Source organism: Camelus dromedarius, chromosome 14 (assembly GCF_036321535.1).
Source record: "Camelus dromedarius isolate mCamDro1 chromosome 14, mCamDro1.pat, whole genome shotgun sequence".
Taxonomy (NCBI): Eukaryota; Metazoa; Chordata; class Mammalia; order Artiodactyla; family Camelidae; genus Camelus; species Camelus dromedarius.
Window position 1 is genome coordinate 7,489,958 of NC_087449.1, and position 106,417 is coordinate 7,596,374.

At 42.0% G+C, this 106,417-nt stretch overlaps 1 protein-coding gene and 1 pseudogene across 8 annotated transcripts; one reads left to right on the forward strand and one right to left on the reverse strand.

The window, feature by feature from the left end:
- Window positions 1–20,506: 20,506 nt before the first annotated feature.
- On the reverse strand, window positions 20,507–20,998 carry LOC105095046 (large ribosomal subunit protein uL11-like; annotated as a pseudogene).
- Window positions 20,999–29,986: 8,988 nt separating this feature from the next.
- On the forward strand, window positions 29,987–74,128 carry SSX2IP (SSX family member 2 interacting protein). 8 transcript variants are annotated; one of them, XM_031465484.2, is made up of 14 exons: window positions 29,987–30,112; window positions 49,296–49,452; window positions 50,010–50,179; window positions 50,657–50,869; window positions 54,280–54,390; window positions 55,905–56,040; window positions 57,848–57,923; window positions 57,996–58,185; window positions 61,273–61,423; window positions 62,763–62,899; window positions 63,242–63,415; window positions 66,354–66,468; window positions 66,915–67,080; window positions 71,003–74,128. In XM_031465484.2, the coding sequence occupies exons 2-14, from the start codon at window positions 49,410–49,412 to the stop codon at window positions 71,178–71,180; spliced, it is 1,860 nt and encodes a 619-aa protein (XP_031321344.1). In that variant the 5' UTR covers window positions 29,987–30,112; window positions 49,296–49,409; the 3' UTR covers window positions 71,181–74,128. The 8 variants fall into 8 exon arrangements, with proteins under 8 accessions (XP_031321344.1, XP_031321348.1, XP_031321349.1 ...); XM_031465488.2 differs by having other exon boundaries at window positions 63,245–63,415; XM_031465489.2 differs by having other exon boundaries at window positions 58,008–58,185.
- Window positions 74,129–106,417: the final 32,289 nt, after the last annotated feature.

Below are 106,417 nucleotides of genomic sequence, written 5' to 3' on the forward strand. Positions count from 1 at the left end.
TATATATTTCAGGAGGAATATTATGAAGACATTTCATGTCTGTAGGAGACTCAAAATCACAGAAAACAGTGCTTCTGCGGCACATGTAGTTTTCCTTTTCCTTTATCTTAGGGAGCATTCTCAATGCTGTAGCTGGTTGGATTTCTCACTTTCTTTTGACCATTGGAAATACTAGAGCGGAATTTGTGGCCCATCCCTAGCAAACATATAAAAACATGTGCCTAACGTTTTGTGCGCTAACCTTACCTCTGACTTTATTATCCTCCTATTCTCCTAAGAGTCTCTTGTTTTTATTTATAAATATATATGTGTGTGTACATGATGTTATTAAATTCAGAATTAATTCTACCTCTCTCAAATCTCAAGATAGTAACTACATTAGGGAAAAAAATAAGCATCTTTTGGATTAGCAAATTTACAAAAGCAGACAGCCAGGTAGTCATTCAGTGGTGAAAGGGAGAGGGGAGAGGGTAATTCAGTACAGATTTGGGGACACAGATGTGATCAAATCTCGATTCTTGTCAGGGGAAGGGTACGGCACGGCTCTTGAAATGAAGAGTTGGAAACTGTAATTGCAGGAGGGAGGGGCTGGCAATCACTGTTGAACAGTCAAGGGGTGGACTCTTTGTGGTCACAAAGCATCCAAGCCACTTTTCCTTTGCCACGAGAATTTCCCCATTGTAATTCCCTCGTCCTGATTGTAATTCCCTCTTCCTCAGGTTATTCTTATATTCTTATAGACTTCCTTGAAGCTAAGGTTCAGCTATGTGATACCTACTCAGTCCTATTCATGCAAACCTCTTATTTAGCAGTGAGGAAAATGAAGGTCAGGGACAGCAAAGAATGGAGCTATCAGCGAGGGTGGTGTTGGAAATATCCCATATTTAAGGCGCAGCCGTGGCAAAGTTCCTCACATCTCATCTGCATTCTTAATGGTGTGAACTCTAGTGTTTTCACCGGAGAAGACCCTACAGTGTGGTTTGAGTCTTGTTCCTGACCACATCAGCTCTGCTACTGACCCTCTGAAATACCCAATATCCTTCAATATCCTTTTCAAAAGGACATTTCTGCTTAAACTAGCCATAATGCATTCTATTGCTTTTACTAAGAACCCTGTCTAACTCAAAGTAAATATATATATACACACACAAATTATAGATGTATCTACAAATACATATACAGCCATCTTTATAACTAAATAGGTTTTTAAGGAAAAAACCCTTGAGATTACAAGCATGATTAACTTCTCTGAAAATACGTTCCTCTCAGTTTTCAATTTGTTTTTCTTTTGGAAAGAGGAGCAACTCCCTGTTCTTAGATAGCTGACTTGTGAAACAATAAAGAAAATTTGAATGATGTTTGGATAAGAAGAAGCATGGTTAAACTAAGAAGCTTATTATTTTTTTAATTTTAGGCTATTTCTAGCAACATCCAGAAGGGCAAGGCCAGGACGGGGCTTCAACATCCTGCCCCTGCATGACATCTTGGCCTTGGCTCCCCCCATCAGCTTCGGGTCAGGGACACAGGTCTGCTCCAGACATTGCTGGCTAAGCCTTTGTACTGGGGTGGGGTAGGGGAGGGAAAGTGAGAACTGAGATGGTTAAAACTGCCCTTGAAATCTTGAGATTATTCATGGAGAAAGAACCATTTTTGAGACAGGAAGGGGCAGGGCACAGCCATCCAAGGAATGATGCAACAGTTAACATCAAAATGGTGGAAGACTCAACCCCTAGGAGGCCTTGAGTCTCAAGATGGTAGGAGATTTGACTTCTAGCAGACCTTGAGATTCATTATATGCCCATTGTAATATATTAGCATGATAAACAACATGCCCACAGGTGCCATGACAGTCCCAAGGCTAGCCACAAAAGGCCAAAGAGTGGAAATGGCCAGCTTCCTGGGAGTCCCAGCCCCTTCCCCAGGGTAGTTAGACTGGTCCTGCCACTTATTAGCATATGAAGTTACCAAGCCCATAAACACTGGCAACAGGGTTCCCGCCTCATGGCTGCCTCTCTCTCTCCCTCCCCTTCAGACATGCCCTGCACTCTTTCTGTGGAGTGTGTACCTACTTTTACTCTAATCTGAGCACCCAACCCCCACACCTTGTGGCCCATCCCTTGCCTTCTAAACAAATCTACCTTTTCTCAACTGTGCCTCGCTCTTGGATTCTTTCCCGCGCTAAGCCAAGGACCCACACTTGGCGGGGCACATCCCAGGTGCTCAGCCAAGGCCTGAGACATGGCCCCCTTCACGCCCCACATCCGTTTTTCCTGCATCATTTTGGCCTGGACCTGCATGAGTTCCACAAGCCTAACATGGAAGAAAGCGAGACAAGGAAAGACACCTAGTCATTGCCAAGGCGCCACTGGCCAGGAGAACGGCCAGAGAGGGTCCATTTGAGGCTCTGCCACCCTCTGCCATCCACAGCGCCCAGCCAAGCCCATCTTGGCACAGATGGCCGAGGCAACACAACCAAATGTGCCTGCTCCTTTCCAGCATTTACAGTTGTGCGGGGGTGAACGCTTTGCCCCCCTGCTCATGTGCCCTTACAGAGAGAGGAATTTCCACTCCACTATCGAGAAGGAAAATCAACTTCCTTCTGCCCCTTCACTTCCTCCTCCTCAAGGAAGGAGGAGGACTTACTTAATCAGTGAATTTGGTGATGAAACGGAGCACACCTGATTCAACTTCTTTCTCTTTTCTTCTGAGCGACCAGCCTCCAAAGGATGTGTCTGTCAGTCCTCCTCTATGTTATAAGTTACAGACGGGGCTTGCTCCTGTTGTAGAGACTTAATGTGGCATATCTATGCCAGCGACTTGGTGGATAAACTCTTTAGTAAAGGAAAGATGTTGGCAAGTCTCTTTTGCCACAAATCAAAGGCCATTTTTGTGTCTCCTGTGTCTTATTTCTTTATCCATTTGAACTTTGGCGGAGCCCAGTGCAATGACAGATGTGGGGAAGGGAGGAGCAGTAATTATACCACCCTCAGCAATGGATCAGCTTGGCTGGCTTAATCTCTCTTAACCCATGCCGTTCAAACTAACTAATGAAAAAGAGGCCAGATGGCATACCATGCCATGCTAGGGTGTGTGGATGATAGGGGTATCTGATTACTTCTATACAGATGATGAGAAAGGAGTCTAGTGTTAACCTTCATGTGGGCAGAATTTCTAACTCTAGCCATGGAAATTGGCTTCCTGCGCATCACCAATCCGAAAGCAGTATGTGAAAACTACCAACCAACCACACTGAGAAGGTCTAGGAGCTGCGACTGATAAAGACACAACCAGGTAAGGCCATACTCATCATCAGGTGTGAGATAAAAGTGGATTTTGGTGTGATATAAATGTGGATTTTACAAAGATTTGGAAAGCCAAAAAAAGATGTACTTAGTGCATATGTTGGAAAACCAGAATGTTAAGCCTTTTCTGTCTCTATAAATAGAGTCAGTAGACAGAAGAAATTCATAAAATCTAATCTGTCTCCAATTAAGCCTGGAAACATTTTAAAAAAAGCTATTTCCACTCTTTGAATTTAAACTCTAGAAGATCACTTTCATTACAAGTTCATAATTATTAGTAAAAAACATGAAGAGGATGAATCTGGAGGCAGATTTGCTGCTTTTTCTGGGGAAAAATAGCCAACTGCAAAAATGGAAGAAAGCCATAAATCTGAGCTAATTGGAAAAGTGGAAAACAAAACAATCGATCGCAATTTAGTCACTGGATTGAAGGCTATGATTACAATGTTTATTACTAACACTCTGTACGGAGCCGCCTAAGAATTACCCAGTTGCACCCGCAGTAAAGCCCGGGGACTTTGTGGCAGGTGCCTGACTGCGGGGAGAGAGGAAGACCTCGAGTCAGCAAACCCTCTCCCCTCCATCAGGCGTCTGTGGTTCCACTGGTGCAGCCTGGGACATGGGTGCTCAGTTACTCACAAACACCAGGGAGAGGGGGTTTGATGGCGCCAAAGCAAAGCAGCTGTTTCTTCATTTACACCCTTCCGCCTGTAAGTTTGCATAGACATAATTTTCATCTCAAAAATGAATTTTGAAGAGAAGTGTATCTATTAAATACGGGTAATCCTTATACTACAGTTGTAAGGATTTGACAAAGGGTATTTCTTTTTGTTTCTCTCTTAAAGATTGCATTTTCAAAGTCACCAGTTCCTAGAAGAAAGCTCACCTGAATAGCTACTTTGTTTAAATTTCCTATGGAAATGGCTTTGACCGTTTAACTATTTGAAAAATAAGAGTATTATGCCATGGCAAGGAAAAACAAAACAGTAATTTTGTAAGAGGACCATTCTTTTTAACCAATGACCTAATTCAACTGGCCATAAGCCCCATAATTATCACTAATTAATAGAAATTGAACAAAGCAAGTTTCAACTTTTCATATTGGTAGAGAAAAATACATGATATGTAAGGAAAAAGGTAATTAATTATTTTCAGTGAGCTAGAAATTTTGGGAACGTGTGAGACTATGAAGTAAGACAAATACACCACTTTTTGGTCCCTTAACTATTAGTTTACAATTAGTGCTTTTTCTCTGGGTCTTTAACTTGGGTTAAGAATTATAAGTTCAGAGAGATATTTGTTTTGAGAAGGCAATGTCTAATGGGTTCAGAGTATAATCCAGTCTGAGTGCAGGCTGGTTTAGAAAGTGCCTTGGTGGTGACAATGTTTTCCGCTGTGGCAGCAGAATTCCTTTATCTTTGTTGCTCACCGGATTTGTGTTAGAATGATACTTTTAAAATTCATTAGACCAGTAATAACGCTGGGGCATTTAACCTGATACCCAGCTGGTACAATGCACACCCATCGCTGTGCTAATAAAGGGCCTTTTCATTCTAGTCTCTTCCTGTTCAGCTGAAAGCCACTGTTAATGTTCTTCTTAGTCACACGTTTCCTAACTACACATTCCTTAGCCCATAATAATTGATGTTTCTGGCCAGAACCCTGGTTTAATGGTTTTTCAAATTCATAGCCACAGACTGGTCAAGTCAGATCAGGAAACAAAACCCAGTACCTATTGAAGGTATGTAATCTTCCAACAGCTTCACTCCTACTTCTGACTGAGTTCCTAGGACAGTGCCTGGCACACTGATACAAATATTTACAGACCATATGAACGGATAAAACAATGAATAAAACCACCAGCATGGCATGATTTCCGAATGGACAGCTGGATGGGACGACTCACACGTTTTACTTTTACTAGACTCTATTTTATGTTTCCAAAAAGAGCTTTCCTGAAAACTTGAATCTCTACCTAAAATTTTTAGTGCAGTGATTGGTGAATGCTGTCTGACCACATTTCTCTTGGTCTGAGCTTGTTAGCTTTTACTGGTCCTCTTGGAATAGATTTTATGTCTTTTTGGAAAAGAGTGAAGGGGAGATCTCTTTTGAACCTGTAAGCCCGCATGGGAGAGTTCCTCTGTTCTGGGGGCTGAGTCAGGGGCAGACACTCAATATGATCCTCATTTTAGATGTTCTGAAACCCAGCCAGGGCTGTCTTAACTAATTATGGGACTTTGAAAAGGTTAAGGAACTCAGCTGTGTACTTTTTCCATTCGTGCATTGCTGGAATGGAAACAAAAATAATCGAGACACTTATGGACATCTTTTTCCATCATTTCCTTTCCCCATTTAGTCAGTGGCTCTGTCTCTGATCATTGCTTCAGAGAAGGAATATGATAGCAGAAAGCAGAGGGAAAGGCACCTTTTCGAGCACTTGAGATTTAAAAGGGCAGAGAAAAACCATATGAGCAAATACAGCTAGTAAGAGCAGGGCTTCCCAGGCTGCAGGAGAAGCCTGTGTCGAAGGGACATGATAGGTAGGTGGGAAATGATTTTGGTGGATCTCGAAGAAAGGGAGGCCCTGCACCAGCTCCCCAGACTCAGCCAGGACTGGGGAGCAGTGGAGGGGATAAAGCTGGCAGGACCTCAACTAGGTTTGTAAGGTTTAAAAGAACTGATCAGTGTCTTCTCCCAGGTAGAGCCTCAGAAAGTAGGAAAACCCGAGAGAAGAACATCCGTAGGGAATCTCAGGGAGGCCCCATGTAGTACGAGCAGCAGTATGAGTCCCAAGGGCCCAGACTGGCCTAGAAGTAGCTTAGAGATGCACTCACCTTGCAGACAGAGAAATGAGAACACCAAGGTGAGTGGGTCATATGGGATGGTGGGTGTCTTAGCAGATGGTGCACGTGAACAGAAGACATTAAGGATCAGACAGACCCCCACCACCACCCCAGGGCCCCAACTCCAACGCTTGGTTCTACGGATGCCTTTGCAATTTAGGTAAAATTATAGAGGAAATTTTGGGAGGATCTTAGAATTGATTGAGATTTTTTTCTACCACCCTAGTAGAAAGTAGGAGTGAAAAAGAGATAATGTCCCACTGTAGAAAAATAATGCTCTGTTTCTTATATGCTTACATTTGTAGGCTAAGAATTAGGCCCACTACATTTAAGAAAATACTGAACACTCATCATGTAGGGTACCTGGCATCATTTTAAGTGCTTTAGACACATTTAATCATTCAGAAAAGAGCTTCTATGTTTATAAATTTTGATTTGACTTTTACAGTGTCCTTATATGAGAACATGTGGAAGGAATATAGTGTATTTTTAACAAGAATAATTTCTGTTTTATTATTCAGAGCCTGCTCATTTAAATTTTTTTTTATTATGGATAATTTCAAACATAAACAAAAGGAGAGAGGACAGTATAAAGAATTTCCATGTACCTATCTCCCAACCTTAATAATTGCCAACCATGGGCCATCAACATTACATGTTTTTGAACCCAATCCCAGACATCATATCATTTTATCTATGTACAGTCAGGAGGTATCTCTAAAATACAAGGAATTGTTTCATCAAATACCCGGTGCTCAATTATCCCCAATTGTCTCATAGACTTTTTTTAAACATTTGTTTATTTAAGTCAAGATCCAAACAAGGTCTACACATTCATTGCATTTGGTTGCTCATCTCTTACGTCTCTTTTATTCCATAGATTTCCCTTTCCTCATATTTTTTTCTCGTATTTTATTTACTGGAAAATCCACGTCATCTGTCCTGTAGATTTTCCCCACGTCCTGGGTTTTGCTGACCTTCACCTGATCATTTAGCATGTTCCCCTGAGCACTGTTGATTCCCGCAGTTACTGCTAACCTGCAGTCTCATTTTCTCTCTCTGCTCTCGCCTTCCAGCTGTACGTATACCCACAGTATAACAGAGCCCTGGCTAAGCACAGAAGCAGGAAACGACAGAAGTTTGTTAGGAGGAGGAAGTCATCTTTCTTTTCAATGGTTCTAAAGCTCTCACCTGTGAAATCTACATCCCAAGTTCTAGTGAATGAACTTGGTGTTCCGCCCCACGCTGCTGTCTGACCAGCCGTTTATTTACAGACAACTCACCACTTGTCTCAAAAATCTTCATTCAAACAAAGATGAACATTAACACACATGAAGCATTAATTTGTCTTGGCTTCTGTGTCCTACTCCCATGCTTCTAATTCCTCTTTGTTTACCAGACAATGCCTGGTGCTCTGGGACCCGCGATGTGCTAATCTGTTCCCCATTCACTGTGGGACTGAGGTCTTCCCTCGGGGACTAGGCTCTCATCTGAGCAGACAAAGTGAACGGCTGATTAATTTCTATTCAGGCCTCTGCAGAGAAGACAGACAGTGGGCTATCCCCTGGGAGAAGGTGGGCCTGATTCTAGACAGCTTTTGATATATCCACAGCTGAGAACTCCTGAAAACAAAGAGGGAGGGAGGGTGTTGTGCCGTATTCAGAGCAGGTAGCTGGAGTTCACTAACCAGATAAGCCATCCACAAGCTGACATATTGTAGCTCCTGTGTGTGAACGCTGAAAGGTGCCATGATTGTTTTATTTTGACCTTTTGGGTGATACTAACATTGACTTATACCACTCATTTGGCCTCAAAACTCTTAAATGCTCTTGAAACCCTCTCCAAAATCTGTTATGTAAGCATGTATGGGTTAGTCAGCTAAATACATCCTTAAAATGACTTTGTTATAAATAATTCCCTTAAACTGACTTTGTTATAAATAACGCCCAGTTGCATGTACCTTCAGGTCTGTTTTATCTTTTGGGGAGAGGACAGTTATTTTTATTATATCTGAATTCCAGTTTCTAACCAATGAATCTGCAAACAGAAAAAAGCCTGGATAAATAAAGACTCAGAACCATATTACTGGAGAAAGCACATTCTGTGTCTGAGGGTCAGCTTTTGAAGGAGACTACTGACGTACTCAGAAGTAGAAATCGGTGACTATTGCTGGGCCCACTACCCAGACAGGGACACCAGAGGGTCGTCACTCAGTCTAAACCCCTGCTTTATGATAATGAGCTTTGCTCTACACCTGGGAATCAGCGTGGCCCCCATGCCTTCAGAGACTGGAGGGAAAAGGAACATAGGCAGCTTGCAGGAAGGGGCATAATAAGACAACTTTATAGACTTGGCAGTTCCCAAAACGCTCTCTGTCTTACATTTTCTCATTTTAACTTCATGACAGCTTGTGGAATGTGACATTATGCCCTTTTTAAAAGAACTAAATGAGGTAAAGGGAGATTAAATGACTTGTCCAAAATCACGTGGTCAGTAAGATTTGAAAATAGGTCTTTGGATCCGCCCGGCACACCCCCCCAACCCCCACCACAGAGCCTACCTGCCTTAGAGTATCAGTCTTCCCTCCCCCCGCCTTCCCGTCAGGCACAGGGCTGCCTGCCCTGACCTCTGTGAGGACGCCCACCGAAAGTGGCTTTTCTTCCTTACTGCCTTCGATGCACTGCTTGGTGTCTATCCGCCAGCTCACAGGGCATCCTTGCGCTGATTGCTTCCCCTCACTGGGCTTCATTTCTTAATCCTTAAGATTTCTTCCACTTAAATATTTTTTAAAATTAAACTTTAAAGCATAATGAAAATGATAGCCACCATTTCTTAAGCACTGTTTGGAATTAAGAACTGTACTGAATCTTCTACGTGCATGGTTGCTAACTCAATACAAGCCCTGCAACATTAACTTTGTTTTATGGTAAGCCTCCGAGCCACAGAGAAGGTAGGCAGCGCCCCCAAAGTCCAGGCCCCCCATCATCTCTCTCCAGAACCACTGCAGGAGCCTCTTAACTGGTCTTCTTGCTTCTGCTTTGGCATCACCACTTCCATTTTCCACACAATATTCAGAGTAAGCTTGTTAAAAGTTGTATCATATCAGGTTGCTGCCTGATGGCTTTGCCTCCCACTTAGCTGACCAAAGCTCAAACTCCTCACCACTTCCCTCCTTCTCACTCTGTGGTGGTCAGAATAATGGCCCTCCAAAGATGTCCGTATTCTGATCTCTGGAACCTATGAAATTGTTACCCTACATGGCAGAAGAAACTGCACAAATGTGATTAAGTGAAGGAACCTGAGGTGGGCAGTGGTCTTTTGGGTGATTATCCTGGATATCTGAGTGGGCCCAATGTGGTCACAAGAGTCCTTATAAGGAAAAGAAGGAGGCAAATGAGGTGGTGGGGTAAGGGGCAGGCAGTGGCAATAGATTTGAAGATGCTGGAGTGCTGACTTTGGAGATGGAGGAAGGGGCCATGTGCCAAGGAATGCAGGCAGCCTCTGGAAGCTAGAAAAGGCAAGGAAACGAATTCCCACCAAATCCTATCCAGGGAGTGTGGCCCTGTTGGCACCCTGATTTGAGCGCTGTGAAACCCATGCTGGATTTCTGACCTCCAGAACTGCAAGGTAATAAATGTGTATTGTCTTAAGTCACTAAGTTTCTGGTAACTTGTTACAGCAGCAATAAGAAACTAATACTCTCTCACCTGCCTGCTGTGCCTCAAACCAGCCAGGCTGGTCCTGGCTTCAGGGCCTTTGCACTTGCTCCCTCTGCTCTCGGTGCTCTGCCCAGACTTTTTAGAATAACCACCCCACCTGAGGCATCCCACTTGCCTGTCACTCCCTGTTACATAGTTTATTTTCTTTATATTATTAACTCCATCTGAAGTTTCCTTGTTGGTTAATTTTTCTTTTAGCCTCACCCAACAGCAAGTATAAGCACCACAAGAAAAGGGTCTTATTTTATCTTTTTCATAGCTATATCCCTGATGTCCAGGACATTGTCACATAGTGTCCCTCTGTCTCAGTGTAGGCAGACAGTAGGAAGGTTAGGAATGGAATTAGCAGAACACACACAGAAGTTCAGTTCAGTCTACTCTTAAACGTGTTTAAGGTGGTCCTATGGCTAAGTCATCTCCTCTCACTCTGCAGATTTTTCAAGAACCTTGCCAGATTTGGAAATGAGGGAGAAGTGAAATACATTCAAGAAGAACCTTACCATGTCTTTTTTCTCATCATTGGCACTTTGTTAGTCACCATGGAAGACTTCAGAAGCAGAAGAGAATGGATCCCTTTCAAAGGTCCCTGTTAACAATCATACTCTAACTCCTTTACAATATCTAGGACATCTTTATTGTGTATACAGTAAACTCAACATGTATATTCTATTTTTATCATTAGAAAACCTGAATGTCCATTTAGCTAGCTCCTTTGCAAGAGGCCAGATCCAAAGAAGGACGTTCAAATGAGTCCTTGCAAATGGAGATATGCCCCTTTTTCTCCCTTATATGAGTATTAGCTGTAGTATTAATATTATGCATTACATAGGTTCACATGTCTTCTGGAATTTTTCTAGGAAACATGGAAATAAGAGTTTTTTGGATGTCAACAAACCATCCTGGAATGTCTCAAAGGACCAGAAAATGTCAACAAGGAGCAGTGCTGGTTGGCTCTGAGGGCCTGGGCAGGAGCTGCAAAGGCAGTTCCCATTCCTGGCACATGGCGGCTGGGGGTGTGAGAATGAGAAGGGGGGAAGACCGCGGTGCACCAGGCTTCAGCGCTCTCGCTGCCAGCTTCCCTGGGGAAGGAACACTGTCTCTTTCTCAGTCTTTCCACCCAAAATTGCACGAATGAATCTCATTGATCTATTTGTCCCTTATCTAATTACTGTGGCCAGAGGGATGCAGTACTCTTGTTGGTCAAGACCAGGTCTCATGACCACCTTCAAAAATTTATGCATTGATTCAGAATCAATGCTGCTTCAGTGGTTCAAGGAGAGCTGGGGAAGCGCTTTTCCAAGGAAATCAGGATGTTGTTAGGAATCAGAAGGAGGAATAGATACTGGGCAGGCAAAAGTACCATATGTCCTCTACCTTCCCCATTGCTAAAGATGGAGTTTCAGGCACCAAGACTCTTAGATAAGGAAGATATTTTTGAAGTGTTTTTTTGGGGGTCCTTAGATAACACCATGTTGCCACCAGCCTACTTAAAAAGAACTAGAGAGCCATCTGGTCTGGGTTTGACTAGTCTAGCCATATTGCTTGCAGTTCTAGCTTTAAATCTCTTGGCTTGTAAGTTAGCAGCATTTAAATATGCTGAATTCTGAAAATGTTGGGATTATAAATAGTTCATCATATTTTATAAATGCGAACAGCAGTTCTGAGAACTTCAGTGTCTCAAAACCTCCAGCAGGGCTTTTTTGTGTATGTGTGTTATTTTTTGTTTGTTTTGTATAGTTGAGGAAAAAAATGGCATTTTATTAACAACAATTATCTTTACTAAACAAATGAAATAGCAAATTTTCTGTGCAGATAAAACTTCAAATGCTTATTTTTGTTTCTTAAGGCTATTTTGGTTTGAATATTTTAGAACATGTCCATGTTTTTTATTTCCTATTCTAGGCTGCAAAAAGTGTGGTAAATTTAAAGCGTGCTAAATTTAAATATTTATTGCTTATGAATATGAAAAGTCAAAGGTGTTAATTGTCTTGCTCTGATTTGGATGTGTTTTATGTGTTGCCAGTTTGCAGCATAAAAATTAGGTTTCTTGTGTCCTTTATTTTATAGGGCCTTTGCCTAATATTAATTCATGAAAATATTATTTTAGGATATTATTTTTAGTATTTATATTTTACAGATGATCAGACAAGGCATTGAAATTTATTTCACTGGCTCTTCTTTGGTTATAGAATAAACTGTAATCTAAATTATACAACGATCATGTCTTCTAGGATTTGTCTGCCACACTTTTCCAGGTTCCCATCCCACCTTAGGAACTTTATTAGGGGTATCTGTTGTTTTCATTGATCTTGCATCCCTTTATCTTTGGTAAGAGGATCTGCTCCTCCTTTACTCCATGTGGTTCTGGTGGGACCGCCAATCATGGTAACGCTGCTTCTGGCAGAGGATTTTAGTAGGTGAGCTAGGCTAAGCTATTTGACCACATTTCTCAGGACACAGTGATTGGTTCAAGGAGAGGGCACATCACCTAAGCTGAAACAAAGTCTCTTCCCAGAATTTTCTGGAATAGATACCATTCTCATCTCTCTTTGGTGAAAAGCAATAGAAAGTAACCCAAGAGCTACCTGCATCCATGTTCCCTGCCTCATGGAGAAATCTTGCCCTCAGTAAGGTGGAATGAGGCCAAACATAACAAAGGAGGCAAAAGTAAGAGAAAGAGAGAGAGAGCAAATATTTTTTTATAGGACCCCTGTCTATAGAAACAATTTGATCCAAAAATGTATTACAAAATTCTTGGGCCCATACAAGGTATAGTGTTTATTGCAAAAGATTTAGAACACTGGGCAGAGAAGTGGCATTTTCGTATTTCTTTATTTTCCAAACAGTTTACATGAAGAGTCTTCATAATATCCAGGCACCATCTCTTCTGCTCAGGAATCACCTCTTCAACTTCATTGTCAAATGCACTGTTCCTCACTAATATCATAAACATTTGTAAAAAGGTAGCAATACTTACATTGCTCATAGTGCCACGGCTCTTTAGAATCTCATTTGTATTGAAAGGGTACAGATTTTCGTGCCCCTTCAAATTCCGTAATATTATTTATGTAATACTTGTTGCACCATTACTCATGGCATCATGCATGGGGCCACTTGTGAATACTGGCTTCCAATGATTCTCTCAGAGGTGGCGACTGTGTTTCATTGGTGATGACAAATGCAAGTCATCCAGAATATGCAGCAAAGGATCATTTGTTTTCTGTTCATATTAAAGTTACTATTTGTAATTTTTATAGCATTAACATAGAATAACACATCTTCCAACCACATTATTTATGGAATTCTTTAGGCTATAATCACTCCTTTCGTAGAATGTGATTTCTTTCCATATTGACCATATTCCTTCCTTCCCTGTCCCCCCACCAACAGAGGGATAGCAATGGACCCATGAGAGAGAAGGTAATAGTGGCCCCATTTTTGCAAGGAATGTATGTCCCTTATGTAGCATGGTTTAAGACTGACTTACAAGAGCACAACATCACCATTTCAATTGGGAATAAGAGGACCCGATCAAATGGCTCCAATGGCATCGCAGAGCAATGATCTCAAAAGCCTTCAGAGGAGAGGCATGGCCAACCCCTGATCCCTGCCTGACACGTGGTATGGAGTCTGAAGAGGAGGTGGGGTGACTGGCCTGGGTGCCAGTGGTGCAGGCACACAAGGTAAAGGATGCCTGCTACCACCACCACCCCACCGCCCTCCCTGCCATAAGTGCTGTAGACAAAAAGCAACACTGTGGTTGAAACTTGTGTGGGCAACAGATGACACAGGGCCCCACACACGCAGCTCAAGTCCAGGAATCAGCAGTGGGTTGTTAGTTGCCCAAAGACCTGAACTGATCACAGTTAAGAAAGTGGAGAAGCAGAAGCTGAAGTCACTAGAGTGTAAGCTCTATCAAGGAAGTGATTTGGTCCGTTTCTTTACTGATGTGCTCTCAGCATCTGGAATAGCACCTGGCACATTAGTAGGAGCTCAGTAGTATTTGTTGAGTGGATGAAAAATACACTGTCATAGACAGCTGCAGTCCAGGGACCAGGAAACTGGGATCAGGAGTTGCCGTCATTGCTGCACAGCTGGCTGGACAGAGGGGTCTGGATTCTGATCTCTGCAGTCACCATAAGTTCCTCTTGACAACTGGAAACTGGTGCTTAGACATTGGAAAGCTGAATACAGTGAATGCCACCACTGCAGCTACCTTACAATGTCCACAAACCAGAGACTTAACACTGTGACCCTCAATCCATGTTTGCATGTAGGAAACAAAGTAGTAAGAAGAATCACCTGTGCCTCATTTTTCCTTTCAAATTTCACACTAGTGTATCATTAAATGGACCTCAATTTTCATTCAGGATTTACCTGCAGAGAAGTTTGGGTAATGTGCTTCCTTTAGGTCTCTGCAGTCAGGACCCTCACTAGGATGAGGTAGGAACAGAAGATGGGAACTCTTTGTCAATATCAAATTCAAAAGAAGAGTGCTCGTGGACTAAGTCCTGAAACACTCCATTCATTTTATTGCTTCAATAACAAATTGCCTCAAACTTAGAGACTTACAACAACACGTATTTGTTATCTCACACTTCCTGTGGGTCAAGAGTCCAGGCACGGCTAAGTTGGGCCACCAGGCTGCAATCTGGGTGTTAGCTGGGCTGTGTTCTCATCAGAAGCTTACCTGCGGAAAGATCTTTCAAGTTTCCTCATCTTGTCGGCAGAATTTATTTCTGTGAACTTCATGGTGATTTGCTCCTTCAAGGTCATCAGGAAAGAGACTCTCTGACCTTCTAAGGGCTTCCATCCGATTAAGCCAGGCTCTACTCAGGGTAATCTCCCTTTTAGATAACTCAAAATCAACTGATTTGGGAGCCTAATTACATCTACAATGTGCTTTCACTGTTGCACATTGTATTGGCTAAAAATTAGACACAAATTCCACCCACATTCAAGGAGAGCGTGTCATATAAGGCATGGTTTACCAGGGGGGGGTCACCTTAGAGTGTGTCTACTATACACTCCACAATTAAAAGGTTAGAAACAGGAGGATAAGAAAGCAAAACTGAGAAGAATGGCAAATGAGAACAGAAAAGAGGCAGGGAAAGGAGATTGATGGAGTATGGAAATCAAGTGAAGAAACTGTTTCAACTGTGTTACATGCTGTCCAGAGGTTAAGTAAGATGAGAAGATGAGGATGGACAAATGACCATTGGGCTTGGCAATGTGACCTTGACCAAGGTTTCAGTGGTTGAATTTGCCTGATTAGAGGCTGATTCAAAAAGGAATGGGATGTGGAGACAATGAGCATAGACAATTCTTTTAAGGAATTTTTCTGTAAAGGGGAGCAGTTGGAGGAGACATGGAGTCAATGGGGGAATTTTTTTTTCCAGTGTTGTTTGTTTGCTAATGAGAACAAGCCAATAGAAAGAAAAAAAATCTGAACATACAATATAGGAAAGCAAGGGGATAACCACGGGAGTAGGAGGGGCTGGAATCCAGTGCACAAGTGAAGGGGATGTTTTCAGGCGGGAGGCTGAGGGCTCATCCATTGCAGCAGAAGGGAAAGCAGAGAACATGGGAGCAGATGCAGGAAGGAGGAAGGCGTGATGGTGAGAGTTTCTGCTGCTGCTTGTATTTGCCTGAGAGAGATGGTAGAAATAGCGGAGAGGTGATGGAGTTTTGAGGAATGAAATATCCCTGGAAGAGTCAAATAGCTTGACTAGGAAAATGCAAAAGAATCACCAGTCAGCATTAAGGGTCAACATAAGGTTTGAAGTCAGCATAATCATTTTCTCTTAAGATATACTTAGATTCTCAAGGGCAGGAGCAGGGAAGGTATAGACAGTTGAGACTTTTTTCCCCAGGATAATGTAACAGAAGCAATAAAGGGCCAAAAGAGGTAAGAGCAGATTTAAAGGAATAATTACAATGCAGGACTGTGGAATCTAAGTTAGGTAAGGAGGGAATGGAGGCTTGAAGGATGGAAATAAACAGTGGAAAGGCAGCAGGGGCAGAGGAACAATGTGTCTGGTGGAGCAGAAGAATTTTTTTGATTTGAGGTACGAGATGGCATGAGCTGGATGTAGGAGTAAGATGCCTGGCACTGAGACAACTGAGGAGACGCAGTTATCATAAATGACAAGGACTGCGGGTAACTCTGGGGGCTGCTGGCTGGAAGTGAAGAGGTTCAGAAACAGAGAGGCCATGGAATTGGATGGACCATCCATGTAGATATTGACATCACCAGGAATAATGCCAGGGGAACGGAGGAGAGAAAGACAGTCACCCTAGTGTTGAAATCTCCACGGAATGTGTGGGAGTGAGCAGGAGGACAGGAGAGGGCCACAGCAAGAGGGTCTGGAAGTACAGTCTGATAGCACGAGCTTCGGTTAGTTGATGGAGGGTACAGAGGGGCACAGGGAGGCGATGGTTCGGAAGTGGCAGTGAGGAGCGAGAACACCTGTATCGCCTTCTGGCCCAGTGGTGCCTGATCTGTGAGAGGAAACTGGCCACCACCCCTGAGGGCTGCAGGGAATTCAATGTCCTCAGGGGAAAGCCAGGTTTCCCTCAGAACTAGGAAGTGAAGGGACTGTTCAGAGAAGAGTGTGGATATAGGGGATTTTTCTGATGACGGAGCAGAATGGGGGTAAGGATTTGAGAAATGAAATTTGACCCAGGAAGCTTGGGCATCTTGAGGTCACTGAGATAAACCTCTAAGACAAGACAGTGTACCCTGGTGGCCGCCTAAATGGAGGGGATAATTAATTCTAATGACGCTTGGAGCTTGACTCAGGCAATTCTTGGGTGAGGAGAGAACAGGAATTAAATTCACTGGAATCCAATCAATTCAATCATACTGTTCATCCTTCTTCCTTAATAGTTCATATTGGCCCCCTTTCCAATCCCTCCTGATTCTGTCCTGCCTTAGTTTCTCATTAGTTCTTCCCCAGATTAGTATGATTGCCTCCTAACTGGGCTCTCTCATCGATCTCACCCCTCACCAATCCATCCTCCACGATTCTGCCAGAGTGCTCTTTCTAAATCATTCATTTAATCAGGCTCCATCTTTGCTCTAAATCCACTAATGGTTGTCCTAATGCTTCAAGATCAAATCCAAACCCCTGAGCATAGGAAGGACCCTCAAGGATCTCCCGCTGTCCTGCCCCGCAGCCTCATGGCCCTGACTCTCCCACAGGCTCAGGCCGCGCCCTTTGCCTACAATGCTTGGTCTCTCTTTTTCCCTTGATTATCTTGCACACATTTTTAAAGTTCTAATTCAAATCTTTGAAAGTTTTGAGGTTTTACATTACCAAATTGTAATGATACAGCAAATGAGGCCGCTGGCATTAATACAGGTAGCAAAGGTCTACATCTGGGTGGTGCTGATATCAGGGAAATTTCCAAAAACCAGTTGCTGCCTAAGAGTGGTTGCCACTGACAAAAGCTTGAAATAACCTGTATTCACAGGTGGATATTGGCATTGCTGCCTGTCATGACTGGGGCCTCTTGCAACAACTCAACAAGGAACAAGGCAGCCTACAAATGCAGAAAACGTGATTCATGAAACAGCTAACAGTCTGCTCTCCATATACAAGAATATACAAGTAATTGGCAGTCCTGGTTGTTCTGAGAAGGGAAACTGGGGCTGGTGCGGGGAGGGCGGCAGGGAAGCTATTCACAGCATTTCCTTTTATACATTTTGAATTTTATATTATACAAATGTATTGCCACATCTTTAAAAGTAATAAAAAATTGTTTTAAAAATGTAAAGCATCAAATGGACAAAAAGATACAATTCAGTGCTTCTTCCTCCATGAAGTCTGCACTAACTTGACACTTCCCTCTGCTGAGCCTTCACTATGCCTTCCACGTTCCTCTGTTACAGCATTTATCACTCTATTGTAATTATCTGTACATAAGTTAACAGACTTAATGTCCTCATAGCCTGGAAGCACCTTAAGGGAAGAGACTTACTTTGTCTCATTCACCTTTGAATCTAGTACATGGCAGGTGCTCAGTAAAGGCTTATTGAATGAATGAATGAACAGCACTTCTGCACAGAAGGGAAACAAAAGATGGGTAAGCAATCCCGCTTCTTTTACAGATGCAGAAAGTGAAACCCAGGGCAGTTATTTCTTAAGAATTAACAGCAGAATAAGATGAGAATCCAAGCTTTCTAGAGTCTGAGTTTGGCCCTAGAATAAGTTATAAGACTCTCACTCAGAGATAGCAGACATGATGTGGATTATACCTACTTATTTTGACCCGAGTCCCTGGAATTTTCAGGAAATTTCTGATTTCCAGTGAACTGCCAGTTTAACCCCCAAAGGAGACTTTCACATGTCAGATCATGGGTCCTAAATTTGGGTTATATCGACTGAAAAATCACAGGAAAATCTTGTGACACATTTGTTTTTCTTAAAAACTGTTTTTTTTTTTAAACTGAAGTATAGTCAGTTTACAATGTGTCAGTTTCTGGTGTGCAGCATAATGTTTCAGTCATACACATACATGTGCATATTTGTTTTCATATTCTTTTTGATTATCGGTTACTACAGGATATTGAGTATAGTTCCCTGTGTTATACAGAATAAACTTGTTGTTTATCTGTTTTTTATGTAGTAGTTAGAATCTGCAAATCCTGAACCTCAATTTATCCCTTCCTATCCTTTTCTACCCTGGTAACCATAAGTTTATTTTCTATGTCTGTGGGTCTGCTTCTGTTCTGCAAATAAGTTCCTTTGTGTCTTTTTTTTTTTTTTTTTTTTAGATTCCACATAAAAGCGGTATCATATGGTATTTTTCTTTCTCTTTCTGGCTTACTTCAGTTAGAATGACAATCTCTAGGTCCATCCATGTTGCAGCAAATGGCATTATTCTGTTCTTTCTTATGGCTGAGTAGTATTCCATTGTATAAATGTATCACAATTTCTTTATCCAGTCATCTGTCAATGGACATTTAGGTTGTTTCCATGTCTTGGCTATTGTAAATAGTGCTACTATGAACACTGGGGTGTGTGTATCTATTCAAATTAGAATTTTCTCCAGATTTATGCCCAAGAGTGGGATTCCTGGATCATATGGTAAATTTATTTTTAGTTTTTTAAGGAATCTCCAAACTGTTTTCCATAATGGCTGCACCAAACTGCATTCCTACCGATAGTGTAGGAGGGTTCTGATTTCTCCGCACCTTTTCCAGCATTTATCATTTGTGGACTTTTTAATCATGACCATTCTTACTGGTGTGAGGTGGTACCTCATTATAGTTTTGATTTGCATTTCTCTGATAATTACCAATATTGACCATTTTTTCATGTGCCTATTGGCCATCTGTAGGTCTTCATTGGAAAATTGCTTGCTTAGGTCTTCAGCCCATTTTTGGATTGGGTTGTTTGTTTTTTGTTATTAAGTTGTATGAGCTGTTAAAAACTGCGGTTAGTTTTATCGTCTTCCTGAAACACACACAGTATGGTGGACACAGCTCCACAGGGGAGCTCTCTGTAGAGATGCCAGGACCGCACAGGGAAAAGTGCCCACGTCAGCTCGAAGTGGTGTATTCAGTTCTCATTTATTAGCATTTGCTGAATATCCATGCTGCACAGCAGTGACCGATGGCATTTTACGTTACACAGCAGCTGTGTTTTTAATGTGTAAAGTGGTAGTGTTAACAATTACCTGGACCGGATTTTAAGTACCTTGGGGAGATCTACTGTGGGCTTCAAGATCAACAGTCTTCAAACTTTTTGCTCACATATCTCCTTGAGAACAATTTTGAAAAACTTGCTTCCTGCCCACATTTTTATGTTGCCACCTGTAATTTTTCATCACAAGGTTGCAAAGAATATAATTTCCAGCACATTGCATGCAATTCATGATATTTTAAAATAAAGCTGTTAGCTCATTCTTTTAAATTTACCGTAAGGAATTTAAATCCCACAGTCCTTGTTTTAATCCAACATTTTTCATTTTAAATATACACGACTTAGCTCTTTTTTTAATAGTCAGAAAAGTTACATTGTTCCTTCTTACTTTTGAACTTATATTTTCCTTTCCATATTTCCATTTCTCTCACAGAATGCTATCTTACTGCATATTTTCGGGCTTAAAAAATTTGTCTTGATCATTACATCATTCTTTACAACAGACTTTATAACTACATATTTACATAATTTTACTTTCCTGTAACTCTAAGTTTCTAAGTGTCATGTGTCTGGATGGAGTTATCACTAAAGTTATTAGTCGTACACAACTGATCAGACAGTGGCTGTGTTACAAGCTGGTAACTACTTTTAAACATAAAAATAAGATTTTACTGAAAGTGAATCTGTTGATAAAATGGAAGAGGCTTTTTCTTTTTCAGTGGATTTGTGGATGACTATTATTTAGAGCTAGAATGAGACTGAGTTCTGCCCCAATTCTATTCATGCATTTGACACTGTTGTTATAAATGCTGGAGCATTTTGTTCAAAGAAATAAGTAGATGGGAATGGGAGGAATTTGCTGTAGAGTGTTGGTTCCTTGAACTCCTTTCAATTAGATGCCAAAAATCATGTGATGATTTGTCATTTAAACTATTTTTTCTTCCCATTGGTTGTCAAATGACCCTTCATTGAATTATGTTCCTTTGTGGTTATTAACTGGATGGGGATTTCACCATACTGCTGTTATTATTAACTATGATGTCATGGGGGTGGCAGCCATCAACATCACAGCCCACAGACTTGGCAGTCCCCAGGACCTCTTTAATGGTTCTACAGAGTTCTCTAGCTGGTGTTGCATCTGTTGGGCTATGCTGATGATCTCATCAAAAGTGATGTCTCCACTGTGCTTAATGTTTTTTCTGCCTCCTTCTGTCTTTTAATTGTTCCTTGAAGGCTTTGATGATCAGGGCAGAGGCAGATGGTACCACCTCAATCTGGGCGTGTCTGTTCTGAATGGTCAGTTTCCGTGTAATCCTCAGACCCTTCTAATCACCGGTTGCCTTGGTGATGTCATCACCAACCGTTTTTGGAGACAGACCCAGGGGGCCAATCTTGGGGACCAGGGCAGATGTGTCACTGACTTCCACGCTGGTTCACCTCAGGTATACGACTTTGATCTTGTTGGGGTCAAACTTAGGTGACATGGCGAGGCGGCTGGTGTTAGGTAAACCCGGATTTCAGAAGACTGAAGAAAATTGCACCTTAATCTTCCAGCTGAAATCTGAATGAAAGCCATTTACACTATTTTTAAAGCTTGACCAGGTGCCACTTTTGTTCCCCAGTCATCATAGTCAGTCCCTTTCTCAACACTAGCACAGGCTTCTAATTTTCCATGTTTTGTGCACCTGGGGTCAACGTGGAATCTGGAAAGAATGGCTTTCTTTTGTTAAGTGGAAAAATGCCAATTGTGAAAAAGAGATGGAAAAGAGACCACGAGCATGTTCTCAGGCAGGTAAGTTTTAGGAAAGTGTAGAAATGAAAGCTGAGAATGTGGAATCAATTCCCTTAAAACTATCCATGCTCTGTACCACTGGGGGAGCCTTCGTGTAGGTGGGCAGAACATGGTTATCCGGGCTTGAAGATTTCCACTCACTAATTGGCAGGCATTTGAACAAAAATTATTGGAGAGTCACAGAGATTAGGGCAGTCCTAAACAGATTGTTAATGACTGGTGGTTAAGAGAAGAGCTCTGCGACCCTAACTCTGAAATTTCCTAGCTGGGTAATTTTGGGCAAATTAACCTCTGTCTTCTTAATTTCTAATCTAGAAATAAAGGCAATAATGATATCTACATCATAGGGTTGTTGTGAGGATTAAGCGAATTAAAATGTAAAGAACTTAGAACACTGCTTGACGAGTAGCAATCACTCGATTAATCTTTAACAGTACTATTAGGAAATGATTATATATAATTAAAAACGAGACCAACTCCTCAAAAGTTAAAATCCACATACACTTGGCTATTAGTGAAGCTAACTCATTTAGTTTGTAAATTAAATGAAAAGTACAAGTACCCACAGCAAGCACGGGGCAGAGTCAAGGTTCTTGTCCAGAGTTTACATGTAATATGCCGGTGGGAAAAAAAATGCAACAAAAATAAATAAAATAGAAGGTGTGTGTTGTAAAATTATTCTTCAGTTATTCTTTCTAGATCAAAGAGTAGCCTATGTTAGGCACGATTTATAATATGCTTATTTTGAAGTGGCAAGAAAAGTGTTTGATGTGTTGATTCCTTACCGTCTATAACCACAGAAAGTTCCATTATTTCCATTTAGGACACACCCCTCCCCCTCCCCCTCCACTTATTACTAAATATATCATCCGACTTTTGGTGCTTGGAGGTTCGTGGGCTTTGTCTTGCTACTGTTACTGGGGCTTCAGGCAGATCGTGTTCAATAGTCTTATCTTTGCTAAATGAAAATTACAGGGTTTTTTCAATATTATTTTATTTCTCTGGTATTTCTAGTTGTCCCCACCCCTACCCCATCCTAAATTTGAGTTTTATGTTTGATAGCACATACCATAAGTTAAAAAACACAACAAAGAGCTTGCAAACCCTCATTTGAATAACATCAGCTTCAGGAACAGCTGCTAAGATAAAATAAATCCAAGAGAGCTCAGCAACCAGAATGCAGTGGCTTCTCTTTTTAAAGGGACAGACAGATTCACACATGATTGTTTGTCTTGAGCAGTTACCTCAAATCAATACCACATTTTAACTGATACCTAAGTTTCCCAACTCTGGATTTTCGTGTGGGTGTTTCAGGCAGTATGTAGAGTATATTTCAATTTGAACAGTCATTTGATGACATCATTGACAGAGGTTTACAAAAGCAGGAAATAAAATCCACCAGGAATCAAGCCTCCAGATTTCTTCTTCACTGAGAATGCAGAAAAAGAAACTTTGCCTAGTGAAATATAAATAATGAAATCAAACGGAAATGTATAACGAAGATAAAATTGAGTTGCCAGTTGCAGAATAAAAAGATAAGGACTGTTCTGTTGATTGCAGCACTTCAGCCTTCTGTAGTGAGATTCATGCTCTTCATTAAAATAGTTACACAAAAGTCTGGATTTTAAATATTAGAGAGGTAAAACTCTTAAGAATATCCAACATATGAAAAAATAATCGTGTAGAATGGGTGAATGATAAGGAGATTATTCTACAAAGGCGTCAGTCATGTGCCAATGGATTTATTGTAATTTTAAGCATCTAGCTTCACTTGTACATTTAGATTATGACTTGGTTTCTAAATACATTATTTACACGTGACTTTTTCTGGAATGTATCTATAACATAAAGCAAGTCCTAGCAAGAAAACAGAGCTGTGGCCTGAAAATTTCAAAATAGCCAATTATTTTGTGCAAAGTTATATTTATCAGTATGTCTTAATTTTTCTGGCCTAGTTAAATTAGTAAAGAAAGAAAATATAACTTAGAATAATGTTACTGTCCAAGACGCATATTTATAATTCAAAGCAGAGACATGGTCCCACATTTTCCCTGCTTCTCATTTAATTATTTCATTCAATAATTCAGTCCTTTGTGAATAACTCCCAACTTCATTTTTCACTGACTTTTCTGATAATTTGCTGCTAACTTGACTGTTTCCACATGTGACACTTGAGTATATCTGTACCAATAAAATGAAATAGCACACTCTTGGGTCACTTCATGAGAGTTCTTTTGTCAATGTACTATCAGGATGCAATTATCAAACAACCTAGCCAGAAGTGACTCAGACCATGAAGCATCTATTGTTTACTGGACAGAATGCCCAGAGGAAGAAAGCCCCAGGTGGGTTTAGGAGCTCAGTGATGTCGCGACGTGGACCCAGGTGGCCGAGCCAGCATTTCAGCCCAGGCAGTTGGACTCAAGTGCTTAGGGTGTCCACCACTTCTCAGCAACACTTAGACTGTCATTATTCTGTCTTCCTGGGAAACTCAGAGTTCCTGTCGTGAGAGGGGACCTAAAATCTCTTCATCTCTCACCTGTAATCATTCAATAAATATTCATTAAACTGTTGAAGAAATGTTCAAATAAGACCAGGGAGACTATATGAAATAAAAGGGTGCTTTGGTGCAGAATTATATCAGCTAGAACTAGTCAATGCAGGATCTTTGTTCTCTGTGGTTTTCAAATAGATTTCAGTATAACTGAAAAACATTTGGGGGTCATTTATAGTCCTCCGACTTCCTTGGAGGGTCTTTTGTTGTCTGCTGAATACTCGAGCTTTAAATTTGCAAGTTTAGAAGAGTAGAATGAGCCAAATTGCTCAGTATGAGAAAGGTTTTAGAGGCCAAAGTAGTCAGAAAGGTAAGCTTTGTGCAGTTTCTGTGTGTGTGTGTGTGTGTGTGTGTGTGGTGTGTGCGTGTTTTGCATGTGTCTTTGTTGGATTTCCTAAAGGAGGTATGCTTCTGTCTTGGAAATATAGGGTTTGAGGACTGCTCTGGTTGGTACCTGATCACTTTTCTATGATAGCACCTTATCGACTATTGGCATGATTTATGTATACTCAATGACATATTTTTTAATTAATAAATCAATTTGGGGGACAAATGGAGAGTTTGAAATCTGTGTTAGAGCTTGGTAAAAGTCTTAAGGCTTAAAAAAAAAAAAACCTTTCAAAAGAAATGGTAGGACAAAACACTCAGCAGACCAGACAAAAATCTAAAGCACTGCATGTGGAACGGCTAGAAGATAAGCAAGCATTTTGTCTGCTGTTCTGTGTGTTTGCGTTGGGGGTGGGGGCGGGGGGCAGGGTAGGGCAGTGGGGCAGGCCTGGTAATGAGGAGGGATAGTTTCCTTTTCTGGGAATCTTCACCTGGGTGGAGGTGAGAGGAAGAGGGAACCGCAGTGGTCTGCTTTTTCTGCAAACTCAGCTAGTGCTTTATAAACGGCACCGGACTGTCATTTCAAGCTGAACTTCTCCTGGACCAAATCCAAAGGGATCGGCCAGAAGTGAATCATCTTTGGAAATGCAGCATGATGCAGGGACTCACTCAGACAGCTAGAGGCGCGGAGCCCAGCTGAGTGGAAGGCCACCTTTTAGATCAGGAAGCAGAGCTAGTGGGCTGGTCTCTGCTGATGGCCAGGCTTGTAATGTGAAGATGGCCCCAAGGCCCTGCTTCAGTTTCCTCTCCTCCGCAGGGGACCCCCTGACCATTCCAGCCCACAGCCAGGACCCTGAAGTCTCGCGGCCCTTGGAATCTGTCTTACACTATTTTGAGGTTAATTATAAATAGGCTTAAATTGATCTTGTGAATAAAATGAGGCCATGGATATGAAAGTTTCTAGAACAGAATCCAGCGAGACTACACTTCTAACTACCCTTGGAAAGTACTCCTGCCACCCCTGGAAAGATAGCCCTGGCCAGAACACAGAATTAATGAAAGCGGGGCCATTAAGGAGAGGTGACTCAGTCCATCTTCATAGCACACAGGCCCTAACAAGGAATGTTCTTTATAGATCCAGAAAATCGTTGCTGCTATTGAAGTAATCCAGATGGTATGAATTATGCCAGAAATCCTTTATGAGTTGGCCCATTATTATTCAGATTTGGATACACAAGTTATTAGAAGCAATGTGAATATTTGCTGGGGTATTTGAAACACTGGTTTCTGAGGAACACATATGAGTAAATAGGGGATGGATTATTAACTCCATACACATAGTAAAGTCAGAGCCTATTTATTTCAGCAAAACTAAAATATTTTAAAATTATAATAATACATACTTAGAAAAATTCATATATTACAGAGGTTAATAAAAGGGAAAGCAATCTCACTGTTAACAGTGTGGTCAGCAACCGTCTGGGGCAGGCAAGGAGAGTACAGAGCAAACATGACCAACAAGGTCCCTGCCCTCATGGGGCTTACATTCTAGTGGGAGAAGACAGACCATAAGCAAGCAAACAAGTAAACAAAGCCAAGCTCAGGAACGTTGCTTTACTTATCGAAGTGGGATCCGAATGATGAAAAAGAATTGGAGTCTTGAACTTTTGTGGGAAGAGCCTTCTGGCAGACTGATTGGCAGGTTCAAAGGACCAGGGCAGAAAAAAGGGGGCCGAGATGGCTGGTACTTTGTGTACAAAAGTGAGAGTTTCAAGAGGGGGATAGGGGCCAGATCATGCATGCACGACTGGGTAGGAAGTTCAACTTCATGCTAAATACAGTGAGAGCTCAGGAAAGACTCTTAATTGGTGGTGGTGGGGGCAGCAGAAAGGATCTGATTTTAATTTTTGAAAGACTTATGTAGCAGGGGCAAGAATGGAAATCTGTAGACAGGATGGACGAGATTAATCTACACATATAGACAAACATATAGAGTTTTAAATACATGTATATTTTCCCTGCAACTTGCTACTGGTGCGTATTTTTAGAACTCCTCTTTGAAATTTTGTTCACAGTCAATGTCTGTCTTAGAAAATCAAACACATCTTGTTTTTTGACCTTTCCTTATCCACCCAAATGCAGTGACTTAGTTAGAAAACACAGGTTTGGCATTTTAACATGACTCCAGAATGTGTTCATGAGATTTGGCTCTGAATAACTTTTGGATCATTCCAAAAATCAGATTTATTCTCAAAGAGAGTTCTTTTCAAAAATTCAGTGACTACTGACATGATGCTTTGAGCAGCATCACTGGAACACGTATATAGCCCGCCAAGGTGATTTATTTGAAATGAAAAACATCCATTTGAAGTCATATTTATTTACTCACTAATAATTACTGACCATCATTCACTAAGAACCAGGCACTGTCTTAGGCATTGGGCATGTATCAGTGAACAATCAGACAAAATCTCCATCCCTGCTGGCCTTACATTCTAAAAAGGAAATGGACCAAACAAACAAAAACAAGTAAACTGTGTGTTATGGTTGAATATTATATTAGAACAAGGTAAGAGATATTTAAAAAGCTGGAAGGGGGTTCCAATTTTAAATAATGTTGTCAGATAGGGCCTCACAAAGGAGGTGACTCTGGTTGCCTTGAAAGGGGAGAGATGGGTAATACAGATGTTAAGGGGAAAAACATTCAAACAGAGGGAACAGTGCAAAGGTCCTGAGGCAGGAACATCCCTGGCAAGGTTGAGAAACAGTGAGGTGGCTAATGGTTGAGTAAGGGAGAGAGTCGTAGGATATAAGGTGGTCAGAGAGGTAAGGAGATGGAGGGCAGGTCGTAAGAACCCTGTAGCCATGAAAGAATTTTGGCTTTACCACTGAGTGAGAGGAACCAAAGCAGAAAAGTGACATGATGTAAATAATATTTTTAAGGCATTGCTCTGACCACTGTGATATAGACTGTAGAGGAGTAACGGTGGGAATTTTGATGTGTTTTGGAAAACAACACTAATAGCCACATCTCCTTAATTTTGCTAGAAGAGGGGAAAGTAGCCACGGTAAAGCATTAAAAAAAAATTCCAGATCATATCTTCCCCCTTTATATCCTTTGCCATCACGAAGTTCTGTCGAGCCCAATTCCTTCATCCCTGTGCCAAAAGTGAGCTTAGACTATTTTCAGGCTGTAGCCAAATTCTTCATCTTGTCCTGTACATTAGTCAGGATCTTCTTGCCTGCAAGTAACTGAATACCCGACCCAAACGGTTTAAGCGACAGGCCACTTGCTATCCCGCATGTGAGCAGCCTGGAGGTATGCAGAGCAAGGGGAGGTTGACTTAGGCACTTACTGACCTCTAGGTGCTGGTTGCCTTTCCTGTGTTTTCTTTGCTTTTCTCTCGTTGTTGTGAGATGTGTCACGGCAGCTCCAAACATGTGTTGCTCCCTGGAGGATGGCCAAGGCGAGCAGCAAGGAGAAGACTTCTGATGGGCGCTCAGGGATAAAACCCTGTCCCTGAAGTCCCCTTCCACCCACTTCCCATTAGGTCCGCACCAGAATTAGGTCACATGCTTAGCTCCTAAACCAGTCATTGACAAAGGGGGACGGAGTACCAAGAGAGGTTTAGACCAGTGGCTCTCAAAGTATAATCTGAGGAAGGGGGGTTTTGGGGGGATTATCTTCAAGATCTTTTTCGGGAATCTGCAAGGTCAAAACTATTTTTGTTGTAATACTAAAATGTTATTTGCCTTTGTTACTCCCATTCTGAGTGCACAGTGGAGTTTTCCAAAGGCTACCTGAAATAGTGCAAGAGATTGAATGCAGCAGATTTGACAATCCAATCGCCTTCCATTAAGCCAGACTTTGAAGATATTTGCAAATTTTTAAAGTAATACCACTCTTTTTATTATTTGGGGGAAATAGTTATTTTCTATAAAAATGTGCTATTTATGTTTAGATGTAATTATTTATTATTTAAAAAAATAAATATTTGTAAACTTCTCAGTTTTAATTTCCAGGGTAGTAAATATCAATAGTTACAACCGACATAAACAAAAGCTCTCTGGGGCCCTCAATAATTTTCAGGAGTGGAAAGTGGGTCTGGCTAGCAAAGGATTGAAAACCACTGGTTTAACCTGAGACCTCTGATTCATCCTTGAGGCTGGGGGCGGAGCCGAACTTCCCGGAGTTTGCCTCAGCCTGACCCAGGCTTTCTAAAAATCCTGCTCTGTAAGTGGCGAGGTCACAACAGGGGGTGCCAGACGCTGCTTATTTTATTAATTAATCTCAATTGATTAATTGGAGAGACCTCTTTTAGACTGCGAGGAGGTTAAATGGTCAAAATGAAGCTGTGTTACTTCAAAGAAAAACTCTAACGCAGAGTTGCTTCATTTGATGGGAAGGGGTGTGGGGTTTGGTGGGGTGGACAGTTTAAATTACAAAACTCCTCTTAGGAGCATGAGGGTAACCCCTTCTACGCTCTTCAGTGCCCTGGATTAGGGATTAAGGTAATTATTGGTAATAATGGGTTTTCCTCCCCACCAGCCCGAGCTAATAGCGTCCTTACAATGATGGGCCCTAACTGGCTATTCGGCTGTCATTTACCTGTGATTAACAGCATCAGTCCGGGCTTCCTGATCGCTTAGGCCAAAGGCAAACAGGAGCATTACGCTGGATTCTGAAGCTGTCACCATGGCGTGCTCACTTTCTCGCCTTGATCTTACATCCAGGATTGGGAATACGTGTGTGTAAATTGGGAGGGGACACTTCTCCCTCCCTGTTCTTCAGTGTTATTATTTCTTGTTCTTGTCTCACAGTACTTTGGATTCAAAGTGCTCCCAGGGGCCTCTTTAAAATACCAAACCTGTTTTTACCCTCGAGTAAATTTCTTGGCTTCACTTTAAAAAAAAAAATCTATCCAAGTACATTTTTGTGTTTATAACTCAACTCATATGTCTGCGATTTCTCCATCTCATCTCTTTCCTCTTTCTGGCCTCTCATCTTCCCTGGAGAATTTCAGGCTGACATGGAACAGGAGAGGAGCCGGCATGACCCCAGCTTCGGGTGTAGCAGGCATACATTTCCTCTGCGCATATTTTGCTCAGTGGGTGGGGGACATATTTGCATAAACTTCTAGTTGACGAGTGCCTCTTCTTAGTCTTCCCGCTGTCTTCCGCCTAGGTCCATTTCTTGGCCCTAATTTTACATGAACTTTCTCCTTTGCATCCACGACTCCCGGCGCTTGAACCACCCTTCCCCTGGGCCTGACCTAATTCTGGGTGCCGGCTGTTGTTTGGTTTACTTCCCCACTTTTGCAAGGGCACGTGGCTCTTCTGAGAGCTTCACTTTTGCTCCTAGGGTGTGTGTTGGGGTTCGCCGGGGCTCGGAACACGTGCCTTAAAGCAACCACGACCCCCTTCCCCCACGGAGCCCGGGGCCCCCGGCTCCGCGGGCGTGAGGAGGGGGTGGGGAGCAGGGCCCGGCCGGGTGAATCACAGGGCGTAACAGGTGCCGCAGCCGCAGCTGCGCCCGCATCCCGCTCGGGCTCTAGGGATAAGGTTTTCTTTTTCTCCGGGTTTTTTTGGATGTGGGGAGGAGACTCCGGAGGCCCCCACCGGACCAATGCAGGCCGCGGTTGTTCATCGCCTAGCAACTGGCGGAGCCAATGGGAGGCGGTTGGGCCTGCGGCGCCGGCGGCGCGGGGGCGGGGTGGGAACCTTGCGAACCTGCCGAGCCTGGGAGGCGGCCGCGAGGGGCGGAGCGGAGCCCGGCCGGAGGCGGGGAGGGCGGGAGCCCGAGGTGGAGGCGGGGCCGCTGGCCCGGGCGCTGAGTGTCGCCGCGCCTGTGCGGGCCCTCGGGGCTGCGCGAGCCGGTCTAGGGCGCCGAGCCGTGCCTCCCCGCAGCACCCGGGGGCCGTGACGGTGAGAGCCGCGCCCCGCGCTGGGGATTGTGACGCGCCCGCCCGGGGAGGGGCACCGGTGCCGGCGGGGCCTGGGGCGGGCAGGCGGGTGGGGGGCAGGGGACAGGGGGCGGGCGCGGAGGTGAGCGCCGGCACCTGGCTCGGCGCCCCGCTTCTCTGCCGTGGGCTCGGCGCGGCCGTTGGGGCCGTTGGAGGAGGCGGGCGAGCGTTGACCGCCGGCCGAGCCTGGATGAGGAGGTGGGAGGTAGGTGCCAGCTCGGGGACCGCTCCTGCGGGCGGTCGCAGCACTGAGCCCCAAACCCTCTCCAGGATGGAGAGAGGGTGGCGCCTGTAGCGGGATGACGAGCTACGTGGGGACGGGGGGCGGGGTGGCCAGTTTGGGGCTGCGGTATCTGCTTAGCAGAGGCTGCGGGGCTCGCGGGCTTAGGGAATTTGTTAGCTCGAGCTGCAAGAGACAGTCGTTAGAATGAGTTACTGGTGGCCCGTGGCCACTGCAGGGGAAGAGAACCCGATAGAGGTCTAGTTAAAAGTCCAGGCGAACAACTTACATCATCTAAAGGCAGGCGTGTGTGAGAATATTTTCGTGTAGAATTTTGTCGTAAAGTACAGGAAACTGAATTATGAGCACCCTGCCCTCTTTTGAGCCTATGCTGATCACCCAGTTATGCAAGTCACTTGGGCCCAGGAAATGGAATCTGCTAAATAATTTGTTCTCAGCACGTGTAATGTGGAAACCTTTAGATTGTTACCCCATTTCAAGGTCCATGGTTGTGATTACCTGATTGTCATTCCTTGCAGCCCTCATATAGTTCTTGTTGAATCTGAGAATTGTGATTTCCTTCTGGACCCCATAATAGGGTGAGAATTAGAAGAGGCACTTCTCCCAGGGTGGTTCGGAGGTGTAAGAGGGGGCTGCCTGGAATTTGGAAATTGCTGGACTCCCCTAACAGTTCAGATTCGAGTCTGGAGTTGGCTGTGAATGTTGGGTGTCCCGGAACCCTTCATGGTTCAGGTTTACTGTTTAAGGAGGAGAAAATTCTGGCAGCCTTGATCCCGAATTAAAAGGTAGGTATGACTTGACACATTTAGGAGTATGAGTAAAATTCGAAAGAATTAGAGACCTGGAGAGAGAAAAAAGAGGCCTTTGAAGTTGAGACCAAGCTGTCTGGAAATTTAGCAGTTAGAGGTAGATTTATGAATTTGGATTCAGTCATCAGAACGTAATCCGTCAAATCTCCTGTCCTAGGGCAGTCATAACCTGCAGACCTCAAACTAAACAAGTGAAAGCTAACAACTAATTTGGTGCTGTGTTCTGCCAGCTGTCAGTGAAAGTTTCTCAAAAGAAATGGTTCTTTGAAGAGAGGATAAGGAACTGATAAAGTGAAGGCACTTTTAGTGACTTGCTGGGCCTCTTCAGCCAAGTCATTTTATAGCCTTCCTTCCTGTCCCTTTTCCCCATCTGTACAGTGAAGATAATAAAGCCCCAGAATTAGGTAACGTGGGTGAAGCAGCTTGAAGATAACTGCGGGGACTAGTTATTCTAGGATGAAATGTGAAGATCTCCTAACACATTGTGCCTTGTGACAGGACTTGTTAAAGCACGTTATGTTCCAAACATGCTGAGGCAGTGTATGAGAAAAAGGAAATGTTAATTAACTGTTTCGGTGATTTGCCTAAGGCCTTAAGGCCAGCGCAATGTCAGGTTATGTCCTTGGGCTGTCTGAACACCTGACAGAGCTTCTTTGACAAAGCTGGCTGTGATACGGGTTTTACAAATGTAGACATTTGAGTGCCTTCCGTGTGGTGTGAACCTGGAGGTAAAAAGATGAAAAAGACACTGCCCCAGAATTGTGTCATTTTAATTCATTTCACGTGCTTAAATTGGAGCGGTTCCAAAGCTTTTAAAGTGATTTTTAAAAATCTCTTTTACCAATAGTTGTGACTATGCCTTATTGGTTTGACTGGGTCACAAAGAGGTTTGGATACTATGTGGGTAGGTCTGTTTGGTGTCTTTGGTGATGGTGATCACGAGTAGCTGGTATTGACGGTACAAGTTATCTTGAATTCATGAGTTTATGGGATGAGATAGAATAGAAAAGTGCACTATTCATTACCATTCTGTAATGGAAAACTACCTAAAATCTTTACTTTTGATAGTGGGTCAATATTATATGGTACCTGCAGATTTAGTGAATTATGCATTAATAATTTATCCTTTTAATAAACATTTATTAAACATTTACTAAGCTTCTACTTGCCAGGCCTGAGGATAAAAATATGAGTGATGTCTTGTGGAGTTTTCAGGAAATTCACAGTATAGTAGGGGAGAGGGCAAAAACAGAAAATAAAAATTGCAGATATGAGAAGGCTTTAGAAGAGAGAATTTCAGCTATGTCTTGATGGAGGATGAGGTGTTCAGCTGGTGAACACGTATTGGCATGTTCCGTGCAGTGTACTGTTGAGGACGTACAGGTGGTTTGGTAGTGGAACCGGGGGTAGGGGTGGGGTGGGGTGGGGAAGGGTTAGTGATAAGGTTGGACAACAGCCATGACCTTTGACTAGTAGGTGATAGAGAATCTTTACAGGGTTTTATCCAGGGGAATTATATTGATTTTTACTTTAAAAGGCTATTTCCACCGGAAATCAGTAATTTGAGAGATCCAAAAATGTTCTGAACATAGACACTCCAAGTAATATCCGAAACTCAGCAGCCCTACATAGCAATTCAAGACTTTAAAAATGTTATTGAAGCCCTCAGAAACTTCAGAAAAGTAAAAATGATGTTCATACAATCAACCTTTATTGAGCATCTTTCTTCTTTTTTTAATTGTGGTGTATTTGACATATAACATTATTATTAGTTTTAGGTATACAGCATAATGATTCAATATTTGTGTATACGGCAAAATGATTACAACAGTAAATCTAGTATCTTTTACTTTAAAGATTGGGGAATAGAGACACAAAGATAAATAAGATGCACTCCTATTTTCAAGCAGCTTGCAATTCAGTAGCAGAAATGACAATTTTAATGCAGTTCAGAAACTGAGTGTCATGAGAGGCATAAAAATGTCAGGTCCTAGCAATGTAGGATTCTGAGATAAGAGAAAGCATAAATTCTTTCAAATTAAAAGTAAGTTTTCGAATAGATACTAAACTGCAGCTGTGGCCAGTGAAATAACTATAACATTTACAGTTCTCATCTATTAACCCTCGCTTCACGCATTGCCCTCCTGCCTGCCCGCCCTCCCTCCTAGTCCTTGGGGTGAAATTTGGGATTTGACTGCCATAGTGCCACTAGCTGTGGGACCTTGGGCAAGTAGTAACTGTGCCTCTTCTCTGTGCCTTAGTTGTCTCATTTGTAAATTAGGGATAATACCTGCTTCATAGATTTGTGATGATTAAATAAGAAGATATGTTAATATCCAGAACAGTCCTGGAAAAACACCTTACATCAGTTAAGCACTTAATATTTCTGTTTGATATAAAAATACTGTAATTGAGTAAGAACTAACTGAAGGACAGGATTTTGGTGTTTTTTTTTTTTTTTTTTTTAAATCACTAGTGGATCTATCCCTGAGCATCAGGTAAAGCCTCTATGTTCAGGGAAGCTAAATATATTTTGTTAAACTAAGCTTCTTGAACAAGTGACCTTTATTATCTCCTTTTCTTATTTACCGATCACTTTCCTGAAATCCGATTTCCGTTTTTACCCCTCAGCCTTGTCATAAATCACTAGTCATCAAATCCAGTATAATATTCTTTTTAACTCTTGTTCTTTCTATGGCATTTGCTGCCCTTCATCACTCCCTCTTTAAAACTTTTTCTTTGGCTTTCCTAAATCTCCCCTACACCATCCCCGGATTTTTGTCTCCTACATCTAGGTCACCTTCACTCACCTGTTACATGTTGATATTCTTCCGGGTTCTTTCTGCTGCCCCTTTTTTCCTGTGTAGATTCAGCTGCCACGTGCATGCTGATGACTCCTAAGTTTGCCCTGATGCCTTTTGCTCTCCAGTCCCTAGAGTTTACCCCCATGTGAATGTCTCATGAGGGCATATATAAACCCAGTGAGTTCTACACTGAGCTGTTTATCTCCACACATGTAGCCAAACCCATTGTTAACCTTGCTCCTCTGTTCTCTTTATCTCAGTGACACTGTATTCTGTCTGGTACCAAAGACAGATTTTTACGTGAGAGAATAAATGCTTCCTTTTTGTATACTTGTCACTGTGTGTGTCAGTCCAACTTCTGATATATTTCTTATCTGCCCTTCACCATCTGTCTTGTCACTGGCTAACATAGGCAGCCCCTGACCATTAATTGCTTTGTTTGATACAATGAGTGGCCAGTAGATACTTATAATCCAAGATAGGTACCAGCCGTTGTACATACAGCCCTCCGTAGCTGAGAATTTGTCCAACCACAGATTGAATTGAATCAGTTGAATTGGACCCAGGTTGGTCGAATCTGCATCAGTAAATACGGATAAGGAGGGCCGACTGTGTTCATTGTACTGTACTACTCAGCACCCTCAGATGTTGGTATCAGTGGGGTCTCCTGCAATCAACCCCTTTCACATACTGAGGGATGACTAATTTTTACCTGAGCTTTAGGTTCTATGCATATGTATGTGTGTAACTGTATGTATGTATATAGAGTTAGAGTTGTTAGAGTTTATGTTATATAGGACACAGTCTTGAGTTTGTCAGTCTTTTGCCAATTGATTTTAGTCTGGTGGTCTGTGCTTTCCTGTCTGAAAGATGGCACTGTCAGCATTTTTCTCTCTGCAGGCATACCTCGGAGATGCAGTGGGTTTGGTTCCCAACTATTGAAATAAAGTGAGCCACACGAGTTTTTTGGTTTCCCAGTACATATAAAAGTTACATTTACCCTAGACTATAGTCTGTTAAGTGTGTAATAGCATTATATCTTTAAAAAGCATTCTATCTAAAAAACATTGTACATACCTTAATTTTTAAAGTGCTTTATTTAAAAAAAAATGCTATCCATTATCTGAGTCTTCAGCGAGTCCTAATCTCTTTGTAATAGTAACATCGAGGATCACTGACTGCAGATCACCATGACAAGTATAATAATAATGAGAAAGCTTGAAATATTGTGGGAATTACCAAAATGTGGTACAGAGACATGAAGTGAGCAAATGCTGTTGTGAAAAATGGCTACAGTAGACTTTCTGATGCAAGGTTGCCACAGACCTTCAGTTTGTAAGCACAGTGTCTGCAAAGCACAGTAAGCAAAGTGCAGCAGAGTGGGTTAAGCTTGTATTCCGTATCCAAGTTTTAGAAACGTCCTCCTCCTTAGAGCCTAGCATGTAAAAGCAAGAAGACATTTCATGTGCTTATTGGCCACCTGGATGTCTTCTTTGGAGAGATGTCTGTTTAGGTCTTCTGCCCACTTTTTGATTGGGATGCTTGTTTTTTGATATTAAGGTATATGAGCTGTTTGTGTATTTTGGAAATTAGTCCCTTGTCAGTCGCATCATTTGCAAATATTTTCTCCCAGAAGCTCAACATCACTAATTGTTGGAGAAACGCAGATCAAAACTACCATGAGATATCACCTCACACCAGTGAGAATGGCCATCATCAAAAAATCCACAAATGATAAATGCTAGAGAGGGTGTGGAGAAAAATGAACCCTCCTACACTGGTGGTGGGAATGTAAATTGGTGTAGCCACTATGGAGGACAGTATGGAGGTTCCTTAAAGAACGAAAAATTGAGTTCCCGTATGATCCAGCAATCCCACTCCTGGTCGTTTATCTGGAGAAAAATATAATTCAAAAAGACACATGTACCCCAATGTTCACAGCAGCACTATTTACAATAGCCAGGATATGGAAACAACCCAGATGTCCATCAACAGATGACTGGGTAAAGAAGATGTGGCATATAAATACAGTGGAATACTACTCAGCCATAAAAATGAATAAAATAATGCCATTTGCAGCAACATGGATGGACCTGGAGATTGTCATTCTGAGTGAAGTAAGCCAGAAAGAGAAAGAAAAATACCATATGATACTGCTTTTATGTGGAATCTAGGAAAAGGATACAAATGAACTTATCTACAAAACAGAAACAGATCACAGACATAGAGAACAAATTTAGGATTACCAGGAAGTTAAAGGGGTGGGAAGGGATAAATTGGGAATTTGAAATTTTTTCCTCTTGGGGAGCGATGGAAATATTAACCATCTTGATTGTGGTGGTAGTTTCATTGGTGTGTACATATATCAAAATTCATCAAATTGTACATCTGAAATACGTGTAGTTTATAGGAATCAAACCACAATAAAGATGTTAAAAAAAAGACATTTTAGAGCTCATCAAAAAATGCAGTCTAACATCAGCTGTGTTATTTTATGATGAGGAGAAGGTCTCAGAGAATTTATGTCATTTGCTCTGGGTACTTGTTGAGTGTCAAGAGGAGGCCAACGTTCGTGAGGCTTTGAAATCAAATACATTCCTTTTTCTATTGTGCTTCATTTTATTGCAGTCTTTCCAAATTGAAGGTTTATGGGCAACTCTGCGTTGTCAGATGATGGTTAGCATCTTTTGGCAACGAAGTGTTTTCTAATGAAGACATGTACGTTGTTTTTTTCAGACATAATACTATTATTGCACAGTGTAATGTAAACATAACTTTTATATGCACTGGGAAGCCAAAAAATTCATGGGATGTGCCTTATGGCAGTGATCTGGAACCAAACTGCAGTAACTTCAAGTTCTGGCTGTCGCTAGTCTTTACTCTTACCTTCCTGGTTAAATAGCTGGGTTTTTCTTCCTGCCTTCCAGGTTTGTAGCTGGGTAAGTTATCTCACCTCTCTGAGCTTCATATTCTTCCATCAGTAAGAAGTGTTACCCCCACGCCCTCCCAGGGCCATTGTGAGGGTGGGTGAGGGTGTGCTGCACCACACCTGGCACGCGGCCGAGGCTCGGGAGCAGCAGCTCCCCCCTGCCTGTTCCACATGGTGAGCTGGAACAGATCTGCCCACGAGCCTTCGCAGATCTGTGGATGGCTTTATGGAGCCTCTGAAGCTGTAGCCAGAACTGTCTGATTTTGTACTTTTGAGTGGGAGCATCGTTGGCTTTGAATTCTGTGGCCTGAAACAGCTAACCCCAGTTTGCCGTAGTTAGGCCTGGAACCTCAGGGCTCCTGGTGCCTCGTAACCAGACAGGGTAGAATTTAGAATTGCTTGAAATAACTGAGTATATATATTTTAAAACAAATTTAAAGGACTTCAGGTGCAAAGAATTAGATTAGTTATATTCCTCAGTTCGTGACACATTCTCGTAATTGGTCCATTTATTTAGTTTTACTAATATAATAGGAGCACAAAGCTAGGACCTGGACAGTAACCCCTTTAAACTGCATGGGCTCCTCCATCCCTCTTTCCTGCTGCCCTCACCTGAGGCCACTGTTTACTGAATCTTGTGTTCATCATTCCGTTGGTATCTTTTAAAGTAGTTTTATTGTATCTGTGGGTATTCTGTACATACATGCATCATTGAAAACTATGTATGTTACACGGTATCTTCTGAGGTGTTTTTCACTTTATAAGGTTGAAATTAATCCACTTAATATTGCTGAGGTTCACCTCTATTGCATCACTGAAGGTTTCTGATTGTTATGTAATGTTCCATTTTGCAGCTGTGCCACGGTTGGTCCACTCTCCTGTGGTTGAGGGTGTGGGTGGCCTCCAGGGTTCTGCTCACACCTCTTGGCGTGCACGTGCAAGAGTTTCTCTTGGATCTATACCCAGCAGGACTTGCTAAGACTTTTGTTAGGGGTAGGTGGATGGGGTTTATAAATTGTCATACTGTTTGTTTGTCAGAGGTTCTTCCCGCTGTCTGAGATTTAATAAGCCTTAGGCTGGCGTTCTCTAGGACTGTTATTTTCAATCTTCATTTAGTACTTTGAAACACTCTTACGTAATTCTTGGAGTCCATTCTGCAGCACCCTTAGGAAAGGGTTCCTTTTTGGTATTCTGTAACGTAAACTTCATAAGCAGAATACTTACACCAAGTCACATTCTGTAAGCACAGCTGTGTTCCCAAACTTTATGCATCAGAATCACATGGAGGGTCTGTTAAAACACTGATTTCCAGGTCCCGCCCCAAGTCTCTGCATCTGTAGGTCTGCAGTGGGACTCGAGAATCTGCATTTTTAATGGGCTCTCAGGTGCTACTGATGCCGCTGCTCCTGGGACCACAGTTGAGGACTGTAACCAATGATTAAATTTGGGCTAAATCATTGAAAAAACGATTGCAGGTATATGATTACATTGTTGCAGAACAGATTCAAGAATAAATGTTTAGTTTCTTTGTTATTTCCATTGCCTTTAGTAAATGTCATTACCTTTTACTTAATAGTTTTGAGAATGAAATACCAATAAATGGTCACTATTTATTTTGTTTGGACTTCTTAGCTGGCTTTCAGCTTCACAGAGGTAGACTGATATGCTTTCTGCCCCGCACCCCCGCCTTAATCCTCTTTTAAGAATATGATTTCTGCTCTCCCTATCTCTGCACTGGAGGAATTTGAAATTGGTGTACTGCCTCTAAATTCCATGCCCTTGATCCATATATCAAATCGCCTTCCTGCTTCTCTAGGTTGGCTCCAGTTGAGACTCGATGGAAAGCCTTTCTAAGTCACAGCTTAGCTGAAGTGCTGATTCTTGCCTGCCGTAATGTTCCAGGAGCGACATCACACTAACACATCATTGAACTCAGTTGCCATTCTTTCAGCAAACTTAGATGGGTTCCATATTGACTGTGGGTCAGTTGCGATACCTCACACCGAAGCAGGATACAGACAGTGTGCTGGCAGGCTTGCTGGCTGGGAACTCCGTTTAGGTGGTGGGAGAGAACTTGCATTACAGTCAGATCTGTGCTGTAGAGTTAACTCAGAGGGTTCTGGAAGCACAAGGAGAAGGGAATGGCAGTTTGGGGAAGACTTGGCAGTTTGGGCTGTATATTCACTAGATTTTTCAAACTTTTTTTTGAATTGCTATCACATCCAGTATTTTGTCAGCTTTTTCCAGCTCACATTCCAGTTACCCAGTTGGAATAATACTGCTGGATTGTAATTTAGTCTCAGGGCAAGGTGGTGGAGAAGCTAGTGCCTGCGTGTGTGTTCAGTCTTCAGAGCCCCTCACATATTGTGTATTTCCTCCTCCCCTAAAAGAAAGATGGTAGGTGTGTGGTTAAGTGTGCTGGGCTGTTAGGGTTTGAATCTTGACTTTGCCACGTTTAACTATGTGGCCTTGGGTAAGATAATGCTCTGGGCCTCAGTTTCCTCATCTCTGCTGGGGCGAATAACTATTTGGGTTATTATGAAATTGAATCAGTTAATATATGTAAAATGCTTTAAGTTTACTTGTTTTGATTAAATGGTTTATGCTGAGTAAATTATTTTATTCTTAGAATTAGATAGACTCTCACTTGATAAATATGTGGTTGTGAAGACAGTGTGTGCACATTCTGTTATAAAAAAGTGAAGAAGGAATTTTGATATAAATAGCTGTACTGGAGTCCATGTTAGGTCCCATGAGAAATGTAAAAGTCTAGGCAATAGAACTGAAAATTCTTTAAAGATTCTCTAGTTCGACCTCCTAATTTTACAGTTGTGGGAACTGAAGACCTAAGAAGTTGTGACCTGCTCGCGGTTGCTCACTGTCTGTTGGGAGTGGCCCTGAGAACCGTGGCCCCAACACTCGGTCCAGTGCTCTTTCCTGCAGGTGACAGTGCCTTGAAAAAATTAAGTTTAATTGGAGAGCCAAGACCAAAACAGATGAAAATGTGAGCAATAAGAAGTCATTGTACAATGAAATACCACATGGAGTGGCAGAGGCTCTCAGAACACACCTGTTGAACCGGCTTCACAAGCTGCCCTTGAAGCAGAGAAATGTACTTTATCAGTTCCCTGAGTCATAGAAGATTGATAGACTGAAAACATTCTTTTTGGAAAAGAATCTTAATGGTTATAAATCAAAGTCGGCCTCCCCCTTTTTTCTTCCTACGAAGTTTAGATTGTAATTGAGCTGGAGGAAGGGTCCACCTTTGCCAGGTCGGCTGGTACTCTGTCTGTGCGGCGGGGGGAGCCTCCTTCCCTGATGGGCTAGCTCCGCAGGCGTGCTCTGACCTCCGCTGGTGCAGAGACGGCAGCATCCTGGCTCCCCTGTGTGCGCACAGGGGTAGGTGCAGGGCGTGTAGCTGATAGGTGGGGAGTGTTTATCATTTGTCTGCATTGCTATTTCCACTGAAGGGCAGGGCTGCTACCCTCCGGGATTGAGGTGGGAGTGTGTCCGCACACATTATCTCCTTAACTGTGCGTGAACCCACTGCCTCTAAGAATTCTACAAAACACTACATGCCCTAGAACATTCCAGCCATATAAAGGTGTGCTGTGGAAGAACTGAAAACCCTGGCCCACTCCTCACTACACCCAACCTTCTCATTCCCCAGGAATGTCCTTGGTAACTGTAGCTCTTCCACACCTGACTCCTAAATGTGTTTAGATGGTTTGATTTAGCAAAAAATGGTGATCAGACTATTCTTGTTATCCATAAGTACTTTTTTTCGTGCTGTACATGCAGATCTACTTGACTTTAATAATCCCACAGTACCCCTTCTGGCTATCCCATATGTATTGGTTTTTAAGTGTTTTCATACTGATATTTAGATTGTCTCCAGTTTCTTGCCATTACTATAATACTGTGGTCAACAGTGTTCTTACATGTCATGCTTGCTAGCTTGTATGATTGAATATGTGGAAATAGACGTCTAGAAGTATACCTGGTTAGTGGAAAGATTTATGCATTTCTAATTTTTGTAGCCTGCTAGATTGCCGTCTAAAACTACAAACTACTGACATTGGTAAAATTCTGTTTCCCTTACATAATTGATTACCTGAATGACTCTGGGACGTCTGTATAATTTCTAATGCCTTTGTGTGTTGGTACTTTAGCTTATTTGTTTCTGGATTAATCAGTTACTGTATTTTTTTTATCCCTTGTGCTGTCCTGCCATTAGTTGTGCTTTTTGAGAGGGATGCTCTTCAGCCCCCTGCCTGCCACCGTAATTGCCTTTTTTAAAACGTGGGTCTTTTCTCATTATGTGAAAAACACATTCACTCAGAAAAATTAGAAGACACAAAACATGTAAAGATTACCCATGATGTCTTCTTCATGTGAGTGAAAATACGTTCGGCAGGGGAGGGAGGTCCTGCCCTTGCTGCTCTCGTGTTGGTCTGGGTCTTGGGTTCCTTTTTTTTCTGTTCTTATACAAACGTCCATCTTTGCAGACCAGAGTTTGTATCTACACATATAAACTCATATATAGTTTTTTTAACAGAACAAATAAGATCATGTTATTGTCCAGAAATCTTTTTTTAATTACTTAACCAAGAAATCATGGAAATATTTCCATATTAGTAAAGTACCTAATAGCTAATGTTTACTGCACACTTACATGTACCCAAGATCTGTTTTAAGCCCTTTACATGCATAAACTTATTTGATCAAGTTATTAAATAAGTTCTAAAACTAAATATATTATTTAACCACATAATCCTTTGAGGTAAAGACTGTTTTTACTCTCTTTTTGCAGATGAGGAAAAGGAAGTCCAGAGATTTCTGTTCAGGGCCACTTACCTTGTAAGGGCTGGAACTGAGGTTTGAAACCCAGTGGTTTGACTTTGGATCCTGTGCTTTAACCTTTGTCCGGCCCTGTTCTCAGTAGCAGTTGGTTCAAGGTGCATATGAGGAGTTGACTGTAGCTTCCTGATCCCAGAATGCTGAGAGGGTAGTTTTCCGACAGCTGATTCTGGCTTGGAGCTTCACTGAAGTTGTGTCCCTCAGCTCAAAGAGAGGTTACACATGAAATGTTTTACCACAACTTGTGTCTTCAAACTGTTCTGTGCATCCTTTGCCCAGCTGGGAGCTAGGAACTAAGGGGTAGTGGTGGGGGTCCTGCTTCCTCCCGTCCACGGAGCAGCAGCACGTGCTGGTTAAGAGGACGTGCTCTGGAGTCTGGGGCGGGGAAGAGCCCCCAGCTCCACCACTCACTTGCTAGCTGTGTGCCCTTGGGCAGACTACCTGACCTCTCTGCGCCTCAATTCCCTTGCCTGTGAAAAGGAAATGATGTGGTAGCACAGGTTTGTTGTGAAGGCTGCCTTCACGAAGTACGTAAAGTGCCTAGAACAGCGCCTGGCACGCGTGTGTTAGAGCAGCCGCCTGCGTCCTAGGTGTTCTGTGCCTAGCTTTCCACCTGTTACCTCAGTAGATACCGACAACCACCCTACAAAGCAGGTGGTATCACCCCGTTTTCCAGGGGAGGGCTCCAGCAGAGGGAGAGACTTGGGCAGGCTACAGTGGGCCTGGCTGACCCAGGCCTGGGGCTGCGTTGTGGGCACTGTCCTCCCGGCTGCAAATCCTCCTCAGAGCCACAGACTCAGCGAGGGGGTTGATGACTGAGGGGATGCGACATTGCGACTGCGTTCAGTCAGATATGTACTAAAATTTAATTTATGAAGAGGAATTTATTTCTGAGGGGAAAATCCCTACTATTATGCTGCTCAGATGAAATCAGTTAGATTTTAAATTTGTAAAAAGTAGATGTCTAAGAGGTTGAATTTAGTATGTTTCTATACTGGTATGCATATCTCAGTGGTGTTCTGTTAGGTAGCAGAAGTGTTTGAATGGAATTAAGCTACAGTCTCCTTTGGAAGAAAACTATAGTAGAAGGTAGTATTAATCTTCTAAATCATAATGTATTTGGCTTTTGAAAGTAATAACATCTCTTAAAGTATGTAGATAACTAAATTCTTAAGTTTTATGAATGATTTGTTTTAAGACTTAGTTTTAACAATTTTATTTTCTTAACCCAACAGTTTTGTGACTCTGGCTTTGTGAGATTTTAGCAAAGACTTTAGTTGGTTATTTGTTTAAAAAAAAAAAATTCCTGTGCAGTGTTTAGAAGCCCAGATAGTATAATGTTACTGCCTTCCTGTATAATGAAAAACTATTATTTCCTGACACTTGATTGAAGTCTTAGAATTCTGATTAGGTAGGCAATTGTGCCTTCTCAAGTTTGAATTTCAAGTGAGCTTGAAAAGAACGCTTAGAACAGTGTGCTGTGTGAAGGAGGGCTTGTAATCAGGACACCGCTTTCTGCTGAGCTCTCTCTGCGGGCAGGAGTGTGAGAGATTTCCGAGGTGGACAACAGTACTTCCTCTCGAGGACTCACATCTCGTGCCGCTCTCTTCCTGTGCTGTTTTCATTATCCACTTTTGCTTGCTGGAGTGAACACGTTCATTTATCATCAGTTATTTACTTGAGTGTTCATTGATCATTCCGTCTGTTCAGATTGGAGGGGTACAGAAGTGTGTGACTAGAGTCTAGCTGGGAAAGAGGTCAATTGAGGAGGACCTGGAGAATAGTTTCCTGGGCTGTGTGGAGGGGATGGTGTGCGTGAACTGGGCTTGCAAGGGCATTGGTTCGCGGGTAGCTGAAGGAAGAAAGCACACATGGGGCACACAGGCTGGAGTGAGTGTGCCACATGGCGGGGGTCAGGTCATTTTGTAGACATCTGCTGAACTCCCACCGTGTTTCAGGAACTGTTGGATACAGAGATGAATACGTTCCCTAGCCTGTGGAAGTTCATAAGCTAGTGGGGGAGGCATCCACCTATATAATATGGAGCGATTCATCGTAGTGCTGGATGATAACTGTCATAAGCCTGATTAGTTGCCTTTGTAGTGGTAGCACTTTGGTTACGTGTCAGCAGGAAACATGTAAATTACAGAAGAGACTCAGAAATGTACTGTGTGTTTTATATATTTGTATACATATATATTGTGTTATCTACTGCTGCGTAACAAATTACTCCAGAATTTAACAGCTTTAAACAGGAAGCATCGATCTCTCAGTATCTATCCATTGGGAATCTGGATGCCCTTGGCCCAGGGTCTCTCAGTAGACTGCCTTCAGGGGTTGGCCAAGGCTGCAGGCATCCCAAGGCTTGATGGGGAGGATCCACTTCCAGCCTCACTCAGGCAGCTCTTGGCAGGCCTCAGGTCCCCGCTGGCTGTTGGCTGAAAACATCAATTAGTTCCTTGCCACTTTGGCCTTTCATGGGGCTACTCACAACATAGCTCTGACAGCTTGCTCTCCCCAGAAAGAGGGATCCAAGAGGCTGTGAGTGAGAAATGACCTCAGACAGAAGCAACGGCCTTTTTATAACCTAATTTGGAAGTGAAATCCCATCACTTCTGCTTATTCACTTTGTTAGAAGCTAGTCACTAAATGCAGCCCACGCTCAAGGAGCAGAACAACCCAAAGGTGTGTACTCCAGGAAGCAGGAATCATTGTGGGCCCTCCCAGAGGCTGCCTGATCCCAGATGCTAAAAGTGATTGATGTATATTAAGAAGCCCTGAGCCTTTGGGGTGGAAGGAAGAAGAACCAGCCAAGGAACTTTCTGTTGCAAAAAACAGGTGCCATTAACCCAAACCACAAATGTTCTTGCTAAAGATCCATAAACTTAGTTTTGATGTTGTCTTAATATTTATTCTAGGAATAAATGGTAAAATGAGTTAATTCCATCTTCAATAGCTTTCTTTGGAACTGATACCATGTCTGGGAATTGTTTCATGCCTTTTTAAAGCAAAGTGTTCATAAATGAGAAAAAGGTATTGTTGGTGACATAGCAGAGGAGAAGTTTACAAGTACCTCAATTTAAGTAGTAGATGAGATCCTTTGAGAACTGTGTGTTCTGAGTGGAATAATTTAAAGTCTTTTAAGGAACCTTGGTGGAAATCTTTTATTCTTTTAACATAGATAGATTTGTGTGTACAGGGTTGAAAGGTTGAATGGTGACAAGAGTAAAAAGAACACAGTTTGGAAGACTGAGATTTGTGTCCAGGCTTCACAACCAGTTAGAAGTGTGACCTTGGACAATCTTGTTGACATCTCTGAGCCCAAGTTTCCTGTCTGTAGTATAGGTAAATACACAAGAAAGAAAATACTGTGACATCAAGAGTGACAGATTTTTTTTGAAACTTACTAAAATCTTCATTTTCTTTCAAAAACAGTATACAGTTAAGTTCAGCTATCTCACTGCTCTCCAGTTTTCTGTTAGGAGTCTAACTTTGAAGCTGCTACTTGGTAATTCTTAAGTTCTGCATGATCATTTTACCCAGAAAAGACCAGAGTACGCTTGCTTATTTTACACCTGAAGGATACGGCATTATACTTTGGGGCCCAAAGCAAGTAGCGGGGTGCCGAAGTGGTTCTTCAGAAAGAGTTAGATGACATTTTTACTGAAATAATTGTAATTTCACTGCAGTTAGTAATATTTTCTATTAAGAAGACATTTATTGACATGTACTTTGAGAAATACTCAGAACAAGGAAGTTTATTATATGCCTGTGTACGTTATCCACTAGGAAGGAACATGTATGGAATAGGAGAAAGAATCCTTGCTTATGGATTACTTTATAGATTTTTTTCTTGCTTTATTTCAAGATTTTTCCCTGTCAATCATAGATGAATGAAATGACTTTATAAGATGTTTAAATTCTTTAATCTTCAAGTTTTGCTCATAAAATTTACTCATGATTTTGGGAATTTGGGTAGCTACCCTAATCAATGGTATATGAAGAGAATTGAGGGTTATAGATTACTTGAACCAAAACACGATTCACTGTTAACTTTTTCCCTTTATTCTATAATCAACCTATGGTAAAAATGCTAGCACAATCAATTTTGTTCTTTATATGACTTGTCATGGATAATAGTGGCAACTATAGAATGGTTTGTTATGACTTGATTAATATATAATAATTATAATTTGTATATATACGATATAGAACTTAATTCTGTGTTCCAGCACCAAGTTGAATTCCTCTTTAACTGCTTTTGTAGTTTTCAAGTTGAAATATACCTGTGATGGTATTAGATGTATGCAAAGCAGAGATGCTTCTGTTACCTTTTTCTTTTGCTTTTGAAATTAATATTGTCTTACTTTAGTATATCATAAAAATATTTTGCAACCCTCAACAATGAAATTTTAGCTATGATTGAGCTAGAATAGAATACTTTGCTTAAATTAGTATCTTGGTTTGGGGATGTGTATTGAAAGTCTTAAATCTCCTTTCTTGGAAAAACTGGTTGGGTAACTTTTATCACAGGCTTTATTGTGTATAATTTGGTGCCTCATTGAACAGAAGAGGATACATAGAAACTTTTCAATGGTGTGAAATTATATACCGTTAGTAAGTTTTGTTTCATAGTGCTTTAAAATGGAGTTTTGGTTTTTCACTTTGAACATTTAACTGGACCTGAATATTTTTTGTTTGTTTTGTTTGTTTAGGGAACAGTTCACTGTCTAAACCTGTAGACACTGGAGAACTAAATTCAAAGAGTTAAGAGTAACTGACTTAAATCACAGTTTTAAGTATAGATGTAGTAGACCCATTTGGGTGTTTAATGATCTTCCTGTGCACTTCGGGACACTGCTGTGTCTTATTTACAAATATCTTTTTAAAAGAACTAGGAAAGGTGCCTAGTCCTGTTTTTTTTTTTTTTTTTTTTTTTAATCTTGTCCCTCCCTCCAGCCTAACAAAGAATTAATCCACTGTCTAATGTATTTTATAAGGATATCTGTCTCATATTGTAAGGATTTATGTTCAGCTTTTAGGAGCAACAGCAGTATGTTTTGTTACAGGTTTTAGAATCTTGCCATTTGTACCAAACAGATCTGCGTCTAGATGATGATGATGACAGCTGGTATAGTTACCTGTGTCCCACATGCCAGGCAGTGTGCTGGATACTTCATGTGCATCAGCTCGCTGAGTCCTTAGGGGATAACGGCAGTTTACCAGGGAGGAAACTAGGGCTTGGAGAGGTTAAGTAACTTACCCCAAACAGAGCTGGGTTAGAATAACTGGGTGTGTTGTCTTTTGGGTCCTGTTTTGCTTATAGCTACTACCTCTGAAAACCAAAAGTAAAATCATCTGTCTTGGTGCACACTCAGCCTTCATCCTGCTCTTCCTGTTGCTGAAAGCACTCGTTTAAGGGCAGTGGGAAGGGCGGAAGAGTTCAAGATGCTCTTCCCAAGGCACATGAGTAGCAAAATAGCGAAAGACCAGTGCCAGACTAGGTAACCTTCTGTGTGGGTGACATCGTAACATTAAGGACACATACAACTATTAGCTCGAGTATATATTTTATGTTGCTTTGTGACCTAAGAATTATCTCTGATCTCTTGCCCATATTTACTCCATCTACAAGTACTCAAGGTTCCGTCTCCAGAACACATCCCTCGTTTAACCACCTGCCTCTGCTTCCACTGTTAGAGTTGTAGCGTTAACACTGTTCTTTTTGCCCGAACTAATGCAGTAGCCTGATTTCTTCCAGCCTCCACTACTGCCCACCTGTAATCTCACAGGGTAGAGCAGCCAGGGGGATCTTTTTTAAAGCTTAGAGGAGATGTGCTGCTTTCCTGCCTCAACTGCTTTGAGAGCTTTTCATTGTAACCTAAAGAAGGTGCAACTTCATACATCTGTTCTTGCTGACTGTGCCTCAGATGCACTGGCCACTGTTACGTTTTTCATACGTACCAAGTTCATTTCCACCTTAGGTTTTTGTACTTGCTGTTTCCTCTGCCTGACCAGCTCTGGTCCTTGACCGTCTTGTGGCTGACTCCGTATCATTTAGGTCTCAGCTCAGATGTCAGCATCTCAGTGCAGCCTTCCTTGACTAATCTAGGTACCCCCACCATAATGCTCTCTCATTTACTGTGCTTTATTTTCTTTATTGTTCTCATCACTCTCTGAGTGTGATGTTAATGTAATTTAATTTATTGCTTACTTCTTACCTATTTTTACCCCCATCAGAATGTGAAGGTTTTGAGAGCAGGGCTACCTCCATGCCTAGAAATATGTGTGTGGCACATAGTAGCACAATTAAAATTTTATTAAATGGATGAAAATTTTCATCTCATATTAACATTATATTGTGAATATTTCCCCACAATCTTAAATATTCAGAACAGGGGTAGCATTGGGAGATTTCACATAGAAATCCAGAATTCCAGCATCTCTTAAAAAAACAGAAAGATGTATCAACACAGGACCTGCTTTCTCTTTTGGCCACAATTTATTGTGGCTGAGAAGCAGCTGTCCGAAGTGTTGACATGTGTTCTCCAGTTTGCCTGCAGTCTTTAGCCCTCCCCCTCCTATCCCTGACCTTGAAATGAATTTCCAGTTGCCATTTATAATTTCATTTGAATATTTTTATGATGGAGTAATATTTACTGCTTTCATTATCTCATTGAAAAGTGGAAACATGAATGGTAGACTAAAAAGCTTACGTGTTTCTTACACTTGATCCACTTTATTCACGTGCATTTCTTGCCTTTTGTGTCTATGTTAGCGCCCCCCCCCCCAGTTTTACATGGCTGTGTTTAAAGATTGCACAGTGTTCTCTTGCATAAATGTGTCATGTATGTAACTAGTCTCCTGTTGTGGAACATATAAGTTATTTGTTTTTTTTTTTTTTGTATTGTAAATAATTTGTGGATGAATCTTTGTGAAAATTGTTATTAGGATAAATTTTTAAAGTGGAATTTGTGGAACAGTCAAAATATATTTTTACTGTTACGACTTTTGGTATATACTGCCAGATTGATTAGCAGTAGTATAAGTCGATCTATTTCTGAAGAGTGGTGTAGAGGAGTATCGTTTTGCTACATCTGTGTCAGCACTAGGAATTGTAATTAAAAGTTTTGCTAATATAGTTAGTAAAAACAAACAAAAAATAGGGAATGCTGACCAAGAAGTATCACATCTTTACATAAGTAACAATTGTACTTTATTTTAAAGGGTGTAATTTGGAAATATTACTTAGTACAGTTCTATTCCTTAGATTTATACTGTGAGTTAGATCATGTACCATGTGCTTTGTATATGAAGCAATGTGAACAACTTGAGATGCCTTTAACCTTGATCCTGACACGCACGCACACACAGTTATTGAGCTCTACCTCGTTCTGTTTGAGAGTACATGAGAGTGAATAATGCAGAATCCTTCTGTTTTGAAGCACACACAACTCATTCTTACATATTGGTTTTATATTTCCTTTCATATTTTTCGTTAGATGCTGTCATTCTCTGCTTTTTAAGGAGATGCCTACATAGAAGAGTGGCAGCAGCTGGACTAGATGTTTCACTGCTGAACTGGTCCCTCAGGTATCCTGGCTCTGGTGATTGCTATGGGAGATTGGATGACTGTTACAGATTCAGGTCTGTCTTCAGGTAACTGAGTTTAGAATGGTTGTAAGCCAAAGCAGTGATTGTAAAGGTTAGTTTTCAATGAAAATGTAATTACCACAAAAATTGAAGATGTAACTAAAGAGGTACATAAACAGTTGCAGAATTATCAGGGAGAGCCAAGAATTGTGCTGTAATTAGTGGGGTCAAGTACTTTGGGTGGATGATAGATCACTCGGTCATTACTACTTCTGAGAAGATTTTTATGCATTTGAACTAAATTCATTGGCTACTTCAATACATTTCTCTGGCTGATTCCTTTAATCACATAAACTTTTAATGCATGAACAAGTGGGTTTTCTCTGTTTTTATAAATCTGAATCTAAAGTACTGTAAATTAAGATGCTTTCTAAGAGCATAGCTTTATTGTATCTTTTTAGAAAAAAGTACATGGTTTTCATATAAAAACCATCTTTGCCTTAATTCGAAAACACTTAAATATTTATATAATTCAAAATCTTTGGTAATGGAGATTATGTTATTGGCTTTGCATGCATTTTAACAAATGATTTACATAGATGCCTTTTATTGATTTTTTTCAGAAAACAAAAATATCTCTCAATATACCTCAGAAACAAAGATGTCTCCATCAAGTTTATACTCACAGCAAGTGCTATGTTCTTCAATACCTTTATCAAAAAATGTGCACAGCTTTTTTAGTGCCTTCTGCACAGAAGAGAATATTGAACAAAGTATTGCATATCTTGATCAGGTAATACTTTTTTGTAAGAAGCAATAGATAACATAAATCATGTTATATACTAAAACACATCAAAGTTCTGAGAAAAATACTTGTGAAGCACATTGTATTACACATTGGCCCAGGGTATATGTTAGATTTGCAGAGAACCTTGGTGGCCATCTGGTCTAGATCCAGGGTAAGCGTGTTTGTCTGGAGCAGGTTGGCCTCCCCATCGCCTCAGGGGCTCCTCCACCGGGAGCCTCACCCTTCTTTTCCTGATGCAGGAACCTAAGTGCCTTGCTGCAGGTCCCAGGTGACCACAGAGCAGAGGCTGAGAGAGCCCTGCCCTCTTAATGCTTTGTCCTTAATTCTTTGGGATAGTTACCTTTTTTTTTTTTTTTTTAAACTATCTCAGGTTAGTTTTCTTTCTCAGAAAAGATTTCTATCTCTATTTCTTTACTAAGTTGTCCGGTAACCAACTCTTGGGCAAACGTTCTCTCCTACTAGGAATTGACTACTTTCGGTTTTCCTTCATTATATGAAGAATCCAAAGGTAAAGAGACAAAGAGAGAATTAAATATAGTTGCTGTTTTAAATTGTATGAATGAGCTACTCGTACTTCAGCGGAAGAACCTTCTAGCTCAGGAAAACGTGGAAACACAGAACCTGAAACTGGGAAGCGATATGGACCACCTGCAGAACTGCTATGCGAAACTTAAGGTACAAATGACGCGTCAGCCTGTATCTCAGGGCCACCATGATGTAGTTTGTTACTATAAATTTACATTGGATTTATTTATCAAACAAGTTTTAGGGTTTTTTTTTCAAGTTTTAGGATTTTTTAAACCTGTAAGTAAAAGTGAATATAACTCATACATTTCAGTTGTACCGCTTCCTGTCTGCATTGAAGGTGCTGGTTTTATGAACTGCTTAGCGATTTGCTGAATCACTAGAAAGTTAGATTAGGAAATACTCCTATCCAAGGAAAATAAAGATTCTCCACCCCATCCGTCTTTTTAATAAAGAAGATGCTTAATTTAAAGTAGTCTTATTGCGAGAAACTGCATCAGTTAATTCCATGAAGAATATTCTTGAGGGCATCTATGCCAAAGTTGCTAAAGCTGAGTAATAGAAGTGGCCAGATAACTAAGTCATAGAAGTCAAGTCCCTGGGACTCGAGCGACGACCGTAGAAGAATGCTTTCGTAAACTTGCTTGTTTCTCTGAACAAAGGACATATTTTTCACAGAGCCATTGACATGCTACCTTGAACTACAGAACGCTGGTTGCTAGCTCTGCTTTGCTCTTATTCTTTCTCTTCTTTTATGTGTTCTTTTTTAAAAAAGTGTTTTTATTCATTTATTTGAGAAATGAATTTCTCATTTGTCGAGATGGAAGAAGGTATTCGAAATCACAGTCTGGTAGGGACTTAACGATTGTATATTATGAAGGATGTAATATAATCAATGCAAAGCAAATTGTTTCTAAAGGTACTATCTTCTAATGGGCTTTCTTTGTTGTGAAAGTAAAAGCTTTGAATCCTCATGCTCTCAGAAAGTCAGTTCTTCTCTGTTTTTCACCTATTAGTCCATGCCGCTACTTATTTTTCTTCTGTATCCTCTCTCCATCCCACCTCACTCCCTCCAAGAACAGACAACAATAAAAACCACTCAGCGTTCTGAGTATCTGAGCTCCACTGGAGAGTGATAGGATCTCCAGTATGTAGTGTATGACGTATCTCATGGCTGACAGCCCTTTAGCAGAGAGTGCGCGGTGAGGAAGGAGCCTGGAGTGGCCTGCATGTGGACGCTGGGGGTGGGGGGGAGCACCCCGGCCCCTCTGCAGCACCTGCCCGCACCAGCCTGTCGCTGCCGTACACTGTTGTCTGTTGTCGTCTTAGCTCACACACGCATCAGTATGTTTTCTCTTTAATAATAACTTCAGGTTTTTGTACATTCTGTGTGCCCTGCCTGAGGGATAGAGATTATCCAGCCATGTATCCTGGCTGAGCGGGGAACTGTGGTGGGATGGAGGGGGTCATTGATACCCTGCAAGCTTATTAAAAGGCTGTGGGTTATAGAAACTACCTTAGTCGTAATCAGAGAAACCTATGGAAGGTCTTATGAATTAAGACTGACCCAGAGTTGTAAGCCCTAGAAGGCAGTAATCCTGCATTAAAACTTTTTCTACCTGGGCACCCGTGGCCGAGTGTCTTGTATGTAGCTGGTGGGTAATTAGATAATGATTTTGGTGGTCTGGGGCTGTGGAGCCTTTCCTCTAAGGAGTGATTGTTTATTGGGACCACCCACAGCACAGAGTATTTTCCAGGATACCTTCTCATTGGGGATTTGACCTGGGCCAAAATCGGGTATTTTAGGTCAGCCGTTGACTGAAATGTGTGTTCATTGGGAAACGTTGCTGGTCTATCCTTGAAGAGTTTCTGCGTGTAACATATGATTCATTCAGTTTCTTGAGCAATTTATGGAGTATTTCCAAGATGAATGGAACCCAGTCCCTGTTTGCAAGGAGATTGTCATCCAGTGAGAGGAGACCGTAATTATTTGCTTGATCCGTAATTATTTGCTTCACTCATTGTTCTTGGTGTGAAAGGTAAGGGAAGAGAGGGGTAACACCTGGTCTGAGATTAAGGAATGAATTAAAATTTGCTAGTGTTGGAAAAGCCATTCTAGGCAGAGCGCATGACCTGTATAAATGCATGGAAGCAAGAGAACATTTTCCATTCAGGGAGCAGCAAATAGCTCTTAGGGGCTGATGTGTATGGTATATGATGAAGAGTGACGAGGCCAGGCTGGGACCCAGGCCCCAGATGATGTGAATGGCATTGCACAGAGACCCAAAGGCACCAAGGAGTGTAAACACAAGGATGGCATCCTGTAAATATCAGTTTGGCAATAGGATGAAGAAATTATAGGAGGAGGTATAGAAAATATAGGAATGGAGGGAGGTAGGGGCTCAGCACCTGGTGGAAAAGACAGCTGTTAGCAGGCCTTAGCAGTCGTCCAGTCCAGGGAGGTTTTGCACTTGAACTAAGATAGTGCCAACGAAGACAGTAAAAGTGAGATGTGAAGAAAACCTAAGAGTGGAATGGGTAGAATTTCATAAAAAATTGAATTTGAGGAAAAAAGAGTCATAAATTAAAGATACTGTTCAAGTCTCTTGAGTTTACTGGTGATGGTGATATGATTCACTGGGGTAAGAAATAGATTTGCAGGGATGTGGTGAGTTCATGTGAAGTTGAAGACTGAGAGAATCTGATTTGACATATATGGGACATCTCAGCTGGCCCAGTGCCTTTAAGTTCAGCCGTGCCAAGTGGTCTGGAGTGATAGAAAGTTTTAAGCACTCCAAAGAAGAGGGTGCCCATGAGTCTGACAACCTGGGAGTTATCTAAGTTGTATTCCTAACTTTCTGTGTCTTCTCGAGATCCACTGTTACCAGAGATTGTGCGGGCTGTTGTTTGCGGTCAGTTATGTCATAACTTGAGTGACGTATATTTTATTAAGACGAGAGGATTTAAAAATATTCCAGCAGCTTCATGCAGAATTTGGCACAGTTCCTCTGGAAAGTGTGGGATGAATTGAAAGTGAGCATCTTCATCCCATGTTGGTTCCAGGGTTGCTGTATACTCTAGGAGAACTGTTACGAGGTTACCACTTGGAAGGGAGAACTGGTGTCATGCTGTGGTCCCACCCTTTTTGACCTAAAGTGTTCCGTTTTGCTTGGTCGCCTGCTTTCTTCAGACTTAGCTCCCAGTCATTTTTGGGTCTTTCTCAGCATGTGCTGTAGAAGTGTAAAAGGTATTGAACTTGGCAACATCACTGGGATAGGTGGAGTGTTTCAAGGGACCCACTTTGAAGGTCTTTTGTGTATCCATTAAAAATGTGGTATTTGAATTAAATAAAACCTAGTATTTAAATTTAAATAAATTTTGTAACTCTATAGCATCAAGCTTTAAGTAATTGTTTTTAATAAACATTTTGTGTGCTGCTAAACTTCATTTTTAGCTAACAAATACCAATGTGCGTGACTTGTTTTTACTAATCTTTTTAAGAGTTCATTTGCTCTGAATCCTATGTTAATTTTAGTCAAAATTGTACACGATTGTTTTAGGAGCAGCTGGAAAACTCCAGGAGGGAAATGATTGGGCTTCAGGAAAGAGACAGACAGTTACAATGCAAGAACAGGAATTTGCATCAGCTGCTGAAAAATGAGAAGGATGAGGTGAGTTGCCAGTTATTGCAGATAAGGTTTAAGTGAATTTATTTTAGTCATCCTGTGTCAAACTGGTATGGTAAACCTGGGACACCTCTGTGTACAGTATTGTATCCTATTGAACTGAGAGGTCGCCACGCCCTCCCCTAAGTGGGCCCGTTTGGCTTAGTATATTGGTCTATAGTTCTGTGGCACCCAGTGTTCTCTGCCATCCATCCTGGACCCACATGCACTGTCACTTTTGTCAGACACACGGGTGCTTTAAATGCAGATCTTTTGTTCTCTGCAGCCCCTCTACTTAATATCTGGGATGTCTCTAATTGCACTATCTTAAATATTGACATTGTTCATCCAGTCAAGCAATTATTTGACTAAATGAGCGTACAATTTACTGTTTTAAAAAAGCAATTCACATTAAATATCTCATTTCTAGGCTAAAGAAGTCATAGTTCTAATCTCATTTTTGCTTTAGTGGTTACTTAGTATTTGGACCCATGGAGTTAATGCATTTGAAATTATCTTTTAATTTATGTGAGAAGAAACCATTGTGTTTTTATTGCTCTGCAGTTTGATTTCTGACCATGTGATAACTGTAAAACTGTAACATGTTCAGTGTTGGATGTGTTGCTTCAACTATAATAAATACTTTGAAGGGAATGTATTTCTTTAAGGACCTTGTAGTGATTTAGACAGATTGTTTCGTAGTATGTTTAGTAAGTAGGGAATGAAGTATCTTAACTAATCCACAAGGTCGCTTATACATTTCCATGAGTTATTTCACAGAAAATGTTGACTTAATCTGTTGATTATATTTTAAGTGGTTTGACTGTAGTTCCTCTTCAGGAGTATTAAGTTAAACATGATCATCTCTAGCAGAGATAACGGATGTTTATATACACTAGAACCTGCTTCCTGCCCAAGGCGGCCTGGGGAGCCGCGGTGCCTACGGACGCCGACCAGCAGTGCTTGGCGTGTAGCAGGTGCTCAGCAAACCTCTGAGCCGGATTCTCTCTGCTGTTGGACTCACTCTAACTTGAGAGCTGTTTTTGATCAGAGAAAAATGAACCTGCTTACCTGCTACCATGTGCCATGGACTAACGGGCCTTGCCACAGGTTGATAAAGAATAAAGCGATTCAAGTCAGTAGTAAAAGGAAGTCATTACAAATGATCAGATGAAGTCTACTTGTTTCAAATGAAGCTTTAATCGTGTTGATACTTCCATAAGAGTTTGTGGCTTCTGAATTACCAGATGCTATATGTAGGGTGAAAGGTGTAGTAGAAGATAATTTACAAAGTTAGTGGCTCTGGAAATTTCAGAATTAAGAATAAAAACTTTATGTGCTTCATTTAGTGCTATTTTAAAGAGTGATTTCCAGACTATGGGGAAGGAAGAATAATCCTGGAATTCTTAAACTATTAAATGGGATGCTGAATACTCTGGCTTTTCTCTTTTGATTTTGAAAAATTTAACTGGGTTTACCAATCTCAGAGGAACTCACTTAATAGAAAATGCTTTTTTTAGGTGCAAAAATTACAAAACATCATTGCAAGTCGAGCTACTCAGTATAATCATGATATGAAGAGAAAGGAGCGAGAATATAATAAACTAAAGGAACGTCTACATCAACTTGTTATGAACAAGAAGGATAAAAAAATAGGTAAGAAGCAGCTGGTTAAGACAGAGCAAAGGGAATAAATAAGCTGGTATTACACTAAAAAACAAGTATAGAGGGATTGAGTGCAATGACTCATGAAGTGTCCTTTCATGCTTTATAAATTGATTTTAGATGGTATATTCCATGTAAACTAGAAATTGAGAAAACTGGTTGGTTAAAAAATAGTAATTTTGCTATTCGTTGCACATAAAAATTGTGAATTTTTTTTTAACATGACAGGTTAAGAGAAAAGCTAAGCCAGAGGACACTCTAACCTTTCATAGTGAAGACCTGATAATATTGAAAGTCAGGATTGGTTTCTCAGTATCAAAAGTATGATTTTTGAGTTTATGTCATAAAATTGTTAGTTCATTAAGCCAAATCATTCATGTCTGCTTGAATTCCTGTAAATTAATTTAGCTGTGCACTTTCAGAGTACAGCTGTGAAATGAAAGTATACTTTGTTATTCTTTTGAAAATTAATTTAAGTTATTTCATCCAAGTATGTGCATGATTTCAAGTAAATAATGTAGATTAAAAAATAGAACTACAGACATACAAAAGCAGAGCTGCACAGATAAAGTTTTGCTGGCCTGCCAAGATTCAGGGAACAGGAAATCTGCGTGTTGATTTATTGAAGAGTGGTTTCCAAGTGGACTGTCATCTAACCTACATTATACGTTATTCTGAACTTGGCCTTGCATACAACAGCTGATGAGCAGATGTTTCAAGCTGTCACGTGGTGAGCTGAGCCTGTTACCAGCGAGCAGTTCAGTGTTGACCGTGTCACTGTCATCTGTACAGCAGCGCTGTCGCAGTTGTTGGAATATTTTATTTTAACATTGTTGAAAAATGAAAGTGTATCAATGAGTAGTTAAGACAAATTTAGAAATCTAGGTATTCTGAGACAATAAATCTTAAACTTCACTTGGATACTCATTGGTTTTTAAGATTGGTTAACCTGTGTTCATTCATGAAGGATCATGAAGGAAATAGCAAAATTAAAGAGCAGGATGAAATGCCAGAATGTAACACCTAGTTAGAGAAATTTATTAAAGAGTTATTCTATAGCAGAGCCCTTATATTATGAGGGTCTGGCTCTTACCTGGTCCAAACCCAATTGGAAGTGACAGTTCTATAATGATTTTTTGATCAGCTCTAAAATTATTTCCTTTGCATGCCAGCTATTTCATCTCCATCTGGGGCAGAAGAGACTTTAACACTGTCAGGAGCCTTGATTCCTTTGATGATGGTGATGGTGATAATGATACAGAGCTTAGCAGACTTTTTCTATAAAGATCTAAATAATAAATATTTTGGGATTTGTGAAATCTGTGGTCTTTTGTCACTCTGCCATTGTTGTGTGAAAGTAGCCATAAACAATATATAGACAAATGATGTGGCCGTGTTCTAATAAAACTTTATTTATACAATCAGGAAGCCATGCACAGGCCATCGTTTGCCAGCCCCTGATGATAAAATTAATAATGGTAATTAAATAATATTTATTAAGTACTTACTGTATTAAGTACTTTAACATTTCTTTCACTCTGCACAATTCTTTAGTAGATACTTTCCTGATTTCCACTGTATTGATGAAGAAACAGACTTAGCAGTTAAATAACTTGCCAAGATCTCAGTGCTTATGAGTGATGGAACTGGAACTTAAAATCTGGGCTCCTTGAGCCCAAATCCTAATCTATATACCAGGTTGACTTATGTCCCTAATGCATAGAGAGTGTCTTAACATTTTAAATGCTTAAACGCGTATGGTAAGAATTGATTTTGTTTTGTGTGTTCACGTTTTTAGCTATGGAAGTTTTAAATTATGTGGGGAGAGCTGATGGAAAAAGAGGCTCCTGGAGGACTGGTAAAACTGAAGCCAGGTAAGTAAGGCACACTTTAAATTGGTGAGTTTAATCAGACTTCTTTTCTATGCTGCATTTTCATACTGACAGTTTCTTTCTCAGGAATGAAGATGAAATGTATAAAATTCTCTTGAATGATTATGAATATCGTCAGAAACAAATCCTAATGGAAAATGCTGAACTTAAGAAGGTTCTTCAGCAAATGAAAAAGGAAATGATTTCTCTTCTTTCTCCCCAAAAGCAGAAACCTAGAGAAAGAGCAGATGACAGTACAGGAACTGTAAGTGGCTCCTTCCTCCCTAACGCAGTCTTCAGATTGCTAACTAGAACAATTGAAACAGTAGATAGGTATTTTCAGTGGGGACGCTATTGACATTTGGACAAGACACTCGCTTCTGTGCTACCCCCAGTCACTCTGACAACCAAAGGAAGTCCCTGTAAGTTCCCGACATGCCCTGGGAAACGATGGAGGTGGGTTTCTGGGGACTTAATCTGTGCCAGGCGCTGTGATAAGCATTTTGTCAGCATCGTCTCATTTTGTTCTTGTAATAATGTGATGCTTTTGCTACTACAATTATCCCCATTTTTAGATGAGGAAGCGGGCACAATAGCTGACCTCAGTGCCATGAATGGCAGAGCTGGGATCTGCATCCAAGTCTGTCTCACTCTGTAGTTCATGCTTTTAACCACTGTGCCAAATATCCTTCAAATAGTTTAAGTATTATGTAACTTAAGCAAGCCCTATTTTTCAGAGAGTGAAACTTTTATTAACCTTGGAAACCAAACAATTATCTAGTCCATAAATTTACTGAATGTTCATTGTGAGTTCTAGTCCCTGGAAACGAAAAGCTAAGAAGATTTTGCCTTTTTCCTTTGTCTTACTTCGGGCTGCCAAAGCGAAATACCATAGACTGGGTCGCTTATAAGCAACAAAAATTTATTTCTCGCAATTCTGGAGGCTGGAAATCTACAGTCAGGGTGCCGGCAGGGTTGGTGTCTGTGAGGACCCTCTTCCTGGTTGGGTTTCTTCCATTCTGACGTGGTGGAAAGAGAGCAAGAGAGCTCCTGGGGCCCCTTTTTATGAGGATGCTCATTGCATTCATTAGGGCCCCACTCTCCTGACCCAGTCAAAGGTCTCTCAAAGACCTCCCCCGCACCTCCTAATGCCATCACATTGGAATTGAGGATTCAACACACGAATTTTGAGAGAACACAAACATGTAGACCATTGCATCCCACAAGAAGCTCTTGGAGAGAGAGAGGCATGTAGAGGAGTAATTACTATACATGTTAAGAGCTACAATAGGGTGGAACAGCGTGGGAAGTAAAACATTTAGGGCAGTCAAAGAAGGCATCACCGAGAAAGCGACATTTGAATTGGCCCTTAAATGAGTAGGTGTTTTTGACAGAAATCATGGGAAAGTCATCTGATGGGAGAGGGCATCACCTGTAGAGGTCTGAAAAAACAAGTCACATGATGATGAAAAGTTTTTTTGAATTCTTTACATATAAGTTTAAATTCTGTATTCATGCAAGTTCACGTGGGTTCACAGAAGTTCACATTGGTGACTGAACTCTGAAAATAACAATGTTGGTGGAAAATGCTAACTACTAGTAAGTCTCTGAACTCGTTTTTTGACCAATATTTGAGAATTATTTTGTGGTATCACAATTCAGTCCAACTGATAAGCTCATTTCCTGCCTTTTAAAAAATTTCGTCTTTAAAAAAGAACCTAAAAAAGAACCGTCTTCTAGACTCTCCAATTTGAGACCTGTTTGACCTCTTATATTCAGTTAATTAACCTTTTTTCTCAATGCCTGTCCCTTCGGGTCAGTTCTTAACACTCCCTAATACCTCAGCAGGGTTGGTATAGTTCTGTTACTCCTGTGGCTTGTTCAGTTTTGGGCCCAGCCTTTACTGACCTCTCATGACCAGCTTTTAGTCAGCAAAAGTAGGCAGTAAACCAGAGAGTGCTTCCTCAGGGGATAGTATCCTGTATAATTTTTCATAATTCAAATGTTTAATTTTGGAGAAACAATCATCTCTCAGTATATTTCCTATTTTTAAAAGATGCTTTTTTCTAGATCCCGTTTTCTTTTAAAATTTTAGTACCTCAACAATTCCTTTCTTGTACTGAAAGATTTTGGCCCATTACAGCAAGAGGGCTAAGACGTAACCCTGGAATGCCCAGATAGCGTCCAAGTTTTCATTTATTTGTTATTTTGCTTACTTAACTGTACCCTAAATATATTCTCCAAATTCAGGTAGAGTGAATTAATTTTCATTTTGTGGTTTTAGAGTTTCACTCAGTCTGGGAATGTGTGGCAATAATTGTTAATTATTTTAATAATAGATTTGTAATATTCTAGTATATCTTGAAATACGTAGCAGAGAAGGTGTAGCCCCTTGGAAGAATTACTGTCAAGTAGCTCCAGAGCATTGATTGGCGAGAACCAGAGTCATAGTGAGCCACACCCTGGGCCTTTCCCCCACCTCACCCCCTGGTGACCGTGACCTCTGCCAGCCCATTGCTGACCTGAGGATGGATACGAACTCAGTCACTCCCCCATTCCTGCATCCGCATGTGGGGGCAGTCCTGTCAGCCCTTCCTACTTATCATGATCTATTTTTCCTTCGGTTTTCCCAACAAGATGTTTGTTGTTCAAATTAGTGGGGGAAAAATATATGTATCTACTTTCCTGGATGTTAATAACAAATTAGGAACATTTTATGTAGATGCAGAGTGTTATGCCACATAGACATTTAGTGTTGCTTCCTGTGTGCTTTGTCCTGCTTTGATTCTTTATGATCATGGGGCAGTAAAGTTTGCTACATTTCCCATGATTCAGTGTCTTGGTAGAATACAGAGAAAAATATCTGCAGTTTTATTTAAAAAAATTGTATGAGAAAAATAGGGGTAATAGTTGGTTTTACTTTGAGATTATTTCACAGGATTATTTAAGCAGCCAAAGACTGGAGACAAGTTGGATTGGAGCTGTGTGACATCGGGAAAGTTAGTCCACTTCCCTGAGCCTCGTGATTTGAGGATTAATTAACATGTGAAAGCATCTAACACAACATCAGAGAAGCAGTGAATAACTGTTCCTCACACAGCTCCATGACTCTTGTCACTAACTGTATTTGGATTCAAATTCAGGTTTGAAGAGACCTGAGTTGGGGAATTTCTATCTTCAGTATTGCTTTTTCTCAAGATATTTATGTTAACAACTGGGTCATTTATACTTAAGATACAGCACAGAAATGACTTTGATACATGTCTCTGACCATCACTCTGATGACTCCTGCCTGATACCTAAAGCCATTTTAAGATACGGGTCTTTCCCTATCATCTCTGACCACTTGTAGGTTATCTCTGATGTGGAAGAAGATGCTGGGGAACTGAGTAGAGAGAGTATGTGGGACCTTTCCTGTGAAACTGTGAGAGAGCAGCTTACAAACAGCATCAGAAAACAGTGGAGAATTTTGAAAAGTCATGTAGAAAAACTTGATAACCAAGGTAAGTACTGCCTGAATGCAGGCAGAGTGAGGCGTGACACTGGTAAGCTTCTGATTTCAGTCCCCGGGAGAGCTGCAGCACAGCTCAGACTGAATTCCTATAGCTCAGTCTGGCGGTTTGAAAAGCAAGACTCTGCCTACTTCCAGACGTGCGGTTTGAACCTCACTGAGGAAGAACGCTGTGCTCTCAGAGTGGATCTCTGCAAAGAGGGCGTCGTATATCCATCTGCTCTGAGTGCAGCAGACAACTGAGTCAAGTGAGCTGAGCCTCTTACTAAGCCTTGGAGATCAAGAAATAGTAATCATACAGTATAAATACGAACCTTTTGCTTGTTATTCCTAGATACCTGTGCATTCCTAGGTTCCTAATGATTCATTTTTAAATTCTTTTCAAAATAATAGATATTTGATGCAAAATATCAATTAGGAGGGACATAATGTAAAATTCATTCCCTATATGTAACACTTAACATTTGATGTCTATCTTTCTAGACCTTTCTCTATGTGTTTGCAAAATATTTATTTTAAAGTGTATATAAACTAAAAATTGAATGTGACATGTGTTTTCCTACATTGTGCTTTTTTCCCTTAACAGTGTATAATTTTAGACACCATTTCCTGTCATTATAAATAGTATAGATAGATATGTCCTTAGTATTTTATTTTTGTTAAAAGTTTGTGTGCTTTTAAATCAAGAAAATAAAGGTTTCTGCTCAGTAAATGAGGTCTATTTAAGGAAAATTTATTTAAAATTGTTAAAATTGTTCAAAAATAAAGAGGAATCACTGAAATTATAGTACCAGAATTAATTTATGTGACTATTGATTTCAGTCATCACTGTTTACTAGTAAATAGCAAGTCTTCTCGGACTTCATATTTGTTGAATGCAATAACAGCAAGATTTGTAGCACTGCATCGATCTTCGAAGTATCAAAAGAACATAGCTTATGAATGTTAATTTTTCTGCTCTGTGAACATAGGCTGTACCTTTTTAATTGGACATAACCTTAAGCAAGTAGGAATTGCACATGAAATGTTGGCGATAGAGCTTTAAAAGTGAGGGCATCATTTATTTCAGAAATAACATGAATTTATAGTTGTCACAAACTCCTTACAGCTGCTTTGCTTTTAAAAAATTTTAGTGTTAAAATAATGCACATTTAGTGTTATAGCTTCTTAAATTTTTAAAGGGCAAAGGAAATGACTACTTTTTAGAAAACCTATGAGATTCCAGAAAGAGAAAAGTTCTGAGAGCCTTAATTTTTACATGTATGTTCCCAAACACCATAAACTAAAATAGTGACTGTCAGACTTAGGTCAAATTACTGGTTTTGTGTTAGTTTCAAAGGTGCACCTAGAAGGTTTCAGTGATGAAGACATGATCTCACGACAAGACCATGAGCAAGAAACTGAGAAACTTGAGCTAGAAATTCAGCACTGTAAAGAGATGATTAAAACTCAGCAGCAGCTTTTACAGGTAAACGCGGGCACCTTTTAAAGCTGTTCTCCCCGTGAAGGGTCAGAATGTTGCTGAATCTTACTAGATTTTTGCTCCTTTATTTCATGAGATCTGTAGCACTTGCCGTTTCTCAGATAAAGCCCTCTACTTGCTAACAGATCACATAGCATTTCTAGTCAGTGCGTTGCCAGCCAGAGTAGAAGCATTTGTTTGGGAAATGAGACTCCTCAGTTGACTTTCTGATTCTTTGTAATTTCTCTCCTCTCCCTAAAGCTTGACGTGCTTTCCTCTGTTTTCATTTCAACTTGTTGGAGTGTTGTAGGGACCCCCTGGAACTTACTATGTCTTAAAATTTAATAGCAGCAGCTCGCCACCGCATGTGACGATGATACCACTTCCTTGCTACGAGACTGTTATTTGCTGGAAGAGAAGGAACGCCTCAAAGAAGAGTGGTCTCTATTCAAAGAGCAAAAAAAGAATTTTGAGAAAGAAAGACGGAGCTTTACAGAAGCAGCTATTCGCCTGGGGTTGGAGGTATTTTAAATGACTGCCTTTCCCTGTAGAACGTTTGAAGGTCCTGAGGAGGCCTCGGTAGAGCGCCTCTGAGTTCTGCTTTGCACCGTTCCTTTGCTATCCAGTTTTTTCCTGAAGTATTTTACCAGTGATTTCACAAATAGCTTGAAACAGAAGGGATGCTAAGCACATGAACTGTTATCGAAGGATACTGTTTTGCTTTCACCAGATTTGGGAATTGAAAGAATTTTAATAGTGAAAACAAAATTTTTAATTGAAACAACTGTAAGCGTTTATCACCCCTTTTAGGTCGGCTTCCTGCTGTTAAAGATTCAGCTTCACACTAGAGAGCTCTCCTGAGCCTGTCATCTGTCCACTGTCAGCAGGTGTGGGGTCCGGAGACAATAAAAGGGAGGGGGGGGGGTGCAGGACAAAGAGCGCCCTCTCTCCACCCCCTCCCCCAGGGGCGCAGGCCCTAACAGTTCACAGTTAGGGCTGTGGTGCATGCGCTTGCACAGCACGCGTTTACTAGGCAGCCTCCTACCTACATAGTTCTTTTCAAAAATTAGAGAAGTGATGTCTGAACATGGCTGACACAAAGAAACGCAGCCCACACAGAAGCCCGTATGGTGAGACGCTCCCCTGTGTTCTTATCGCCAGTTCCTCCGAGGTTACCTCAGGGATTCTTCTGGGAAGTACTGTTTAACTTTAATAAAGTTCAGCCTTTTTTCTTGCTGTCAGCCTGTTGGTTCCCCGCCATGAAAGACAAGGAATTCAGAGTCCTTATCGCACCTCCATCTATACTGGTTCTCACTGATGTCCAATTTCTTCATGATTTTTTTTAAGCTACTTTTTTGAAATATTGCTTCTTCCGGTTGACTTTTTTACTCTAAGTAAATACGTTTAATGCTTCCTTTTCAAGCTTGCTCAGCCTCAGACAGTGCCGGCTTGTCCCCGAGACGGAAGGCGAGGGCATTCTGTGGCCGCCCTCGTCCCGCTGCCCTTGCCCCTCCACCCCCAGCTTGCCTGCGGTGTTAGTTTTCATTGTCACATGTTACCACATTCATGTTCTGGCCTTTGGTACAATCCAGGTGTAAGTACCTTGTCTAGGACTTAAAAATTGAAAACCAGAAAAGGCATTGATAGCATCATGATTATGTAAATAAATGTTACTCATTCTATAGCCAAGTAGTACGTTTGGATGCACAGAAAATATTCTATATTATTAAGGTTTTGCCACGAGGAAGAGAATCTCCCATGTCTCACTGTGTGGTGAGTTCTCTGGCTTTGTTGCTTCCTTTGCAATCTCCTGAATCAGATTCAGCTTGTATCTCATGTTACACTCTTTCTGGGATTCCTTTTCCAGTTTTCCTGTGTTACCTTCTTAATTTTTTCCTAAGTAGAATGTGAGTGAAAAATATACTGAATTCTGGAATATCCCAAAATACATTCATGCTTGATTGGTTTGGCTGGATATAGTATTTAGTTTCAAACTTCTTCCCTCAAAACTTTGAATTACTCCATTTCTTCCAGTGTTTGGTTTTGCTAATGAGAAGCCTGGCTGTCGTGTAACCTGCATTGCCTGGTAGATAACCTGTACTTTGCTTTTCCCCCTCTCTGGCAGCTTTTGGAATTTTATGTTCTGAAGTTTTAGCAGGATGATGTCTGGGTAGCTCCTTTCTGCCTCAAAACACTCTATTTCTTCAGCGTAGGGATATTTTCTCCGATTCTGTATTTTTTTCTTCTTTGATTTCTCTTATATTCTGGGGCTTCTGTTAGACAGATGTTCGGCCTTCTGGCTCCGTCTGTAGATGGCCTTTATGTTCCAAATTTGGGACTATTTCCTTGCCTTTATCTCGTGCATCACCAGCCTGGTATTCAGCCAGGTCACTTTCATTGTTCACTTCATCCACTGAGTTTTTACTTCAGAATTTATCTTTTAAGTTTTCTAATGTCCTTATTTTTGCCTTTTTCTGGTATAGCATTATATTTTACAGATGTTTATAAATCTGATAATCTAGTATAATATTTTAAAAAGTTATCTATGATCGGTTCTCTTCATTTATCTTGGCTTTTCTTCTCTTAAGCTATTAGTTTTCTTCAAATGTCTGGGGGTCCATGACTTTGTGTTAATATTTATGAATGAAAGACTGTATGTTAAGGAGCAGACATGGATTTCCCCCATAATTAGGAAAGTCTGTCTCATCAGTAGCTGTCCTCCTCAGGAAACAAAAACAGGTTGCACCCGCACCTCCTCCTGGCTTACGGGATCTCCTCTGATTCTGAGCCCACCCCCCACTACCCCCTCGCTCCTCTAAGAGATGCTCTTGGGGCTTCGCGGGCCACTCCCAGTTCTCTGCACGAGAATCTGTCTGCCTCTGCTCCCAGAGGACTGTGGGGCCAGGGAAGGGTGGAGGGAAGTACCGGAGACCCGAGGCGTGAGGGAGGGAGAACTGAGAGCTGGCTCACCAGCTGTTCAGAAGGGGGGAGTTGACATGTGCCCCCTTGTTAGGTTTAGCAGGGGTGGCGGCTGCACTGGTAGGTGGTCAGAGTGTGAGAGCAGTGCTTGATGGAGACACATCTCCTTTATTTTTTTTTCCAAGTGATTAATTTACAATGGGTTATTTTTCTGTTGTTTGTGACTTTGTTTTGTATGTTCAAAAGTTATGCTGATTTTCTGTATGTTTAAAGTTACACTAATGTGCTTACTTTTTTGTGCTGTACACTTGAATTTATTTGGAATTGATATGAAAATAGCAGTTGGCTTATTAGGAGAAACAAGTGAATTTTGTTTTTTAAACGTAATTTCCTTCAATGACATTTTTCTTAGTTTTCTGGGATTAAATTCCTTTAACTTAATATGTAGAGATCGGGAGCAAACACAGATAGCCAGGGGAAGCGTGTGAAATGGAAGCTCTGAATGTGGAAATGCTGATCAGTCTCTCTTTGGTTTGCTTAGAGAAAGGCGTTTGAAGAGGAAAGAGCCAGCTGGTTAAAGCAGCAGTTTTTAAATATGACTACCTTTGACCACCAGAACTCAGAAAATGTGAAACTTTTCAGTGCCTTCTCAGGAAGTGAGTACTTCATAAACTCTTTAATTTGAAAGTGCATGTAAATAAAGTACTGTAGCAATCACCAGTAAAAATTCTCAAATTGGAGCTAAGAATCAACTTTGGTATTTTACGTACTGTAGTCACAGTAGAAATGACAGGAGGACTTTGCATACCAAAGTCAACTTTTGTTGTGAGTGTAATAATGTCCAGTTTTGAAAATTCACAATCTAGAAATACTTTAAAAACTAGATTCTTCTAAACTCTTGTGGACTACACGTGACAGAGATCACAGGATTAGCTAGGTTAGACTCACAGGGCTGGAGTGGGTCTTCAGATTAGTGTGTGCTCTCATCCTCACTTAGGACTGCGCGTGAATCTGGTCTCGGAGCCTAGTTAGTTACCTTCACTATAGTTAGTGCTTCACCGTGTGTACATCTTTTTTCCTTCTTTTTTTTTTTTTTCAACAGGTTCTGATCGGGACAATCCTACAGCGCACTCGAGGCCACGACAGAAGAAGCCTCACAGTGTGTCTGACGGGTCTCCAGTTTGCACGTCTAAGCTCGCTAGGTCTCTTCCTGCTTCTCCTTCCACTTCAGACTTCTGCCAGACACGGTCCTGTGTGTCTGAACACAGGTACTGGTCTCTGGGTGATCTTCTCACATATTCGTAAAATTGCTAGAGTCACGCTGCGAAGGAAAAGCTGGCATGTCTAGGATGGAGAGGAATTGAGTAGATTGGCTCTAAGGGTGGAGAGCTGGAGGGTGGGAGGTAATGCTTGAGTGTGTAGCAGTTCATACATTTTACAAGTATGTATTGGGTGTCCATTGTATAAAGATACCTGCTAGGCGCTGGCAGTGCAACAGTGAACAGGGTAGCTCTGGGCCCTGTCTTCTGAAGCTAAGTTATAGAATGTGATTTTTTTTTAATTTTATTTACAGCACAGTGTCCCAGTCATGCATGTACACACATATGTTCATTTTCAGTAGAATGTGATTCTTTTTATTTCACATCTAAAATACAATTTAAAATGCATTATTATTTATAGGAATTATTTGCTATTTTAATTGTATTAAATGGAAGGACATTGTTCTGACGGTTTTTGTGGAGGACCTGCTTTAGAGTTGCTTGTGGTTTGCTCGTTTTATTGGCATGGGAGGACAGAGAGCTGAGAAAAGGCTCCTCCTCCTGGCTGACGAGGAGGATCTGTGCCCAAGGATGACGCAGTGGACAGAGCTGCTCCCCACCCCCATGTATTGTGATTAATAGTTGCATTTTGATATTGTCCTCTGTCTTAAGTAGTTAAATAATTTTCTGAGATATAACATCAATACTCTACCTTAGAGCCTATTCGAAGATTAATTTTGAACTGAGCAGATAGGACATTCCTAGAGGGGTAGAGAGGGATAGAAAAGAGCAAAGGGGCACGTTGCAGAGGCGGTGGAGGTCTCTTTCCTCTTAGTTAAAGCGGGAGGCAGAGGCACGGGGGCCTGCCAGGCCCCTGGGGGACAGGAGCGGGGACGCAGCGCGCTTGGCCTGTGGTGGAGACAGACCAGCATGGAACTGCATGTCGAAGGAGCCAGCTAGCCCTCAGACCAAGAATTGTTAAATAGATGATATTCAAAACAAAAATGCCTTAAAAAAGGACAAGACACTCTAATTTATAGTTAGTTGGCTTTTAAAAGGACTAGGACTCTAAGTAAACATTGGGGGCAAAAAAGGAGCTGAGGGAAGAGCCCAGGCAAGTGTGGGGACCTGGAGGTGGGACGCGGGTGTCTTTGTGGCTGGTGAGCAGTGAGTGAGCGAGACCAAGAGGTGTGAGGGTGGGAGGTTACACGTTACTGGGTAGAAGTTCAAATACAACATGGAGAGAATTAGGTCAGGGACCCTTGTTATATTTTAGTGGTCCACCAAGAATGAGAGAATATTATATAGTCAGATTATAACATTCTTGCTTATTTTGTTTTTCCTGTCTACTTACAGATTTTTCCTTTTTTTGTTTTAACCTCAGTAAAAGGGGAAAAAAGAAAAAATAACCAGGTTCAGAGTCACCAGCTCGTGGCCAGTGTCGTTTATATACAGCCCCTCTCTGCCCCCCACCACACACTTGAGCTTTCATTTGTAAAATACGTTAGTCTGTACTTGTAAGCCGGATGCTGTTCTAAGGGCAGTGGGAAAACACTGGAGACTTTTTAAGTAAGAGAATGATTTTTTTGAAATCTAAATTTTAAAAAGATTATTTCATGTTGTTATGTGAGAAACAGACTGTAGGAGCCAGTAGTGTGAGCCAGGAGACCCAGTTAGGGGACCTTACTGGAGGTGAGGTGAGGGATGGTGGTTCTCAACTGGAAGATAGAACCATGTCGGATTTAGGCTGTATTTTGCAGTTAGAGCCAATAGGTTGACTGATGGTTTAAATATGAGAAGTTAAAGTTTATTTAATTCACAATCAAAAGATAATGTAAGCTCAGAGTATTTTCTTACATAGAATGTTATTGAAACCTCCAGATTTGACCAGTCAGAACTACACGTACAGGTTTAGACCACGTTCTAGGCACCATTTACAAATGCAGGCGCGCCTCGGAGATACTGTGGGTTCAGTTCTGGACCCCTGCAATAAAGCGAGCATCGCAATAAAGTGAGTTATGCAAATTTGTTGGCTTCACAGAGCATATAAGTTCTATTCACACTGTACTGTAGTCTCGTCAGTGTGCAATAGCATTGTGTCTTAAAAACACTGTACACACCTTAACTAAAAAATGCTGATCATCCTCTGACAACCCAGGGAGGTCATAAACCTTCAGCATCTGCAAAGTGCAGTGAAACCAAGTATGCTTGCCATGCATTCTGCACCTGAAAGAGAACGTAGCATAGTTGCCTCCATTATTTTCACATATTTTAAATTTTTACTTTTTAACGTAATTATTTTTAGCTATGAAATATTTAACGTAAGTATTCCTTGAAGACTGTTTTGTGTTTAATAAAAAGTCCAACATTTAGTACCTAGACCCTAGGGTGTCGTGAGATTAAGTGCCAATATATGTAAAGCCCGTGAAACAGTACTTGGTCCCTTGTAAACCTTCAGTAACAGGCTATAAAAATTAAAATATATGTAAACATAAACGGATTATTAAAATACTCTTCTGTTTCTTGTATCCCACGGGCTACACTGAACATCAGTGGCGTAGAAACAGAATTTTGGAGCGAAAAAAAATTTCATTAAGCTATTCGTGGTTACTGCCCTCTGAGGGTAACACAAAAAGTTGTGTAACTTTTGTTAGCAGGAGAGAAGCTGTGCAGCTTGACGTGGTTCTTGAAATTTTTAATTATTTGGTGTATTTGGATTCCTGCTCTGAATGCACCTCAGATCTGGATTTGTGATAAGATTATGACAAAATAATTAGGAGTATTTGTAGCTAATTCCTATGGCAGCATCTCATTGTTCCTTCACTGCAGAGTAGAATTTTACATAAAGGCTGTGCCTGGATTCCACGCAAAGTAACTCGGGTGCCAAGTTACTTAGAGAACTTAGTTCATCATTGATCTCGTCTCATCTGAGACAGCAGGGATTCTGAGGCTGAATTATAAGCAAGATCCTTTTTTCTTTTTAAGCAAATAAGTGTAAATAAATTTTTCAGTTATGTTTTTGATTCAGAGTTTTAGAATTAAAGTGACTTTTTTTAATTAGGATTGCCACATTATAAGGTCAAGTTAGTTAAGTGAAGTCACACAAAAAATGAACATTTAGGGAAAATTATTGTGAAAAATAAATTATGTAAGATATTCAGTTGATAAAAATATATTGTTCATTGACTCAACCTCATAGATTTGCAAGTAATCATTTACCTGGATTTCCTTGTTTTGAGGCTGGTTGCAGAGCATACCTCCCAGGGTGTATCTCCGAAGCTGGGGGCTGTGTCTGTGTTCAGACACTAAGACTGTTATTGTCTGACACTTAAATTGAGCACGGTTGTTAGTGCTTAGTGTGTGTTAACTCACTGAGTTCCCACCCCCACCCTTTGAGGTAGGTACTATTATTTCCATTTTACAACTGAGGAAGCTGAAGAACAGGGAGGTGTAACTTGCCAGAAGTGATGCATGTGGTGAGTGGTCCAGCTGGGATGTGAACCTCAGTCATCGGACTCCAGGGGCGGGATCCTTAACCACTCATTAAATATCTACTGGAAGAATGGATGGAGGACAAAAGTGTACATGAACACATGGACGACTGAAGAAAGAAACCATAAAGAGATTAGAAAACAGTGGCAGGAAGACGGGGATGTGAGAACATTAACGTTCAAAACCCACACGTTCTCCGTCTACCTTAGGCTTTGCTTGGGCAGCGTCCTGTAGGGTAGACTGAACAGATAAAGTAATTAGGTGGATAGATAAAGGTGACCAGTTAGGCCATTTGGACACACTGCTATGTTCCTGATCGATGTGTCCTCAAATTTACGTAGCTCGGGACAAGGGAGTAATTAGATTTTAGACACTCAGGCATGCCTGAGGTAAGACAGGAGGAAGAGATGATGACTAAGGTCTGCCTTTCTCTCCCCAGCGGTTCAGTCAGTGCACTGAATGTCACCCCTGAAGAAAGTAGACCAAGTCAGGCGGGAAGAGAATGTGCAGATCAGAAGTGGAGCGTGGCGTCAAGACCTGGGTCACAGGAAGGCTGCCGTAGTGGCTGCTCCTTGACCTACACAAATTCGCACGTAGAGAAGGATGACTTACCTTAGACACGTGAACTGGAATTTTTTTTCATTAACATGTTCATCAAATTTCACATCTGAGTTGAAGCAGGGCGTGTCATAAAGTCAATCATCTCTAATAACTTAAGACGGTCTGTGTTGTTTGTTTGGACTTCCCTGTTCCTCCCCCAAAGAGCTAAAATGTTAAATCTATTTAAAAGGATATAAAAGCTTTGGAGATGTATTTTTAGTAACAGAAGCATCTGGTTCTGTGAATAAAGGAATGTATAGATGTTTGAACGGAAACAAAAGCACTAGAATGAGTTTCCTCTTATAGGTATAAAAAAATAGCACTTTTAGGAAACTGATTATTGTAAATGTTTAATTTTGTCTCATATATAGTTGGCATTGGAAGTTTAGCCTTTACTTGAATGTATACTGTAGATTTTTAACAAAGCAAGTTCTATATTTATTATGTTTAGTGTGATTTGAAAGTCCCTCTTTCATATGTTTTAAATAAAGTGAAATTTATGTATGTTTTGTACATAGATATACATGATTATGTTAAGAGGCTTTAAGATTTAAAGGTTTTACACATCCATAATTATAGTATTTCATGCCAATAAAATTTTTATTAGTGATATTCTGTTTACAGATGTATTAGAGCCATCACCACATTATGTTTAAGAATTTTTTGAACCCATCTGAGCAATAAATACTCAAAAGCTATTCCATGAAGCCAAGTTATTTAGATAATTAACATCACTAACATGACAGTTTTGAGATTTGAATAGCATGAGATTTTTAAAAAATATATAAGATACTGTAATTTTTCAAAAGACTGATGATTTTAGGGTAATAGGGTAAAGACAACAAAAATACCTTTGGATAAAAAATTTAAGAATATTGGCTTAAGATATTTGGATGATAGACGATATTAAGATACTTAAGACGTGTGGATGGTGAGATTCTCCTTACCAGATGGGTACCCATACCATAACACCTGCACCAGCAAAGGCTTTATGTATAGCTGTCAATAATTTTTAATAATTTTGCTGATAAGGAAATCTGACAGTATAAAAGTATCAGAGTCCATGATCCAGATACTGCGATACTCTGGACAGACTCGTGTCATTTCACTGTCAGAGCTGAGTGCGTGTCTCTTCACGGGTGTTGCTGATAGAACGCTAAGTGCAGGCCTGGGTGCTCTCCTGGGGTCTTCACTGGAAAGCTCTAAGAACCCGGCCCCGTTTGTCCCTGCAGGAGAGCCCACGGACCCCATCCTCACTGTACGTGTTGTAGTTTGGGCCGGTCTGCCTGCCCATTTTCTAGAAGTTCAACCATTGATATTCACTCACCCAGTTGTGGCTGTTCTGTTTAAATCTGTCGTATTAAACCAAAAAAAAAAAAAAAAAAAAAAAAAAAAAGGACTTCTGTCGTCCCTTCACTGTATATGACTCCGTGCAGCTGTGCAGCGGCAGCCACTTTTTCAGGGCAAATAGCACATCATTGAGTATCTTATAAGACATTAGTGACACTGCTCATCAGAGAGTGCCACCTTTAGAGTCTCAGAAAGCTGGGTGTCGAGCAAACACAAATCAGTCACTCACCACGTCCAGCATGATGCACGGTCACTTTACCGTTTAAAATATTAGAAATGATAACAGAATTTCAGAGAAAGTACCATATTCTAGGGGAAGAAACAGCTGGGATATAATTCTTTTGCTAATGACCTATAACGTGATCAAAAAAAGTAATCAAATTTTCTAAGTGGTTGATGATACATTTGTCAAGAATTGGGGAGTTTTTTTAGGGGTTTCCATGATGTACGTTGCCAGAAACAAGCATTCTAATTTTTAAAGTCATTCTCTTGAGGAAATATCTCATGCTATGATGATGAATTTCTGCAAAGCAGCATCTTTTTTTTTTTTCCCCATTTTAAAGTTGGTTGAATTCTCACATTGGAAAGAAACTTTCCTTGAGATTTACATAGAAATCTAAGGTGCGAAAGAAACAGTAAAATGAAAGCCAGGTTCATTGTACTTCTGAAGTGTGTGTAGATCTGCCAGAAGTTGTATGTTTTACTGTTACGCAGCGTCGAGTTTGCTTAGTTCCAGCTCCAGTGATGGTTCCTAGTCACGCTAAGCTCCCGGAATGTTGAAGTGGCTTCCATGTTGGATAACTCCTGACTCCACACGTAAAACTCCGAGGATTTTGCTTCCCTCCCCTTTCCAGGTGTTCGCAGTGCACCAGTAACACGGCTGTGCTGCAGGCTTGCATTCAGCCGTGATGAGATGGGAGCACCACGTTCACTGTAGCTTGAAAGCCTGCCTGAGAATCTTAGACATTTTCTTGTTTATCAGTGTGCAAGCTGGAAATATTTTGTGCCTTATTTGTTTTTACCCAGCATATCCATTTGGAATTTTCAAAGCATTACAGTGGCAAAGAAAATTTAAGAGAAAACTTTTATTTCCTACTCTTCAATTTTTGTGTCTTCAATTTATGATGAGAAGCTTAATAGCAGATTAATCCTACCAGAAAATTAAGATTTAAATTTAGCTTATTTAATAGGTATTTTCTTATAGACGCAATATATTAAATGTTTAGATTCACAGAACAGTCCACTGCAAATTGTTTTCCTCATGGTAAAATTAAAATACTTCAAGTTCCATTTTTCCTGCCTTTGCTGACCTGACTTGTTCATAGGCTTGTAATTGTCTTTGTGGGAAAACGTTCCACGGTGCATGGTGAGAGGGAGCGTGCCCTGGAATCCGGTCGTGACCTCGGTGGTGGAGCATTTGAAAACGCCCAGGATGCCCGGAGAGCTTTTGCGGTGTGCCGCCTGGAACGCTGCGAGCCAGCAAGCCCCTTCTGTGATCGCCCTGTTGTAAAAATTGTCAACGCCTGTTGCCTGATGTAAATCATGCTCTTATTTCTAGATTGGATTTAAAATCAGTACGGGTCATGGAAATGTAGTAAATATACTTTTCCCTATATTTGTTCTTAATTTTTTTCAATCTTTTCATAAGCATATAAGGTACTTGCTGTATGTCAGGGCTCATTCTGGTCACTGGGGAGAGGAAGACGGCTAAGCACACTCTCCACCACTGGAAATCTTGAGTGGAAGACCCACCATATAGACCTAAGCTGTAATAAACAACAGGAGATGCTACTCAGATGTTTGGTCTGGTAATAGATCTTGGACTGATGGTTCTGCTCCAGGACCACATATCCAGCCCATAGCAGGGACGTGACTAGGCTTCCAGTTAGAGTCTCTGCATTATTCCCTTTGTGGAAGAAGAACTGTGTAATTAATACAGTACTGCTTTGTTTTATGTTGGGTTTTGTTTTCTATGATCAAAACACCTGCAAAGCAGCATAAGATTTTCTACCCACAGGAACATGAATTATCTACTAGAAAAAGAATTTACAAAGATGGGCCATGTAGATAAGGGTAATGAGATAGTTTATTCTAGTCACTTTTCTAAATCTGGTGTCTCTTTCCAGCTGGATGTAAATTACAGTGATTAAATTATTTGATGTATATAAAAAGATTTCACTTGACTAAGACTTTTAACATTTACAGAACCTGATTTCAGAGGTCTCAGGACGTTCTGACTGTAACACCAGTGATACACAAAGACCCTGGTAGAGATCCTTCTTGGTGCTCATATTTTGGATTCAGAAATACTTACACCTGCTATGACGCTTAACCATAGTAAGCACACATAGTCTTTGTCAGCAAGAGAGACAAACTGCTAATGAAACAGCACATCCCTTCATTGGCATGAATGGACTGAAATTTCAGGTCAAAATCCTTAAACTCTTCTTTCTCTGGAGGGGTAGGAACCTTTTTTGGGTTTGTTTCCAACCCTATCTAGCTTGACTCCTCCCACAGAGTACGAGTATAGAGTAGGCCATGCTGCAAATGAAAAACACCAAGTTGGTGAGGCTCGTAGAAAAGTGAAATTCTTGCTCATGAAACGACCCAGGTGGGCTGCGTGGTCTGCCTTCATCTTTGTGCCATCTGATCACGTGGACCCCAAAGTTGTCAAAGTGGGAAAGAGCAGACTGACCGCTGATAGATGTCAAGGACCAGACCTGGAAGAGACATGCCTTCCACACAGGCTTTGTCCAGAACCTAGAACGATAGCGCCAGCCTGAGGACAAACAAGACTGGGGAGATACAGAAAGTGCGGCTACCGGGCGAGCACTGATAGCCCGCTGCGTGCTGGGCTTGATTACTCAGAGTGACCTTCAAAACATACTGCTCTGTGCAAGGGGTTTATTGCTGATTATTAAAGCTTCAAGTATTAATGTTCGGAAGGAATGTATTTAAGGCTTCTTTTATCTCCTCTAACCTTTTCGTAATACGAAGTTTTAAAATCTTTACATGATAGTTTTACCTATTTACTAAAACATAGCATACAAAACAGATTTTCTTTTGCTTCAACAACCCTGTGAAAGAATATTGACCTATTTTTAGAGAGTTGATAACAGACTCAGATGTCAAGGGACAAATGCAAGGTCACATAACCATGAGTGACAAAGTCAGAACTTAAAAACCCAGATCTTCTCGTCCCTAAGTTTCAACTTGTTCCAGTCTGCTACAGTGCCTTTTGGTATGACTTTTTAAATGAATTCATTTGATTCTTAACCTATAATCTGCCACCCGTCATGTTCACCAAAGGTATTGATCGTTTGGTCCACACGAGGGTCATCCTTGTTTTTGTGAATGGTGACTGGTGATCCTCCTCGGAGCTGAACTGCTACCTTTCCAAGTTTAGGGCATTAAGGATCTAGTTGAAGTAGCTAACTCAATAGCAAATAATACTCAAACTAAAGGCTGCTGAGTAACGCCACAGCATACTAAGACAGCCTGCGTTTTCTGCCCTTTTTCTCTCTTGACAGTGTTAGAGCGTGGGCACCACGTCCCTCTGCTTCTTACACTCACAGTGACCAAAAGCAGCGTTGTCCAAAGATCCAGTAACCTCTTGCAGATATCATCATGAAAAAATGTCAGAGTAGTAGAATTAAGTAACGTGTGGGAGTGTTTTTCCTCAATTTAAAAAGGAGAGCAGCTGCTTGTAGGGCAGCTGGAGATTTTCTAGCTTCCCTGCTGCGTCTGCATTTAGATGCTTAGTTTTCATGTTTCTGGTCCGCCGGGACAGTTTGCTGGTTACACAGTGCTCCACTAAGCAAAGCAAAGCACGCCCCAGCCCGGTGTCCTGATTAGAAAAAAGCAGACTTCTGCATATTCCCTAAAACCCTCAGTCTTGAGATCCCAGAACCCTCCATCCCAGTTCTCTGGATCCAGCTCTCTAATAACCTGCTGTCTAAGCCAAGGTGGAAACTGTCCAGCCGGGGATGCGGTCGGACTCAGCTAGTTCTCAGCCCCGAGTGTCTGCAACGAGTCTTCTGTTGGCCCCTAAGTGTAATTATTACTTGATTATAACATCATAGTTAATTTACCCACAATACCTTGAGTTTTTTTTTCTTCTGTAACTCTGAGCCTAGAACTCTTTCAGAATAACCTTTTGTTTTTCTAATTTTATGTCAGCAAAAAGGTTCAATCATAGGCAGTTTGGAAAGAGTTGCCCAGGAGTGTAATGCTTTTGGGAAATATCACACTTTCAGCCTTTTTCCTTTATCTTTTACCTTGAAAAGTAAGTAATTGATAGATTACTTTTGGTAGCTTCATTCCTTTTTTAAGCATAAAGAATTAGTGAACATCTCTATAAATTATTTGAATTTGGTGAAATTAAATTTTCCCAGCTATTTGTTCTAGGCGTAGTGCCCTAAAGAAAAACAGAAATCCATCAACAAGTAGCCACACAAAACCGTGGCATATGTTAGTTCTGAGGGAAACTATTTTGATCTTAGAGAAACCATGGAAAGCTTTAATTGGAATTTGAAAATTCAGCTTTGATCTTCTATTTCTGAAGCACTATTGCTCATTTTTATCAAAGGCAAAGGTCTGAGAAAATGACTGACTCATGCTTTTAAAATCTATAAATTATTGTCCCAATCAGGAAGTTTTTGGCTGTGAAATGGGGAGCTGTTCATAATGAGGCCCACATCAGGGGCATAAAGTGGGGTGAATGGTCACCCTGTGTAAGGCTGAAGGCCCCTCCCAGTAGCCAGAACTCTGCCATGAGTTTTGACTGTTGAACCCTAATCCCCCCCCAGATTACTCCCTCTAATTCATGCCTCAGGTATGGTTTCCAAAAGATGGAATCGAGTTGTAGTCTATCCGAATGTACAGTTAGATCTCTTAAAACACTTGGTTTAGAAACACAACACAAAAAACCCAGATTTGTCCCAGTGTGACTGATGTATCAGGGAACAATTGAAGCACAGTGCAAAATCTGCTTTTGCTTATGCATAGTTCTGTCTGTGAGAAACTAGGTGAATGCAGAAAACTGCACCCAGCTGAACTGAGCGGGGTAGGGCCACCCACAACACAGACAATACCTACCAGGGACCTCAGTTTACCATGTGTGTTACAAGCAACACTCACCCCTGCTGGCATTACAGCTTCCCCTTCCACTTCAGACCCCCCTCCTTCCAACACCTTATAAAAACTCCCAAGCTACAACTTTCCAGCACCCCTTCCACAAGCAAACTTCCAATCCTTTCCAAGGTAAAGTGCCATATTTCTTGTAGTGTTTGTGTTTCTTAACCATTTAACACGTGTAAAACCGTGCTGCTGGTTTTGTTTGGATCCTACCTGTCTCCTTTCTTTTGCTTCACTGATGAAATTTTTGAGTGTTGTGCCCCAACCCTGTTTTCTCCAAATGCCCTGAGGTTTTTGATGTGCAGGTTTGCACGTGGTGGTTTTAGGACTGCATCTGCTGTGTGAGAGCAGAGCTGGTAGAAAAGAGCAGCCTTCTGTCGCCCCATTTATGACTCAGGCTGCTGGAGAGCCTCTCAAAATTCCATGCCAACTTTCCTCAGTCTACACACCTGTGATACAAACTGCTCTTTGCAGATACAAATTTACCGTGTTTCAAATAATTATTTAAAATGCAGTGAGCTCTTGCTGTGTTCCAAGCACCACACTGAGCCATAATAAGCAATTTCTTTAACTTCTCCCAACAGCTTTATAGGTAGGAGCTATAGTTGACAGATGAGGAGACTGAAGCAAGGAGAGAGATCTGCCCAGCTGTGTGCCACAGCTGCTATGTGGTGGAGCTGCAGAGGAATCATATTAAAATGTTTTGGCATTTTCTTTCAATCTGGTAAACATCTATTTTCCTTTAATATTAAGTGCTCTTATGTCTGCGAAGCTTTCCCTGAGTCAATAAGCAGGCAGTCACCTCTCCGCTTTCAGAATTGAACTTTCTTTTATTCACTCAGCAAAAGTTTGTTGAGTTCCTATTATTACCGCGGTGCCAGGTGCTAGGGCTCTAACGCTGACAGCGACTTGGCCATCGACGGTTGTCAGAAATAGCAATTTGCCAGGGGAAACAAGTGAACAATTGAAGGCAGCTGGACAAGCACTACGAATCCAGTGTCAGAGTGCTCGGAAGAGCAGAGAAGCGGGGGCAGCATCTCAGACTGGGAAACAGGAGATCAGAGGATGTTTGAGCTAAACAGTGAAAAGCAGACATTCCAGAAACGGACCAGTTAAGGTCAGAGCTGTGAAACCACATGACCTTCATTAAAACTACAAATGGTTCTGTTTGCACAGAGTAAAGGGGACGGGAGACCAGTGGGAAGGTATGCAGGGGCCAGGCTCAGAGAGTCTTGGATTTAAAACCTCTTGGAAAGAAATTTAAAATTTATCCTGAAGGCTTGGTGATGCTACTGAATAAATCAAGCACAAATATAACACAAGCAGACTGTTCCCTCTGTCCCTTGTCGCAGCACCAAAAGCATTCCTCTATGAAAGCCTTTATTACAAATATCTCGATTGTGATTACTTCTGTCAAAGCATTTATCACAATCTTAATTTTCAGATGGGAGCAATATGGAAAATCATTGGAAGGAAAGTAAAGTGGGGATGAGGTCAGTTTGCAGTAACCCAAGAGAGGCGGATTGGGGAAAGGGATGGATTTGCAGGTAGAACCTGATTGGGTGTCGGGGTAAGCGAATCACTCTAGGCTGATTTCTCCCTCAGGTGATGGCGGATGATAGAGTGCAAGGAAGAACAGCTTCGGGGGCTGGAAAGAGTTAACTCAGCAGACCTGGGTTACACGCACATTACTCCCAAGAAAGTTCTGTCTTTAGGACTGGCACTTGGCTGGCTGCTGGGAAACCACCTCTGAGCCCTTGGAATACTCTGCCTGATAAGAACATTTTCATGTGCACGAAGCTTGGACCCCGCCATACCAGTGTGACCACATACGTTTGTCCTCACAACGTGACTCACGGCAAATGCCTGTTTTTGCCCCGTGGGGCTGGCATCTGAGTAGCTGAGGGCATTCACATGGGTGCCTACAGGGCTGACTCCCAATAAAACCGCTGGACACCAAGGCCTGGGTGACCTTCCCCGGTTGGCAACACTTCACATGTGTTGTCACACATCGTGGCGAGTCCACCAGGGGAGGACTCCTGGAAGCTTGCACTTGGTCTCTCCTGGGCCTTTGGGTTTGCCCACATGCCGTCTCCTTTTGCTAATTTCCATCTGTATCCTTTCCGTGTAACCTATCATGGCCATGAGTGCAACAGCTTTTCTCAGCTTGTGAGTCCTAGTGAATCATCAAGCCTAAGAGTGATCTTGGGGACGACATGGGGATAATGAACTGTTCTGGACGTGTTGAACTGAAGCTGTCTGAAACATCCAAGTCCATGTGTCCAGTAGGCAACTGGAAATATGGGTTTGGAAATCAACAAAGAGGTCTGGGCTAGATCCTGAGTTCTGAGAATAAACACACAAGTGGCTGTTGAAGCTATGGGCACAGACGAGGTCAAAAAGGAGAAATAACAGAATGAAAGGCAGACGGTAGAGACTTGGAGATCACTGGCATCTAACAGGCAAATGTGTAAGCAAAGAGCCAGGATTCTGAGAGTGCATATCAAAAAGTTGTTATCAACCATCCCTAGGAAGGGGAGAATTTCACGGTAGTTCAGGCAAAGAGGTTGAACTTATTAAGAAACACTGAGTTTGCAGCGAAAGTGAATTTATAAAGCCATTCAGTATTCAACAACAGGGGATGAAGGTGGTTCCACCCACTTTGAAACATTTCAATCTTGGTCCTGTGCTCAAATATTCACGATGAAACTAACCCCTGCTAAGCCATCAAACTGCTGCGTGCCTGGGAAAGTTGAGGTATTCAGTTCTTATTGCTGACAAACATTCACAGAATTGATCATGGTCGAGTCCATGTGAATGAAGGAAATTCACCACTGGGACCACTGGCTCAGTGACACACAGCTGCAATGTCATGGTGTCATAAATTCAAGTAGATTCAGATCTTCCTGCAAAATACCTGCTACGCCACACATTACTGTCACTTGTTTTAGCAGATTCTACTTAAGATTGTACTGAATTAGCGTTTTCTCAATGTCTTTGAAAACACTCTCACCCATAACCATTCTACACCAACCATTCAGAGGCTGATTTTTCCATCACTTCAAACTTGCTAGTGACTCCTCAGGGCAGGACCAGTGATATCTGTTGATGCATTAAGAGTCAAGGAAGGTCACTTGCCTGGGCTTTTTAAATTTACTATAGATGTTGCTCATAATGTCTTCAATTCTTTGAGTTCTTGCCAGAAACTAATAATCTTCAACAGAGTCATTTTCTCTGGCTGCATGTCTTCAGCTGCAGTAATCAAATACTATTTGAATAACTCACCATTGGTAAGCAGTTCTTCTTGCTTGGATAACAAATGAACTCCTTGGAAACTTTCGTTGCAAACTCGTTTTCATTTTCTATTTCCATGAAGAAATTCTGCTATGATAAGATATTCCACTTTAAATTTAAAATTTTTCCTAACCACTGCTGTCCTGTGATGAATGTATATCTAATAATGTCAACCTACTCTGTATTCTTTCAGCGCAGCTATGAGTGGCATTGCTTAACAAAACCATGCTTTGGTATCTAGTTTGATTGCAAAATGTTACTGTACCTTAGGAATACAACATTCAAAGTTCACTTCTCTTGTCTTGATTTGTCATGATGAGTATACACAGGTATTAAAAAGAATTTTGAAATGGCACTCTATGGAGAAGATTGTGACACTTGAAACGTTGTCCAGCTGTAACTGCAATTTGCAGCGCACGGCTCTGAGCAGCAGTGCCAAGCCAGCATGGGCGTCATGTATGGCCATCACAACGCCTTGACCTTGCCACATTAGCACAAAAGCAGTCACGGACGGTGTATGCAGGAGTGAGAATGGTGGTGTTAGTATACAATTTAGGTGATGGTCACTGGAACTGAATATCGTGTAATTTTTACATGCCTCAAAATATTCTTTTGAGGGAGACAGAAGTGGGCTTAACTAGGCAAGGGATCACCATCCCAGCTTCTAGACTGGTCCTCCATAACCGGCAGGCGCTTCATAGCAAATTCATGTTTGCTACTCTGTATAAATGACAGGAACCCACCTGGGCATGATGTAGGCAAAAAAAATTCAGCAACTCATGTAAGCATTAAAAAAGCATTAGCAACATATCCTGACAGAATGGGACGCCAACCCATTCTGGAAACACAGGTCTAGGGGTTCCCCCAACCAGGAGAGGGAGCTGGCAAAGACTGTGGAGGTAGTCAGAACCCCAGGCCATGGGCAGACTCCAGTCCCCAAGGCATCTGAGCAGAAACCCATTCCCGTGGACCGGGCTGGTGGTTCTCATTCACAGCTATGTGGCAAGAAATTAGTTACAATAAAGTATAAATGTTTGCAAATGAATTCCTTGAAAAAAAGATTATTTTGAGTAAATTTAAGCTTCTCCCTCTTGTCATTCCCACACACCTGCATTTCATTAGGTTTCTTGAGAGCAGCAGGCAGGTGTAGACTAACCGCTAGCATGCAGGGCACGTGCTGTGCATGTGAATGCCACTGCTCTTGCCGGGCAGGCGGCAAGATGACCAACAAGAGGACACCCACGGCGGTCATCCTGCGGGAGCCCAGAGCCCACCGCTACAGACTGCAGGGACCGGAATGCAAGGCGCTCTGGCCCCCAGAGCCCTGGCCCCCAGGCTACCCGGGGGCTGCTGGTGTTGGCCAGGTTTGCTCCAGAGCTAGCCACGGCTCTCAACCCACAGGCTGAAGTTCACCGCTTCTGCCTCTAGGTCACAGAATATGCTTTCCTTGGAGGTTTGGAAGGAGTTGTCCAAAGCTTTTCTCCTGCCTGCATTTTCTCCCTGAGTTCCTCAGAAAATGGCCTGCCTGATACACTGCTGCCTGACCCTGGAAAGTGGTCAGAAATGAGGTCCCCAAAGCCAGGCTACTGGGAGTGTGCTGAATATTTACTTTCTGGAAGCTGCCTGTGCGTGTCGCCCTCCTGGGAGCCTCTTCCTAACATACTGCAGTGAAGCAAAGCGACAAGAATGGGGGCAATGGTACTGATGGCACTTCTGCCTTCAAAGCCTACCTTCTGCTCTGCCTACATGCAGAGGTGAGATTGCAAAAGAACCCTCATTTCTAGGGTCTCTTTTGCTCCCCGGGCATTGCATTCTCACCTCGGTCTGTCCCCCAGCAGTCATCTCTAAATGTTCCTGGTTCTTGTTTTCTAGTTTGGAGGGCCTATCAGCTACCCCCACCCACGTGCGCCTCAGGAGAAACTAGGGTGTGGGGAAGGCGGCAGAGGGCAGCTGCCGGGCAGCCCACTCAGACTGCCCCTTTGGGGTAGTACAGGCAAATCGCACTAACAGGAGGGCTGCGAGTCTCATATTTGAGTGTGTCCTGTGGGAACTGCCACCAGGTGCACGAGTCAGAGCAAGACAAGACATAAATGATGTGACTTAATGGGAGAATTCTTACTGGTTGCTCAGCCAGGTCAAAATTCGATAACTTCTTCTCTGGACTGAAGCATAAATATTCAGGTCTTACAGATTGCTTCCAGGTCCTACCCGGCTCAGGGCTTCGTCTCTGAAACTGTCTAAGAAAGCTGCAGTCTGCAGACCAGAAAGCATTTAGCGTCTAACTGGTCACTCAGTATTTACAAAGGTTCAGGTCAGAGCATCTCCACAAACAGTCCCTGAGACATAATCATCCCACCAGTTCAAAAGAGCTGCTTAATTTCAAGTGTCATTTAACATCCATCTAAACAGTTGTCTGTTTTAGAAATTCCAGTGTATAAAATCTTCGAACGGCTTCTAAAGGCATGTTCAGCTCTGTTGCAGCAAGTGAAGAGCATTATTAAAAAGAAAAAGATTCTAAATGCATAAATAATGGGCTCACCCTCCCACTACTGAACATTCAGAGCAGAGTCTGAGAGCCTCAACCCCCCTCTCCGTCTCCTGCCTGGGCACAGTCACGCCCTGGACCGATCCCGAGGGAACTCTCCTTTCCTAGCTTCTGCTGGAGATGGTGCGTGGGCAGGTGGCTTAGGTGCCTTTATATGCTACCTACCGGGTCTGGCCCTGTCCTGGCCAAGCTGTGTGCCTTCGGGGCAGTTGTTCGATCTCTCCCAGCCTCTGCCCCGACATGGCGGGAGGGACTGTCTGGTTGTTTGAAGGTGGAAATATTGAATAATAGCCTCTGAACTGGGAAGGAACTTTGAGATGGAAAAACAAACTGGGCAATTCCATAAAGCGCAATTATGAAGCATATTACAGGTAATTTACCCACAGGCAGGAAGGATGGGGCGATGGAAGACGGGTATCAGCAGATGCACACCATCGGAAGGGAAACAGGGGGATTTAAAGGGGCCAAAGCTAAAAATAGAATCTGACTCCCAAGTGACAAGCGCAGTTGGCACTGGCTGGAACTGGGTTATTTTTTTTCCTCCCCCTGGAGAGTCTCATGACCTTTAACCATCTGTGTTAGCAAAGGCATTCTTCCAGTTTTTGTATCAGATGAAGGCCAGAGTAAAAGTTGATAAGGAATTCATCTGGCTTCGGTGCAATCCTGGGGAGTAAAGTCCGGTCACAGGAGAGGGGAGGGGGCAGGACTGCGGGCCTAAGGTGAAGCTGACAAGATGGAGTCAGTGTAGTTCAGCCACGCACTAGTTCACTGCTGAGCCATGTCCCCCCATCAGCAGGGAGGCTTCAACACTGATGCCGGAGGATCACGCATAAGGAAGGAAGTTTCCAAGGTTAGAAATTTTGCAGATGCAGCTTCAAGACTCATTTGAGTCCCACAGCAAACACAGAAGCCGGAACTCCAGGGAAATACTACTCTATCCCACTAGAGATGAACAAGCCGAGGTCAGGTAATGTAAACAAACTGGGCAGTGCCATGTGAGGAGTCAGGCCTGGTGTTGAACTGGCCTCGTGAAAGAGAAGACAGGCCAACGGCAAAGTCAGGGCCTCCAGCCCTTAGAGACCAGGCCTGGCTGCCTCTTGGCTTCTTATATAGAATGTCGCCTATAGAAAGACATGAGAAGAGAAAAACATGTACATATCTCTGAAATGACTGGTTAAAGGTGCTTTATTTATTTCGTTTAGATTTTTCGTGTTTTCCAACACTTTTTACAATGTATAAACATTACTTTGGAGAAGAGAAAAAATAATTGATATTGCAAAAAAACCCAAAAAACAGAAACAACACGAATGGAGGGACATATGGATGGAGAGGCAAGGAAGTGGGAAAGGAAAACCAAAATCCAAATCCAAAACTAATCTCAGAAAACCAGGGCAGGTCCGCAGGCGGCTTACCCAAGCTCTCGCTCCTGGCATCCTGGCTTCGGAGTCTGAGGCCCCTCCGCCGCCCCGCCCTGCACCGCCGCGCGCCGCACCTCGGCCCCGCCAGAGGGCGCCCCGGGGCCGGTGCCGCCGCGTCCTGGCCCCTGGTAGTTCCCTGAGCGCTCCCCTGCGGGGCGAGGACGGCGCTCCCGGCGCCGCGGGAGGACCAGCGCGGAGAGGGAGCGGCTGTGCGCAGGGACGTAGGACCGGGGTGCAGCACAGCGCAGCGGCGAAGCCCCGCGCGTCCTCACCGCCCCGCCCAGCCGCGGCCTCCCGCAGAGCGCGCAGCGGGCCGCCTCCCGCTGGGCCTGGGTGCGGTCCCCGCAGCTGCGGGTCGCCCTGGGGCGGGTCTGAGGCGCGGGCTGCCTCCCTCCCCCTCCCCGCCAGGCTCCTGGCGCCGGATTCCCCCTCTTGCTCCGCCCCACTTTCCCCAAGAGTGAGTGCACTGTTGTTGAGTTGTTTTTTTTTTTTAACAATTAAAAAATTTGGGAAGTAATAATGCAAAGTGAAAAATCCAAATATCATATATTTAAAAAAAATCAGTCTCCCTTTACCACCATTTTACCAACTCCCCTCTCCAGAAAAAACTACTAGTGATAGGTTCTTACATGCATTCACATACTTAAAATCAGTGTAGTGTAGATATCCGTATGTTTGTCCATCCGTTCCTGGGTCCATCCTTCCATACATTTCATGCATACATGCATCCATCCCTGGAAAAGTATCGATCAAAATGTTAACAAGGTATTTTTAGGTGGTAGAATTAAAACGATTCTAATTTCTTAAATATTGTACAGTGAAAATGTGGGTGTGGAGAGAGTTACTATTTTAAAATCCATTTCCTCTCTTAAGTCTGTCCTCACCACCGCAATAAAGGCACTGACTCCCTGTGGTAACTCCCTCAGTCTCCTAGTCTCACGTGGAGAGAGGCTCATCGTCCTCAACCTCTCCTGGCTTCTCCAAGCAACACTCTGGGGCTCCTAGTAACAGAGCTGGAGGTTTGTGTCTCAGTGATTAATTAATCTGTGGATTAAGAACTTATACAAAAGGGTGTTTTTTTTCCTTTGAGATTCTTGAAATATAATTCTGAATTTTTTTTTTAAATTTTGGAGGCCAGAGAACCCTATTTAAAATAAAAGTTTGTTTAAACAAGCCTGAATCTTTATTGTCTTTGGGAATTCTGTAGCGATCACAAGTCTTCCTTTCCTTCCTTTTTGAAAAGCAGAAAAGGGGTAGATGTTCTCATCTGAACAGCTGGAGCCCAACCAGGTCTTTCCAGGACGTCTGTGAGGGGCAGACGAGCAAAGCTTCAGAGGGTCCCCTGCAGCACTGTCACACAGGGATGCTGGGACTTTTGACTGTGTAACAGATTTATTTAAAACATACATATTAAAAATCACAGTTTTAAAAGAAAAATTGAAATGTTTAACATTTTGGGAATAAATGGAGGAAACAAGTAAGAGCCCTGTTTAAGTCTTTGAGTCCCTGTGCATCAACCATTTCCAGTAAATTATTGTTGAATAAGCCCCTGCGTCCCCACCAGCCAGTGTGGTCCAGGCAGGGAGAGAGGACGGGAAGCCAGCCCTGCCTAACACTCAGGAAAGAGACAGAAATCCCAGTCTGTTTCCAAGCTTGCGGGAAATGCACTATTCCAGAGATTCCTAGACTTTTGCATTTCAATGACAAATACAATCCCAAAATAAATTTAGGAAGGGAGATGTGTGCCAACTTTTAATTTTGCCAAGTAAGGTCATTCAAAAAGAACCTGTCATCGACTGGCTCCACTGTTTTTTTGTTTTTGTTTTTGTAAAAGAAAGGACATACTGACAACAACAAAAAGGACACGACCTCAGAATAAAGGGCTGTCTTTAGAAAATGGATTTTGTGTTACAAAATATTTTACCGTATTTTCCTTACCTTTTCTTGTTTTGCCCATTTTTCTGTCTTAGTTACAAGAACATAAGGACTGTAATTTAATCTTTGTTTGATGGGAGTTATTCTTCTACTATTTTAGGGCCATCGTGATGAATATTAATGGACAATACCAAGTACAATGAGGTGAGAAATATTAGCTATTGGACTGGATTCATATGAATCCCGAATTTATACTACTCATAGGATCCTGTGCTAGTCCTGCACCCAGACCTCCCAATTTTAGACAAATATACCACCATTTAATTTTAGATGGTTTTTGTTGTTTCTGTTGAGTTTGGATTTATAACACTTTCTAGATTAAGTGAAGGTCTCCTTGGATTCTTGTCAGCTGAAGGCTCTCTGCTAATGATCACCCAAAGAACTGGGTACTTCAAGATCATATTTTTTGGCCTAAGGTAGTTTACAAATTAAAATTGTAGAATTTCAAGAAGGCAGTGCGTTGAAGCTGGGTTATACTAGCCAACTGCTTAAAATGAAATGGAGGAGGAGGAGGAAGGGGAGGAAGAGGTGATGGGAGGGAGGGAGCCAGGGACGGGGAGGAAAGAAAAAGGGGTGAAGGCAGCAGAGAAAGGGAAGGACAATGAGAATCAATTGGAATGTAAGGGGTTCTGTGTAGAAACAGATCTTTTTAACCTTTCCTAGAATTGCAGCAGATTGTGGGACCAGCAATCAACCTTTTATTCCTTGAAAGCAATCTGAAGGGTATTCGATCACCCAGAAGTTTTAAGCAGTTAATCTGAGAGGGCTCTCCGATCTGTCAGTGCTTATAACACGTGTCCTAGCCTGCAGACCTCGTCCAGCCCCCAGCTCTCTGGACAATGAGAGGGGTGGGAGGTTTTCTGGGCAGGGACTGTACTGTATTACAGAGTAGCTGGAAACTTCAACCTTATTTATGACTTTTCCCCCAAACTTTACAGGTAAAGGGAATTCAGCCAGGGAGATGAAAAGCCTTGGACAGTTTTACCTTATCTTGAAATCCAGAGATTTGGCCCAGGTTCTGGATACCTGGGATAGGAATGTTTTGCAGCTTTGAATTTCTTAAGCTGCAATTCCCAAAGACTCTTCCATCAGAATGGACTTTGCAGAGAATTCATACAACACTGGCACTTCCCCAGGCTTTGTCCTTGACTCGGTTCCCCCATCCTTTTCCAGTCATGCCACCACCAATTCGTGTCTGCAGCTGTCACGTAGACTCACACACTCCAGCCCTGCCTTCTCTCCAGCGCTTCAGACATATTTTGTCTGTTTGCTGAACATCGCCCACCCAATAGTCACCTTAAACTCAGCACATCCCCAGTCAAATGGCTCACATCCTCCCCAGCACCAGCAGCAACCTCCCTTCCTTTCTGTACTCCTTTCTTTATTTTGGTTAGCCTCATTGCCATTTACCAAGTTGCTCAAGCCAAAGACCTTGGCATCATCCTAAACATCTTCCTTCACTGCCACCTCCTAATGGTCACCGAGGTCCATCCTCTTCTCCCCTACTATGTCTTACTCTTCCATCCTCTGTTCTCCATCCCCCTTGTCCAGGCCCTCATCCCCTCTCACCTGGACCAGGGCCACTGCTTTCTAACTGGCTTCTGGATCATAGTATCACCCCACGAGCACCTACCCACATAGCTGTCAGGGAGGTCTCTGTAAAACACAGCTCAGTTTCCATCTCTCTCCTGCTTAACCCTATCAGGTCATTCCTCAGTGTCAGTAGGATAAAGTCCAAAATACTTGGCATGTTACATCAAGTCCTTCCCTCCAGCTCCCACCTGCACCAGTGTCCTCCTGGGATGCTCTCCAGCATGCGTCCCACGGGGAGACTACAGAGAACCCCCTCGCTTACAGTCTCCTTCTTGCTGCTTAAAACAATTGTTAATGATATTCCCAAGTCATGTGGCCGGGTGACAAGTTCTGGGGAGGGGAATGTAAGCAAAAGTACCCTGAGAGAATTTCCGAAAACTTTCGGGAGGGAGCTGGCGAACATTCTTTGTCCCTTTTCTTTTGCCCCTTTCTCCATCCGACAGCCTGGAACACAGATGTGCCGGCTCGCATCCTGGATGATGAAAATGAGGGACACAGCCCAGGGAGGGAGGGACAGCAAGCTGGACGGTGCCCACAGCCCTGACTACGACCTCTGGAATTTTCCGCCAGAAATCAACTTCTAAAGTGGTTATGCCACTGGCATTTGGAATCTCTGACTCTTGCTGCTGAACCTAATCCTAACTGACCTAGAACCTGGTGCCGAAAGGGGACGCAGGAAGTAATCTTTTTTATGCTCTGTAGGGACTCAAGAAGCCAACCAACCCTACAGTGTGTAAAGTCTTCAGCTCTTGCTATAAAGGTTTATTACCACAGCCACTTGGCGTATCGGCATTTTGATTTCCAAAGACACTTTCTTCTCCAGGTGACCACAGTGATCATTTAAGTAACTGTTCTGCCCCTGCATACCGCAGACTGGTGGGTTTTGCAAAGCATGTCTGATTGGCAGAATCACACCTGGGACCATAGATGGCTTCAAGGCATTCTGGAAATACAGCTTTAGTTCCAGTATTTTCAGTACAGGCGGCACGCTGGGAAGGGATGCGCAGTGAATCAGCCCAGAGTGTCTGGCACGCGCTCGTAGTCCATTCCCCCCCCCCCCGGCCCCCCAACAGCTCTTCCTCAGCTGACTTGCCTTTACACCGTTTCTGCGCTTCCTTCTGCCTTGAACCTTATGTTTCCCCTCCCTCCCTCCTCTGCCTGTGAATTTATGCTTCTGTCTCAACTCCTGGCAGAGCAAATCCACCCTGCCTGCTGCGGGATCTCCGCAGCGCTTGGAATATCCCGAAGTCCTTGTCCTCAAGGGAACCCTGTTCCTGGTTCACAGATCCCTCCTCCCCGCTAAAGGGCGAGCTCCTCTAAGGCCAGATGAGAAGCCACTGCCTCATCTGCGCCCTCCTCTGCCTCCGACTTGGATTCTCAGCCTGGCGCGGAGCAGGCACCGAGGAAGCGTGTTGAACAGGGGCACGCTGACAAAGGCTCCGACGATGCTGCCCCCTCTCCCAGGCGGCTGCGTTGCCGGGGCAGCACGACCTGCGTGTGAGTCGCGGCGCCGCCCCGCACCTCCTGGAGGCGTCCCGGGCATGCTGTGTAACCTCTCTGTGCCTCAGTTTCCTTCTCTGTGAGATGAGTCCCGTAACACCTACAGGAGTGCTGGGAGGGTTAAATGACCCGGTCCCGGAGAAGCGCGCAGCGCGGTCCCCAGCGCACAGACGGGACTCAGCAGCGTCAGCTGGTGCCATTTCGTGGGTGTCGGTCTCCTGCATGCTGTCCACTTCCCCTCTTTTTCCTCCTCTCTCTGAATTTTGCTTTTCAGTAACATTTTTTTAAATTGAAGTATAGTCGATTTACAACGTTGTGTTAGTTTCTGGTGTACATACAGCACAGTGATTCAATTATATATATATACACATTCCTTTTCATACTCATTTTCATTCTAGGCTACTGCAAGGCATTGAATACAGTTCCCCATGCTCTACAGTAGGACCTTGTTTATCTTCAGTAATACTTTGATTCAATGAACATTTTCTGAGCCCCAGGACAAACACAGTTACAACCTTGGGGAGCTTGCTGGCTTTTAGGGAGGCAGACACATAAACTGTGAGCACTTGAAAGATAGCCGTTTTCACCAGTTTCTATGGAAACGCAGGAGAGAGAAACAGTCACCATGGGGCGGGGGCGGCGGGGGAGGAGACTGGTCACGAAATGATTTACTGAAATGGGGGTGATTCTTGAGATGGCTCTTAAAGAGGAGCAGGAGGGAGAGGAGACTTCTAGGCAAAGAGAACAGTGTGTGAAAATGTGGAGAGTTATCCAACACACTGTGTGGTTTGGGGAACTGCCCATAGAACTAGACCAAAGGTTCTCACCCTTGAATTTGATCAGAATCCCTTGCAAGCCTTGGTAAGATGCAGATTGCTGGGCCCCTCCTCCCCCAGAGTTTCTGATTCACTAAATCTGGGGTAAGGCCCGAGGTCTTGCATTTTGTTACTGTTTTCTTCTATTAAACATATTTTGGGGTGATGGTAATTTATTTATTTTCAGTGGAGGTACTGGATTTCGAACTCAGGACTTTGTGCATGTTAGGCACACACTCTACCACGGAGCTATACTATCCTCCCCTCTGAGGTCTTGCATTTTCAACAAGTTCTCAGGTGGTGTCTCATGTGGCTGGTCCAGGACCACACTCTGAGAGACCTGCTGCCAGGGCATGATGGGGCGTGGGGAGCAGGGAGCAGTGGAAAGGAGAGCTGGGATTCCCAAACTGGTGCAGGAGTTTAGATTTTATAAACAGCAACGACAACAAAACTAGAGAGTTGTTTTAAAGAGAGGAGTAGACAGTCAGCTCTCCACGACGCAGGTGTATGTTAAGGGAGCGCGGCTTCAGAAGGGAGGACACTTGAGGAGTAGAACCTAGGTGAGAGGTGGGGGGCTCTGTGACTAGCAGGGCACAGAGCCCAGCCCTGTGCTGAGCCCCCAGCCTCTCCGCCCCACCTGCTCCTTTCTCCTGAACACAGACGAAGAGTGCCTCTCATCTCTAAGGTTAAAGCTTCTGCTCCTGCCCTCCGTCCCACCACCGTCTCCTCTGGACTCATCCTCTTCCAAATATCTTCAGCTTTTTTCTCTGCACACCCTTCCTGCGGGACACAGTTTCAACCAAACCTTCAAACATTCAGCACTTCTGGAATCATACTTCCCAGCTGCTCCTTTTGGCTGCTACGATTAATAATTTTTTTTAAATCAAAAACATCTCAGTGAATGGTCATCACCTGCCCCATTTCCTCACGCCCAGTCCTTGCCCTCTCAATCTCATTCTGCACCAGCCTGAGCAGTGATATAGCACTTCGCTTCTCTTATTTGCTTTAATTGCATCACCCCTACTTCTACCAAAATGTCTTCAGAGAACCCCTCACGAAGAACTCCAGTAGAAACAGTTAATAAATGTTGAAAATGCCACAACAGAATGAATTTTTAAGCCTCTAAGCCTTTATTAACCTTTCTACTTCAAAACAGCTTACAGGAAATCCGTATATGATGGGGATATATTATTGCTCCTAAATTAGCCAACATAATCCAATTTGTCTAAACTGATGGAGTTTAAAACAAAATTGAGACTTACATAGACCTTAATTCCATAGAGACATTTATCTTACGCTCTCCTGGTCTGTCTAGAGCTAAGTTCCTTAGAAGCAGATTTTACCCACCTTTGTATTAATTGCTGTAATGAAGTGTCCATGAATTGTCCATCATTTGTTTCTACATTATAAAATTTTTAAAGGCTTGAGATAAAAATGGGGCCTTTTGGGTCCTGGGAGCATAAACAAAGTCTACTCTGAAAGGTTCTTTATTCAGATGCTGTAAACAAGCATGGAACATCCACTGAACACAGTTCGAGCCCTTGAATGCATAGCAGGGATTGGTTTACCTCCTGAACAGGCAGCTTTCTGAGTTTTGCTTAGAGCCCGAGCCCCCACACTTCTGTCTGAAGCTCTCCCTTTCTTCTGGACCATTTATGTACCTGCTGCAAATCCTTGATGCCACATAAGTCTTTCCGCAGGTACTTCCAACAGTGAGGGAGTTGAAATATCTCTAAAATAAATTTCTGACTCTGATAGGGTGCCTTTTGTAATGTCAGTAGTCAGAAGAGCTAAGAAGTTCTAGAAACCAGACAGACAGGCCCATTTCTTATCAACAAGTTGGCTCCTTTTCAAGGTTTTTTCCTCTACTTTATTTCTGCTGTGACTTTGCAAAAGTACACAGCTTTCTCAACTTCCCCGGGAGCAAAACTAATGATTTAATTTCTCTAATCAGGGAGAACACCAACAATTCTTCCATCTTCTGAGGTTAAGGGCTTCTCTCTTTTTAAAGCAAGCAACTCCTTTTAAATGTGGTTCTGGATCCACTGACTTGATTCGACCAGTAGCACAGAGCAGAAAGCCTGCAATCGAACCACTTCCCCTGAGCCCCCCCCGAGAGCTCACACTGGGGGACACTCACCCCAAATGTGCAGGTCAGGCTGAGCCTGTGCCCCATCCCGGAAGGAGCCCGAGGTGCCGGGTGAGATGGAGCTGGGGGAGGGGCAGGGAAAGGAGAGGAGGTGGCCTCTCTGTCCCCCACCTCCAGCCATCGTCCCCAGACCAAAAGAGAGAACTGCCCATGTTACTTTACACTTGAGGCAATCCAGTGAAATCCAGGTGTGTATCTTACCCATTTCATTGCTCTCTCAAGTGCAGAATCTTTCGTGGTCATTTAAAAACTGCTGGGTTAGTTTCTACCTCGCACTGGTTCCCGCCAACTCAATTTGAAATTGGCTTTCTTGGTTGTCCCTTTCTCACCTGGGAGGGACCCAGCCAGATTTCTGCCTGCGGGTGATAAAACCATAAAACCTTGTCCCATGTCCGGCTGGGTCCCTTCTTCTAGTCCAGGTCGAGAGGGTGACCGTGGGGCCCCAGGGACTCTCCCGAGGGGCAGTAAGGCGGCACCCGGGGCTGAGAGGTTTTCCTGACGCTTGTAGTTTTATTAGAAATAAAGTGGTAGGGAATTGGGGCAAAATTATGGTAAGTGAAGGCCCTAAAATGCCCTGAATGTCTTCAGGTATGACATCATGGAAACGTTCTCCAGCTTGCTGAAGGCTCTCCCCAGGTGTAGCACATTACAGGGCCTGGCACCAGGCAGATTCTGGTAAATATCTGGAGGATGAATGAACAGACTAGACACACTGCTGAAATGCACTAACCATAAATGCTAGGGACGTTCTTTATATTGTCTTTGCAATGTTTTGATCTGAAAAATGTCTTAGCCGTTTCCCGCAATCTCGTTTCCAGATTCAGTCTCCCCAGGTTGATGGTAATGATGGTTCCTGGCCCAAAAACCCCTTCACAGCATCAGCAAAGCTGACTGCTATGGTGGTATCCCCTCTGCGTCCCTGTTGAATCTGAGCCCACCAGTGGGAAGGTTGGAAACATTTATTCCTCTGAAAATATGTTGAACACTATTATAGTCCGAGGACCCTCTGCACACTGCATATGACTGTCAAGAAAACGATCAGTAGAGGGGAAGGTACAGCTCAGAGGTAGAGCGTGTGCTTAGCATCCACGAGGTCCTGGGTTCAATCCCCAATGCCTCCAGTAAAAGAATAAATATATAAAAACCTAATTACTTTGCCACCAAAAAAAAAAAAATTGGTCTCTGAACTGCAGAGGTGGGTGTGAGTGCTGCCCCGGGCTCGCTGACCTTCCTCCCAGCTGCCAGATGGCGATGACCACACGACAAAGGGATTGTTGTCGCTCCTGTGATGGTGTAAAATGAACAGAATTCTACAGATGTGGAGGCGCTGATAGCTGAGTGCTCAGCTGTTGGCAGGAATTTGGGACTCATTCGAATTTTCTGAAAGTTATGCTTCTTGGTGGTGAACTTTAACTACTTGTTTGCTATTCTCCGAGATCTGCCAGCTTAAGGCGGATGTTCCAGTGCTGCAAGTGCCACAGGGAGTAATTCCTCATTAAGCACCTTCCAAAAAAATGATATGCTGCTAGGGAAACCTATAGTTCTTCCAGTTTTGAAATGGTTTTTAAATGAGAGTTCAAAACCAAGTGGACAAAATATGCTTTGTAGCTTATTTTTAGAAATGAGGCTCTGTTTCAAAGGACACCACATCTTTATGAGGATGAGTTATGCCGTGCTTTGATTTTTGGAGGTTTTGAGGTTACAATGTTGGAAGAAGGTTATTGTTTGAAAAATTTTTAAGATGAACTAGGGACAGGGTACTTACAGAGCTGTGCTGACCAACCTTCTCTGACGCATTGACTTAATTGCAATAACGGACTTACCAGATTGTCCCCGAGAATGTAACAGACTGGCAGATGCCTTGCTGAGAGCCAGATGCACCCCGTCTGCTTCATGCTCCTGACCTAGTAGCCCCATCAGAAGTGGAAATGAGCGGAAATGAGTCTATGAACTGCAGCCAGTGAACGTTTGCTCATTTTGAGTGATTATTTCTTTCCAAAATATTCTAAAACCATCAGCTTGAAAATCTATCCTGGATTTTTGTGCAGGGGTGGATGTGCTGCTTGATGCAATAAAATTCATATTTTAAGGCACAGGAAGAGAAGTCTGAGCACAATTCTTTCTCTCTGCCCATTGTGTTCTCCTCCTTCCCCTCTAGAGCGCATCGTGCTCCTGCTCATGCGTTAACCAGACCTCTCCAATGGCAGAAACACCTGCTCAACCATAAAAATCAGTGTTTCTCCCTCTGGCACCACAATCCTGTAAGGGGTCACGATGACCCACCACTTGCTTTGTTCATGCAGATATCTCTGGTGAATTTTCTGTACAACTCCAACATGTCATTTCCTTAAAGATTGTGATTGGTGCAAAACAGACTGGGCTGACAAACTGGGGAGATACTGGGCTGCATCTTTTGAAAGTTCTTAGCTTAAATACTTAACTTATGACCTTGTTAATGTCACTAGCTATATTACTTGTATTCTGTTTCTTTTACAAAATTATTGTCTCTTGCATTAAATGTGTGGCAAAGCCTCTGATAAAAATAGTGGCGACCAGGTGACTTAAAATGATTGACCAAATATGTACTTCAAGATCAACGATTTTAACAGTCTAACTCTAGATATGAAAGAGTCAACAGGAGGGAGCCATTTCCTGGACCACAACAGACTAGTAAGACACGTGGTCCAGGGGCTTTTGGTTCTTGTTACCAGGGCCTAGTGCAGTGACAGCAGGTTGAGTGGCCAATCAGTGAAATCCTCACTGACCTGGGGATGAGCACTGTTAACACCATGAGATGAACTGGCCACAAAATGTTTCTCAAACCTTGGTCAAAAGTAAGACTGAAAGAGAAGGGACTGTAAATAAAGAATCTTGCCCACCACTGGGCAAGAGTATCTGGAGTATCTGGAGAAAACTCTAATTCAAAGATACGTGCACCCCAATGTTCATAGCATCACTATTTACAATAGCCAAGGAAGCAACCTAAATGTCCATCAACAGATAAATGGATAAAGGAAATGTGGTATATATACACAATGGAATATTAATCAGCTATAAAAAAGAGTGAAATAATGCCATCGGTAGCAACATGGATGGACCTAGTGATTATTATACTAAGCGAAGTAAGTCAGACAGAGAAAGACAAATATCATATGATATCACTTATATGTGGAATCTAAAAAAGAAATGACAAAATGAACTTACTTACAAAACAGAAAGAGATTCATAGGCACAGAAAACAAACTTACAGTTACCAGGGGGTAAAAGGGGTAGGGAGGGATAAATTAGGTGTTTGGGATTGGCAGATACTAACTATTATGTACAGAATAGGTAAACAGCAAGGTCCTACTGTATAGCACAAGAAATGATATTCAATGGCTTGTAGTAACCTGCAAAGAAAAAGAATAACAAATATTGGCAAGGATGTGGAGAAAAGGGAGTCCTTGTACGCTGTTAGTGGGAATGTAAATTGGTACAACCACTATGGAAAACAGTATGGAGGTTCCTCAAAAAACTAAAATAGAGCTACCGTATGGTCCAGCAATTCCACTCCTGGCCATACATCCAAAGAAAATAAAAACACCAATTCAAAAAGATACATGCCGCCCAATGTTCATAGCAGCATTATTTATAATAGCCGAAATATGAAAACAGCCCAAGTGTCCATCAACAGATGAATTGCTAAAGAAGATGTGATAAATATATATATATAAATATGAACATATACACACACACCTAAAATTAATGTATATTGTAAATCAACTATGCTTCCAAAAAAAGTTGTCTTTCAGTGAGTTGTTTTTAAAATCCATAAATATATTTCTGGGGATTTGAGCAGAGTGGAAGATTTACACAGCAGTTTTTTAAAAGTCTGAATAAATACATGAATATATAGATAACCTGGTGTACCAACTCCCTGTGGACCAGGGAAAAGTGTGGAATCCAGGGGAAAGGAGAACACAGGGACAAAAATGATCTCCCTTCTCCTTAAAGGCCTCTTCTTGGACTGAATCCAGGCATTCTTAGCGCTCGATACCAACAATGTGACTCCTGCGTGTCAGGGTTTCCCCTGCAGCAAAGCCGGCACCTTCATGTCAGACTCTAGGTTTCGGCAACAGGTGAACAGACGGACACGAGAAACACAGGGTTTCTTTGCTGCCTCCATGTTGCAGATTTTAGACAGTGGGCTTTTTCCCCTCAGTTACATTTGAAACAGAGCTCTTGATCAGTGAAAGTTTCTGCCTCTCAGGGCTGCTTGCCTCTGCTATGGATGTGCACTTTAATGTAAATTCAAGGTGAGAAGAATTAGAGGCATTTTCCTCCTTGAACTAAATGATTTCCAAAGACTTTTAAGATTACTGTGCTTTATGCATAGACTCTATGTCTATTTTTGTTGTAAAAATTGTCATTATCTATGCATTATGACAAGAGTGGTTTTATAATTTGAGACGGCTAAACTGGCTTAAGCTACGGAGATAGAGGAGGTGCGTATATTTGAGATACAATGTAGGGATCTAGTTGTTCAATTTACATTGGGTCTAGGGGTGGAGGTAGAGCTCAGTGGTAGAGCATAGGCTTAGCATGTGCTTAGCATATGCAAGGTCTTGGGTTCAATCCCCAGTACTTCCATTAAATAAATAAATTTTTAAAAATAAAATAAATTGGGTAAAAAATGCCAGGGGAATGTTAAATTATGTTCCTATGATATTTAACATGCCACCTTTTTTCTCCTCTTAAGATCATGTTGGCACACCATCATGAGCATGACTATCAAGAAAATGACCTTCAACTCCATTAAAAAAATGCAAGTAACTTTTCCCATAGAATTTGATGCCAAGATAAGCATGCAAACAAAGAATTTCAATCTGGACATGTGCCCAACTCAACGTAAAATGGAGTTAATGAAGTCAGGCATGAGGTATTGTCCAGTCATACCCTTGTCTTTAATCAGCCTCTTTTGGTTGGTTTCCAAGAGAAAAAAATAAAATCACTGAGGAAGGACCCTCAGGTAAGCTGTTGTTCCACCAGCCTGCTGGGGTCCACATCAGAGTGGTTAGTGACCACTCACCACCGTGAGGTCATTGTGTCCTGTACCTCAGGGTCAGTGGTGTGCTGGTAAACTGGTTCTCAAAAACAGGCAAACATTAAACAAAAAACAAACCCAACTCTGATTAATTTGTGATATTTGCCAACTTCCATAATATAAATACTCCTACTCCGGTCAGTTTTGAGCTACCAACAGTTCCTGGCTTACAACATTCCTGAATCCCTAACAGCTAGATCTGCTGAGCCGGCATGAGCTGCCTCTGGTGCCCTACTGGGTCTAGTCCTCGTTCACGCTCTCTTTCCTCTGGGCCTTCTGACCTGCTGTTCTTTCTGCCTGGAATACCCCAGCAACCTCTCTCCTCACTTTGCAAATTGGCTCTTCACTTAGCATCACTGAAATCCTTAAATGAGTTAAACAGTGATGTAATGCATTTGGGATGATGTCTGGTATAGAGTGAGCGCTATTTAGGACGTGTTTGTTAATATTCTTTTCCTTCACTGACCACCTAAGACTGAGTCAGGTGTTGTTCTGTGTGCCCAGCCTGTGTGCTTCTCCTCCTGTGGGGCCTCCCAGACTCCGTTGTACTGGCTCCCTTTCCGGCCCTTCTTGGATCAGGCTCCACAATGGAAAGACTGGCCTTGTTTACTGCTACATCCCTGCCTGGCATAGTGTCTGGGAAGTGGAAGACACTCAGTGTGTATTTGTTTTTTTTTTTTTTTAATAAAAGTATAACTGATTTACAATGTGGTGTTAATGTTGGGTGTACAGCATAGTGATTCAGTTATACATATATATTCTTTTTTCAGATTCTCTTCCATTTTAGGCTATTACAAGGTATTGAATATAGTTCCCTGTGCTATACAGTAGGTCCTTGTGGTTTATTTATTTTATATATAGTAATGTGTATGTTAACCTCAAACTCCTAATTTATCCCTGACCTCTCCTGACCTCACCCCTCAACCCCAAAGTCCCCTTTGGTAACCATCTGTGAGTCTAAACTAAATGCCCAGCAACAGATGACAGGGTAAAGAAGATGTGGTATATACACACAATGAAATACTACTCAGCCATAAAAAAGAATGAAATAATGCCATTTGCTGTAACAGGGATGAACCTGGAGATGGCCATATCAAGTGCAGTAAGTCAGACAGACAAAGACAAATATCATGTGACATTACTTACATGTGAAGTCTTAAAAAAAGATACAAATGAACTTATTCACAAAATAGAAATAGACTCACAGGCCCAATGTATATTTGTTAAATAATAACCTATTAGAATAGATAATAACCTATTCACTACCAACTTGAATGAGAAATTAAGAAGGTCAATGTGGATGTCAAGAAATGGTTATAAGAAACAGGTGGAGGGGGAGATATGGTGACAGCTAAAGAAGCTAGGTTTTCTGAGGATGTACAGATTCTATTTGTGTGGACAGAAGGGTGTTCTTTGGTTGGACTAACCAATGTGGAGCAAATTTCAGTTTGGGATCTTCTCATGTTTCCACAGACAATCCCATTATCATGTGGGTGTGGTGACTTACACACTGGGCCAACTGGTGGCTTTCTCCAGCTTTACAAGAAACTTGTAGTCTCAGGAGCTCTCTCCATATTTTTCCAAGATCCTTCTCTTACTTCGGGGTGGTGGTGGTGCTGGTGGGGGAGGCTAACTCGAAAAGAGTTTCTAATGCAATCTTCCAAGCTCTTCAGTTGAGGCTCCAGATGGCTTCGTAATCCCACTGCTAAGATTTTACTATTGTTAAGTGTGATTTGTTTACTGTTACAAAGTGAGTCACAGAACATAGAATTAACTCAAATATCTGGTACCATGTGAGTGAATGAGCATTTTTTTCTCCCCTGAATACATAAGTGTACAGTTTATGCCACCCACAGGAACTGGATTTAGAGCAAACTCCTATTGTTCCTGACAGCATTTAAAATTATATTCTGGATAATCCTTTTTAATCAGTAGAATTAACTTCTAGACAACGAGAACATACGTATGGTACATCGTATTCGTTGATGAAATTGCTGCTGTTTTTTTAAAAGTCACACAGTGTCTCTCAGGATGCTTATAACTATGTCATTTCCAAAATATACCCAGTGAAGCAATGTGTGTCTGCTGTAATGAGGCTCCCCAAATATTCTGATTCTGGTGAAGAGATTCTTTTTCATTTTGCTCTTGAAAAGTCATTCACATGAATCTTTTGTTTCAGAGTATTCTAGTCTATTTTTTCCCATGAAATATGCATCATTATATAAAACCTTAGCATTCAATTTCTTCAACCTCTACTTTTTTACATTTTTCGAAATCATTCACTGTTCATGTGAAACTTGGAAAGAAATTGAAAACAGAAGTTTCTCATATTTAATTGCTAAAGTGCAAATACTTGATTATCTAAAGAACACGTTTAATCCTGGTTAGCCTCATTCTGCCTCCCAAAACCCTTCTGAGATAAAATCAGACAACCATGGGCTGTCAGAACAGAAGAGATGCTGGAAACTCCAAATGTCATTCCTTATCTTAGGAATGAGATGACTCGCTGCCACTGGTTTATTTCCAGGGAATAGAATTCCATTAAACCATTCACTTAGGCAAGAAAAGACTAGGAAAGGAAATCAGCTGTTATACGGGCTACAGGAACAGAGTAAACATTTTTTGTTTCCCTTCTCTGCATCTCCCCACCCTCCATCAGCAGAAACAGGAGACAGTTCAGAGAGACTGAATATATGCTAATGCCCGTATTTGGTGTGCTGTTCTTACAGACTATGAAACTGAAAAGATTGAATCTGTTGGAGAAATTGTGTCTCAGGCCACTTTGAAACTTATGCTATTGTCCACTTGCAAAGGTGAGACCGACGAAGACAAGAATGATGATGGGAATCCCACAAAGTGAAGAAGTCCAAGTGAAACTTCAGAAGACTCTAGGTCTTGATAACGTGTTTAAGAGACCACCTTATAATAAAGGCAAGATCCTTTAAAATAGCACTTTAACTTCCAGGAGTGGCCTTGAAACCGAACAGAGCTATATAGAGGCCTTGCTGGTGTGTCCCCTACTTACTGTGATTAGAAAGAATCTGTGGGCATGTACTGTGGCCTCTTACGCCCTCCATCAGTAGAGAGAGAAAGATAAAGGCCCCGACAAGTCTCAGCAGTTGATGCCTGGGAAAGCTAAGGAATGTAGAAGCAAAGGTAGCACACTCAGGCAGAGACAGAACCCCCACTTAAGCAACAATCAGCCCTCCCAGTTCCATCGCAAAGGTATGAGTAAAGTCTAACGCACCCTCCTCAGCTGTTTCACAGAAACCAGGCCCCAACAAGACGGAGAGTGGTGACCTTGGGCGCACAGTCCCAGACTGGCTGGATCCTGAAGACTGGGAATGTTAATCCCTGCGGCCTCACCTGGTTCCCTCACCACCCATCAATCAGAAAACTGCATGAGCTGATCACACTCCCCAAGAGCCTCTCCCTCACGTTATCTTTAAAAACCTACCCCTAAAAGCCATTGGAAAGTTTGGGTCTTTCGCACATTAGCTGCCAGTACTCTCACTTGGTGCCTTGCGATAAACGCTGTACTTTCCTTCACACCCCCCAGCGTCAGTAGATTGGCTTTGCTGCAGGTTGAGCGAGTGGACCCGAGTTTGGCTGCGTAACAGTCTCTCTGGCTGCCTAGGTGACGCTATGTATGTAATCCTGGACAGTTAGATAACTGTTGCCAATTATATAATCTGGAAAGATGCACTCATTGCCCTATGCTTCTATCCCTACCAACTTCAAGCAAATACCACGAAGATGAATCAGACAAAATGCATGGAGGCAGGGGTTTTAACCTGGGGTTCTTTGGAATTCACAAACAAATGGCATGTGAGATTTGTGTATGCATGTGTACAGTACAGTTTTCTGGTTAGAAGCCTTCATCAAATTCTTAGAGGAAACTGTAAACCCAAAGTGCTTAAGAACATTTACAATTGATCTTTATTGTTTATAAATTCACTTACACACTAAGATGTATTTGTTAGCCTCCATCTGACAGTCATTCATGAACATGGGTAAAAATTTTGAGTTGCCCGATAAATGCACATTCCCAGCTGAGGTCAGACAAGGCAGACAATGCTCTATCCTACACCAGCTCTCACACTGTGTCCTTTTCATGGTCTATTTAGTGCCACATTTTTTGCATTTTTGTGCCTTATGCTGTTGATTTGGCTATCTAAAATGGACCCACTCACAGTGCTGAAGCATCACCTAATGTTCCTAAGCACAAGAAGGCTGTGAAGTGCCTTACAGAGAAAATATATATGCAGATAAATTTCATTCCAGCATGAGATGTAGTGAGGTTGGCCATGAGTTTAATGTTAATGAATCAACCATATATTAAATAAGACATCTTTGAGCAGAAACATATAAAACAAGGTCATATATTGATGAATTGAAGAAAGTGTTTTGACCAGACGCTGGCAGGAAGCTAACCCTGTGTTTCCTCTGAGAGAAGGGCTCGCTATTTGCTAATTCACTGTTTGTGTTGACTTTAGGAAACCACTACTGCAAATAACGAGAAGCAACTGTATTTTGAAGAAGGGTGGGAAGGAAACAGGATAATGGTTAAGAGTAGCCCTTTGAGACTGGAGATAATTAACTCAGAGTTACTTATTGTTGAGAAAGTGACACCTGTTACCACCACTGGGGCGGAGTCTCCTACATGGGGGATAGCAGAGGAGGACAGTGCCTCCCACCAGGAGCAGCTGGTCCCAGATGTCGACCCACTGCATGGTCTGCAGGTGTTGGGGTCGCCAAGAAAGACACGACTCACAGACACTGGATGGAACAAGAAGGAAGAGATGGAAGATCAGCTTCAATAGTCAGTGTCAGTTCCCCAAGGCCAGTGGGTCCCGCTGTGTAGCAGAAGCATCCTTGGCCGCAGTAAGAGCCAGGAGAAAAGGAAGTTCTTTGGCATCTTCACAAAGGCAAGGAATACAGTTGGTAGTAATCATGCCACCAGACTCAAGGACTGGGCTCCAGAAATCTATTTGGAATATACTAGATACTATGATCTGAGTCTGTGATTATTCACTGGAAACATTTTAATGAGATAAATATACTTATAATAAAGTGTTTTGTAAACAGCAGCATGGCCGTTAAAAACAATTATTTATACTGCTGCTATTAATGATAACTGTATCATTAATAGCAAAAATGATCACAAATAGTATTATTAATGATTGAAAGTGTCATTTAAAAAATCCATACCAAAAAGGTCATTTGGCTATTATTCACTTGCTATGTAACTTAAATGGGCCCTACTTCCTATCCTATAATTCTGTTAATAATCACTCCTTGGTAAGGCAAACCTTCTGAAGATGATCAGCTGAACGATGTCAAATAAACCTGGGCTAAATGAAGCTAATCATTCTGTATATGACTCCATCGCTTTCTTTGGCCCCGTCCCTACGCTTTCCAAAGTGAGTCTGCTTGCCTCCAGAATTCTTCAAATGATCATTTTGTTTCCTGTTACATCCCACTCTAGCTTTTGTTAGATGGCGTTTAATGAGGCTTCGTTTTGAGTACAGACTGGACACTATTTTAAATTTTACTTGATCTGTAATACCTTGGGCTCTGCTTCTCCACCTAAAAGTACAGTAGTATAGAGTTCTATTTTATCGAAGGATATTATACTTATTGGTTTATTTTCCTTAGTTCAAAGATTCTACCAGAGACCTTTCAATTAAAATTCAAATTATCCCTCAAATATAAGGTAGGCTTTATTCCTCAAGTGAATTCTAATTCTGAAAGGAACACGTCTTCCATTGATGAAGAAAGCAAGCTCTGGCGAGGATCACCCAGGCAACAGAGATGGGATGTAAGGAATCTAAATTAATGCCACTGCTGACCAGTTCTCATTCATGCCAGAACAACTCATGGTACTTTGTTTCTTGCTCTGGAAAGAAGTATGAGGGGGAAACACCCAGCTATCAGCCAAGACTGGATAAATTATTTTATACAGAGTTTTCAAGTATTAAAAATAATTTCAGAGGATTGCCAGGATGGCGGAGTAGAAAGACGCGGTGCTCACCCTCTCCCGTGAATACAACAAAAACTACATCTACGTACGGAACAGCTGTCACAGAACACCTACTGAACTTGGGCAGAATATCTCTTACAATCGGAACTGTGAGGAAAATTCTCACAAAACCGAATAAACAACAAGTTTAGACTGTATAGCACAGGGAACTATATTTAATATCTTTTGGTAACTATAATGAAAAAGAATATGAAAAGGAATATACGTATGTATATGTACGACTGAAGCATGATGCTGTACACCAGAAATTGACACGACATTGTAAACTGACTATACTTCAATAAAAAAAGAAAAAAAAAACTTTAAAATTGGTTTTGAAATAAAACCAGTATAACATAATGTGGTAAAATATTTTTGTTGCCTGGTAAAGGGCAACCATAAATTATAAGCTATCTTCTTGAGGTTTGATCTTATATCAGGTAAAAGCCCAATTATTTTCAAGGAGTGTGTCTTTGTTCAATATAAGGGATAACACACTCAAAGCTTTGAAAACAACCACCTTAGGAGTCAACCTATGAATCTGGAGGAACACAAACTTTCAGCCCATCGCACCTGGGAACCTTTTAGAAATGCAGATTTGCTCGTCCCACCTTGGACCTATGTAATTGGAGACTCTAAGGGTGGGTCCAACAATCTTGTTTGCACAAGCCCACAAGTGATTCTGATGCCTGCTAAAGATTGAGAGAGGTTTAATTCGGTGGGTCTGGGGTGATGCTGATGCTTCAGATGGGAGATCACACTTTGGGAACCACTGCCCTAGAGGCTCTGGGTCCCTTTTGAAGGACCTAGGACTGACACACATGAACCAATCAGACATCACTTAAGTCTCTGAAATGGTGTGGTGTTGCCCCAGTACAGCAAGAGGAAAGAAAACAAAGATGCCTCCAGCTACAGTGAAACCCGGGGGCGGAATGGAGAGGGAGTTTACTAGGCAGAGGCCCACGTGCAGGACAAGTGGTGACCATCTGGCCGGAAAGAAGGGCAGGCAGGAGGGAAATACTGGCCAGTCTATATTAGGCCAGACGGTGGAGAAATCTGAATCAGGAGTCCAGGCTAACCCTGGGGCAAGAAAATGGCAAGTGGCTGCAGGGTACTGTGAAATAAGGTCACTCACCAACCAGCTTTACAATGATCGAGTCCTGAGCCGTGGCAGCTGCTGATCCAAGAGCACCCTGAGAATTAAGAACAGAAACAGGATATGGCTTTCTGTGCTTTGGAAAAACAGGCCCTTTAGGTTGTCAGATGTATATTTCAGGAAGCATTTTAATGGACCCAGTTTTTTGCACCTTCACTTACATAGAAAAGCACTGAAATCATTAACTGAGATGACTGTTCCTTGTAACTAGCAGTAACCTTTTACCATGATGTAAGCTTTGATTGTCCATCCGTCCTCTCTAGCCAAAAATTCATGTGTGTGCTAGCTTCTCCCCTATGCCTTTGGGGCAATTTATTCAGAATTACTGAATGGTTGTCTACTGGGTCCTCAGTAAGATCTTGAATAAAACTCAAACTCACATCTCTTCCATTGTACATTTTTCCTTCAGTCTACAGTATTAGAAAGGTTAGTCTGGGTGAATTTAAGGGGGAAGAGACTGGAATGGGGGCTGCAGCTGGAAGGCTCGAAGGCAGAAGATGTAGTTACTAGAGCTTGCTGCAGTCAGATGGCCAGACAGCCAGGAGTTGAATCCAGGCTTCACTGCTTGCAATAATTTGTTTCTTGGGCAAGTCACCCCATAAATCTTAGTTTCATTGGCTGTACAGTGGGGCTGAGAATCATCCCTGTCTTATTGGCCATTACTATGATCTAAGAGTAAGGATTTGAATGATCATGGTAGCAGGTAATGGATAGGAAATGTTAAAACAAACAAACTTATCTCATAATTTTGAGCCTGTAAGAATGAAAGAACAGTAGTAGAGTACCAAGAATGACAAAGGGGACCTCAAGATGAAGAAAATAAATCTGGCTTCCTTTCAGAAACAGTGTTTCAAACTAAGCCTTTTCAACGCAAAGTAAAAATATATTCATTTATTTTTGTTTCTCATTAGTTAAAGCATTGTCTTCTCTTGAGAAAGCTGGGTTGAGAGAATTTTTTTGATACTATTTGTGTTCTGAAAAGGGAATTTACATGGTTTCAAATATTACCGGTGTTTGGAGGTTTAAAATAAATTTAAACTCGTGCTTTAATTAGTGTCTCAATTGTTGCTATGTTTTGAGCTTTATGGTAATCAATTTTCTTTATAGTCATGAAGAGAGTTTGTAAGCCTATTGCTGTTTAAAAAGGAGAAAAAAAATACTTTTCAAAATGTTCTTTTCTTCCAGGATCCACTGGTATTCATAGCAAACTAGTCTAGACCACAAGTGTGAGAACCTGGCAGAAACTATTGATAGTTTT

Coding starts and splice junctions, on each gene's coding strand:
- SSX2IP (XM_031465484.2), top strand. CDS start 49,410: ATGGGAGATTGGATGACTGTTACAGATTCAGGTCTGTCTTCAG. Junction 50,870..54,279: donor ACTGCTATGCGAAACTTAAG/GTACAAATGACG, acceptor CGATTGTTTTAG/GAGCAGCTGGAAAACTCCAG. Junction 62,900..63,241: donor CTCAGCAGCAGCTTTTACAG/GTAAACGCGGGC, acceptor AAAATTTAATAG/CAGCAGCTCGCCACCGCATG.